Below are 140348 nucleotides of genomic sequence, written 5' to 3'. Positions count from 1 at the left end.
GTTGAATTCCTATATAGGTAACCAAACGGATTTGTTAAAATCCCATGAATTTCATGCGGAACTTAATTCCCATGAATTCTATTTTCCTATGGAGTTGTATTCCAATGGGCAACCAAACGATGCCTTAGACTACGGAGGTACTCCGTATAATGTAAGGACTAATAGGTAGAGATTGTTGATATACCGATATGTGTTTAAGTGCATTATCGATATTTTGGGAGGTTAGATCAATTTTTTTGTCTCATTACTTATACATGGCGAGGGCCGAGGGTACTTCTTGTATGATCATGGTTGTTACAGCTGTGTTTTATTTAATTATGAAAGAAATTGGATCGAAGTTGGGCTTGGCCTATGCAGTGAACTAGTAAAGTCATAAATGATTTCTTCGAGGGATTAATTAGATGAAGGTTATCCAAGTGCATGTATTTAAGACTTAAGCGAAACAAAGATAGTCGGGTTATTAAGATTGTAGTGATGGAGCATTTTGAGGTAGTCATCAAGAATCTCAAGGGTGTTTCTTTGTTTCCTTTATGATGAGTTTTCTTTTTGATCAGTTCCCATATGCTGATCTTTTTTAGATTTTTAAGAGTGGAATTGTTGATTCTTGAATGAGAGCGTCTCAAAAATGGTTGCTAAATGCTGTCACTTCTCGAATTCTTCTTGCTTTCTAGCTACGCTCGTTGTAGGATCATGGTTGTTATGTGCTTATGGGCTTTGGCTGAGTGTTCTTGAATGTGAAAGAAAGTTTGCATTGAAGTTGTGACAGCTTAGTTATGAAGTGAAGTTATAAATAATTTCTTTTGAGGATTAAATAGATGAAGGTTATCAAAGTCCAAGTATCTCAAGCGAGAGAAATATTATCGGGTTAGGATTGAAGTGATGGAGCATTTTGAAGTGGTATAGTGTATCCCATGACTTTGGAACTCGGAGGGCATCCGGGATCTCAAGGGTGTTGCTTTGTTTCCCTTTATGACGATTTTTCTTCTCAGTTCTCATATATTGATGTTTTATCGAGATTCTTAAGAGTGGAATTGTTGATTCATGAATGAGAGTGAGCGTCACAAAACGGTTGCGAAATGTTGACTTTGGCTCTTTTGTTGAAAAGCCTACTATAGAAGGTGGTTTGTGGAGTAGTAAACATGTTATCGCTTCTCGAATTCTCCTTGTTTTCTAGCTACATCTTATGTTTTCCTTTGCTCATCATCCTACTTTTTAATATGTTCACGGACATGTGAGATCTTTTGATGGTATGTAGAGTTCTGGGAAGTCTTCTGTTTTGGAAAGCATTGTTGGCAAGGACTTTCTGCCTCGCGGGTCTGGTTAGATTTTGTTCCTGACATTTTCAGTATCATAAACTACTGGTTTCACTTAATTTATTGTTTGCAGCTTTCTTCTTAAATATCACATATGTTGCTATTGCTTATATACACTTGTAGGTATTGTGACTAGGCGTCCGCTAGTTTTACAACTACACAGGGTTGACGAAAATAGAGAATGGGCGGAATTTATGCACCTTCCTAGGAATCGGATGACTGATTTCGGTATGTTTGACTTTCTCGGGCTTAGGAAATTTGATCTTACTTCTCTTACGAAGGGTTATCTGCACCTCCATATTTTGCTGTTAATTTCTTTTCGTTTAACTTGTATATTTCAGTTTTTAATTGACACCATTTTGTATACCTTTGAGCTGAAAACTGAACTCTTTCTATGCAGCTGCTGTGAGGAAGGAGATTTCAGACGAGACTGATAGAGAAACAGGACGTAGTAAAGCCATCTCTACTGTTCCCATTCATTTAAGTATATATTCCCCAAACGGTAAGATGGCGACTTCACTTATCGTTTTTCTAATGCAACTTTTTTAGGAATAATGAGTTTGTCGACAAGTTTCATCATTAGCTCCTTTGTTGTTAGTCGCGACTGCTCACTTGTCGAGAAACCATCATAAGTTGTCATGCTGTTTGGTAGATAATATGTCTTGTTTGAATTTAGTTAAGCAATAATGCTCCATATTGAACAAAGTCCATTTCTTCATATACTCCGTATTAGTTTTCCTTTTTTGCCGAGGTTGTTAAAAAAGTCCTGCTAATACAATTTTGGCTTTCGACAGTTGTTAATCTGACACTTGTTGATCTTCCTGGGCTCACCAAAGTCGCTGTTGGTAAGCTACACTCACTGAAGAACTCATATTTAGGCTCCTATTCCTAATAGTTTGTGTAAGTTTGCTTTAGTGTGATATATACAACAAAAAAAAACCTTAATCCCAACATAATTTGGGGTCGACTAAAATGAATTGAAAACAACAACAAAAAAATAGGTAATATTCTGCTTCTCATGTTTAATTGAGTTAAGTTTATCTGTTTCTACAGACGGTCAACCTGAGAGCACCGTTCGTGATATTGAAAATATGGTTCGCTCCTACATTGAAAAGGTAAATGAAGCTTCTCTCTTAAATCTTCCACTTGTGCTAAGGATAACACAAGGTCGACTAAAATGAATTGTAATCCTGGACTTCCGGACGACCTGACACATTTCTCTTCATTTAGCGCATGTTTCTCAAAGCACGGCTTTTAGGGATTGTTTGTACTCTGATCCTTTTGTTGTTTTGCTTACTGCTTGAGCCTTTAAAACTGCTTACATATATTCGTTCCTTATGCAGCCCAACTGTATCATTTTGGCTATTTCTCCTGCCAATCAAGATCTTGCTACTTCTGATGCCATTAAAATTTCACGTGAAGTCGATCCAAAAGGCAAGAGATGTCTTACTTTCTCTATTCTCTTTTGTCTCTCATGTCATCATCTTTTATCTAGTTCTTGATTCGTCTCTTGTTATCTCTGACTTAAACATTACATGTTCGGCATGTGTATATCCTTTAGTTTTGTTTCTGGTTGCTTCTGCGGAGATACTAACAAATAGCATTCCTCTGGCTGTTTTTTTGTGGCTTGCATATGTTAGGAGAGAGGACATTCGGAGTTTTGACAAAGGTCGATCTTATGGATCAGGGAACTGATGCAGTTGACGTGAGTACTTCTTTGACAGGTTTAATGTTTCTGTATAACGGCAATGTAGCCCAACCGCTTCACATTGAAATGTAAAAAAACTGACATGCCTTGTTATCACTTGACTGAATACCCTGAACTAGATTTTGGAAGGTCGGTCATACAAGCTGCAGTATCCTTGGGTTGGTATTGTGAATCGTTCTCAAGCTGATATTAATAAAAGCGTTGATATGATGGCTGCTCGACGTAAAGAGCGTGAGTTCTGGTCTAGTAGCCCAGATTACAAGCATATGGCTAACAGAATGGGATCAGAATTCTTAGCCAAGATGATGTCAAAGGTTATTTTTCTTTCTATATAAATATCTCTGTTAACTACGGAGAATTAAACTGAACATGTCAGTTTCTGATCATTTCTATATATTTCAGCATCTAGAAACTGTCATCAAATCTCGGATTCCCGGCCTTCTGTCTCTAATAAACAAAACTATTATTGATATAGAAACAGAGTTGAGCCGTTTAGGAAGGCCTATATCTACTGATGCCGGAGTAAGTATTTTGCTGCGGCTCTCTTTCTATTCTTTTTTATTAATTACTCCCTCCGGCTTGCTGTTTTCTTCCCATTTCATTATAATACTCCTCACATATATTAGAGAAACGGGAAGAAAATTAAAAGCCAGAGGGAGTATATTTTCTCTGATTTGATTCTGGCTTGTCTTCTATTGCTTTTTATTGACGCAGGGAAAGTTGTACATGATAATGGAAATTTGCCGTGGATTTGACCAGATCTTTAAAGAGCATCTTGATGGCGTGTATGTTATTTAAAGCGTTCAAGTGAATTTGGATTACATCTGCTTGGTTGCAAAATGAAGCTTTTTTTTTTTTTTTTTTTTTCCTGGGGGAGTTCTGAGTTTCTTTGCTGATCTTTTTGTTAATACTTCTGCTGCTGCAGACGGGCAGGTGGTGACAAAATTTATGGTGTGTTCGACAATCAGCTTCCAGCTGATTTGAAAAGGTTACAGTTTGACAAGAATCTGTCCATGGACAACGTGCGAAGATTAATTACTGAAGCTGATGGATACCAACCTCATCTCATTGCTCCGGAACAAGGGTATCGTCGCCTGATTGAATCTTGTTTGAGTACAATTAGAGGCCCTGCTGAGGCTGCAGTGGATGCGGTAAGTTGTTTCAAGAACTGCAGTTTTTTTACCATTTGCCTAGCGCTTCACAGTTCCACCGTTTTTTGCATGTCATTTCCCCCACAACCCTCTCTTCTGTTATATATTTATGTTTTAACGTTCCTCTTCTGAATCGGTTAATAATGCTGTAAGAAATTATACATCTAATATTTTGTATCACTTGCTTTTACCTGTACTTTTGTGAAAGTGTAAAGCTTTCAGATTAACTCCCAACAATTTGGTCCCAAGATTTTGTTTTCTGCTGTAGTGTTGCGTTTTCACGAAGTTGTATTTGTGATTTCAGGTCCATGGAATATTGAAGGAGATGGTACAAAAATCTATCAAGGAAACGTCGGTAAAATCACTGTTAATAATTCTGTTGCATAGCTTTGGTATTGTTTATTTTGGTGTTGCAATGAGATTTATTCTTTTGAGTCTATATATGCTTCTAACTGACTGATACTTTCGAAAGCTTCGATTATCCCTAGGAAGATAATCTTATTTACTGTATGATGAAATTTCTGAATTGATGCTGTTTTTGGAGTTTAGGAATTAAAACAATATCCTACCCTACGGGTAGAAGTTTCAAATGCCGCTACTGAGTCATTGGAGAGGATGCGTGAAGAAAGTAAGAAAGCGACTTTGCAGCTTGTTGATATGGAGTGTGGCTACTTGACTGTTGAGTTTTTTAGGAAGCTTCCTCAAGACGTCGAGAAGGGGGGAAATCCAACACATTCGATATTTGATCGTTACAATGACGCATATCTACGTCGAATTGGTAAGTCCATTGCTCACCTCCCTGTTCAGACTGTGCATCTCAACTGTAAGAAAAATACTGGTGTCCAAGGACCCTATATACTCTCCAAACTGCTCAGAATTCATCACGGTGTCCAATGTTTTCGCTGCTAATCTTTTATTCCACTGATCTTCAGGAACAACTGTGCTATCATATGTAAACCAGGTTTGCGGAACGCTGAGACACTCCATTCCTAAATCTATTGTCTACTGTCAAGTACGAGAAGCCAAAAGGAGCCTTCTCGACCACTTTTTTACCGAGTTGGGTGGGAAAGAGGTGAGCATACAGCATACTTGTATATTTGTGATTCGATGTTTCCATCCTTGTCGTAGATTTTTGATGCGCTGTTTTTTTAACTGCAGGCGAGGTTGCTGGGTAAGCTGTTGGATGAAGATCCAGCAATTATGCAGAGGCGTCAAAACCTGAGTAAGAGGTTGGAGTTGTATAGAACTGCTCAGTCCGAGATTGATGCGATCACCTGGGCTTCTAAATGAAGAGAAATGAGTGAAAGTTTCGATACTAGCATCATAATCATAATTCTTTTATTCTTAGACAAATGCCACTAGTTTCTCGACATTCTCATCCAAATTTGAGGCCTGAGGCCTGCGGACAATCGACAGACAGTTACTAGTTACTAGTTTCTACTGGTTGTATCCACTGTTTCTTTGACGGAAAGTTTATTAATAGTAAGCCATACGGTATTTACTAATGGTCTCATAGCTGATGAAAATGTGTGTAACGATTGTTCCTAAAAATAAAGCTCATCAAAATTTAAAGTATTCCAATTGTCGTCGAATATGCATCTTAATTGAGATTTTCGTACTCGAGATTGCTTTAGAGGCATAATGTTATAATAGCATAAATGGCGTCATGTGTAGCAAGGGCGCGATTTGACGACACGCCATTATGAAACTAATACTCATTTACTCATACCACAAAGTAGTACTCCCTAACAACTTAACAAGTATGGGGTAATTTGTTTGGAGTATATATTAACTGATGATGAACGTCTAAAACTCAACTCGGATTTTTTTAGCCTGAAATTGTTTACTCCGGCGGGTTAAGTGTCCATGTTTTTGCAACCTAAAGGGTTGCTAGATAAATAATATGGAAACACTACTGCTTTTCGTAAGATTTGAAAGGTGTTTTTTCTCATTAAATATTGGCAGAAGTCTACTTGTGTAAGGTTGGATGTGATAGGTAACGGATAATTTTATATAAATCTAAGGGGGTATTTGAAACAACAACGGGGGTGTAGCTCATATGGTAGAGCGCTCGCTTCGCATGCGAGAGGCACGGGGTTCGATTCCCCGCACCTCCATTTTTTTGTGTTTGCCTAATAAGTTTGTGTGATCCCTTTCACTTTGGGTTCTTTATTCTCTTCACCATCATAGTGTATTTTATGCTCTAAATTACCAAAATGAAATATATTAACTCCCAAAAATAATTCTCCATCTAGCAACGTCAATATAAATAAAGATATAAAAACACATCACTTCCAATAGTATGTTCATATTGTATAATCGAGCTAAACTCATTTCGATTTTAAATGAACTTTGTTCTAACAAAAAAAAAAAAAATCGATTCCAAAATCATTTCTTAAACAAATTAAGACGAAATGAACTATAACGGACTTAAATTACACCATTTTTACTTTGAGATATATTTAAAGGACGGTTCTAGGACGCTACCGAAACTCGAAACCAGCCTTTCGCATCGAGTTTATTATTATTTTTTTGGGTGACTTATGTCGAGTTTGTTATTTTGATGGATCCTACATATGTAAGAGGTGGTACTAAATCTCGGTATCAACCAATGACGTATCTTATTTTGTTTTAAAAAGTGACATGATGGAGTGGTCCAATTGGAATGTAACGAGCTTCCTTACATACTCCGTGTCAACGTGTGTATATATTTTGAACAAAGCTGATTTCTGGCTTTCAGCTGATCATTCTCTGCATTTTCAAATCTTCTGAAATTCTTCTCTCTTCCCGCCTCCTTCTTTTTCTCTCTCCATACATAATATCTCCTCCATTTCTTCGTAAAATTCATCACTCAAAGCTCAAAATAGTAGTTGTATCGATATCGAAATTCGAACTCGGAAACAAGCGGAAAGAAGAACAACAATGGCGAAAAGATTGAAGAGAATTACGGCAATCTGTTCCTGCTTCTCTTCTCCATTTTCCTCCTTCTATCGTCCACCTTTCTCCTTGTAAATTCCTCATTCTCTACATTCTCTCTCATTTTGATTTACATGTTTTTCTTCTGAATTCGTGTTTTGCTGTAATTTTAGCTCTATGAATCTATGATTACATATATGCGTGTGAATTGTAACGAATTACGATATATGATTTGATAATTTGAGCTGAATCATTGAAACTCTGGTGCTTTAATTTCATTGATCGGGAAGGACGGAGATAATAGCGAACTGTTTGCAGTTGTTTGATTCGTCAATTTTCATGTTTTGTTAGAAATTCACCGCATACGCGTTCTTTTCATCGGTAAAATGTTGTCGCCGATAATATTGAGCTGAAACTACGTCAATACATACAATTCACTGAGCGATTGCGAATATTTTGAGCTTTAATTTGTGTAAATCAGTACAGTTTAACTTGAATTTGAGTAAAACGAACTCGTTTTTCGGAAAATTGAACATATATGACGTCGAAGAAGGTCACTCTCGTGCGAATTACGTATTCAGAAGTTCGTTTATTATGCTTACTTGTTAATTGCGCTTTTTATAATTGTATACTTGAAAATAACGGTTTATGTAAGTTGATTGATTCATGTAAGTTGATTGATTCATGCTTAAATAGTGTATCATACATTCATATATGCTCTGATTAATTTGAATGCTGTTTTGATTTGTCAATCTGTGATTGTTTAAAGCTATGAGGATGATGTATGGATAGAGATATCAAAGCACTTAGACGCAAAGTCGCTGATGAATCTCGCAAGTACCTGCAAATGGTTCTACAAAGTCGTCACAGAAGATTGCGTCTGGAAATACGCTTTCCTGCGTGATCTTGGCATGCCTGATCCTGGAAAAGTGTCCTTCAAGTGGAAAAACATCTATGCATCAGCTTTTGGTAAATGATCAGAATTTTATCTGATTTCGCTCGTCTTGTACAGTGTATTCTTATGCTCTGAATAACTAGTAACTGTATCTGTTGTGTTTGATAAGTTTGATTTTATAATTCTCTTGCAGATGGTACTCACTCGTATCTCTTCCGCCAGTACGAGAAACACATTGGTATGACATTCGTCCTTCATGAACATCCTGTCATCAGTCCATCCAATTCATTATGTGCTAACTGCTAATTCCACTTTAAAAGTTATGTTATGACTTTACTGTATGATTTAGTGAATGAAAAATCGTAATCAGTTCTCTTATCCGAAAGTCAATTACTGTAATACTAATAGACAGTATGTCTGTTTGCTGGAAAATCAAAGATTGGATGCGTATTGGTGCGTTTTTCCTGAACTCGCCTGCAGCACTCTTAACCGAAAAGCTGACGTTTCCTAGAAGAATTGCCATGGATACTATTGAAAAGATGCTGGAAAACATGGGCTTATGTGTGATCACCAACATCAAAACTGGAATCTGGATTGCTGGTAGTTCACCTTCAATCCCATATTAGATACCGCTATTTTGGGAGACTTTTCCTAGTGTATATGCTTGCTTCAGTAAAAGAATTATAAGCATGAATCTTGCAGATTTGCAGCTCGTCCGTTGCCCTGTCTGTGACCTCAACACATGTGAGGGTGAGTACCTTATATTATTCGCCACTAGATCTACTACCTCGCTTCTGACGATCATGATTACAGTTTTTATTCTGTATGTCATGAATGTGCCCTGCAACCAGTCTGCAATAGAAATCTTTTTCTGTAGAATGCGTATGTCTGGCCAGACTAATAGATGATTGTGTCGTAAATTTATTGTTGAACAAGAATGATTCGAGTTCAGAACCAGGAAATTTGCTGCTAATTTGTAGAAAGCGGTTGTTGAGGAATTTTACTATATATGCAGGGACAATGCAAATGTTAGATACAAGGCACTTCGAGCTCTTTTTGAGTCAGGGTTACCAAAATGGAAGTTGGGACTTTACACATCTCGGTTCACACGAGACCAGAAGAGATATTGCTGCAGCTTCCGGGGCAATCATTGATTTGAAGCACCTAAATGACGCTTCAACCGCAGGTAAGAACTAACGATTTTTGCAGCAGCTGCTGAGTATTCCTACTTATTCATAAATAAATTTGCTGGTAGACCCAACATTACTAATGCTGATATACAGAAATGCAACCGACTGTTTACTGTTAGCAGATCGCTGAGTACTGATTTAAAAATTTTCATTCTGAAATCTATCTGATACGGTGATACCAAATGTTTTCGCCGCAGTAAAGTACTAAATCAACAATTTCTCAAATTTGAGATAGTCAAGGTTACCAGAAACGCGACCACGTAATAGGTTTCAGAAAATTTGCCTGCACTGTTTAAGTCTGATGCTTGGTATTTTGCAGAGATGTTGAAGACAAAAACATGGTTCGGGAAAGACGATGACTTGCAACCAAAGGCAAAGATCACCCTTCATGCTGTTGCTGTCAACACCAACTTGCTAATAAATGATGGTAACATACTAATCTAAATTTACACAACAAATTTTATTATCTGATGGATTTGAATAAAGAATCACAAACTTCACAAATAATGTTTGTTGTTTATAATTTTAGGGCTTAAAGTCAAATTCCAAATCATGAGAGCCGGGACTGATGGCCCAGTTGTAGCGATCAGAATCTCTCAGCAGCTTCTGTAAAGATCATCTGCAATCATCTGCCTCAGCAACCAGTGACTGAACAAATTCACCGGCATCAGTTATTGTCCCAACTTATTATCGACATTACTATTGTCAGAATTAGTCGGAAGTTTACTCGTGACCAATGACTACACTCAGCAAAGTTGATTGATCATTCAAAAGACAAGCATACTACAAACAGTTGGTAGATATAACATGGTGACGTTGCGCAAGAAAGAAAACTTCATTTAAGAAAAGTGTACAACCAGAGGAATAGCTAGTCTATTAGTACAATATTTGCTAAGCGAGTGATCCATCTTCGACTACATTAGTCGATATTCCATGAAACTCTATTTTACAGCTTGAAGAAGCTCTTGGGAGCATAAACAATGCGTTAAGAAGTCATTCTCTTTCTTTAGTAAATCCATCTTCGATTCTACAATATTTGGAAAGAAAAAGCAAACAAGCCGTTCCAAAACAGTTGCTTTACTTAGAATGTTTGCCACCAAACTCATTTCTTTGTCATGCTCATTCCCCTTAAAATCCAAACAGGTATAGCCAAATTCATATTCGCAGAATCATAAATCTCTAAGCTAAGATCGACGAGATTGTGGAAAGTCGGCAATTCATCCACATTATACGAGTTCAACACATTTATAATGCGACAGCATATACCCAATGATCTGGTACCCGTAATACCTTTTAAAAGCTCTAATGTTGCAAGATCATCTCCAACAGAATCCCAATGCGAAAGATTTGTTTCCAACAAATCAGTCGGAATTTTCACAAAGCGAAATAACACTAAACCGCCCCTGATTGAGATTTTAATGGTTTTAAGTTTAGGCGCATCAATTAGAACATTGGTTTGTGAATCCTGCCCAATAACTTCGATAGCGAAAATCTTCAAACTGGGAGCTGATATATCAATAAAATGATCATGACCATACAAAAAGGCCGAAATATTCAAATCTTCGAGCAATGGTAAGGATTTGAAAAATGTGCGCATTAATTGACGATCAGACTCATAAATCTGTAGTGAAAGTTTTTTCAAATTGTGGAGATGAACATAATGCGGCAACTTAAATGAAAGATTAGTGGTGTTGAATTTGAGAATAAGTTCAAGTAGGGTTTTATTCTGGAATAAGCATTCTGGTAAAGAAAGTGTGTTCTGCTCGAGTCGTATTCTACGACTGCAAATAGAATCTGACGACATAGTGGAAACTAATGAAGAATTTTGAATATGAACTTTAAGGTGATATCGGAGTTCAAATACCTCGAATCGTTCAGTGTGTGAACTGCATATGAGTTGAAACCAGTGAGGAAGAAAATCGCAGCATAATTCGTAAACATTGGCCTTCTCAAGCTCGTCTGCATCACGACAAGGGAGATTGAATTCAAGGTAGAAGGTGTGTAGATTAGTGGGAGGTGAATTAAGTTTTCTGAGAATGTTATCGACAGTGATTAAAAAGTCGAAAAGCTTGTCACAGTTGGTGATATTAAGAGAGGTTAAGTGGAAGCGGGTTATGTAAGTCCATTGGTGGTGCCAATGACGAGACAGAATGGACGTTGCAACCGCAGAGTAGTTAGGGAGTTTAGATAATATATCTGAAATCAGATGCTCTGGGAGTGAGCTCAGTCTGTCGGCGGCATCGCCACCAGCAACATCTGAGTTGATCATGGTGGTGGTGGTGGTGCTTTTAGTTTTGTCATCCATTGTTTTTTTTTGGTGTTTGGAAAGGCAAGGGTAGAGGGTAGTAGAGTTAGTAGTGGACTAGTGGCCTTGTGAATTTGGAAAACTTACTCTGTACGCCTGCAAGTCCCAAATACTTAGGAGAATCGTAATTCGTATCTTACAAGTTTTGACTTTTGATGACCTCATAGGCTCATAGGCTCATAGATAAAACCACGTCACCACAAATCTCCCTTGCACAACACACTTGTCAGGTAAAATTTAGGGTTATTTTATAACAATAATTCATCATATTGGTGGTATGCAACAATCACCCAATCCTATTAATAATCTCAATTAAATCCAACCTAAGCAATCTACCTTCTAATAACAAATCAGCTGATATTTTTTTATGTTTATGTATATCAATTATCAAATAAACCAAGTACTTGATTCATCACTTGAAAATATTACACACAAACATCACATATACCAACTAGGCTGTCGAAAAACTATTTATAAACATAAAAAAATATCAGCTGGTTCGTTATTAGAAGGTATGGTGCTTAGGTTGGATTTAATTGGGATTATTGATAGAATGGAGTGATTATTGCAGACCACCAATAGGATGGATTATTGTTATGAAATAACCCTAAAATTTTTCATACATAACTTGCTATGAAAAATAATAACTATTGACTGAAAAATAGGGAGTACTAAGAATTAAGACTTAACTTGCTATGAAATCGCAAAAGTGGTAAATAAACCCCTCTATTTTGCTACTAAGTGAAATTAAACCTCTTAACTTTGTTTTTCTAGCAATTGACCCCCTTAACTTTTTTTCGTAAGTGAAAATCAAATCTCTTTTCATTTTTTCACCCAAAATCTCGTCGAAAAGTCAATATATTATCAATATCTAATCGGTGATTCATCATCAAATACAATAATTACACTTTTATACATTTCTACCATAAAAATACAGTAGTACATCGTAAATGTAAGATGACATTGAGACTCACGGAAAAATAAATGGGCTTTTGAATTCAAATTTCCTGCATAACAAATTGATTTCTACCATAGCTAATTGAAATTTAAGTTTTCTGAAACCTAGCTGCTAAAGGTCGTCGACAAATTACTAAATATCGTCGACAATTTTAATGAACTTCCAGAATTGCCCCTCCCTCACACTCCCCCTTATATTTTCCTTTTTTATTCAAAAACTACCTTTCACACTCCAAATTTTGAAAAAAAAAAACCCGACTCAAATAACAACAAAAAAACGTATCGGCCGCATCAATTCCGTCACGAATTCAAACATTCAACAAGGTATGTGATTGTTATTAATATTTTTTTTTTAGTATTTTCTTAGATTGTAAATTTGTGACGGAATTAGGATAGATGCATTTATTGTAGACGGAATTAGGATAAATGCTTTGATTTCAATCGGATTAAGTCGTGTTATGCGAAAATGAAACGGAAAAATCGAACAAAGTAATCGAAAAAAAAAAAAAAAAAAAAAAAAAACACGAAATCTGGGCCAGACGAAGAACTTTTTCGTCCAGGACCAGGTGCACGAAAAAGTTCTTCGTCCATTATGGGTCTTGGACGAAGGACTTTTTTCGTGGCCCGGTCCCCGACGAAAAAGTTCTTCGTCCGCCCAGCCGTTTTTTTTTTTTTCTTTATGTTTTTGAATTTCTCGTTTCTTTTTTTTTTTTTAAATAAAATTTTTCGTCCAAGCCTGGTTTTGGACGAAAAATTCTTTCGTCCAAGGCCCATAATGGACGAAAGAATTTTTCGTCCAAGACCAGGTCTAGACGAAAATTCTCTTCGTCCAGGCCCAGTTCGTGTAATTTTTTTTTTTTTTTTCAATTGCATTTTCAAATTAATCCGTCACAAATTCTATCATAATTCCGTCTACATTCATGGCATCTATCCTAATTCGGGATTCAAACGATAATAAAACATAAATTTTTAACAAAACTAAATCGTAAACTAACCTCGTTACTAGCTTCATTGTTAAAATCGTTGTTAAAATCGTTCCCGTTCATGTTGTTAATTACAAAACCCGACTTCTTTTTTTGTTTGAAATATTTTAGTGAGACGGTGACTTGTGTTTTAGTGAGACGGAAATTGCATTTTAGTGAGACGGAGACGGAGACGGAAATTGCATTTCAGTGAGACGGATATGTAGTGATGTTATGGAGGGCAAACTTGGAAATTTACATTAATTGTCGACGATATTTAGTAATTTGTCGACGACGTATAGCAGGACCCTTCTGAATTTCTGCATAAGACCATATCAAAGCAAAGATCGCGTTAATTAGGTCGCGACCCAATTTTACTCTTAAATCCAATTTATTTATCTTGACCTGTTTTCACTCTCTCAAACAGAAGGTCACGATCTAGGTCATCAACTCAATTATTTTCCACTACACAACATTCCCACTATCATATTATATACTTTTTTTTTATTGTTTTTTAATTCTTCCACCAATAAAAATTGTACACATAGGTGGTCACTAAGGTGGTCAATTTTGTTCAACAATGGTCACAAATTGACCTTTTATTGTAGAAGGTCACAAATAACCACATTTGGTCACCAATTATCTTGATTAAGTCATTACATAACCAAATAAGATCATCCCCTATAGACTAAAAGAATAACACATCTTTGTTATTTTCGCTCAAGTTTCCCGCTCATCTTTCCCCCCATATGGAATATTCTCTTCTGATATATTTTCTTTCTAATATATTTTAGCCAAAATATTTTAGTCAACCCATATATGGAATATTTCTACTACAATATTCTACACAATTAATAATAATATTGCCGTCAATCACTATGCCCCCATATACGGAATATTTCTTATGGCTACATTTTATATATAAAAGTACATTTACATTAAATTAAACTCATATTCTATTTATTAAAATAATATTAATACACTAAATCTCTAGAATTAACGTTTATAAAATTACTGTGTTGTAGCACGAGTTGCTATACTAGTAACCTAGCAATTGATCTTGCTTGGACATGGTCTAACCAATTTATTTTTGATTAATTTTTTGGGTTTATCCTCTAGTGAGTACTCACTAGTCACACATAAACCTGACAAAAGCAACCCGACCCGATTGACTCGACCCGAAAAAGCTGATCCGAGACCCGAAGTGACCCAAACTACATCACCCGAAAACCCGAATTGACCCGACCCAACCCGAACATGACTCGAGCTTTCTTGACCCGGACTGTCTGACCCGAAAATGATCCGATCCGAAACCACTAAACCTGAAAATGACCCGACAAAATATAACTCTAATTGAAACGAAAAGATTTGAAATGACAATTTCTCTATTATTCATTGACCCGAAAATGACCCGAACCGAAACAATCCGACCCGCTTGACCCAGAACTGACCCGACTACAAACCCGAAACCCGAAATGACTCGTCCCAACCCGAGTTAACCCGAACTAACCCGACACGAATCCGAATCCGACCCGTTTTGCCAGGTCTAAACCCATCAATTTTAGAAAGCTGGAGAAGAATCTATCGTACAATCCCGAACCTAAAATTCCTAACCACATTGGTAACTTAATGCCCCGAACCTAGGATTCCTAACCACATCCCTAGTTCCTACGGGTTGCCTTGTGTAAAAAGAAAAAGGATCAACAAAAAAAAACAAAAATCAACAGTTGCTTGTGAGCTGTCAAGCAGTAACATTTCACAGTAACACCAGGTAAACAAACAGTAACAACAAATGTCAGGCGATAAAGAGAACAGTAAAGAAGGAGGTTACGGTGGAGTAGATGCCATGGAAGTGGACTCCAATTTACCTCCTTGGTTGTGCCAAAACGGCGTCGTAGATTCCTTAGGTCCATCATCGCTTTCCCTTTTATTTTTCTAATTTACAATATTAAGACGTGTTACCGTGTGATACCGAGTCTCGGTACCATACTTTAATTATCGTACTGTCCATTATTAGATAATCGTCTTTACATTTTGGTACGTGAGAGTGTGTTACCGAGATTCGATATTATGATTATATTTACGTTCATACTTGATTGAATTAGGTGATTTTGGTTTCAGTATTATGAATTTTAATTATGTTGCTAATTACGGATACCTTGAATTTGTCGAGAATTATGCTGAACTGATTAAGTTGATGTTAGTTTGATTTTGCGAGTTTTAATTCAATCGAGAATTCCTTGAATTTGCTGAAGCTCACCCTCGATCGATTATGGTGAATTTAGTTTCAATTTCGGTCATTTCTTTACGTTTAATATTATTTATGAGAGGTATTTCAATCAAAGGTAAATAACCGATTCAGACGGAAAAGAATATATATAGTCATACTCATCGATTAAGTTGATTCTAATTCCAGCTTTGTGAATTTTGTGTGATCCCTTTCCCTTTGGATTATTCTTTTATTTTGAAAAAATAAAATTAATCAAATCCAAAATAATTTCTTAAACAAATTAAGACAAAATTAATGGTGGACGAAAGTGTCCTGTTTTTACTTTGAGACGTTTTAAATAGATTATTCTACAGTGACAAAAATTCCGATACCACCCTCATACATGCCCTTATCCAGGGTCTATTCATTTTAACTAGTGTAGATCCCGTGCTGCAGCACGGTATTTTTTAGATTTGATTTATAAAGAGGCAGTCTCAATAAAATTATTTGCATAACTTAACTGTACTTCTAATTTAATGTTATAATGTACTAATATAATATTAGTAAGAGGTAAAAAAGAAAGTTATTTTTGCCTTAAACTATAAAAATATTATTTTATTATACTTTAAGTTACTATTAAGAATAATTTATGACATTAATAATACATTTAAGTTAGATGTAAAATGTTAATTAAACGCGTATTAGCCTTGTAAAGAATACCAATAAAAACAATATTCGTATATATGTATTTATGGTAGAAATTGAGAAGGTAAGCAGTTTGGAATTACTATATTATTAAGAAGGTTTTACTCAAAAAAAAAAAAGGGTAAGGAATTTGCGAGATAATCTAATTAAGTAAAGATTTCAGTATATATGTATTTAGGGTATATATTTTCCAATTAGTGTAGCTAATTAGTGGAGCCAATTAAATGTGGGTATATTTAGAAAAGATTTGGCTAGAGTATATTTAGAAAATAAGAATTAGTCAGAATATAACATTGAGCGCATTTTTTCAGTATTCTTTAACATACATGAGCGGGAATTTTGAGCGGGAATATTTTAGATGTGTTAATCTTTTAGTATATAGGGGATGGATCCTACATATACGTGCGAATTATGAGTGCGAATTATTACGTTTTTTGAATTACATTCTGATTTATCTGAATGTTGTTTTCATCTGTCAATCTGTGTTTTTCAAGCTATGAGGATGATGTGGATAGAGATAGCAAAGTACTTAGACGGAGAGTCACTGGTGAAGCTCGCAAGTACCTGCAATTGGTTCAACAAAGTCGTCACAGAGGAGTGCGTCTGGAAATATGCTTGCCTACGTGATCTTGACATGCCTGATCCAGGGGATGTGTCTTTCAAGTGGAAAAACATCTATGCATCAGCTTTTGGTAAATGATCAGAATTCTATTGGATTTCGCTCGTGTTGTTATACTGTCTTTTATTATGCTGCGACTGTAATCGTGTTACTGACTGCATCTGCGGTGTTTGATAAGTTCGATTTTATAATTCTATTGCAGATGGTACTCACTCCTACTTCTTTCGCCAGAACGAGAAACACATCAGTATGACATTCGTCCTTCATGAACATCCTGTCACTCCATCAAATTCATTATCTGCTAACTGCTATTCCACTCTAAAAAGTTATGCTATGGCTTATTGTATGATTTAATGGTCTCTAAAATTAATTCGGTTGTAAGTTCAAACAGTGAATGAGATTTTGATTGTTAAGTCTAGATAGTAGGGTAAAAAATCGTACCTAGTTCTCTTATCGGAAAGGTTAATTACAATACTAATAGACAGTATGTCTCTTTGCTTGAAAACCATAGAATGGAAGCGTATTGGTGCCTTTTTCCTGGAGTCATCTGCAGCACTCTTAACCGAAAAGCTGACGTTTCCTAGAAGAACTGGCAAGGATACTATCAAAAAGATGCTGGAATCCAGTGGCTTATGTGAGATCACCAACATCAAAACTGGAATCTGGATTGCTGGTAGTTCATCTTCAATACCATATTATATACCGCTATTTTGGGATACTTCTCCTGGTATAATAAGCATGAATTTTGCAGATCTGCAGATCCTTCATTGCCCTGTGTGTGGCCTCAACTCATGTGAGGGTGAGTACCCTTAGATTATTTGCCACTAGATAATACTCGTATTGTTAATGATTTACTACTTCGCTACTGATGATCATGATCACAGGTTTCATTATGTCATGAATGTGCTCTGCAACCAGTCTGTTATAGAAATCTTTTTCTGTAGAATACGTCTGTCTGCTGATATTAATACATGATTGTGTTTTAAAGTTATGGTTGAGCGAGAATGATTCGAGTTCAGAACTAGGAATTTTGCAGCTATTCTGTACAAATTGGTTGTTAAGAAATTACACTTTTGCAGGGACGATGCTAGTGTTAGATACAAGGCACTCTGAGCTCTTTCTAAGTCAGGGTTACCAAAATGGAAGTTGGAACTTCGGACAAGTCGGTTCAGACGAGATCAAAGGAGTTGTTGATGTAGCTTCCGGGGCAATCATTGATTTGGAGCACCTAAAGGACACTTCAACTGCTGGTAAAAACTAAAGATTTTCCACAACAACTGTTGAGTTATCCTTCTTATTCATAAATTTGTGCAGAAATGCAATAGAACTGTTAGCAGATGGCTGAGTAGAGATTTTAAAAATTTCCGGTCTACAAATGTGTGCGCCATAGTGAACTGCTAAACCTACGATTTCCCAAACTTGAGATAGTCAAGGTTACCAAAAACGTAGTAGGTTTCGGGAATTTTCTTGAGCCCTTAATTCTGATTAATAGGGGAGAAATAAAACTGCAAGCATAGAAATATTGTCTGATGCTTGGTATTTTGCAGAGATGTTCAAGACGGAAACATGGTTCAGGAAAGATAAAGACTTGAAACCAAAGGCCAATACCACCCTTCATGCTGTTGCTTTCAATAACAATAATCTGGAAGAAGACAATGACGGTAACTCCTGTTATATAGCACTTGGTTACAATCTATCTACGTAATCATTTGAACGTTGTACGACAAATTTTATAATCTGATGGCTTTGAATAAGAATTACCAACTTGACGAATGGTGTTCATTATTTTAGGGCTTAAAGTCAAATTCCATATCATGAGAGCCGGGACTGGGACTGTTGAACCAATTGTGGCGATCAGAATCTCTCAGCACCTTCTGTAAAGGCCATATTTGATGCTCATCTGCCTCAGGAACCAGCAATTGAAGTCCGGTGAAGAGTTAGGAAGTTTTGCCAGTAACTAATGACTAAGCTAGATTTAGAACACAAACAGTGCAGCAAAGTTGATTGATCATTCAAAACACAAGCATATTACAAACGTTAGTAGTCCATTACATCTGAATTAGTGACTGATCCATTTTCAACTACACTAGTTGATTAATCATTACAAGAAAAGTTCCTAAAACAGTCGGTAGATCATTGATCATTCAAAACACAAACACAAGCATACTACAAATAAGTGACTGATCCATTATTGACTTTAGTCGACGCATATACAAATTGCCCATAAAACTTGATTTCACAGGTTGAAGAAACCCTGGGGAGCATAAACAACGCCTTGACGAAATCATTCTCTTTCTGTACAATTGAATCCATCGGTTCTTCAACATCTGATACAGAAACGGAAAGCCATTCCAAAACATTTGCTTTGCTTAAAATATCTTCAATCAAACTCATTCCTTTCTCATACTCCTCAAGTTCCCTCACTTTAATGGTCTTGACCTTCCCTAAAATCGAAGCAGGTATGCCCAAATTCATATCCTCAGCATCAGAAACCACTAAGCTAAGATCGACGAGATTATGGAAAGTCGGCAATTCATAGGAATTCATGACATTTAGAATAGGACAGCATAGATCCAATGATCTGGTATGTGAAATAGCTTTAACAAGCCCTAAAATAGCAACATCATCTGAATCTTCTCCATGAAAACTCCAATGCATAAGAATTGTTGTCAACAAATGAATCGGAATTTTCAAAAAGCGAAATAACACTAAAACATCCCAGCTGGTTAAGATAGAAATGTGTTCGAGTTTTGGTGCATCAATTAAAACAGTGGCTTTAGAATCCTGCCCCTTACCTAAAATAGTGAAATTCTTCAAATTGGGAGCTGATATATCAATAAAATGATCATCACCATCATCCAAAAAGACGGAAATATCCAAATCTTCGAGCAATGGTAAAGATTTGAAAATTGTGGGCATTAATTGATGATCAAACTCATAAATCTGTAGTGAAAGCCTTTTCAAATTTGGGAGATGGAAATAATTTGGCAACTTTCGTGAAAAATTAATAGTGATTATAAGTTCAACTAGGGTTTTACTCTGAAATATGCATTCTGGTAAACAAAGTGAAAACTTGTCAACAACTAGAGACGACTCGATTCTACGACTGCAACCAGAATCTGACATTGTGGAAAGAAATTCAGAATTTTGAATACAAACTGTTAGGTAACCTACTTGAGATCCATAATGTTGTTCAGAAACCCTGAACCGTTCAGTTTGTGAACTGCATAGACGGTGAAACCACTGAGTGAGAAAAGTGCGGCATAATTCGTAAGCATTGTCAAAATGGTCTATATCAGTATAAGGGATTTTGAAGTCAAGGTCGAAAGTGCGTAGATTACTGGGAGGTGAACTGAGTTTTTGGAGAATGTTATCGGTTGTGGTTAAGAAGGTGTGAAGCTCGTGGCAGTTGGTGATATTACGGGGGGATAAGGAGATGCGGGTTGTGTTAGTCCATTGGTGCCGCCAATGACGAGACAGGATGGATGTTGCGACAGCAGAGTTGGTATCAAGATTAGATAAGATTTCTGAAATAAGGTGATCTGGGAGTGAGCTCAGTCTGTCTACGGTGTCGGTATTGGGTTTTTCACTGATACTTAAGGTGGAATTGTTGAGAATGTCCTCCATTTTTTTTGGCTGGTTTTCAAGGAGTGAAGGTGAGATTATTAATGACTGAATTTTTGTTTGGAAAGACTGAATGAATGTGGGTGGTTAGGAAGAAGTGATAGTAGACTGTAGAGAGGGTGAATTTATGATATGGTCAAGAATTGTTAACTTCTTCAATACACTTTTGAGCTAGCTAGGGACTATGGAGTAGGGATATAGTCGTATCTCTTTCTTTATTTACTCAGATATAGTCGTGTCAGTCCTACAAAACTGCGGTTTTTGTAGACAATTATATTAGAGAATTTGATGATAACTAGTGTAGCTCCCGTGTTATAGCACGATTTTTCTAGATGGAAATATAAGAAAAATTAACAATTAAACTATTGATATTTTTCTATTTTCAATTATACAACATATATTTATTGTGTACAAAATCAGAATATCATTAAAATGAATTAGGGAGTAGTTAATTAGAGAAATATACTAAGTACTATAAGTAGTAGTTAGCGACATAGGCGGTAAACTTAGGCGGAAAAAGTTTGAGATTTGTTATTTTTTTTTTAGTAAAAAGGGATGTCAAGTAATTCTCTAAAATAATAATTATTACATTATTGAAAAATTTAACAACTTTTAATTTATAATTTAATACTAACTTTATTTGATTTAATGAAGAAAAAAATAATAATTATGAATTTACTAAAAAGGTTAGGGTTATAATTATTAAAACATATTTATTGAAAAGATAATTTTATGATACTTATTTCCTAATTTAGGTAGATGCTTTTTGGAGGGAAAACTAAGAGAATTTTTATTCTCTTAGTAGTAGGGGGAGGGGCGATTATATTAACAGTCCGTCTCATTGAAGACGTCCACTATCCGTCACAAGCTGAAGACAGATAGTGGCCCTCTCACAAAATACAAGTGGTAGGGCAAGTGGGATATCCATTTCCCTCCATTTGCACTATCCATTTACATTTTGTGAGAGGGACACTATCCGTCTCTAGCTTGTGACGAATAGTGTCTGTCTTCAATAAGAAATTGTGTTATATTAATTTTATTTTGAAAAGTGTATAGAATTTGCTTTGTTCATATAAAAGCAAGGTAATAATTTATGAAAAAATTGTGACCATAGTTAACATTAAAATTTTTGATCATAATTACCATTAATATTTAGCATAAATATTTACCATTATTTTATAAATACCATTAATATTTATTTGACAGATTCTTTACATTTTTTATTATTTTGTGAAAAATATTTTAATTAAACATAAGAACCTATTGAATAAGAGGGAGTACCTTATATAGGTAGAGGTAGAGGTGACACGAGCCAGGTTTGGGTCGGAGCGGGCCGGGTTCACCAAAAGTCGACCTTGAACAGCTGATGGGGGTAGGACGGGCTGGCCAGGCTAGGCCGATTCAAGGGGAGGCCAACCCGGAATCGACCTTTAGGCGGCCCCAGTCACGGGTCTAGTGTAATTTATTATTTTTTGTTTGTTTTTTACGGGTCAAGGGTGGACCGGGTCCATTTTCTTCGAGCCTAAACCGGCCCAGTCAGTTCATGGGTCATAATGGGGTCGAGGGTCGGGTTGGCCAAGCATGGGAAGGTTGGCCACTTGGCCCGAGTGGCGGGTCGAGCTAGGCTGGCTCGTTTATTTGGCCAAGTCTAGGTAGAGGGACACGAATTTGTCATAATAGGGGTTATGGGTGTTCATTCGATGGTCCGGACCAAAAACCGGACCAAACCACGTAATTTGGTCCGGACCGGACCGGACCATACTTTATTTGGTCCGGTCCACGATCCATCTATTTACATAAGTTTGGTCTTCGGTCCGGTCCTGGACCAAACCGAACGGACTGCGGACCGGACCGGACCGTGGACCAAACTTTTATAAGGAATATCTTTGAAATTGTATGATATACAAATATTTCTCCTAGTCTCTTAATATTACTTTGACATATTATATTACTCGAACAAAAAAAGATCTAGGTTATTAATATAAATTAAAGTAATCTTCGAAATAATAAGGTAACAAAAAATATATTATTTGGTCCATATATATGGTCCGGTCCGGTCCATACATTTTTATGGTCCAGACCGGACCGGACCATTAAAACTATGGTCCGGTTGGCTGTAACAACCTCATATACCGAGGAGTCTTAACCAGACCTTCCTTAGCATATAAGGGCATTACCATCTCGGTTGCCCGAGGTAAGTAATCATCAAAAGTTGATAAAAGAACAATTATAGTTATAATTACAAGTGTTACATCCAACTATTACAATAAAGGTACAACTCGTCAGCTACTCATCATCTCTACCAGAACTCGTGACGACACACCCCTGCCAGGACTCCAGCTATCAATCTCACCAACACCTGCTAAGACTGACTGCTCACCATAAGGGATCGCGGCAGACACATAAACAAACAAGACAACCACACAAGGTCATTAACTACTGAGACAAGACACAACATAAACCAACAACAATTGTCAACACAATACAAACACAATAACACCCACTCCAATCAATCTCCGTCACCGCCTGTCCACTGGACCATCCCTGCCAGTGGGGGACCGCAGCCATTCCCACCTAAGCCCCGCTCATCATACCGAGCGATAACCCTGTCCCATTAATGTGCACATCACCTCCCGTGGCGGGTTTCACGGAGGGCGAAACTAGGGCGTGAAGCCACTCCCGGAAGTGACTCCACTCAGCCGAGGACGCACCTCGAGAACCAGAGACAATCAATCACAGACAACTGCAATACAACAACAACCAACAAACTGTATACACCAACCGATTACCGCGTATACTCTGCTACACAACGCAACAACCACGACACAACAACCGACACACTAGACCATCCACAGAAACTGAGTAGGCGAACCTACCTTTAAGCGACTGCAACCGATTCCATGCCCATACACGCAATACCCAGTGTTCCGGGGTGTAATTCCAGAGCAGATATGTTGACCACTCGTGCTTGTAGAATGACGTCCTTGCTTGTCTCCTCCTTTCGGCCTCTCCTGAAACCAAGAACGAACTGAGGGCTCGGCTTTGGCCGAGCGTACTCACTCCGACGCTCAAGTCAGTAAACTTAAAGGGATTAAGTTGTGTGTTACTTAGCGCAGTATATTGTAGAGAGATAAAGGAGTTTGATACCAGTTTATGTGTGATATTTGGATGAGTTGTGGATTATCGGATCCTTTTCTCGTTTGAGAGAAGTGGAGTACTTATAGACTTTCACCTTTTGTCACGTAGTGGCCAAGTGGCCAAGTGGCTAGCAGGTGGAAAGACTGTCTTGCCCTCGGCCGAGGGATCCGTGGCAGGCCGGCAGGCCTGGTTGGGTCCATGCCGAGGGGGCCGGATACGAATATGCTGATATGCCTCTCGGTCGGCTAGTTGCCGAGACCGAGTAGTAAGTGACAGGCCGGCAGGCTTCTGTCGGCTAGGCTGTCCTTCTGTTTGACTTGTTTGTCTTTTAGCGTTGACCTTGGTCAAGATGTTGACTCGGTCAGCGGGTGCAGAATATGCCCCATCACCCAGCAATCAAGCAACACCTATATACACAATACAAACATCTATCACTACCAAGCTAACCCTAACTGCAAAGACAAGGATACGGGTAATGATGACGACATACCAACGTAAGGAAACCTGGCAAAGGGCCGCTATCCGACTCAAGACATGCATTCCTAAGGCACAAGGACCTTCAAAGGCTCCCGTGGAAGGTACATGGTGAAGGGAAGGGAAGGGAAGGAGGCGACCTAAAGATCTGAAGAAATGAGGCGGAAATGATTTACGGTTTTAACAAAACGCGATTATAAACCCTCGCTGAAAAGACTCTACTCGATCGAGTAACCCACTTACTCGATCGAGTGGCCCCTACTCGATCGAGTATCCAAGCTACTCGATCGATTAGCCTCTACTCTATCGAGTACCACCCATAACTCAAGACACAAGATAACTTTGGTACGCACTTCTAAGGACTATTATTGCTCCCAAGGTCGGTCAACGTTGGTCAACGGGTCCCTAAAAGGGCGGGTATTACATCTGCGGTCCACCATTTTACCCTTATTTGGTCTTCGGTCCACTAAGTTTGGTCCGCTCCGATCCGGTCCCGGACCGATGAACACTCCTAATAGGGGTCACAACTCACCGCTCACGAGGACCCTAAATAAAGACTGCAACTAGTCCTATACTAAACGAGGGACTCAGACAGATTAACCCGAAGAATCGCCCTAAGCTCGGTTGGTGGATTAGAAATGCTCACCGAAACTCGATTGTCTATCACGCCTTGGCTTGCTAGCCAATTACTGGCCTTATTTGCCTCTCGATAAATATGTGCCACCTTGAGCATCCAATTGTTGTTACAGATTATATGCTTATAACAAAGAACAAGGGGATTAGTAATACGACAAGGTTCATCTTCATTTTTTTTCTCTCCATTTCCTATCACAAATTCATTTAATAATATTATCTCATCTATACTCTATTTACCATTTATTTTTGTGCATAAATCGTGAATCGTTCGATATTGACAGGATACAATCTCGGCCGTTGATAGGTAGATAATGGCCTTTCCATTTGTTTTTAGAAAATGGAGAGAATTTTGGCTCAAAATAATGTTAGTGACAAAATCACAAGTTGATCTTCAATAATGATCTTCACATAAGATGAATTGTGGGACTGTTGAACCAATTGTGGCTTAAAGTCAAATTCCATATCATGAGAGCCGTGACTGGGACTGTTGAACCAATTGTGGCGATCAGAATCTCTCAGCACCTTCTGTAAAGGCCATATTCGATGCTTATTTCGTATTCAGTTTTGCCACATTCTCATCTGCCTCAGGAACCAGCAATTGAACAGATTCATCGGCTTCAGTTATTGTCCCAACGTATTAACGACACTACTATTGTCAGATAAGTTGAAGTTTACTCTATAGTATGTGACGAAGTCCGATGAAGAGTTAGAAGTTTTGCCAGTAACTAATGACTAAGCTAGTTTTAGAACACAAACAGTGCAGCAAAGTTGTGGCGATCAGAATCTCTCAGCAGCTTCTGGTACTCAGTTTTGTCATCGGCCTCAGCAACCAGTGGTTGAACAAATTCACAAGCTTCAGTTATTGTCTTAACTTATTATCGACACTACTATTGTAAGAATAACTCGGAAGTTTACTCGTTATTATCAACCAAGTTCATTGAGGAGTTAGAAATCTTGTCAGTTAGTTTTAGACACCAACTGAACAGTGCATCAAAGTTGATTGATCATTACAACAAAAGTGCCTAAAACACAAACACAAGCATATTCAAAACACAAACACAAGAATACTAGAAACAGTAGTAATCCATTACATCTGAAGAAGTGACTGATCCATTATCGACTTTAGTCGATGCATATACAAATTTCCCATAAAAATGGATTTCACAGGTTGAAGAAACCCTTGGAAGAATAAACAACGCCTTGACGAAATCATTCTCTTTCTGTATAATTGAATCCATCGGTTCTTCAACAACATCTGATACAGAAACGGAAAGCCATTCCAAAACATTTGCTTTGCTTAAAATATCTTCAATCAAACTCATTCCTTTCTCATACTCCTCGACATCCCTCACTTTAATGTTCTTGACCTTCCCTAAAATCGAAGCAGGTATGCCCAAATTCATATCCTCAGCATCAGAAACCACTAAGCAAAGATCAACAAGATTATGGAAAGTCGGCAATTCATAGGAATTCATGACATTTAGAATAGGACAGCATAGATCCAATGATCTGGTATGTGAAATAGCTTTAACAAGCCCTAATATAGCAACATCATCCAAATCTTCTCCATTAACACTCCAATACTGAAGAGTTGTTGTCAACAAATCAATCGGAATTTTCACAAAGCGAAAGAACACAAAAACGTCACATTTTAAGATAGAAATGTGTTCGAGTTTTGGTGCATCAATTAAAACATTGGCCTTTGAATCCTCCCCCTTAATTACAATATTGAAATTCTTCAAATTGGGAGCTGATATATCAATAAAATGATCATCACCATCATCCAAAAAGACCGAAACAGTCAAATCTTCGAGCAATGGTAAAGATTTGAAAATTGTGGGCATCAATTGACGATCAAACTCATAAATCTGTAGTGAAAGCCTTTTCAAATTTGGGAGATGGAAATAATTTGGCAACTTTCGTGAAAAATTAATAGTGATTTCAAGTTGAACTAGGGTTTTACTCTGAAATATGCATTCCGGTAAACAAAGTGAAAACTTGTCAACAACTAAAGACGACTCGATTCTACGACTGCAACAACCAGAATTTTGAATAAAAACTGTTAGGTAACCTACTTGACTTCCACATTGTTGTTCAGAAACCTCGAACCGTTCAGTTTGTGAACTGCATAGGCGGTGAAACCACTGAGTAAGAAAAGTGCGGCATAATTCGTAAGCATTTTCAAAATGGCCTATATCAGTATAAGGGATTTTAAAGTTAAGGTCAAAAGTGCGTAGATTACTGGGGTGTGAACTGAGTTTTTGGAGAATGTTATCGACGGTGGTTAAAAAGGCGTGAAGCTCGTGGCAGTTGGAGATATTATCAGAGGTTAAGTCGAGGCGGGTTATGTTAGTCCATTGGTAGTGCCAATGACGAGACAGGATGGACGTTGCGACTGCAGAGTCGGTATAAAGATTTGATAAAATTTCTGAAATAAGGTGATCTGGGAGTGAGCTCAGTCTGTCTACTGTGGAAATGTTGAGAATGTCATCCATTATTAATGACTGTAATTTTGTTTGGAAAGACTGAATGAATGAATGTGGTGGTTAGGAATAAGTGAGAGTAGAGAGGGTGGTGAATTTAGGAAATGGATCTCTCCATTTCCTTTCTCTCCATTTCCTCTCACAATCCCCTTAAATAATAATTTCTTCTCTCACCCTCATTTTCCTTTATTTTTATGCGTAAATTTAGAACCGTTAGATGATATCAAGATACGATCCGGGCCATTAATAGGTACTTGCCTCTCCATTTCTTTTGAGGAAATGGAGAGGAAATGAGCTCGTGAATTTATGATATGGTCAAGAATTGTTAACTTCTTCAATACACTTTGAGCTAGCTAGGGACTAGGGACTATGGAGTAGGGATATAGTCGTATATCTTTCTTTATTTACTCGGATACTAGTGTCAATCCTACAAAGGTTTTTGTAGACAAAGATATTAGAGAATTTGATGATAATTATATTAATTTTATTTTGAAAAGTGTATAGAATTTGCTTTGTTCATATAAAAGCAAGGTAATAATTTATGAAAAAATTGTGATCATAATTAACATGAAATTGTGACCATAATTACCATTAATATTTAGCATAAATATTTACCATTATTTTATAATTACCATTAATATTTATTTGATTCACATAATCCTGAAACGACAAATCCCCTTCAACGCTGAACTGTAGTATACTCGAAGCGATCTTAGAAATCTCGCTCTTAAAAATGCCACCAATCTCAGACAAGTTGTTGCAATTCCAGCGATTCTAGTCGGATCTTCGCTGTCGATGGCGCTATCGGTGGGGATACCCGCGTCAGACGGTGGCGAGGGAGTTACTACATATTTTTGATGAGGGAGTTAACAAGCAAATCCAAATTTAGAGGAATTTTATGGTTTGGATTTTTGATTTTTCTGTGTTTGGTTAAACCAAAAATTGTTGGTGTCGAAGTGTTGTCGCAGTTCAGCGGAGGTATGGTGGTGTTAATTACGGCGGTGATTTTGGAGGTTGTTAAGTTGTGGTGATGGGTGTTGGTAGGGCTGCTATGGATGGTGAGATGGGATGAGTTATGGTGGGAGACTGGGGTTTGAAGAAAGAAGAAGATAAAGAGGAAATGAAGAAAAACAGAAAAAGAAGAAAGAGACCCATATGGTCACTTGTTTAGAAACTTGGAATATCAGGTCAAAAATTGGGTCGGTCTACTATAAGTTAAATGGTGTCAAACATGAGATTTTTCTCAGTTAAACAATATGATAGATTAATATGAGAAGAGGAGGTTTAGGATGGATTATTGGCATGAAATAACCCTTATTTTTATGCATAAATCGTGAATCGTTTGATATTGACAGGATACTATCTCGGCAGTTGATAGGTAGATAATGGTCTCTCCATTTATTATTAGGAAATGGAGAGAATTTTGGTTCTAAATAATGTTACTCCCAAAATCACAAGTTGATCTTCAATATTCACATAAGATGAATTATCCATGTAGATAAGTAGATAGAGGTATTGTTTAGCTTGCACCACCTCGAGTATTTTAAGACGAATATATCTGTCTTAAACAAAAATTTGCGATGTTTTAATATTTTCATCTCATTAATTTTCATTTTATCACAAGTTTTGGATTCTTTTTTATTTCGTAACCAATTATATTTACTTAACTAATTACCACATTAGAAGAATTTGTAGTCAATTTGGTTGGTCCGATGTGAGGTTATATCAAGTGCGGATCGGAGCAGCACGAACCTCAAATTGTGTAGGCGGGTTTCTTGCATGAAATGCTACGGAGAATTTAACAAAAATTTTTAATGATTTACAAGTTGTAATGATAAAATTGGTGTGAAATAAAGATGAAATTCTATGAGTTATTTTGAAATCTTGCTGTATAATGAGAAAAAGGATTGTACATCAGATGTACTACATCATATTTAATGACTTTTTGAGTTTTGTGTATTTTTTTTCGAGTATTATAGAGTTTATAAATTACATTTTAGTTTTATGATGTCAAAAATCAAATTTTTTGAGCTTATATGTAATTTTTTTGAGTTATAATGTAACTTTTTTAGATTAAAGTTTAAATAAATAAACTCAAAAACTTTAAAATAAAACTCAAAAATTTTAGATTAAAACTCAAAAACTTTATATTAATGCTCAAAAACTATAATATCTGATGTACTACATCAGATGTATAATCCACTTACTGCTGTATAATCTATACGAATATTTTTTTCAATGATTATTGACTAATTACGTTATCGATCTATTGTACAAATTCTGATCCTAATCACACCGGTCCTATGAGGCAAACCAAACATAAAATCTATTGCATAATCCCAATCCGAACCACACCATGAGTCGGTGACTTAATGCATCATGTATTCACGAGCCTAGGAATTGCCTTGGGTAAAAAGAAAAGAGGACCTTCCCCTCAAAAAAAAAGAAAAAAGAAAAAGAAAAAAGAAAAGAGGACCTACAAAAACAAATCACACAAAATCTCATTGAAGACGGCACCTATCCGTCACTTTTCCTCTCACAAATGACCCAAATAGAGGAGAGAGGGAAGCACATGGGGGTGCCCCCACCTTGTCCCCCTATCTGTTTTGTGAGTGACATTACCCGTCACTTGCTCCGACCCGTCTTCAACAAGACTAACTGAACAAATCAACGGTTGCTTGTGAACTGTGAAGTGTGAACTGTGTGAAGCAGTAACATTTCACAATTTACAGTAACAGCGGGGTAATTTAAAGAAAACACCGAGTAAACCACTGTAAAACAAAGTAACAAACAGTAAAAACAAATGAAAGGCGACGGAGTCAAAGCCGTCTTCGCTCTTCCTTTTATAACTTTTATATTGACAATAATTTGAGCTGAAATTGTATGATTCTTAAGATTTTCGAACTGTTTGCAGTTGTTTGATTCGTCGATTTTCATGTTTTTGTTAGAAATTCACCGCATGCGCGTTTTTTTTACCATCGGTAAATGTCATCGCCGGTAATATTGAGCTGAAACTACGTAAATACATACAATAAACTGAACGATTGCGAATATTTTGAGCATTAATTTGTGTAAATCAATAAAGTATAATTTTAATTTTACAATTCGAGTAATTATTAACATGAAAAATGAATTACTGTTGCAGGTAAAGTTCACGGATCATTGGCACGTGCCGGTAGGGGTTTGTTTTGGTGCTTAGCACGTGCCGGTAAGGTGAGAGGTCAAACTCCCAAAGTAGCTAAGCAGATTAAGAAGAAGAAGCCACGTAGACGCGCTCACAAGCGTCTTCCGTACAATCGCCGTTTCGTCACCGCCGGTATATTTCCTTCCTTTTTTTTTAATTCTTTCCCGCGGGGATTATTCCCTCTCCGGGCGTCAGGTCCCCAGGAAAGTGTTCATCTAGGGAATCGAACCCAGAACCTCGCAATTCCTCCTTAGGAGGCTTTGAGGTTACCCTGGAATTCCACTAGACTCACACATCTTGGGTCTTCCCCTCTCTTTTTACTATGCTGTTAAGGTTTCACTTTTTCGGATTAAAAATACTCCTCCGTCCCGATTATTTGTTTACTGATTTTGTTATTTGTGACGAGTATTTTAATTAAAGGTAAATAAAATTTTTGCATTATTTTTATGGGTATTAACTAATGCTTCCCGTCCCAATCATTTGTTTACGTTTTTGTTATCAAATGGGGATTTTAATTAAAGTGAACAAATTATCGGGATAAAAGTTACCAATTATGAGTTTTATGGATTATTTTGACAAATAGTTAGTCTTGTGTGAGAACGACGGATGGTAAATGATAAACTGATTGTTATTCATACCTGTTCTGATTTATCTGAATGTTGTTTTTATTTGTGATCGGTGTTTTTTCAAGATATGAGGATGATGTGGATAGAGATAGCAAAGTACTCAGACGGAAAGTCACTGGTGAAGCTCGCAAGTACCTGCAATTGGTTCAACAAAGTCGTCACAGAAGAGTGTGTCTGGAAATACGCTTGCCTATGTGATCTTGGCATACCTGATCCAGGGGATGTGTCTTTCAAGTGGAAAAACATCTATGCATCAGCTTTTGGTAAATGATTAGAATTCTATAGGATTTCGCTCGTGTTGTTATACAGTGTTTTATTATGCCGTGACTGTAACCGTGTTACTGACTGCATCTGCCGTGTTTGATAAGTTCGTTTTTATAATTCTGTTGCAGATGGTACTCACTCATACCTCTTTCGCCAGCACGAGAAACACATTGGTATGACATTCGTCCTTCATGAACATCCTGTCAGTCCATCAAATTCATTGTGCTTACTGCCAATTCCACTCTGAAAGTTATGTGATGACTTACTGTATGATTTAATGAATTGTCTCTAAAATTAATTCGGTTGTAAGTTCAACCCTGAATGAGATTTTGATTGTTAAGTCTAGATAGAAGGGTAAAAAATCATAACTAGTTCTCTTATCGGAAAGTTAATTACAATACTAATTGATAGTATGTCTTTTTGCTTGAAAACCATAGAATGGTTCCGTGTTGGTGCCTTTTTCCTGGAGTCACCTGCAGCAGTCTTAACCGGAAAGCTGACGTTTCCAAGAAGAATTGAGGATACTATCGAAAAGATGCTGGAATTCAGTGGCTTATGTGAGATCACCAACATCAAAACTGGAATCTGGATTGCTGGTAGTTCATCTTCAATACCATATTAGATACCGCTATTTTGGGAGACTTCTCCTGGTATATAAGCTTCAGTAAAATAATAATAAGCATGAATTTTGCAGATCTGCAGCTCCTTCATTGCCCTGTGTGTGGCCTCAACTCATGTGATGGTAAGTACCCTTAGATTATTTGCCACCAGATAATACTCTCGTATTGTTAATGATTTACTATTTCGCTACTGATGATCATGATCACAGGTTTCATAATGTCATGAATGTGCTCTGCAACCAGTCTGTTATAGAAATCTTTTTTCTGTAGAATAAGTATGTCTGCCGATATTAATACATGATTGTGTCATAAAGTTATGGTTGAGCGAGAATGATTCGAGTTGAGAACTAGGAATTTTGCAGCTATTCTGTACAAATTGGTTGTTGAGAAATTACACTTATGTAGGGACGATGCTAGTGTTAGATGCAAGGCACTTCGAGCTCTTTCTAAGTCAGGGTTACCAAAATGGAAGTTGGAACTTCAGAGAAGTCGGTTCACACGAGATCAAAGGAGTTGTTGATGTAGCTTCCGGGGCAATCATTGATTTGGAGCACCTAAAGGACGCTGCAACTGCAGGTAAAAACTAAAGATTTTCCGCAACAGCTGCTGATCAGTATTACTTTTTATTCATAAATTTGTTGGTAGACCAAACAATACTAATGCTGATGTGCAGAAATGCAATTGAACTGTTAGCTGTGTGCGCCACAGTGAACTGCTAAACCTACGATTTCCCAAACTTGAGATAGTCAAGGTTTCCAGAAAACTTAGTAGGTTTCGGGAATTTTCCTGAGCCCTTAATTCTGATTAATAGGGGAGAAATAAAACTGCAAGCATAGAAATATTGTCTGATGCTTGGTATTTTGCAGAGATATTCAAGACGGAAACATGGTTCGGGAAAGGTAATGACTTGCTACCAGAGGCCAAGACCACTCTTCATGCTGTTGCTGTCAACACCAATAAGCTGGTCCACAATGACGGTAACAACTTCTGTTATTTAAATGATTTAATCATACTTCGAGTCCTCTGAACTCTGGTCTATCACTTTACACAACAAATTTTATAATCTGATGAGTGATGGCTATGAATAAGAATTACCAACTTGACGAATGCTGCTCTGTTCATTATTTTAGGGCTTAAAGTCAAATTCCACATCATGAGAGCCGGGACTGGGACTGTTGAACCAATTGTGGCGATCAGAATCTCTCAGCACCTTCTGTAAAGGCCATATTTGATGCTCATCTGCCTCAGGAACCAGCAATTGAACAGATTCATCGGCAGTTATTGTCCCAGCGTATTAACGACACTACTATTGTCAGATAAGTTGCCAGTAACTAATGACTAAGCTAGTTTTAGAACACAAACAGTGCAGCAAAGTTGATTGATCATTCAAAACACAAGCATATTACAAACGTTAGTAGTCCATTACATCAGAACAAGTGACTGATCCATTATCGACTACATTAGTCGATGCATATACAACAAATTGCCCATAAAACTCGATTTCACAGGTTGAAGAAACCCTGGGGAGCATAAACAACGCCTTGACGAAATCATTCTCTTTCTGTATTGAATCCATCGATTCTTCAACATCTAAAACAGAAACGGAAAGCCATTCCAAAACATTTGCTTTGCTTAAAATGTCTTCAATCAAACTCATTCCTTTCTCATACTCCTCGACTTCCCTCACTTTAATCTTCTTGACCTTCCCTAAAATCGAAGCAGGTATGACCAAATTCATATCCTCAACATCAGAAACCACTAAGCTAAGTTTGACGAGATTATGGAAAGTCGGCAGATCATAGGAATTCATGACATCTAGAATAGTACAGCGTAAATGCAATGATCTGGTATACGAAATAGCTTTTACAAGCTCTAATATAGCAACATCATCCGAAGCATCTCCATTAACACTCCAATACCGAAGAGTTGTTTTCAACAAATCAATCGGAATTTTCACAAAGCGAAATAACACAAAAACATCAACCTTTAAGATAGAAATGTGTTTGAGTTTTGGTGCATCAATTAAAACATTGGCTATAGAATCCTCCCCCTTAATTTCAATATCAAAATTCTTCAAATTGGGAGCTGATATATCAATAAAATGATCAACACCATCATCCAAAAAGACGGAAATATCCAAATCTTCGAGCAATGGTAAAGATTTGAAAATTGTGGGCATTAATTGACGATCAAACTCATAAATCTGTAGTGAAAGCTCTTTCAAATTTGGGAGATTAATATAATTTGGCAACTTCCGTGAAAAATTAATAGTGATTTCAAGTTGAACTAGGGTTTTACTCTGAAAGATGCATTCCGGTAAACAAAGTGAAAACTTGTCAACAACTAAAGACGACTCAATTCTACGACTGCAACAACCAGAATTTTGAATACAAACTGTTAGGTAACCTACTTGAGATCCATAATGTTGTTCAGAAACCCTGAACCGTTCAGTTTGTGAACTGCATAGACGGTGAAACCACTGAGTGAGAAAAGTGCGGCATAATTCGTAAGCATTGTCAAAATGGTCTATATCAGTATAAGGGATTTTGAAGTCAAGGTCGAAAGTGCGTAGATTACTGGGAGGTGAACTGAGTTTTTGGAGAATGTTATCGGTTGTGGTTAAGAAGGTGTGAAGCTCGTGGCAGTTGGTGATATTACGGGGGGATAAGGAGATGCGGGTTGTGTTAGTCCATTGGTGCCGCCAATGACGAGACAGGATGGATGTTGCGACAGCAGAGTTGGTATCAAGATTAGATAAGATTTCTGAAATAAGGTGATCTGGGAGTGAGCTCAGTCTGTCTACGGTGTCGGTATTGGGTTTTTCACTGATACTTAAGGTGGAATTGTTGAGAATGTCCTCCATTTTTTTTGGCTGGTTTTCAAGGAGTGAAGGTGAGATTATTAATGACTGAATTTTTTTGTTTGGAAAGACTGAATGAATGTGGGTGGTTAGGAATAAGTGAGCGTAGACTGTAGAGAGGGTGAATTTATGATATGGTCAAGAATTGTTAACTTCTTCAATACACTTTTGAGCTAGCTAGGGACTATGTAGTAGGGATATAGTCGTCGTATCTCTTTCTTTATTTACTCGGATACTAGTGTCAATCCTACAAAACTGCGGTTTTTGTTGACAAAGATATTAGAGAATTTGATGATAATTATATTAACAGTCCGTCTCATTGAAGACGTCCACTATCCGTCACAAGCTGAAGACGGATAGTGGCCCTCTCACAAAATACAAGTGGTACGGCAAGTGGGGATATCCATTTCCCTCCACTTGCAGTATCCATTTGCATTTTGTGAGAGGGACACTATCCGTCTTCAGCTTGTGACGAATAGTGTCTGTATTCAATAATAATTTGTGTTATATTAATTTTATTTTGAAAAGTGTATAGAATTTGCTTTGTTCATATAAAAACAAGGTAATAATTTATGAAAAAATTGTGACCATAGTTAACATTAAAAATTGTGATCATGATTACCATTAATATTTAGCATAAATATTTACCATTATTTTATAATTACCATTAATATTTATTTGATAGATTCTTTACGTTTTTTATTATTTTGTGAAAAATATTTTAATTAAACATAAGAACCTATTGAATAAGAGGGAGTACCTTATATAGGTAGAGGTAGAGGTGACACGAGTCGGGTTTGGGTCGGAGCGGGTCGGGTTCACCAAAAGTCGACCATGAACAACTGATGGGGGTAGGACGGGCTGGCCAGGCCAGGCCGATTCAAGGGGAGGCCAACCCGGAATCGACCCTTAGGCGGCCCCAATCACGGGTCTAGTGTAATTTATTATTTTTTGTTTGTTTTTTACGGGTCAAGGGTGGACCGGGTCCATTTTCTTCGAACCCAAACCGGCCCAGTCAGTTCATGGGTCATAATGGGGTCGAGGGCCGGGCTGGCAAGCATGGGGAAGGTTGACCCGAGTGGCGGGTCGGGCTGGGCTGGCTCGTTCATTTGGCCAAGTCTAGGTAGAGGGACACGAATTTGTCATAATAGGTAGGGGTCACAACTCACCGCTCACGAGGACCCTAAATAAAGACTGCAACTAATCCTATACTAAACGAGGGACTCACACAGATTAACCCGAAGAATCCCTCTAAGCTCAAAGAGATTAACCCGAAGAATCGCCCTAAGCTCGGTTGGTGGATTAGAAATGCTGACCGAAAAACGATTGTCTATCACGCCTTGATTTGCTAGCCAATTACTGGCCTTATTTGCCTCTCGATAAATATGTGCCACCTTGAGCATCCAACTGTTGTTACAGATATATGCTTATAACAAAGAACAAGGGGATTAATAATATTAATAAATTCATTTTTTTCTCTCCATTTCACCTCACAAATTCATTTAATAATATTATCTCATCTATACTTTATTTACCCTTTATTTTTGTGCATAAATCGTGAATCGTTCGATATTGACATGATACAATCTCGGTCGTTGATAGGTAGATAATGGCCTTTTCATTTGTTTTTAGGAAATGGAAAGAATTTTGGCTCAAAATAATGTTAGTCACAAAATCACAAGTTGATCTTCAATAATGATCTTCACATAAGATGAATTATCCATGTAGATAAGTAGATAGAGGTATTGTTTAGCTTGCACCACCTCGAATCTTTTAAGACGAATATATCTGTTTTCACAAATTCTTGTTTCAGACGGACACTTTTGGTCTTATTTGTCAGACGGATAAAACGTTGCCATTTTTTAAGAAAATGTAACCAATTAATTCACAAAATGTTATGACTAGATGTGTCATTTTTTACCCTGAAAATGATGTGAACAATAATGGTAACATGTTATCAGAAAATAATAACATTTTATTGTAAAATGATGACATGTTACCCGTCTTATTTCAGACCAAAAGCAATGGTCTTAAGAAAAACGGACTGATCTGTTTTTGTTCCGGGGTGTAATTCCAGAGCAGATATGTTGACCACTCGTGCTTGTAGAATGACGTCTTTGCTTGTTTCTTCCTTTCGGCCTCTCCTGAAACAATGAACGAACTGAGGGCTCGGCTTTGGCCGAGCGTACTCACTCCGACGCTCAAGTCAGTAAACTTAAAGGGATTAAGTTGTGTGTTACTTAGCGCAATATATTGTAGAGAGATAAGGGAGTTTGATACCAGTTTATGTGTGATATTTAGATGAATTGTGGATCCCCTTCTCGTTGAGAGAAGTAGAGTATTTATAGACTTTCACCTTTTGTCACGTAGTGGCCAAGTGGCTAGCAGGTGGAAAGATTGTCTTGCCCTCGGCCGAGGGACCCGTGGCTGTGGGTTAATATCCGTATACTACCCTTCGAATTAAGGATTATAACGTAAAATTTATATGTAGTTTATAGTCATAAACGAAATACAATATAGAAACGATAAAGATAAAGAATCAACCTCGGGTCCTTTGTAGTGCGGCGTAAAGAAATGCAAAATCAACAGAGATTTCCTCCTAATTGTTGCACCCAAGACCGTCTGAGAAATGCCCTTGTGCTAGAAGAAATCCTCTAATTGCCTTGCAATATTGAGAGGATTATTTGTGAGGTTTTGTTTAGATGTGAGATCCGAATTTTGAGAGGCAAAATTTCTCAAAACCCTAAAACTATTTTGCAAATGAATTAGGTTACAAAAGAGAGGAGAACCTCTCTTTTGTTCTCTCTAAACCGTTCGGCCATGGGCTCCTTAGGGAAGTGGGCTTCCACTTCCTTTTAGTTCTTGCTCATGGTCTGGTTCGCAAATCGCTAAAAATGTATATGACGCGGTTTCATTATAAACTGTCATCGGTTATCGGAAATTAATGCATCAACTAATAATACGGGTTAGTTGAATTATTAATGCGTGTCCGACAAAGACAATATTGTATAATTACATTCAATATACATTTAATTAAATATAAAACGCTTATATTCAATTTTACGATTAATCGGTTAATTCGCCTTTAGCCCATGATATTTAATCCGTATTAAATATAATATCTCAACATCACGTTTTGACTAAATATTAGTCAAATAACTCAGACTAACTGGTTAGTCAAAATTGGCATCTACATGACTGTATTTTCATACTGTCACGTCTCTCAAACGTATCCTATAGGTGTGACTTTTAGGGACCAGTTGATCACCGCCATCTGTATGACAATAACGTCAAACTTATCTAGCAAGCCAACCGTTATTGATAAACGTGGATCAACTGATAATAATACCAAAAGTATGCCCTTTGATCCTTTTAGAGGTTTATAAGTCCTTGCACTAACTGTTAAGGACACCAACCCCAACAAGCTCCCACTTGTCCGTACAAGTGTATGTGCAATGACGTTATCCGCACTAACTGGAGGACACAAGCTCCAACAAACTCCCACTTGTCCGTACAAGTGTATGTGCGATAACCGATTCTCATATTCATTTAAAATTTCTCCCACTCAATGTAAAACAATTTGCAGATCTGGATCCACAAAGGTCGTATTTTACAATCGATCTGTATCTAGAGTGGTTTCCCCGACTAGAGAGTAACTTAACCGATAAAACGAATCCGTATCCGAGCATGACCATGCATTTCGATTCTGACTCCTCGAGTGGCCCTGAGAAATATCGAGTACCCGATAAAGGCTGAATATTTCCTTCAACTCGACTCCTTCCGATCTAAGCACAAAGATGAAATGACCCGAAAAAAATCTACTTGCCCCCTGTTACGGATGACCGTGAGAAAGAAACCAAAGTCACCCAAAATCCGCCTTAGTCTCAAGAGACAATCGATAGTCAAAAGAATCGACTCTTAGGATCACCATGGAAGTCCTATCCACGACCGGGCAACGAATGTTATAAAACATTTAGGACTCCACGTCGATGTCACAATTGTGTCCTACGAAATATCCGTATAAATCGCCTCTGTGATTGGTCAGTCAACCGGTTGACTTATGGCTCGTTGAACCCACCATCAACCAACGTCACAAAATAATTGCCAGAGTTATCAGCTCATGTGGGCAATTAAGGACTAAACAATATAATGTTTGTTCAGTTCACTTTGTGGTGTTCAAAATTGTCGTACAATTCCACATGAAAAACATAATATCTATAAATATCAAAACGATGATGTCGTATAGAGTACACAAGAAAATGAATCTAATCCATAAAAGAGTACTACAACTCAGGAACACGTTTAATTCCCATGGAATTAACATGCCCTTTATGCTTATCTTGTCGTAATGGTTTAGTGAGAGGATCTGCTATATTATCATGTGTAGCAATCTTTTCTATCACTACTTTCTTTTGCTCCACGTAATCTCGGATTAGATGAGCTTTCCGTTGTACATGTCTAGACGCGGCATAGTACTCGGACTCAGTCGTAGAATCTGCTGTATCACTTTGCTTGAACTCTTCCACCGATGATCGTAGCGCCATTAAGAGTAAAAACGAATCCAGACTGAGATTTCGAGTCATCTCGATCCATAAATCAATGCCCAATCTTTAGTCCTCCGTAGGTACTTAAGAATGTTCTTGACAGCCATCCAATGTGAATCACCTGGATGCTGTTGGAATCGACTTGTCATACTCAATGCATATGCCACGTCCAGACGTGTGCATATCATGGCATACATGATTGATCCTATAGCCGAAGCATAAGGAATCCGTGACATGCGCTCTTTCTCTTCCGGTGTCTCTGGTGCCTGAGACTTGCTCAAATGCACCCCTGGAGCCATAGGAAGAAACCCCTTCTTGGAGTTAGTCATGCTGAATCTCTCTAGGACTTTGTCTATGTAAGACTCCTGACTGAGAGATAACATCCGTCGTGATCTATCTCGATAGATACGGATGCCCAGAATTCTTTGTGCCTCACCCAGATCTTTCATCTGGAAATGGTTTTTCAACCATACTTTCACCGAAGTTAAGAGAGGTATGTCATTCCCAATCAGGAGTATGTCGTCAACATACAATATTAGGAAGACAATCTTGCTCCCACTCGACTTGATATATAGACATGGTTCCTCGACAGATCGAGTAAATCCATTTTCTTTTATCACTTGGTCGAAGCGATGATTCCAACTCCTTGATGCTTGCTTAAGTCCATAAATGGAACGCTTAAGCTTGCACACTTTCTTAGGATGTACTGGATCGATGAAACCTTCGGGTTGTACCATGTACAACTCTTCCTCCAAAAAACCGTTTAAGAAGGCGGTTTTCACGTCCATTTGCCAAATTTCATAGTCATGAAAAGCGGCGATCGCTAAGATAATCCGAATGGAACGCAGCATGACTACGGGTGCAAAAATCTCATCGTAGTGCAAACCTGGCACTTGGGTGAAACCTTTAGCAACTAGTCGTGCTTTATAGATATCTTGTTGACCTTCCACGAAATGCTTTATCTTGTAAAGCCATTTGCATTGAAGGGGACGAACCTTAGCAGGTAAGTCAACAAGATCCCACACGTTGTTCTCATACATGGAGTCCATCTCGGATTGCATGGCCTCAAGCCATAGCTTTGAGTCGAATCGGTCATGGCACCTTTATAGGTTGCGGGTTCACTACTCGTTAAGAGTAGAACGTCATCTATATCATGTTCCTCGACCATACCGATGTATCTGTCTGGAGGAATAGAGACTCTTCCCGACCTCCTAGGTTCCTCAGGAATGTTGACCGCAGCCGGGATTGAAGGAATAGGTTCCTCCAATAGTTGCTCGGTATTTGGTTCTTGAATCTCCGACAGGTCGAAGGTTCTATCACTCTTTGCATTCTCGAGAAATTCCTTCTCTAAGAATGTCGCACTAGCCGCTACAAAAACACGTTGTTCGGTTGGCGAATAGAAGTAATGACCAAGGGTTCCTTTAGGATAACCTATAAAGAATGTCTTGACCGATCGCGGGCCGAGCTTATCCTCGTGTCTCCACTTGACATAAGCCTCGCAGCCCCAAACCCGTATAAAGGACAAGTTAGGGACCGTTCCCTTCCATAGTTCATATGGAGTCTTGTCAACAGCTTTAGACGGACTTCGGTTAAGTATTAGAGCGGGCCGACATAAGAGCATAACCCCATAATGAATCAGGTAAAACCGTGTGACTCATCATGGATCGAACCATATCAAGTAGTGTTCGATTTCTCCGTTCGGACACACCATTCAATTGAGGTGTTCCAGGTGGAGTTAACTGTAGGGCAATCCCACAGTCTTTGAGGTGATGATCAAACTCGTGAGAAAGATACTCACCACCACGATCTGAACGTAGTGTTTTAATCTTTCTACCCAATAGGTTCTGCACCCTATTCTGGTATTCTTTGAATTTCTCAAAGGATTCACTTTTATGCTTCATTAAGTAGACATAGCCATATCTACTTAAATCGTCCGTGAAAATGATGAAATACCTATAGCCTTCTCGTGCGATGATTGACATAGGTCCACATACATCCGTGTGTATGAGTCCTAATAGGTCAGCAGCGCGCATTCCAACACCTTTGAAGGAAATACGAGTCATTTTACCGATGAGACATGATTCACACGTGCCAAATGATTGAAAACCAAAGGCCGAGATAGCTCCATTTTTGATGAGCTGTTTTACGCGTTTCTCATTAATGTGTCCCATACGGCAGTGCCATAGATACGTTTGATCTTTGTCACCAACCTTTAACTTTTTATTCATTACGTGTAATATTTCCGTGGTCTGATCTAAAACATAAATTCCGTTCATGGAGACTGCCTTGCCATAAATCATATCGTGTAAAGAGAAAATGCAAGCATTATTTTCTATTACAAATGAAAAACCAAGTTTGTCAAGAGCAGAAACTGAAATAATGTTTTTCGAAAGACTAGGAACATAATAGCAATCATATAATGACAACTCAAATCCGCTAGGAAGCTGGATCACATATGTCCCCTTGGAGATGGCAGCCACTCTTGCTCCATTCCCAACACGCAGGTCCACCTCACCCTTTACGAGGGGTTCGATGTTTCGGAGCCCCTGCACATGATTACACAGATGAGAACCACAACCAGTATCAAGTACCCAAGTTCCGTAACTTGCGTGGTTAATCTCAATCATATGAATAAAAGTAAAAGAAGAAGACATACCAACAAAGTTTTAACACGACCGCCTTTAAGTCCTCATGATAAACAGGACATGTGCGTCTCCAATGCCCAGTCTTGTGGCAATGATGGCATTCCATGTTTTCATTCTTGCTCTTTGTCATGCCTGATGAGTTGCTCGACTCACCAGGACCACTCTTACCTGAACCCGACTTCTTGAACTTCGGTTTACCTCTCGCTAGGTTTGCCTGAGCTTTGCCCTTACCTTTCCCTTTGTTGGACACAACGAGAACATCCTGTTTCAAGCTCCCACTGAACTTCATGTCCTTCTCGGTCTGTACGAGAAGGGAGTGCAGTTCATGGGGAGTCTTCTTCAAATCATTCATATAGTAATTCGCTCCCGAATTGCGAAAAACCATCGTGGAGTGAATGAAGCATGCGGTCGATAACAATGTTCTCGCTGATGTTACAATCAAAGGTCTCCGCTTTCTCGACATTCTCAATCATGCTGAGAATGTGTGGGCTAACCGGTTGGCCCTTCTGGAGTCTCGCATCAAAGAAGCGAGTGGTATGCTCATAAGTCACGATTCTCGGTGCTTTCGAGAATTCCTTAGTGAGCGTGGTGAAAATCTTGTTCGCACCATGGGCTATGAAGCGTTTCTGCAAATTGGATTCCATTGCAAAAATGAGTACGTTTTTAATCGCACCCGCTTCCATACGTAAATCATTAAACTTGGTGATTTCAAAGAATTCTAGCCGTGGGACCTGGGTTTGCCGGGAGGGGCTCTAATAAATATTTGAGCTTCCCATCGCCAGCGGCATTCCGTAATGCCGCCTCCCGCTCCGGTTGGATCCATCATTCTTCGCCGAGTGGACCGATTCATCCGATTCATGAAGATCCGGCCGTGACTCACGGTCCAATGTGGCACTTGGCATTGGGTCGTTAGTTGACCACCATTTGTTATAGCAGTTTTAAAATTCGTGATCTACACTGAAAAAGAAAGAAAAACAAAACGAAATAAGCAACTCATCGAGGTGATTTAAGTCTATTAAAATACATTTTAATCGTGTAGACTCATTGCACTTGCATAATTGATCTCCCTCAAGAATGATACAAGTGATCCCAAGACTCAATTTCTGTAAATTGATAAGCCAACTGTTTAGCTAATTCTTCCGGAAGAACTCTTGGTCGATAGATTTCCGTAAATCCTATCTATAGTCCACCATAGTCACAGGATCGTACGAGTGACCATAGTGTTGAGATAAAATAGGTCAATCAGTTCCAACTTACCCGACGTAGAAGGGGTCATAGTATGCCTACCGACGAAGAAGGGACTCATTGGAGTTTGACCTATAAAGACCGTTCTCAATTTTTGTTTATACGAGGAAGATCCCATCAACTTAATTATAATTCATTTTAAGTGAACGAATAGCTAGCGTCTGCGTGAATGAATCAATTTAGGTGATGGCTTAAAATCGTGTGACATGAGAATGTCAATGAAAACTAACTCGTGACCTCTATATGTGTCAGTTTTCATGCAATAATTAGGTGGTTTGGTTTTTAGGCGGAATATGATGCATGTTATCGTTACGAAAAATAAATAAATGAATGCGATACGTAAATAAAAATTCCTAGTGTGGCCTATCCTAGTAAAGAAAAAACATAAAACAACTTTGGAATCCACCGTTGGACCCGAGAAGCTTGTCTTGATGTTCCATCTTGATCCATGTAGCGGGAGTGAGCATCCGGTCTCCAACTTTAGTCTTCTCAAAAATTACAATTTAAAATTTACAAATATAAACCTATTTACATTCTAAATAAAAACTGTAATTAAAAGAAATAAAATGGAGATACGAGATCTCAAAATACAACCAAGACCGTGTTCCATCATTACGGTAACACGTTCTACTAAGGCCACACTAAGTTACAACCGTTTGCAAAATAATTAAATACGTAATTAAAAGGCATTCAAAAACATTCAAAATTAACAATAACGATAAATAAAATGCATCAACTAAAAGTAAAATTATTCGTGACATAATTCCGTAATTATGTTTAAATTTTATCCAAACCACCAAAGATAATTAAAATTACATGACAAAACCGCTTTAGTCAAGTTAATTTTAATCCGAGATAATCCGTTACAATAAATCGTTTTAAAGTAACTTTATTTTACGTGGGTGAACCGTTTCACTAATCAAGCGAGAGCATAAAAAAAAAACGTTTTATGCATAAAAAGGGCCGAAAAGAAAAAAAACAGAAATTTTTTTTTTTTTTTTTTTTCTTCTGTACTGTTGACGTGAACAGTACCAGGGGCCAAAAATTTTTTTTTTTTTATTTAAAACCAGAAATGCCGAGAGCCTTTTAAGGCAAAAAAAAATATAAACGGCTAAACGGGATCAAAACAAGTGATCAAGCAACAAAAACGATTTGTAAAAACTCAATTGCAATTTATCCTAATCCGGATTAAAACAAAAACAATTGACATGTTCTTCACTTATTGTTGTAATTATCGCTTAAAACAACAAATCGCTAAGAACAATAAAACGAGACAATCAATAGATCGAATGATCTAGCAAATTGTGTGGCACGCAAAACGATGCAAGAACGAAAACAAATAAAAACAGGCCGTGAACAAAAGGCCACACGGTTTTCAATAAAAATTTTCGAACCAAAAATGTACCACACGAAATTTTATGCAATGATTTTAACCGATCTTTAACATATAGCGATGAATATCGATTACATAGACAATATGCAAAGATCAAAATTAAAACAAGACAAACAACACCGTGTAAACTAGACACGGTTTCCAACAATCACAAAAAAAAACGCTGCAATTTTTTTTTTATAAAAAAAATGCCGTGACACAAAAAGAGGCTGCCGAGGCCAATTTTTGAACAAAAATCATCGTTTTCAAAATCGTTTAAAGAAAAACACATATAAAATTTTACGTGGCCTCGCTCTGATACCACTTGTGGGTTAATATCCGTATACTACCCTTCGAATTAAGGATTATAACGTAAAATTTATATGTAGTTTATAGTCATAAACGAAATACAATATAGAAACGATAAAGATAAAGAATCAACCTCGGGTCCTTTGTAGTGCGGCGTAAAGAACAGAAATCAACAGAGATTTCCTCCTAATTGTTGCACCCAAGACCGTCTGAGAAATGCCCTTGTGCTAGAAGAAATCCTCTAATTGCCTTGCAATATTGAGAGGATTATTTGTGAGGTTTTGTTTAGATGTGAGATCCGAATTTTGAGAGGCAAAATTTCTCAAAACCCTAAAACTATTTTGCAAATGAATTAGGTTACAAAAGAGAGGAGAACCTCTCTTTTGTTCTCTCTAAACCGTTCGGCCATGGGCTCCTTAGGGAAGTGGGCTTCCACTTCCTTTTAGTTCTTGCTCATGGTCCGTTCGCAAATCGCTAAAAATGTATATGACGCGGTTTCATTATAAATCATCATCGGTTATCGGAAATTAATGCATCAACTAATAATACGGGTTAGTTGAATTATTAATGCGTGTCCGACAAAGACAATATTGTATAATTACATTCAATATACATTTAATTAAATATAAAACGCTTATATTCAATTTTACGAATTAATCGGTTAATTCGCTTTAGCCCATGATATTTAATCCGTATTAAATATAATATCTCAACATCACGTTTTGACTAAATATTAGTCAAATAACTCGACTAACCGTTAGTCAAAATTGGCATCTACATGACCGTATTTTCATCATCACGTCTCTCAAACGTATCCTATAGGTGTGACTTTTAGGGACCAGTTGATCACCGCCATCTGTATGACAATAACGTCAAACTTATCTAGCAAGCCAACTGTTATTGATAAACGTGGATCAACTGATAATAATACCAAAAGTATGCCCTTTGATCCTTTTAGAGGTTTATAAGTCCTTGCACTAACTGTTAAGGACACCAACCCCAACAGTGGCAGGCCGGCAGGCCTGGTTGGCTCCATGCCGAGGGGGCCGGATATGAGTATGCTGATATGTCTCTCGGCCGGCTAGTTGCCGAGACCGAGTAGTGAGGACAGCCGGGCAGCTTCACCGGCTAGGTCAGTCGCTTCTTTTGACTTGTTTGTCTTTTAGCGTTGACCTTGGTCAAGATGTTGACTCGGTCAGCGGGTGCAGAATATGCCCCATCAGTTTTAAACCAAAACCTGTGAATATCATTAATTTTCATTTCACAAAATCTCATTGAAGACGGCACATATCCGTTACTCCGGAGTAACGGATACCATTTCCTCTCACAAATGACCCAAATAGAGGAGAGAGGGAAGCACATGGGGTGTGCCCCCACCTTGTCCCCCATATCCGTTTTGTGAGTGGCATTACCCGTCACTTGCTCCGACCCGTTTTCAGCAAGACTAACTGTTCACTTGCATGAAAGACTACGGAGGATTTAACAAATTCTTTTAATGATTTACAAGTTGTAATGATAAAACAAAGCGTCTTGCTTGTGACGGGCTAATCCCGTCACAAGCTAAAGACCTCTCACAAAAAGGGAGAGAGGACAAGGTGGGAACCCCCATGTGCTCCCCCACTCACCTCTCATGGATATTTTGTGAGAGGAAATGACCGTCTTCAATGAGAATTTGTGATGATAAAATTGGTGGTGAAATAAAGATGAAATTCTGAATATTTACGACATGAGTTATTTTGAAATCTTACTCAATAATCTATACCAATATTTTTTTTCAATGATTACAAATTTTAAACCCGTGTAAAATTGCACGGGTTTGTATTTAGGACGGTATGAATATTTTTTGATGAATATTTTATTTTTACATTTCTATTGTAATTATCTAATAGTACTATATCAGTGATCTAAATGTTTAATGTAGATCAGTGATCTAACTGGAAATGAACATTCTCCACGTAAATAGGATGTGTTAAAACCACAACTACCGGGTGAATGTTCATTTCCAGTTACAGACGAATTAACATCCGTAAGAGTTTCACTATATTCGGCACATAAATCTCTCGCTAAGCGCTCAACAATATCGTACTATCTAGTTTTAAAAATTAATTAAGTTATTTAATTTATTCGCATTGTTTGTAATAATTAATTTCATTAATTTATGTAATATATTCCCATTATATGTAATTCATTCCCGTAATTAAATGTAATTTATTCTCGTAATTATGTAATTTTATTATTAATTATATAATTTTATTATTAATTATATAATTCATTCCGATTATATGTAATTTATTTTATTTATTCCGATTTGTAATTCATTCCAATTTGTAATTTTATTATTAATTATGTAATTTCATTTATTCCGAGTGTATGTAATTATTTCATAAAAAAATTTTCAAGACGGGAATTGTCGCATGGTTGTATTGGCAGACCATTTGGAGAAATAAATTCTTTGCACACCAACGGGACCCACCATAACCTGAATTTTCCAAAAAAAAAAAAAGGTTGTGCAAATGACGTGGCGCATTCTTCATTCAACATTGTCTTCTAAATTAATAAAAATAAGATAAGATTGACTAATTACTTTATCGATCTATTGTACATAAAATCTATTGCATAATCCTAATCCGAACCACACCATGAGTCGGTGACTTAATGCATCATGTATTCACGAACCTAGGAATTGCCTTGGGTAAAAAGAAAAGAGGACCTTCCCCTCAAACAAAAAAAAAAAAGAAAAAAGAAAAGAAAAGAGGAACTACAAAAACAAATCAACGGTTGCTTGTGAACTGTGAAGCAGTAACATTTCACAAATTACAGTAACAGCGGGGAAATTTAAAGAAAACACAGAGTAAACCACTGTGAAACAAACAGTAAAAACAAATGAAAGGCGATGCAGTCAAAGCCGTTCCTCGGGTGCGCCAAAACGGCGTCGTCGATTCCTCCGGTCCGTCTTCGCTCTTCCTTTTATAACTTTTATTGACAATAATTTCAGCTGAAATTGTATGATTCTTAAGATTTTCGAACTGTTTGCAGTTGTTTGATTCGTCGATTTTCATGTTTTTGTTTGAAATTCACCGCATGCGCGTTTTTTTACCATCGGTAAATGTCATCGCCGCTAATATTGAGCTGAAACTACGTAAATACATACAATAAACTGAACGATTGCGAATATTTTGAGCATTAACTTGTGTAAATCAATAAAGTGTAATTTTAATTTAACAATTACAGTAATTATTAACATGAAAAATGAATTACTGTTGCAGGTAAAGTTCACGGATCATTGGCACGTGCCGGTAGGGGTTTGTTTTGGTGCTTAGCACGTGCCGGTAAGGTGAAAGGTCAAACTCCCAATGTAGCTAAGCAGATTAAGAAGAAGAAGCCACGTAGACGCGCTCACAAGCGTCTTCAGTACAATCGCCGTTTCGTCACCGCCGGTTTATTTCCTTCCCCTCTCTTTTTACTATGCTCGTTAAGGTTTCACCTTTTCGGATTAAAAAATCCCCCTCCGTCCCGATTATTTGTTTACTGATTTTGTTATTTGTGACGAGTATTTTAATTAAAGGTAAATAAAATATCGGAACAATTATTTTCAAAAAAAAAAATATCGGAACAATTTTGCATTATTTTTATGGGTATTAACTAATGTTTCCCGTCCCAATCATTTGTTTACATTTTTGTTATCTAACGGGGATTTTAATTAAAGTGAATAAATTATCGGAATAAAAGTGTACCAATGATGAGTTTTATGGATTATTTTGACAAATAGTTAGTCTTGTGTGAGAACGACGGATGGTAACTGATAAATTGATTGTTATTCATACCTGTTCTGATTTATCTGAATGTTGTTTTTATTTGTTGATCTGTGTTTTTTCAAGATATGAGGATGATGTGGATAGAGATAGCTAAGTACTTAGGCGGAAAGTCACTGGTGAAGCTCGCAAGTACCTGCAAATGGTTCTACAAAGTCATCACAGAAGAATGCGTCTGGAAATACGCTTGCCTACGTGATCTTGGCATGCCTGATCCAGGGGATGTATCCTTCAAGTGGAAAAACATCTATGCATCAGCTTTTGGTAAATGATCAGAATTCTATTGGATTTCGCTCGTGTTGTTATACAGTGTTTTATTATGTCTTGACTGTAATCGTGTTACTGACTGCATCTGCGGTGTTTGATAAGTTTGATTTTATAATTCTATTGCAGATGATACTCACTCGTACCTCTTTCGCGAGTACGAAAAACACATTGGTATGACATTCGTCCTTCATCAACAACCTGTGTCAGTCCATCAAATTCATTATGTGCTAACTGCTATTCCACTCTAAAAGTTATGTTATGGCTTACTGTATGATTTAATGAATGTCTCTAAAAGTAATTTGGTTGCAAGTTCAGTAGTGAATGAAAATTTGATTGCCAAGTCTTGGTAGAAGGCCAAGAAGGGTAAAAAATCGTAACTAGTTCTCTTATCAGAAAGTTAATTACAATACTAATAGACGATATGTCTCTTTGCTTGAAAACCATAGAGTGGAAGCGTATTGGTGCCTTTTTCCTCGACTCGCCTGCAGCACTCTTAAACGGAAAGCTGACATTTCCTAGAAGAATTGCCAAGGATACTATTGAAAAGATGCTGGAAAACATTGGCTTATGTGTGATCACCAACATCAAAACTGGAATCTGGATTGCTGGTAGGTTCATCTTCAATCCCATATTATATACCACTAGTTTGGGAGACTTCTCCTGGTATATAAACTTCAGAAAAAAAATTATAAGCATGAATTTTGCAGATACGCAGATCCTTCATTGCCCTGTGTGTGGCCTCAACACATGTGATGGTGAGTACCCTTAGATTATTTGCCACTAGATAATACACGTATTGTTAATGATTTACTACTTCGCTACTGAGGGTCATGATTACAGGTTTTATTATATCATTAATGTGCTCTGGAACCAGTCTGTTATAGAAATCTTTTTTTCTGTAGAATACGTATGTCTGCCAATATTAATACATGATTGTGTCGTGAAGTTAATGTTGAGCGAGAATGATTCAAGTTCAGAACTAGGATTTTGCAGCTATTCTGTACAAATTGGTTGAGAAATTACACTCATGCAGGGACAATGCTAGTGTTAGATACAAGGCACTTCGAGCTCTTTCTAAGTCAGGGTTACCAAAATGGAAGTTGGGACTTCGCACAACTCGGTTCACGCAAAATCAAAAGAGGTGTTGACACAGCTTCCGGGGCAATCGCTGATTTGAAACACCTAAACGACGCTTCAACCACAGGTAAAAACCAAAGATTTTTCACAACAGCTGCTGAAGTGCTGAGTATTCCTTCTTATTCATAAATTTGTTGGTAGACCAAATAATACTAATTTTCTGGTCTTCAAATGTGTTTGCCACAGTGAAGTGCTAAACCTAAAATTTCCCAAACTTGAGATAATCAAGGTTACCAGAAAACACAGTAGGTTTCGGGAATTTTCCTGCACCCTTAATTCTGATTAGGAGGGGAGAAATAAAACTGCATGCATAGAAATATTTCCTGATGCTTGGTATTTTGCAGAGACGTTCAAGACTGAAACATGGTTCAGGGAAGATAAGGACTCACAAACAAGTGGCAAGATCACCCTTCATGCTGTAGCTTTCAAGACAAATAATGTGGAAGACAATGACGGTAACAAGTCCTGTTATATACCAGTTGTTTATAATCATTTAAACTATGTAATCATACTTTTGAGTCCTTTGGACTCTGGTCTATCACTTTACACGACTAATTTTGGAATCTGATGGCTATGAATAAGAATCTGGTCATACTTTCGAGTCCTTTGGAATCTGGTCTATGACTTTCGAGTCCTTTGGACTCAGGTATTTTGCAGAGACGTTTAAGACTTAACGAATGCTGTTCATTATTTCAGGGCTTAAACTCAAATTCCATATCATGAGAGCTGGGACTGATGGACCAATTGTGGCGATCAGAATCTCTCAGCACCTTCTGTAAAGGCCATATTCGATGCTCATCTCGTATTCAGTTTTGCCGCATGCTCATCTGCCTTAGCAACCAGCAATTGAACAGATTCATCTGCTTCATTTATTGTCCCAACGTATTATCAACACTACTATTGTTAGAATAAGTTAAAGGTTACTCGTTAGTATCGGCTTCAGTTATTGTCCCAACGTAGTTTTGCCAGTAACAAATACTCAGCTAGTTGTAGACAACAACAGTGCAGCAGAGTTGATTGATCGTTCAAAACGCCAGCATACTACAAACAGTGAACATTTAACATGTTTGTTGGAGTTATTTTATAAGTGAGATCGTGGTACCGAGATTCGATATTTTGATTATATTTACGCTCATACTTGATTGAATAAGGTGATTTTGGTTTCAGTTTTGTGAATTTTAATTATGTTGCTAATTACGGATACATTTGAATTTGTCGACGATTATGCTTAATCGATTGGATTCTTTGGGATTTCAGTTGTGTGTGTTTGATAAGTCCACTAATAAGTAATAATTCTATTGCAGATGGTACTCAGTCGAACCTCTTTCGCTAGTACGAGAAACACATTGGTATGACATTAGCCCTGCATGAACATCCTTCAATCCATCTGATACAAATGTATGCACTGCAGTAAAGTACTAAACCTTCAATTTCCCAAACTTCAGATAGTCAAGGTTACAAACCTGCAACAAAATGATGGTTCATCATAGTTGATAGATCTGATGCATTATTACAGCATTATAACCAAAAGTGCCTAACATGAGGACTAGTCTAATAAATCTGAAAGAGTGACTGATCTACTTTCAGCTACATTAGTCGATACACGTACAAAATTCCCAATAAACTTGATTTCACAGCTTGAACAAACCCTCGGGAGCATAAACAACGCGTTAACGAAATCATTCTGTTTCTTAAGTGAATCCATCTCCGGTTCTTCAACATTTGGGTTGAAAACGCAAATAAGCCGTTCCAAAACATTTGCTTTACTAAGAATATCTTCCATCAAACTAATTTCTTTGTCATACTCATTCCCCTTAATAACTCCATCCACTTGTATTTTTTTGAGCCTCCTTAAAATCCAAACCGGTATTACCAAATTCATATCCTCAGCATCAGAAAGTGCTAAGGTAAGAGAGACGAGATTGTGGAAAGTCGGCAATTCATCCACATTATACGAGTTCAACACATTTAGAATACGACAGCTTAGACGCAATGATCTTGTATTCGATATAGCTTTTACAAGCTCTAATATTGCAAGATCATCTCCAACAGAATCCCAATCCGAAAGACTTGTTTCCAACAAATCAGTCGGAATTTTCACAAAGCGAAATGACACTAAACCGCCCCTGATTGAGATTGAAATGCGTTTAAGTTTAGGCGCATCAATTAAAACATTGGTTTGAGAATCCCGCCCCTCAAATACGATACGGAAAGTCTTCAAATTGGGAGCTGATATATCAATCAAATGATCCTCACCACTCAAATCGGCTGAAATAGTCAAATTTTGGAGCAATGGTAATGATTTGAAAATTGTGCGCATCAATTGACGATCATGCTCAAAAATATGTACTGAAAGCGTGTTTAAATTGGGGAGATTAAGATAATTCGGCAAATTAAATGAAAAATTAGTGTTGAGCACAAGTTCAACTAGGGTTTTATTTTGGAAAATGCATTCTGGTAAAAAAACCGTGTCAACGACTGGAGACGACTCGATTTCAGGACTGCAAATAAAAACTAATGGAGCATTTTCAATATAAATGTAAAGGTAAGCTCCGAATTCAAATACCTTTAATAGTTGAGTGTGTGAAGTGCATAGACGGTGAAACCAGCGAGGAAGAAATTCGCAGCATAATTCGTATGCAATGTCATCCTCAAAAGCGTCATCGGGATAAGGGACTTTAAAGTTAAGGTAGATGGTGCGTAGATTACTGGGAGGTGAATTAAGTTGACGGAGAATGTTATCGACGGTGGTTAAAAAGGCGTGAAGCTCGTCACAGTTGGAGATATTTAAAGAGGATAAGAAGATGCGGGTTATGTAAGTCCATTGGTGGCGCCAATGACGAGACAAGATGGACGTTGCAACCGCAGAGTCGGTAGGGAGTTTAGATAATATTTCTGATATAAGGTGCTCTGGAAGTGAGCTCAGTCTGTCTACGGTATCGGTATCGGGTTTTTCACTGATACTTAGGGTGGAAATGTTGAGAATGTCCTCCATTTTTTTTTTGGCTGGTTTGTAAGGACTAAGGAGTGAAGGTGAGATTTAAGACTGTGAATTTGTTTGAAAAGTAGACTGTGAATTTGTGTGGCTTAGTTTGTGTTTGGTGAGAGTGTGAATTTATGATGATGGTAAAAAGAGTAAGAGTAATGACTTCTTCAGTAAGCAGTTCCCCCTACTTGAGTCGTATCGTATCACATACTCTTTACTCGGATATGAAAGGATTTAGGTGGTTTCCGTATACGGGTATTAATGTGCATTATAAAAAGGGTATATGCATTATAAAAAAACGAAATTATTTTTTCACATACGGATTTTACTCTTTCACCTACACTTTTTCATTAACTTTCCATATCATACCCTTTTCATAAAAACCTAAACAACTTACTCTTAAGTGTACCAATTTCCCTAAAATCAAATCTAATTGCTTTAAAAATTTGAACAATGGTTCATAATTCTTCAATTAGAATAACAATTTGGTTTGATGGGGCATATTCTGCACCCCCTGACCAAGTCAACATATTGAGCAAAGTCAAAGATATCCAAAGCAAGTCAACACCTTGGACAGTCTAGCCGACGCAACCTGTCGGCCTGTCACTTGGGTCTCGGCCAGGTGACTAGCCAGCCGGGGCACATATCCAAGACTCAACGCTAAAAGACAAGCAAGTCAAACAGAAGGACAGCTAAGCCAACAGAAGCCTGCCGGCCTGTCACTTACTACTCGGGAGCGGCAACTAGCCGACCGAAAGGCATATCAGCATACTCATATCCGGCCCCCTTGGCATGGAACCAACCAGGCATGCCGGCCTGCCACGGGTCCCTCGGCCGAGGGCAAGACAGTCTTTCCACCTGCTAGCCACTTGGCCACTTGGCCACTACGTGACAAAAGGTGAAAGTCTATAAATACTCCTCAACCCTCATTGAGGAAAGGATCCACAATTCATCTAAAGATCACACATAAACTGGTATTATCTTTCTTATCTCTCTACAATATATTGCGCTAAGTAACACACAACTTAATCACTTTAAGTTTACTGACTTGAGCGTCGGAGTGAGTACGCTCGGCCAAAGCCGAGCCCTCAGTTTGTTCATTGTTTCAGGAGAGACCGAAAGGAAGTCAAGCAAAGACATCATTCTACGAGCCACGAGTGGTAACAAATATCTGCTCTGGAATCACACCCGGAACAATTGGCGCCGTCTGTGGGAAAAGCATACTAAAAGCTAATTAAAATCCCTTACAAAAAAAAAACAAAACAAAAACCCACCCAACAAGCTAAGAAGATGTCGAAACAACCAGAGAAGGTGCTTGTGGAAAATGAATTCTACCAAGATGACACTTTCCACAACTCTGAAATTGGGCAGTCCCCCACCGGCCGTATCACTGATACGACGAACGGGATGCCAAAGGAACAAGATACACCGCTGCCCGCCGACCAGGTCACCATCATGGGACACGTGGTTGATGCAGCTAAACTAAAGCTACTCCTGAACCTATTGGGTAGCACGCCGACTCACACTGTCACAACGACAAGAGCGGCGGCACCCCCACCGGAAACCAGGGCCCAAAATGTGACTCCGAGAAACTTGAACGAAGCCTTGGAGGAAGCTGACCATGTCAAGACGCCGGGGGAGCCCAGAGTGTCAGTGGTAGACCTGAGTCCTTCCCGCACTCGCGGAAGGACAGCGTCGCCGCGGCACCAACGAGGCATGCCTCAGAGAAGCCCGACTCACCAGAATCGGAGAAGAAGTCCGACTCACCAGAGTCGGAGAAGAAGCCCGACTCACCAGAGTCGGAGAAGAAGCCCTTCCCACCACGGGGAGAGGAGTCGGACTAGGGATGCGAGGAGCCGATCGCCGCGTGTCGTTCGACACGTGGTCAGACAGCCCCTCAGCGCCTATGTCCTTGAAACCACCGTGCCAACCAAGTCAAGCCGCTGCGCTCACATACAAAGGGGATAGCGACCCCACCGACCATGCCGAGGCTTTCGAGTCGTACATGTCGGTGTGGGAACAACCCGATGAAGTCTGGTGCCGAGTCTTCCCAACGACCTTGCATGGGATGACTCAAAGTTGGTACAAGGGGCTGCCCGACGGCTCGGTATACTGTTACGCCGAGCTAAGGGACGCCTTTTTAGCCCAGTACTCTTGCAATAAAAGGAGGGCCGTGGAGACATCGGATCTCCTGACCATCAGACAGGAGGGGGGCGAGTCTCTACGAAGCTATGTGAAGAGGTTCGACGCCAAGGTTCAGTAGATCCGAGAGTGTAACCCCGAGCTGGCGGCCTTCGCACTGATGAAAGGCCTTCCCAGAGGGGACTTGAAAAACGAGCTCATCAAGTGCGGAGGCCTGAACCTAGACTTCGCCAGGAAGCTGGCCGACCAGGCCATAAAGGTGGAGGACTACCACAAGACCTGGGTAGGCCCCAGCGAGGCCGAGCACTCAGAAAAGAAGAGCCGCCGGGAGGACAACCCGGATGAAGGACGTCGTGACAATAATAGGTCACGGTCCGATGAAGGACGCCGTGACAATAATAGGTCACGGTCTGACAAATCCGCCAGGAAACAGAACTCGGTTAAAACCGGGGGGAGCTCGTGACCGTACTACCAAAAACGGTACAATGATCACACCCCCCTGGTCGTATCTGCCACCAAGGTCTTCGCCCTGAGCAAGAACGAGGGTCAGAAGTGGGAAAGGCCTCCCAGAGCGAGGGGGGCCGGTGACACGAGCCAGTACTGTGAGTACCACGGCCACACCGGTCACTTAACTGACAACTGCCGGCATCTGAAGAATGCCATTGAAGAGCTGATCCGGAAGGGGAGCCTCGGCAAATATGTTGCCGGGGGCCAAAAGACTAATGCCGGCGACTCAAACAAGAAATCCGTCTTTGAACGGATAGGAGTAATCCATGTTGTCATCGGGGGCAACGAGAACGGTGGGTCCGCTCATGGGCACAAACGGCACCTGAATGAATTATATCAGGCCATCAACTTTGTGCCCAACACAGCAACCCCCGCTTCCAACATCCCCGATATAACTATTGGGAAGAAGGACTACGAGGGAGTCATCGCCCCGCACAGCGACCCACTCGTAGTCCACTTGGACATAGCCAACCACCTGGTGAAGAGGTGCCTGATTGACACAGGCGCCTACACAAACATCATGTACAAAGAGTGCTTTCTCAACCTCGGTCTGAAGGTTGAAGACTTCAGCCCCTGTACCAACCCATTGTACAGCTTTTCTAGGGCCGGCCTGGTACCCCTGGGGTCAATCAGGTTGCCGGTGAGGTTCGGCGAGGGGAGTGCGGCCAAGAATGTTATCTCTGAGTTCGTGGTCATTGACGGCTCGTCTGCCTACAACGTTCTCATAGGCCGGGTCACTTTGAGTGAGGCCGACGCTGTGATGTCCATCCGGGCCCTGACATTGATGTATGTCTCGGACCGGGGGGAAGCGCATAAGCTCGTCTCAAAGAACGAGAAAGATGAAGTGGTCAAGAGCCCATCCTTGCAACAGGAGGGCGAACGCATGGATACCTCCGTCGGCATGGTTGAGGGAGCGGAGACCGAGGAAGTGGAGATCGACCCAGGCCGCACCGTAACTGTCGGTGTCAACCTGGAACCACAATTCAGAGCCGACCTCCTGGACCTGCTAAGGAAGAATAAGGATGTCTTCGCCTACTCAGCGGCCGAGATGCCAGGCGTGAGCCGGGAGGTAATTGTTCACAGGCTGAACGTACTCTCCACCGCTCGCCCTGTCAAGTAGAAGATGAGGAACTCCTCAGCCGAGAAGGATGAGGCCATCAAAGCCGAGGTAGATAAATTACTAGCGGCGGGCTTTATCATGCCTTATACTTATCCTGAGTGGTTAGCTAATGTTGTAATGGTGAGGAAATCATCGGGGGCATGGAGAATGTGTGTAGACTTTACCAATCTTAATAAAGCATGCCCCAAAGATTGTTATCCTTTGCCTCGAATAGATAGTTTAATTGACGCCACGGCAGTTACACTATCTTTGAGCTTTGGGACGCCTTCTCGGGTATCATCGGTATTCATGGCCGAAGAAGACATGCCTAAATGCGCATTCATCACCAGAGACGGCACATTCATGTATAAAATGATGTCGTTCGGTTTGAAGAACGCCGGTGCAACCTACACAAGACTAGTGGACAAAGTGTTCCAAAATCAGAAAGGGCGGAACGTTGAGGCTTATGTCGACGATGCTATTGTAAAAAGCAAGTCTGACAGCGACCACCTAGCCGATTTACACGAGACATTTTGTTCACTAAGGAAATACAAGATGAAGCTAAACCCAAAGAAGTGCAACGTTGGTGTCCGGGCCGGCAAATTCCTCAGCGTGCTTGTCAGTGCCAGGGGAATTGATGCAAATCCAGAAAAAGTCCATGCAATACTGGACCTGCCAGAGCCGAGGAACCGAAAAGAAGTAATGACGCTGACCAGGAGGATGGCAACTCTTGCCCGTTTCATCTCTCGGTCAGCCGACAAGAGCACTCCATTCTTTACAGTGCTAAAAGGGAATAAAGACTTCAACTGGGGGGAGCAACAGAGCACAGCTTTTAGGCAATCGAAAGCTCACCTTCGACACCGCGACCCCGTCCAGGCCGATCTTTGGGAGACGCTATATCTATATCTAGCGATTACCTCGGCCACGGTCGATCTTCGTGATCGTCAGAGAAGAGAATAAGCAGCAGCACCCAATTTACTTTGTCAGCCATACATTGTTGCCCGCCGAAAGAAATTACCCGCTGATCGAGAAAGCAGCCTTTGCTGTCGTCGTTGCCGCAAGAAAACTGAAACCTTACTTCGACGCACATCCCGTGACGGTCTTAACCGACCAGCCGTTGGAGAAGGCATTAGAAAAATTCGAACAATCTGGTAGGCTTATCAAATGGGCGGTAGAGCTATCCGGCTTCGGCATTCAATACAAGCCGAGGCCCTCGATAAAGGGACATGCACTTGCAGACTTCCTGGCCGAGTGCACATATCAAGAAGAAGTACATACCGGTGTATGGGAAGTATTCACCGACGGGTCCTCCACAACTAACAGCTCAGGCGCCGGCATCCTTATCATCAGCCCAAACGGGGACGAGTTTGAGTACGCCTTGAAATTTACCTTCTCGGCCTCAAACAACGAATCCGAATACGAGGCGGTGATAACAGAGTCGAGCTAGCAAGAGTCGCGGAGCGAACATATTGTGTTGAAAACAGACTCTCTATTGGTAACTAACCAAATCAGAGGAGAGTATGAGGCTCGAGACGACGGAATGGTAAGATACCTGGAAAGGGTGAAAGCTGACACAGCAAAATTGAAGTTCTTCAAAATTCAGTGCATCCCCAGGTCCGAGAACAACCGAGCCGACGCTCTCTCAAAACTTGCCAGTTCAACCATCAAGAATATCAGCCGAACCGTGCTAGTGGATATCAGGACTGCTAAAAGCATTACTGACACACTCTGCATGGTGGGCAACATCGAGGCCGAGACGACGTGGATGACTCCGATAATGAAATACAAACTCACAAATGAGTTGTCGGATAACCGCAGTCTGTCTCAGAAGATAAGAAGGATCGCCGCCAGGTACTTATTGTTTGAAGGAGAATTATACAGAAGGTCCGTAATAAGACCACTCTTGAAGTGTGTCGGCCCAGCCGACGCGAAGCTAATTTTGACAGAGATTCACGAAGGCATCTGTGGTCATCACATGGGGGCAAGAACACTAGCCCACAAAGCTGTCCGAGCCGGCTACTTCTGGCCCACCATGCTTGAGGATTCCAGAGCCAAAACCAAAAAGTGCAAGAACTGCCAAATGCACGCTCCGGTGATACATGCTCCTTCCCGAGACCTGCAACCGGTGCTTAGTCCCCTTCCTTTTGCACAGTGGGGGATGGATCTATTAGGGCCATTTCCAACGGCCTCCGGAGGAAGAAAGTTCCTGATCGTCGCCATTGACTACTTCACCAAATGGATTGAAGCTGTAGCGGTACCTGCGAAGACGACGGCGGCCGTAAGAAAGGTAATTTGGGAAAATGTCATAACTCGTTTTGGGTTACCCCAAGTCATGGTATTTAACCACGGCCGAGAGTTCTGGAGTAACATAATAATGAGCTGGTTGGAAGACCTTGGTATCAAATTTGCATACTCCTCCGTCTGCCACCCACAGAGCAACGGACAGGCGGAGGCAGCCAATAAAACAATCATCAACGGTTTGAAGAAGAAAGTTGAAGACCTAAAGGGAAGATGGGCCGATGAACTACCCGGCATCCTGTGGTCCCTTAGAACCACGGAGAAAGAAGCAACGGGGTACAGTCCTTTCCACTTAATCTACGGATCTGAAGCAGTCCTGCCAATTGAAGCAACGGTGCCGACATACAGAACGCGAACCTTTGACCCAACCGAAAATGAGGAAGGCTTGAAAGCCTCCCTAGACCTGGTCGAAGAAAGCCGAGATACAGCACGCCTCAACTTGGCAGTATACCAAAACCGGATGAGAAGAGCCTACAACCAAAGAGTCCACAAAAGGGACTTAAAAGTAGGGGATCTGGTCCTAAGAAAGTCGGCCGCCACCAACAAAGAAAATATTCATGGTAAATTGACGGCCAACTGGGAGGGTCCCTACAAAGTGGTTGAAGAGATGAGGCCGGGTACATACCGGCTGACAAACATGGAGGGTGTGCCTTTGATGAGCCATTGGAACACTGACAACCTCAGGAAATACTTTGTGTAGCGGCGGAGGCGTCCAAAACTATTGTTGGCACCCCGACGCATGTTTATACTTAATAAAGAACAACCCAAGTTTTCCATCAAAGTGTTTATCCCCTCCGTAGTCATATCGAGGTAGACGCCGCGGCCCAAGCCGGGCAGTCACCCCAAGAAGTAGACGCCACGGCAGTCACTACCCGCGCAGTTGATACTCGCGAAAGCGACCAACATGCCTTAGGAGCGTATAAGTACAGTTGAGACGCAATTCTAGCCGCCTCGGCCAACCGAAGGCCTGGCAGGGGACACAACGGTCGATACGCTAACATGTTCACAGCGGCGGTTGGGAATCGCAAATCGGACGCCTCGGACAGACCGAGAGTGAAAGAGGAAGCGACCAACATGCCAACATGTTTAAAAGACGTTAAACACAGTTGAGATACGCATTCTAACTGCCTCGGCTAGGCCGAAGGTAAAAACGAAAAAGCGCTCAATTAATAACGCAAGAAGACAAGTGAAGGATTGTGATCAAAGCCCCGGCCAAGCCGATGGCCAATAAACAAGCTTTATTAAAAAAGATTACAAGTAAGGAGAATACAGACGACGGCCGTCCCCATAGGGATAAGCCAAAACACAACCTACCAAAGTTTTACAAAAAACAAGGAAAAGAAAAGCAAAAGGTTACAGACATATCATTTGAAGCGCCAAAAGACGGCAGGGAGGAAAGGCTTAATAATTGGCCCCCGAACAGCTGAAGCTATCCGAGATGCCGGGGGAACCTGGTGACAACCGCCCGTCTCCCTATGCCTGTTGCTGCTGCTGCTCGCCACCAGCGACGTCAGCAGCATCATCCTTGGTAGGCGACCCAGAAACTGTCTTGGCAGCTTCAGCCTCAGCAGCCTCAGCTGCCCTCATTCTCTTAGCTTCCTCATGGGTCGCCTTCGCCTTCTTAGCAAGGGCCGCCTTCTCCGCGGCCTCCTCTTCTTCCTTCTTCACCCTTGCCTCCTCAGCAGCCTTCGACTCCGCGGCCTTCTCCTTAGCTTCGAGCTTATCATCCAACAGCTCGTCAAATTTTTGCCACGGAAAGGAGCCATCAGGAAAGAGCTCCCCTATCACCTCCCTGGCGGCCTCTTCGGCCAGGTCCCGGTACTGGGCGCACAGTTTGGGAAGGACAACGCTTTGGAGCATCTCAATATCCTCCTCTCTCTGGGCGATGATAGCCTCTTTGTTCCGAACCACCTTCCCCTGGGCCTGGAACATAGATTTCCATTCGTCCCTCCTTTTGGCATTGAAGTCAGCCTGAGCCTGAAGCTGGTCACGCTCCTCCAGCAACTTAGCGGCACCAGCGTCCGCGGCCTCGACCTTGGCTCTCTCGGCAAGGACCGCCTTTTCAGCCTCAGCCTTGGCTACCACAGCTTCCTTCTTCGCAGCAGCGACCTCGAGCCTAAGCCGCTCAAGCTGTGGGGCAACTTTAGCCATGACCTTTTCGTGCTCAACAATATGAGCACCGGCCACCTCAGCCCACTTCGACAGCATCCTGGTCAAACTCAGGCCCTCCGACCTAATCTGGGCGGGGGTAGGCTTTGGGAAGGAGATGGCGGTGGTATCTTTGCCGCCTGCCTGCGCAGCTCGTTTCTCAGCGCGCCGTTCAACGGTGTGTCCGGTAGACGGCGGCGGAGGATCTACAAAAAATTCAATCAAGGCATCTGTGTCAACATATGTGGACATGCCAGAGAGACTGTCATCAGGAACGCCTAAAGAACCGGCTAAGTCTGAGCCACAGGTTAGATCCGTACCAGTTTTGGCCTTCTTGGCCGGAGGATCCTTTTCTTTGCCGGCCTCGGCATCAGTAGCAACGGCGGCAGCAGCCCCTTTTATCTTGCGTAAGAGAGGAGATTCCTCTGTCACAGTGACATCATCCTCGGCGGTGATGTCGACGACCTCCACAGTATCCTTTTGGACTAAAGGGAGTGGAGGTGGAACTGATGTCGACGCCGACGCCCCCGAAGACTTTGTTTTTCGCGTTCGGCGCGGTATGTTGCCAGCAACCTTCGCCTGGGCCGCCGTCGTATTTAGGCCCTTCAGCTCCTGGTCCATAAGGTCGTTTGGCGCCGGTCTGCGATCAGTTTTATCGGCCTTCGAATACTTCTGAAGAACGTTCTTGTCTTTGTCAAGCCCCATCTTCGAGAGAAATTCCTCAGACAGATCTGGGCCAAAACGATCTGCAAAGGAAACGAAGCAAGAGTCAAGTAAAAGAAATAAATCAAAGTACAAAAGACAGAAACATTAAAAGCAGAGGTAGGCCTCACACCGACCCCACTCACCCTGTGCTAGGGCCGGTATGAGGCCGACGTGGCAGAGCGGCTCGTCTTGAAGAATGATCTGAGTCGGGGGCATCCATCCCTTCGGCAACCCACCCTTCTCAGTCTCAAAAAGCCTCATCGCCCGCTTCTCGTCCGCATTAAGAGGAACCATGCCGGCGTCCATCTTAAGCTTACCCCGGGAGACCCATTTATCATGCTCCCCCTTACTCTCGCACCGCAAGTTGACTTGGTGCTGGAAGGACCGGGGCAGCGGATAGTCATCCGGCACCTCGACGTATAGCCACCGCGCCTTCCAGTCCTTGCAGGAAGAAAGCTTATCAACAGAGACGTAACCCGCCTCCGTCTGCACGTTATACCATCCCCTGCCACCGGCGACGTTCAGTCGAAGGTGATGAAGCCGACGGAATAGGTTCACCGTCGGAATCTCACCCTTGAACTGGCATAGCCATACAAAACCAATGACCGTCCTAACGGCCAACGGATGCAGCTGCGCCACAGCGACGTTCATGGCTTTAATAATATTAGCAACATAGACATTGAGAGGAAATCGGAGCCCATACTCCAGGTGTCTCATGTACACACCGATGCAGCGCGGAGGAGGGCAACAGACCGCCTGACCCTCCTCAGGAATAACAATTTTGTACCCCTCACCGAAGAAAAAATGGCCCTCGAAAAAAGTTTCCCCAGAACAACTGGCAAACTTGTGGGTCCAAACACGGTCAGGGCCGATCTTACAGGCCTCGCCGTGATCCATGACGTACGATCTCCCCTCATTAGAAAGAGGGCTTTCAACATCATCACCGTCATCATCCCAGTCCTCCAAAACGTTTGGATCAACCTCAAGAGAAGGAGACCTAGGACCCCCGGACCTTAGCGGGACGGCGGCTAGTATCTCCTCTTCGTCAAGACGCGACGGGGAACCCCCCGTCGCACGGTTACTAGGTCCGGCATCAGCAGAAGACATGTTCACAACAAAAAACTTAACAAATAAAAGCAGGAAAATTTGTTTGTTTACCTTGAAGAAAAGCACTAGCCGAAATAAAGACTCTGAAGATTTGAAGAGACAGAAGCCCTTGAAAGTTTAGAGAGAAGAAAATTTTAGAGAAAATGAAACTGGTGGCCAATTTCAGGGACTAACTGCCCTATTTATAGAGGAAAGCCCATGAAGAAGGACCAATCAGGGCACAGCCCATGAAACGTCAGCCAATCAGCGAACAGACACGTGTCAGACATGCAACCAGGGAATGTCAATCGTTGCAACAGTTGAACGTCAATCAACGCAACAATGACCAAGCGTCTTCAACACGCCCCTTCATATCTCTTTGCCTATTCATCTTCCTCAACAAATTCCTAAGTATTTGTTCTCCGCCGGCCACATGATCAACCAAGCTAGGTAGCACCGGCCGGGGGCAATAAAAAACAACCGGCACTCTCAACCCTGATCTCGGCCAGCGTCACTTTCTTTTCCACATCGGATGCCCTTTACACATCCATGTGGAGGGGGGATATGGTACGGCCATAACATGACCAAGCCGAGGTAGAAGAAGCCGGGGCAGAAAAATTTTATTTGCGCAGAATATACGCTCAACACACATCGGAGCCCATACCACGGCATAGACTACGCTGGGGGCAAATTGATGGGGCATATTCTGCACCCGCTGACCAAGTCAACATATTGAGCAAAGTCAAAGATATCCAAAGCAAGTCAACACCTTGGACAGTCTAGCCGACGCAACCTGTCGGCCTGTCACTTGGGTCTCGGCCAGGTGACTAGCCAGCCGGGGCACATATCCAAGACTCAACGCTAAAAGACAAGAAAGTCAAACAGAAGGACAGCTAAGCCGACAGAAGCCTGCCGGCCAGTCACTTACTACTCGGGAGCGGCAACTAGCCGACCGAGAGGCATATCAGCATACTCATATCCGGCCCCCTTGGCATGGAACCAACCAGGCCTGCCGGCCTGCCACGGGTCCCTCGGCCGAGGGCAAGACAGTCTTTCCACCTGCTAGCCACTTGGCCACTACGTGACAAAAGGTGAAAGTCTATAAATACTCCTCAACCCTCATTGAGGAAAGGATCCACAATTCATCTAAAGATCACACATAAACTGGTATTATCTTTCTTATCTCTCTACAATATATTGCGCTAAGTAACACACAACTTAATCACTTTAAGTTTACTGACTTGAGCGTCGGAGTGAGTACGCTCGGCCAAAGCCGAGCCCTCAGTTTGTTCATTGTTTCAGGAGAGACCGAAAGGAAGTCAAGCAAAGACATCATTCTACGAGTCACGAGTGGTAACAAATATCTGCTCTGGAATCACACCCGGAACATGGTTGTTTATCAATTATTAATATGTTTTGTTAAAATTATTAGGGTTTATCAATTAGTGTAATTATTAATATGTTAGAATCAAACTCATGCGTTACAATCAATTTCTGGACAATTTGAAATTGGTTAGAATCAATTTTTGGATTCAAAATAGTGTATTAAAGCTGGCGATGAAGGGTATGCGGTGCGTTTGAATCAATTTCTAGGCAATGTGTTCATTTCCATCAAATTCAATCATGTACATCTAATATGCGGGTCACAGTCATCCAGATTGTTACTCTAAAACTTGGTCAGACAAGGGGAGCATGGCTGGGTAGGCGGAGTACGGGGAGGAGCATGCGGTAGAGGGGAGGTCGGACAAGGGTAGTCGGAGAAAGGGAAAGTCAAGGTCCGTCGGAGGACGCGTTGACCGGAGTAAGGTCAGATCGAGTAGGTTTCTAGAGGGAGGTGAAAAAAATTAATTGATTGGTAAGGAAAAAATAATAAGGGTAAAATTGTAAAAGGCGTATGTGAAAGAGTAAAATTCGTATGTGAAAAAGCACATCCCATAAAAAAAATTGACTTTTGGTTTAAAAGTTTTAAGTTTAGTATAAAGTTTTTACAAAAACTTTCAGAGACAAACATCTCCTATATTTAATAAAAGAATAGGTGATCCTATAATTTTCCCGCCAAAATGCATATTCCCAAAAAAGAAAACTAATGATAATTATATTCATTCACTAAATAAGGAAACTAATATTAAAATTTATTCCTCTATTATATTTCATTAAAATTAATCTTTTCATCAAATTATACTCCCTCCAATTCACAATAAACCTCCCTATTTCCTTTTTGGGTTATTCACAATAACCTCCATATTTCCTTTTTTGGTAAGTGTTTGTGTGGTCCAAATTTAATTGTATGGTGGGGTAGTGTATTTGTGTGGTCCAAATTTAATTATATGGTGGGGTAGTGTGTTTCCTTAATTTTTGTGTCAAAATGAAATGAGAGGTTTATTGTGAATTGGAGGGAGTATTATTTTCACTAGATTCCAAACTATAATATTTTAATTAAAATAAAATAAAATTTATATAAAACTATAAATTGCTAAATCTTTTACTGATGCTATTATAGGATGCTGAGTTAACCCATACCTCATATAAATACCGTACATATATTGCACGGGATCCACACTAGTTACATATTATCCTTTATGGCTCTAGGCGCCCTCAAATGTCATCTATTGCTCCTCAAAAAATTTGAGGTTACTTTGTCTGACCCGAGCAATCGTTCGTGTGATTTACGGATATTTTTATTCTGGGAATTGATATCCCGAAAACCGTTTGAGGGACCGTATCGGGTCGTGTTTCTTTTTCTCCCGATTTTTCTATCACGTTTCTGAGGTCGCTTCAGAAGTTACCATATTCAATTTCAGTCAAATAACAATTAATAAACCATTTTTTAACGACTACCTGATTTTCGCCCGAGACTTGTTTATCGCACTCTGGCAGCCTCAAATATCTGTTGTTCTTTCTCAAATTTGTGAGGTCGCTTAGTCTGACCGGATAAATCTTCCATTTGATTTACAGACATTTTTATTCCAAGTCCCTGGGAAATCCCAAAAACAAAGTAATGTACATCCCTTATCGACTAAAAGAATAGGTGAATTAATAATTTTTCTCTTCAAAAACATCTATTTAAATAAGAAAGTTATTGATAATTTAATTATATTCACTAAATAATAAGGAAATTAATAATTCTAATGTATTTTATTATATTAATTCTTTTCATCAAATTATATAATTTCTACTAAACACTAAACTATAATATTTTAATTAAAGTATAAATAATATAATATTATAAACTATTAAATATTTTATTGATATTATTATTTGAGAATGACTTAACTCATACTATTCATACTATGTATAAACAAAACTATAAATGGTTTTGATTACTTTCATAGCAGAAAAAATTGAGAGAATTTATAAATTGGAATCATTAACTTTGTGGTATAAAAAATACTTTTAAAAAAAAATTCAGTATATTACTCAATTTTCTTGGATTAATTTCCAGTTTTAATTTATTTTTTGCTCGAAACAAAATACAATAACGAGAAAAATGAAAAATTAATGAGATATCACTATTATTTTACAACTCAATTTTATTCAGTTTTATTAAATAATTTTAGAGTTCAATTTTTTTTCCTCATATCAAAATATAATAACGTGAAATATGAAAAATTAATGAGGTGTTAATTTAGCATGATTAAGTAATACAAAAATAAAAACTCTATAAATACCGTACATTCATTGCGCGGGATCTAAACTAGTTTCAATATCATTTCAATTTGAGCCGTTTGGAAGGCCGTACCGAGTCGTGCCTCTTTCTCTCTCGGGGTTTCACTATGTGTCTAGGGTCGCTTCAGAAGTTAACTTATTCGATTTCAGCCCCAAAAAAGTATTAAACCATTAATGAGTCTCCAATTTGCGACCAAGATTGGTTTATCGCACACCGGCAGCCTCAAATGTCTTTTGTTACTCCTCAAATTTTGTGAGACCGCTTTGTCTGACCCGAGAAATCATCCGTGTGATTTACGGACATTTTTGTTCCGGGACCTTAGCATCCCGAAAAACGTGTTTAATTTGAGGAGTTCGAGAGGCCATTCTGGGTCGTGTTTGTTTTTCTCCTGGTTTTCTAAGACATGTCATCAGGGGTCACTTTAAGAGTTACATAATTCAAGTTCAGCTCGAAATAAATAGCATTGAACAAATTTTAGCGAGTATCCGATTTCCGTCCCTAACATAATTATTGTACACCGGCTGCCTCAAATATCAACCGTTATTTCTTAAAATTTGTGAGGCTTCTTTATCTTAACCGAGAAACTGTCTTTGCGATTTAGAGACACTTTAGTTTCGGAACATGGAAATCCCGAAAACTATGTATATATAAACTTCAATATACACTTCAATTTGAGTCGTTTAAGAGGTAATACTAGGTCTTGTTTCTATTTATCCCGATGTTTCTACACATGTCGAGGGTCGCTTCACGAGTTACCCTAATCAATTTAATCGCCAAATAACAAATACTCCCTTCATTTTCCTATTTGCTTCCCCATTTGCTTTATTGCGATCTCCAAAGCTTACCTTTGACCGTATTTTTTGACTTCTTTATGTTACTTTTTTTTGTCGAATTATATTTTTTCTTTAAAAGATCTCTTGATATTAATCGTAAATGTTTTAGTTTTATAAATAAATAGTTTTTATTCTCCAACTTAGCTACGGTCAAAGTTCGGAAACTTTGATCTCCAAAAAGCAAATGGGAAGAAAATAGGAAAATGAAGGGTGTATTAAACCAATTACAACGGGTATTCAATTTTCGCCCGAGATTGGTTTATCGCACGCCGACAGCCTCAAATGTCATTTGTTACTCCTCAAAATATTTGAGGCCACTTTGTCTGATTTGAGAAATCGTCTGTCTGATTTACAAATATTTTTGTTCTAGAACCCTAAAATCGTAAAAACTGTGTATTACACTCCATTTTTAGTCGTTAGGAAGGCCAGATCGGGTCATGTTTCTTTTTCACCCAGTTTTTTTACCACATTCACGGGGTGTCTTTAGGAGTTACGCTATTCGATTTCAGCCCAAAATAACAAGTATTAAAACATTTTTAACGAGTATCTGATTTACACTTGAGTCTGGTTTATCACACGCTACATTCGCTGCTCCTCAAATTTTTTGAGGTTGCTTTGTATGACCTAAGAAATCATACGTGTGATTTACGGACATTTTTGTTCCGGGACCCTGAAATCGCGAAAACCGTGTATTACATACTACATTTTGAGCCGTTCGGGATGTCGGATCGGGCCGTTTTCATTTTTCTCCCGTTTTTTCTACCACGTTTCCGGGGTCGCTTCAAGAGTTACCCTATTCGATTTCAGCCACAAATAACAAGTGTTAAAACACTTTTATCGAGTATCCGATTTTTGCCCGAAACTGTTTATCGCACACCGACAGCCTTAAATGTCATCCGTTACTCCCCAAAAATTTCAAGGCTGCTTGGTCTAACCCGAGAAACCGTATGTATGATTTACAGACATTTTTTTTTCGGGATCTTGATATCCCGAAAACCGTGTATTATATACACTCCATTTTCAGCCGTTCGTGAGGCCGTATCAGGTCGTGTTTCTTTTTCTCCCGATTTTTCTACTACATATCTGGGGTCACTTCAGGAGTTATCCTATTCGATTTCACCCCCATATAACAAGTATTAAAACATTTTTATCGAGTATCCGATTTTCGCCCGAGACTTGTTTATCGCAAACCGACAGTCTTAAATGTCATCCGTTGCTCTTCAAAAAATTTGAGGCCGTTTTGTCTGACCCGAGAAATAGGGATGGCAGTGGGTCGGGGACCCGACCCATACCCTGAGGGTCGGACCCTAATGGGTCGGGTATGGGTCTCATTTTTTAGACCCAATGTCTATGGGTCGGGTATGGGTCTTAAGAAAATATTTCGGGTCGGGGTCCGGGTCTAAGTTATGAGACCCATACCCGACCCTTAGACCCTTTATTAGAAAAATAAATAAAAGAAAAATCAAAATCACAACTTTTCTGAATTCATACTGGCAGACCGTAGAAACCCAACTAAAGTCTCTTTCTCTTCCCTCATCCCATAAAGTGATAAAACCCAACCAAACTCTTATGACAATACCACCACTCCACGTCTCCACCAATGACACAAGAAAACCACCACCACAGCACTGATACGCGACTGGAAACCACCTCTCTAATAGGCGGCGACCGACAACCACCATTAATGGCAGCCAGCGACGGTCAGATGGAGACGGCTATCAAGTACGGTATTGATTTTTGGGTTCCGAGTTTGATTCTTTCACATGTATTTGGATGTAAAATTAATTTAGGTCTTCTTTGTCTTTCTTAATCTCTTTGGTATGTATATTGGATTTGGTAGTGTACAATAGAGATTAATAAACTTATAATGTTAAAGTAGTATGAATTTTTTTTTTTAATATTATAGACCCCATAGCTGTTAATCATGTTACTAAAGTGGCTGAAACTCGGACCCGCGGGTAGACCCTGACCCTACCCTTACCCATAGGGTCCGGGTATGGGTCCTCAAAATTTAGACCCTTGTGGGTCTGGGTCGGGTACGGGTCCAAAGGGAAAATCTCGGGTCCGGGTCTAGGCGGACCCTACCCAGACCCTACTCATTGTCATCCCTACCGAGAAACCGTCTGTGTAATTTACGGGCATTTTTGTTCTGGGGCCCTGATATCTCGAAAATCGTATATTATATACTGTAGACACCGAAATTTTATATTTTAGTGTCTATTTATTGTAAATAAAATCTTTAGTATTTAAAGATAATTATCAAAAAAAATTGTGATAATATCTTAGATATTTTAGAAATCTTTATCTTGCCCTCTAAGCCAGCTACAACTATTGCCTTTAAGGGTTTGAGGACAGCAGATGGATTAAGTCAAATGACACCGTCTTCCTACTACCAAATTGTAAGTAGGAAATAATAAGTCACAAAACGACCCCATCATCTCCCTACGAGATGAAGTCGATAAGACCCTCGTAGAAACTATCAAACCCTAGCCCTTAGAATGGAATCAAGAGATCTACGGAAGTTGTAACCTTTAATCTTTCAGTTGTAAAACAAACCCATGTTTTCCGTATTATTTTTGTTCTTCTTTATTGTTTATCGCAGGTTCAAATTTCACTGAAGACATAAAATTTGAACCTGCGATAAACAATAAAGAGGAATAAAAATAATACGGAAAACAAGAGTTTGTTTTATAACTGGAAGACTAAGGGTTACAACTTCCGTAGATCTCTTGATTCCATCTCTAGGGTTTGATTCCATCTCTAGGGTTTGCGGTTTTGATAGTATTACGGGGGTCTTGTCGACTTAATCCCGTAGGGTGATGATGAGGTCTTTTTGTGATTTAATCCATTTACCTACAATTTGGTAGTAGGATGATGAGGTCGTTTGACTTAATCCACCTCTGTTCGCTTAACCCTAAAGTCAATAGTTGTATTTATAGTTGTAGCTGGCTTAGAGACTCTTAAAATACTCCTCATAAAATAAACATAAAGAATACATAACATGTCAGGTCATTTCATGTTTGATTTTGTTTTATATTTCCTCCAACTTAACATCAGCAACTCTCCTATAAGACCGTCCTATAGCATAAAACTGGCCCAATAGGAGAAAGCCCAGGCATAACTCATTAATATATCAAGCTTTTTATTTTATTTTGATAACTTAATAACTTATTTTAAAAACTAGCATATTTAAATATGTATATTATCAACTTATAATATTAAGTTATTAAAATAAAAATATTATTTTTTATTTTTACTAAGTAATTTTGATGGGCTTAATATTATTAGGTAGGTCTTACCAAAATTTAAGTCTTACACAACAATTTGTGACCGTCTTATAGCATAAGACTGGCCCAATAGGAGAAAGCCCAGGCATAACTCATTAATATATCAAGCTTTTTATTTTATTTTGATAACTTAATAACTTATTTTAAAAACTAGCATATTTAAATATGTATATTATCAACTTATAATATTAAGTTATTAAAATAAAAATATTATTTTTTATTTTTACTAAGTAATTTTGATGGGCCTAATATTATTAGGTAGGTCTTACCAAAATTTAAGTCTTACACAACAATTTGTGACTTAACATACATTTTATTAAAATACTCCTCACAAAACAAAACCAAACCAAACATAACATGACTTTACATGTTGAGTCCAATAAGTTCAATCCTGTAACTTGTTCATGGTTTACAAAACTCATACTCCGTATTAGCTTATTTATTAACACCCATATGATTTAGGTCACACAAAGAAAAACAAAGTTGAAGACATGAAGGAAGCAAGGAACCTAAGAATCGAAAAGCCCAAGAAAAATGGTAAAATTAAAAGAGGATTTACATTTACTTCTATAACTAAATATAATTTAAAGCGCAGTTAAATAACAACCAGGTTTCGTGGTGTAGTTGGTTATCACGTCAGTCTAACACACTGAAGGTCCCCGGTTCGAGCCCGGGCGAAGCCACTTTTTTTTCTTTTTTTAAAAAAAAAAAAAAAGATATTACCTTTCTTGTTCGTTCCTCAATCTGCCCAAGAACGATAGTGTATAGTCTTTACTCTATAGTGAGAATTTTCACTCTTGAGAGTCTTAATATTGAGAATTAAAGGCTATACAAAGTAGTAAAATAACTTGATTGTAAAGTTATGAAAAAGCTAGTTTGATCGAAAAGCATACGACTACATTGGTCCGGTCGTGTGGTCCTGTTCAAAACTAGGAGAATTGAAAGACTAAATCCGATGAATCAAAAGAGCTGAACGTAGTTACATTGGCTTGACCTTTTCACGGACCGAATATATGAGTGGCCGGATTGTACCAGACTAAGTGAATCAAATGTAGTTTACCTATGTTGGCTATGTACATGTGTTTAATGAATAATAATTTATGTAATATTATAAATTTACTTTTTAGTAGTTATAACTAGTATTGATCCCGCGCTAATGCGCGGTTTTTTAGATAGGTATATTAGAGAAACTAATAATTAGTAATAGTATTAACTTCAATTGAAATTTAGTTATAAATTTTACTATTAATAATGTTTTGTATTAAGAGATAGAAAATAGAAGGTTCAATACTTTTAATTCTTGTCGCTTTTTATCAAAAAATAACATTTTATTTAATTTTTTCCGTAACAAATCTATATATATTTAAATTTTGTCTATCAAAATTTTATACTTTTGACGGGGTATTCACGGTCAAAATTTGTGACGTTGGACTCCTAAAAGAGGATGTAATCCTTGGTTTGGAACTTTGAATGAGGGGGAGTTAATGAAATTAAACAATATGGCCCAATTATAGATATTACATACTGAAACCCAATTATAGATATTTACATACTGAAACCCAATTATAGAGTAATTTTCATTTAGGCGGGAAAATATTGAAGATCACTCATTCATTTAGTATAAGGGGTTTTGTTAATTTTTTTCATAACAAATCTATATATATTTAAATTTCGTCTATCAAAATTTTATACTTTTGACGGTATTTACAGTCAAAATTTGTGAACTTGGACTCCCAAAAGCGGATGTAACTTTGGTTTGGAACTTTGAAATGAGGGGGAGTTAATGATATTAAACAGTATGGCCCAACTGTAGATATTACATACTGAAGCCCAGTTATAGAGTAATTTTCATTTAGGCGGGAAAATATTGAAGATCTCTTATTCCTTTAGTATAAGGGTGATGATTGTTTGTATATAATATACGGAGTATAACAATACAAACTAACAACTACTTCGTAAAATTTATAATTTTTCGAAAAAAATGTGTTTCATATTATAGGCACATAATAATCTTCGATTCAATGGGTTCTTTATTCTTTTATTCTTTTGTAACGAGTATTTTAATAAAACGTAAATAATTGTTGAGTTGGAAGGAGTATATTGAAAGTAGTTCGATGTGCGGTCTGATCCACTGTCCATTCAATTTGACCAAGGTACAAACCAAAGAAAGAATAACTTAAGTTGCTAAATCAAAAAAACTATAGTCCTTAAAAAAAAAAAAAAAAAAAAAAAAAAAACTATAGTCCGGTCAAATCCGGACCATATTGTGCAGTTCCAACTATCCAGTGAACAACCCTAACTTAGAAGTTTAAAACAAGGTCGTCTCACAATTGTTCCCTTGTAAATGGATTCCAAAATGTCGCCTGTGGTGCACTTAGAATCCGTTTCTGGCTCCGCCCCTGCTCTCCTAATCAGTGGAAAATATGTTTTTTATAGTCGAAGACTTTCAATTTTTTTGCATAATTTACTCTACTGCATTACTAGTTCGCCCCCTATTATTTATCATCTATTCTGTAGCACACATTTTCTGAAATCTGGCTCAGCCAATGGTTGGCGGTCATCAACTCAAGAGAATGAACTTGCCTACTGAATTGGTCGCCTTGAACCCTCTACTCTCATTCTAGATGGCTTAATACTACTAAATTGCAGACTCAAAAGTCATATATATATTCTGCGATACTGAGAGCAGAATTCAGTTTTACCCTCTGTGTCCCTTTTTGCTTCAGTCTCTAATTGAATATTGGCAGAACCTAATTTACATAATATTACATGTATAAAAACAACGGGGGTGTAGCTCATATGGTAGAGCGCTCGCTTTGCATGCGAGAGGCACGGGGTTCGATTCCCCGCACCTCCACTTTATTTTTTCCAGACTATGATTGCCTTGTAACAGCTGCTGAGTATTCCTTCTTTATACAAAAAATTGTTAATAGACCAAACAATACTACTAATGCTGATATACAGAGATACAATTCAATTGTTAGCAGATGGTTGAGTACTGGTTTTAATATTTTCTGAACTGAAGTTTTTCTGATAACCAACGTGTGTGCCGCAGTTACAGTTTCTCAAACTTGAGATGGTCAAGGTCACCAGAAATGTGGCCATGTAATAAATAGGTTTCAGGAATTTTGCTGCACGGCTGCAGTCTTAATTCTGCTTACGAGGGGAGAAATAAAACTACAAGCACGAAAAAATGGTGCTGACCGACAACTAAATGCAAAGATCACCACCCTTCATGCTGCTGCTGCCAGCACCAACCTGCAACAAAATGATGGTAACAAATCCACTTTTACAGCCGCTGTCTATCATCTACGTACTTACTAATCTAAATGAGATAATTCCCAAGCTTCTGTAAAAATGATCTACGATGCTCATCTGGTACTCAGTTTTGTCATCTGCCTCAGCAACCAGTGATTGAACAAATTCACAAGCTTCAGTTATTGTCCTAACTTATTATCGACACTACTATTGTAAGAATAAGTCGGAAGTTTACTCGTTATTATCAACCAAGTTCATTGAGGAGTTAGAAATTTTGCCAGTAACTCATGAGTGACTGACTACATTCAGTTAGTTTTAGACACGAACAGTGCATCAAAGTTGATTTATCATTCAAAACACAAGCGTACTACAAACAGTAGGTAGATCTGATACATTACACAGCATTATAACCAAAAGTGTCTAACATGAGGAATAGTCAGTCTAATAAATCTGAAAGAGTGACTGATCTACTTTCAGCTACATTAGTCGATACACGTACAAAATTCCCAAGAAACTTGATTTCACAGCTTGAAGAAACCCTCGGGAGCATAAACAACGCGTTAACGAAATCATTCTGTTTCTGTAGTGAATCCATCTCCGGTTCATCAACATTTGAAATGAAAACGCAAATAAGCCGTTCCAAAACAGTTGCTTCGCTAAGAATATTTTCCATCAAACTAATTTCTCTGTCACACCCCTTAACAAGTCCCCCCACTTTTATGGTCTTGAGCCTCCTTAAAATCAAAACCGGTATAGCCAAATTCATATTCTCAGAATCATGAAGCTGTAAGGTAAGAGAGACGAGATTGTGGAAAGTCGGCAATTCATCCACATTATACGAGTTCAACACATTTAGAATGCGACAGCGTATACGCAATGATCTTGTACACGAAATAGCTTTTAAAAGCTCTAATATTGCAAGATCATCTCCAACAGATTTCCAAGGCAAAAGAGTTGTTGTCAACAAATCAATCGGAATTTTCACAAAGCGAAAGAGCACTAAACTTCCCGTAATTGAGATTGAGATTGAAATGTGCTCAAGTTTTGGCGCATCAATTAAAACATTGTTTTGAGAATCCCGCCCCTCAAATTCGATACGGAAAGTCTTCAAATTGGGAGCTGATATATCAATAAAGTAATCTTCACTACTCAAATGCGCGGAAATAGTCAAATCTTGGAGCAATGGTAAGGATTTGAAAAATGTGCGCATCAATTGACGATCATGCTCAAAAATATGCAGTGAAAGGGTCTTTAAATTGGGGAGATTAAGATAATTCGGCAATGTAAATGAAAGATTAGTGTTGAGGACAAGTTCAACTAGGGTGTTATTCTGGAAAATGCATTCCGGTAAAGAAACCGTGTCAACGACTGCAGACGACTCGATTTCAGGACTGCAAATAGAAACTAAAGGAACATTTTGAATATGAACGGTCAGGCAAGCTCCGATTTCAATTACCTGTAATCGTTGAGTGTGTGAAGTGCATAGCCGGTGAAACCAGCGAGGAAGAAATTCGCAGCATAATTCGTATCCAATGTCATCCTCAGAAGGGTCATCAGGATAAGGGACCATGAAGTTAAGGGAGAAGGTGCGTAGATTAGTGGGAGGTGAATTCAGTTGACGGAGAATGTTATCGACATTGGTTAAAAATGCGAGAAGCTCGTCACAGTTGGTGATATTATGAGGGTTTAAGTGGAAGCGGGTTATGTAAGTCCATTGGTGGTGCCAGTGACGAGACAAAATGGATGTTGCAACCGCAGAGTCGGTAGGTAGTTTAGATAATATTTCTGATAAAAGGTGCTCTGGGAGTGAGCTCAATCTGTCGGGTTTTTCAGTGATACTTAGAGTGGAAATGTTGAGAATGTCCTCCATGTTTTTTTGGCTGGTTTGGAAGGGATGAAGGTGAGATTTAAGACTGAAATAGTTTGTGGTTGGTGAGAGTGTATTTACGAAGGTAGTAATGATTGAGTTAATGACTTCTTCAGTACTCTCCTCTTTTAACTAGTACGAAGTAATACTTTAGCCGTATCACATACTCTACACTCGGATATGAAAGGATTTTTAGGTTGTTTCCCTTTATACGCGTAGTGACTAAATTATACTCCGTATGAGTATACGTAGGGATGTCATTGGGACGGGGCGGTGGTGGATATAAGCTCCCCGTACCCGCATCCATCAAGAAAAACTCGTACACATCCCCGCCCACCACCTGTGGCGGGTACAAGGTTTCAAAATCATCCCCGCCCCAACGGGTGAAAATATAAAACCGTACCCGCCCCGCTTACCCATTAACTCGCTACACTATAATTTATTCGATAATTTTTTTCGCAAAAGTTGATTTAATCGCTATTACTTTCTATTTTTTTTGTATTTATCTTTATAAGTTTAGTTTTTCATCAAAAAATTAGTAAAAAACTTTATAAAATAGCTATTATTAACATTATATCTTAATTATATTAAATAAGATTTAAAAAATTGTCATAATCATACAAATTTTTTTTACTGATTGACGGGTAGGCGGGTATGAGGCGGGTAAAATGCAAAATCCATCCCCGCCCCATTACCCATGGCGGGTACAATTTCCGTACCCGTACCCGCGTCATCACTCGTCAAAGCTCTGCCCATCCACACCCCAACTGGGGCGGATGCGGGGCTGTACCTATTTGTACCTGCCCCGCTGACATCCCCTAAGTATATGCATTATAAAAATTTTTGTCTTTTGGTTAAAAAGTGATGAGATTACTATAAAGGTTTTAAGTTAATTCATTCTAACATTAAACTCAAAAAATTACAATAAAACTTAAAAACATTACATATTATCGTTTATGGCTCTAGGCGCCCTCAAATGTCATCCGTTTTTGCTCAAATTTTCTGAGGTTACTTTGTCCGACCCGAGCAACCGTTCGTGTGATTTACGGATATTTTTATTCCGGGACCCTAATATCCCGAAAACCGTTTGGGGGACCGTATCGGGTCGTGTTTCTTTTTCTCCCGATTTTTCTACCACATTTCCGATGTCGCTTCAGAAGTTACCCTATTCAATTTCAGCCAAATAAAAATTAATAAACCATTTTTTAACGACTATCTAATTTTCGCCTGAGACTTGTTTATCGCACTCTGGCAGCCTCAAATATCTGTTCTTCTTTCTCAAATTTGTGAGATCACTTAGTCTGACCCGATAAATCTTCCATGTGATTTTCAGACATTTGTATTCCAAGTCCCTAGGGAATCCCCAAAACAAAGTAATGTACATCCCTTATCTACTAAAAAGAATAGGTGAATTAATAATTTTTCTCTTTAAAAAACATCTTTTTAAATAAGGAAGCTATAGATAATTTAATTGTATTCACTAAATAATAAAGAAATTAATAATTATAATGTATTTTATTATATAATTCTTTTCATCAAATTATATAATTTCTACTAAACACTAAATATTTTAATTAAAGTATAAATAATGCTATAAGATTATAAACTACTACGTATTAAATATTTTATTGATATTATTATTTGAGAATAACTTAACTCATACTATTCATACTATGTATAAACAAAATTATAAATGGTTTTGATTACTTTCATAGCAGAAAAAATTGAGAGAATTTATAAATTGAAATCATTAACTTTGCGGTATAAAAAAATACTTTAAAAAAAATTCAGTATATTACTCAATTTTCTTGGATTAATTTTCAGTTTTAATTTATTTTTTGCTCGAAATAAAATACAATAACGAGCAAAATGAAAAATTAATGAGATATCAATATTATTTTATAGCTCAATTTTATTCAGTTTTCTTAAATAATTTTAGAGTTAAATTTTTTTCCTTATATCAAAATATAATAACGTGACATATGAAAAATTAATGAGGTATTAATTTAGCATGATTAGGTAATACAAAAATAAAAACTCTATAAATACCGCGCATTCATTGCGCGGGATCTAAACTATTTTCAATATCACTTCAATTTGAGCCGTTTGGAAGGCCGTACCGAGTCGTGCCTCTTTCTCTCTCGGTGTTTCACTATGTGTCTAGGGTCGCTTCAGAAGTTAACCTATTCGATTTCAGCCCCAAATAAGTATTAAACCATTAATGAGCCTCCAATTTGCGGCCAAGATTGGTTTATCGCACACCGGCAGCCTCAAATGTCCTTTGTTACTTCTCAAATTTTGTGAGGCCGCTTTGTCTGACCCGAGAAATCATCCGTGTGATTTACAGACATTTTTATTCCGGGACCATAACATCCCGAAAAACGTGTTTAATTTGAGTTCGAGAGGCCATTCGGAGTCGTGTTTCTTTTTCTCCTGGTTTTCTATGACATGTCATCAGGGGTCACTTTAAGAGTTACATAATTCAATTTCAGCTCGAAATAAATAGCATTAAACCAATTTAGCGAATATCCGATTTCTGTCTCTAACATAATTATTGTACACCGGTAACCTCAAATATCAACCGTTATTTCTCAAAATTTGTGAGACCTCTTTATCTGAACCGAGAAACTGTCTCTGCGATTTAGAGACACTTTAGTTTCGGAACTTGGAAATCCCGAAAACTATGTATTATAAACTTCAATATACACTTCAATATACGAGAATTAACATCCATAATTGTAATTTGACGGATTTAATAAATTTGATTATTTTCGTGATGGAGAGAATTAGAGAGATTTTTTTTCTTTTGTTTCTAGGCAAATGGCATGGAATGAAAAACTAATGAAAAAAATTACATGAATAAGTAAATCTCGTATATAAATGAGCAGCTACGTTATTAAAATACTCCTCACAAAACAAAACAAAACCAAACATAACATGACTTTACATTTACATGTTAAGTCCAATAAGTTCAATCCTCTAACTTGTTCATGGTTTACAAAACTCATACTATTACCTTACTTATTAACACCCATATGATTTAGGTCACACAAAGAAAAACAAAGTTGAAGACATGAAGGAAGCAAGGAACCTAAGAATCGAAAAGCCCAAGAAAAATGCTAAAATTAAAACAGGATTAACATTTACGTCTATAACTAAATATAATTTAAAGCGCAGTTAAAGAACAACAAGGTTTCGTGGTGTAGTTGGTTATCACGTCAGTCTAACACACTGAAGGTCTCCGGTTCGAGCCCGGGCGAAGCCATTTTTTTTCTTTACCCTTTTTTTTTTTTTGAAAAAAAAAAGAGAAATATTACCTTGCTTGTTCGTTCCTCAATCTGCCCAAGAACGATAGTGTATAGTCTTTACTCTAGTGAGAATTTTCACTCTTGAGAGTCTTAATATTGAGAATTAAAGGCTATACAATAATACAAAGTAGTAAAATAACTTGATTGTAAAGTTATGAAAACGCTAGTTTGATCGAAAAGCATACGACTACATTGGTCCGGTCGTGGTCCTGTTCAAAACTAGGTGAATTGAAAGACTAAATCCGATGACTCAAAAGAGCTGAACGTAATTACATTGGCTTGACCTTTTCACGGACCGAATATATGAGTGGATTGGACCAGACTAAATGAATCAAATGTAGTCTACCTATGTTGGCTATGTACATGTGTTCAATGAATAATAATTTACGTAATATTATAAATTTACTTTTTAGTAGTTATAATGATTGTTTGTATAATATATAGCAATACAAACTAACTACTTCGTAAATTTTTTAATTTTTCGAAAAAATTGTGTTTCATATTATAGGCACATAATAACCTCCGATTCAATAGGTTCTTTATGCTTTTATTCTTTTGTAAGGAGTATTTTAATAAAACCTAAATAATTTGTTGAGTCGGAAGGAGTATATTGAAAGTAGTTCGATCTGCGGTCTGATCCACTGTCCATTCGATTTGACCAAGGTCCGAACCAAAGAAAGAATTAACTTAAGTTGCTAAATCAAATAAACTATAGTCCTTATCAAAAAAAAAAACTACAGTCCTTATCAAAAAAAAAAAAATATAGTCCGCTACGGACCATATTGTGCAGTTCCAACTATCCAGTGAACAACCCTAACTTAGAAGTTTAAAACAAGGTCGTCTCACAATTGTTCCCTTGTAAATTGTTAAGATTATAGAGAAAGGAGTAATTCATAAAGGATAACTGTATTATTGAATGATGTGATTTGATGACAATACATAGACGATATATATAATAGATGACGATACTGTAAACCCTAGACGGTAGCCGCCATAATGGGCTTAATATTGGACCTATTATCCTAATATAAATGGAATCCAAAATGTCGCTTGTGGTGCACTTATAATCCGTTTCTCGCTCCGTCCCTGTCTCTCCTAACCAGGGGAAAATATGTATTTTATAGTCAAGACTTTCAATTTTTTTGCATGATTTTCTCTACTGCGTTACTATTTCGCCCCCTATTATTTACGGAATTACTTTTTCACATACGAACTTTACTCTTTCATATACACTTTTTTATAATTTTTCCATATCGTACCCTTTTTCCTAACTATAATCAATTTAACTCTTATGTATACATTTTACCTATTATCCAATCTAATTAATCTAAAACTTGAACAATGAATTATAATTCTTCGATTAGTGTAGTAATTTTCGTTTTTAACAAGTATTAATACGTCTTATCGAAATTCTTAGGTTTAATTTTTATTGAAATTAATACGTAAAGCATTTATTAATTAGGGTTTATGGGTGGTGAAAGGCATGGTGGTAGTTGACGGTTGTCCTGGGTGTGCTCGGTGGCTATGGGTGGTGACGACGGTGGTGCGGGGACGGTGGTGTGATGTGGATGGTGCGTTGGTGAGGAAAGAGGATGTCTTGTATACGGAGTGCTGCGATTGGCTTCATTTGCGTCGGTGTCGGGTTGTCGGTTGGGGGCTGGCTGGACTGGAGTGGGTGGTGCGGCCGCCGGCTGGGGTGGCTGGTCTGGTTGTGGCTAGGACAGTGATAGTGGTAGTCCGGTGGTGCCGTGGTGGGGAAGGGTAGTTCCTGTAGGGTTGTTTCGTTGTGTTGTTGCTTGTTTTACTTTTTTTTTTTTTTTTTTTTTTAATATAATAATCTTATTAATTATTAATTAGTTTGTCCGGAGTAACGTTTACCGGTGACTGATCGTGAGGTGACCGGAAATGGTGGCGACTGATCGTGAGGTGACCGGAAATGGTGAACAAAAGTGGTGATGAGAGGTGAGGGAAGAGAGGAAAAAATTAAGTGGGTGAGGGAATGAAAAAAATGACAAGGGTAATATTGTAAAAGTCTTATGTGATAGAGTAAAATCCGTATGTGAAAAAGTACCTCCCATATCTATTCTGTAGCACACATTTTCTGAAATCTGGCTCCGCCAATGGTTGGCGGTCATCAACTCAAGAGCATGAACTTGCCTACTGAATTGGTCGCCTTGAACTCTCTAGTCTCATTCTAGATGGCTTAATACTAAATTGCAGACTCAAAAGTCACTATATATATTCTGCGATACTGGCAGAACCTAATTGAATATTGGCAGAACCTAATTCACATAATATTACATGTATAGAAACAACGGGGGTGTAGCTCATATGGTAGAGCGCTCGCTTCGCATGCGAGAGGCACGGGGTTCGATTCCCCGCACCTCCATTTTTTTCCCGATTATGATTGCCTTATTCCACATTTCCCTTTGGATTCTTTATTCTTTTCACCATGTTGTACTAATGGTATGCCTAATGGTCTTTTCGATTTTAAGTGAACTTTATTTTGACAAAAGAAAATTAATCGATCCAAAATAATTTCTTAAACAAATTAGACAAAATTAATGGCGGAAAAAAGTAACCCGCTTTGACTTTGAGAGGTTCTAAATAGATAATTCGACACTACTATTGTAAGAATAAGTCGGAAGTTTACTCGTTATTATCAACCAAGTTCATTTGAGGAGTTGGAAATTTTGTCAGTAACTCATGACTACACTCAGTTAGTTTTAGACACAACCGAACAGTGCATCAAAGTTAGTTGATTGACCATTGATCATTCAAAACACAAGCATACTACAATACAAACAGTTGGTAGATCTGATTCATTGCAGCATTATAAGTTTATAACGAAAAGTGCCTAACATGAGGAGCAGTCTATTACATTTGATAATTAAGTAAGTGATGCATTTTCGACTACATTAGTCGATGCACGTACAAAACGCCCATTAAACTCGATTTCACAGCTTGAAGAAACCCTCGGGAGCATAAACAACGCCTTGACAAAATCACTCTCTTTCTGTATTGAATCCATCTTCGGTTCTTCAACATCTAAAACGAAAACGCAAAGCAATTCCAAAACACTTGCTTTGCTCAGAATGTTTTCCATCAAACTCATTTCTTTCTCATACCCCACAACTTCCCTCACCTTTACGGTCTTAACCCTCGCTAAAATCCAACCAGGTATAGCCACACACATAATCTCAACATTAGAAAGCGCTAAGCTAAGATCGACCAGATTGTGAAAAGTCGGCACTTCATCCACATTATAAGAATTCATGACATTTACTATAGGACAGCATAGATGCAATGATCTGGTACACGAAATAGCTTTAACAATCCCTAATATCGCAACATCGTCTGGATCTTCTCCATGAAAACTCCAATGCATAAGAGTTGTTCTCAACAAATGAATCGGAATTTTCACAAAGCGAAATAACACTAAATCGTCTTCTGTTGAGATAGAAATGTGTTCAAGTTTTGGCGCGTCAATTAAAACATCGGTTTTAGAATCCATCCCTTCAAATATGATAGTGAAAATTTTCAAATTGGGACCGGATATATCAATAAAATGGTCAGTACCTAAACAAGCCGAAATAGTCAATTCTTCTACCAAAGGTAAGGATTTGAAAAATGTGCGCATTAATTGACCGTCAAACTCGAAAATCTGTAGGGTAAGCTTTTTCAAATTAGGGAGATTAAGATAATGCGGAATATTACGTAAAAATCTAGCAGTGAGTATAAACTCAAGTAGTGTTGTACTATGGAATATGCATTCCGGTAAGGAAAGCGTGTTCTGCTCGATTCTAGGACTGTAAATAGAAACTAATGCAGCATTTTGGATATGAACTGTTAGGTAAGCTCCATCCCTTAATCTGAGTTCAGAAACCTCGAATCGTTCAGTGTGTGAACTACATAGGCGGTGAAACAAGGGAGGGAAGAAAGTGAGGCATAATTCCTCGGCGTTGACATTGTCAATATGGTCAACGTTACGATAACGGAATCTGAAGTTAAGGTAAAAGGTGTGTAGATTATTGGGAAATGAACTGAGTTTTTGGAGAATGCTGTTGACAGTGGTTAAAAAGGAGCTAAGGTCGTGGGAGTTGGATAAATGAAGAGAGGTTAAGTGAAAGCGGGTTATGTGAGTCCATTGGTAGCGCCAATGACGAGACAGGATGGATGTTGCGACCGCAGAGTCGGTAGGGAGTTTAGATATGATTTCTGATATAAGGTGATTTGGGAGTGAGCTTAGTCGGTCTACGGTGTCGGTATCGGGTTTTCCACTGATACTTGGGGTGGAAATGTTGAGAATGTTCTCCATTTTTTTTGGCTGGTTTGAAATTTTGTTTGGAAAGAGTAAAGACTGAGTGTGAGTGGTTTGGAAGAAGTGAAAGTAGAGAGGGTGAATTTATGATATGGTCAAGAATTGTTAACTTCTTCTATACACTTCGAGCTAGCTAGGGATATAAGTCAATTGTTAACTTCTTCTATACACTTATAAGTCGTATCCCATACTCTTTTTTTATTTACTCGGATAATATTAGTGTCGATCCCATGTAAAAGTGCGGTTTTTTTCAATAAAGATATTAGAGAATTTGATAATAATTATATTTATTATTTCATTTTGAAAAGGGTATAGAATTTGCTTTGTTCATATAAAAGCCAAACAATAATTTATGAAAAAATTGTGACCATAATTACCATTAAAATTGTAAGATCAATTTATTTAAAGGCAAATATTTTATTTATAGTAGAGTGTCGTAGATTAAGCGGAAAAATTTGGAGATTTGTTAATCTGTTACGGAGTATTAGTAGTATAAAATTAAAGGGATGTCATATGACGAATTCAGAATGTGAAAGGACTCTTTAAACGAGTGTGTTAACATGTCAAAACATCATCCGGTCCGTAAAATTGTGACCATAATTACCATTGGGACGTGGCTCCATAAATATCTCCCTTTTCTTTTGTCGAATGTTTTGTAAACTCTATTGGGCATTTAGGTATGTGGATGCAATTAAAGGAATAGCCGGTTATTATTTTAATACTCCCTCTATTTTTTTATATATGACTTTCTCACATTTCGAGACACACACTTCTCTCTTCAATATCTCTCAAATTATATGCTTAAATATAGTGATATTTATACTCATATGAAAGAGTTTTTCATAAGTAATTTAATGGTATAATTTTTATAATTTTTTACCAAATATTTTTTTGTAAATATTAAAGTCAAAGGCTCGCCTCGAAAAAGCAAAACGTCATATATTAAAAAGTGGAGGGAGTATAATACTCCCTCCGTCCCGATCATTTATTGTCCTTTGGTTTTGGCACAAAGACCAAGGAAAGGGGAATGAACCAATTACTAAATGACAAGTGGAATAAATTGAGTGTGAATGATCTCATCAAATTCATTCTTAAAATAGAAAGGACAACAAATGATTGAGACACCCAAAAATGAAAAAAGGACAACAAATGAACGGGACAGAGGGAGTAATATAGTGTGCATATGAGAAGGTGGCGCCGAGATTGGGCGCCATAATATAAAAGTTTATTCGTATGTCTCGATGCAAGGATCTAATTCGAACATTGTTGAAATCACTTTAAAAAAAAGCATCCTTCAAAGATCAACTCGGTTTCCTTTAAAGTTTATACATCTACAATTACAAGAAACGAAACTACTACTCGTATTATGTACCTAAAACTCATGTCCATACATAGCTCGGCTAGGATTATCGGCTACAAAAGGGTGGTTTGGGGCATTGGGCATTGGAGCTTCCCGTGATGATGATTCCATCTTATCGAGTCTCTACGACGACCTCCAAAATTTGGTTGACGTTGACCAAATGGAAAAGCATGCATTGAGTTATGCTCCTGAACAAAACCAGCAGGAATATAACTCAGATGAGGAGCCATGGGTGATGCAGGTGGAGGATGATTAACAGCCATATGCATCTGTCATTTAGCCGATATATATCAATAAATATTAGGATCGAGATGGATATTAAGCCTAATAGAGTCCTTATGTCATGTGATAATAAATGACAAGCTTGGTTACGCATAAAACTCTCACGTTACAATCATTTCGATATATTTTTATATGTTTTGTAGATTCGATTACCTGTGAGCTAAATAAGACGACATTGCCACAGTTATTATCTGAAATATCAAGAGGTAGATCTGGCCACCTATTAAAAACACACAAAAACATAAAAATTAAAACACATAATAAGCCTCGAAAAAAAAAATACAAAAACAATTAGACACGCAAAAACCATAAAACATACTTGTTAATATTACTTGGGGTAAATGCTTCAAATTTTATGCTTTTACCAATCGTCGTAAGAGTTGATGGCCTTTGTATTACAACCTGATTTCAAATTAATCGTCAAATATAGAGCATAACAACTACAATCGGCGAAAAAAAAAAATAACCAATTTTAAATTAACCTCAATTGCCTTGGCTCTTCTCTTTACTTTACGCTCACAATGTGATTTACCCATTCTTAGCAGCAAATCAGAAAACTGTTTATTCGTAAATAAGTCAGTAGCAATAATAAATCTCAATTTATTGAAAATAATCATTTTGAGCCAAATTTCCTTTTTATACCTTTACAAAATGATTCCCAAACTTAAGTACTAATAGATTAATATAAAACAAATTGTATTACCTGCACCGGTGATCTAACAGGAATACTGTTGCATGAAATAATTAAATCACCAGCACAAACTCCAGCCATTTCTGCCGGAGATCCGCTTATCACCTTAATTAAGTTAGAAACGCGGTCAAATTCAAAAACGATAAAAAAGAATAAGAAAAAATTATGAAATATAAATAAAAATGCAATTTCGTAGGAATATTGAAAAAATACAAACCTCATCTACTATAATTCCATCATCAGTAGATGGAAAACTCTGATAAATGAGTTCTAACTCATCCAATTTTATCTGGCTTATACTCCTTGTCTTCATTCCAAGCCACGGACGCACCACTCTCCTATAAAAATATTATTTGAATTATAAAATAATCTAAATTGTATCAAATTAGAAAAAACAAAATAATGAAAATGAAAATGTCATAATATTACCCATAGTCCAACAACTGCTCCAAACAATGCTTCAAAATAGTACTTGGCATAAATAAGCTAGACTTGTTTTGCATATATACATTCATACCAATAATTAATCCTGATGAACTATCAAGTATAAGACCTCCAATACCGCTCTGAAATAAAGGAAATGTCAGTCAACAATATTCGTTTCATTCTTTTATTCTGCCAATAAAATCTCTTAATAGTTCTTTTAGAAGTACTCGCATGTAAAAACTTATAAAATAAAAATAAGAAATTTATCAAGCCCAAAACTAATAAGCTAGAAAATGCAAGTAAGCACATTCATTTTGTTGAGATAAGTGAGATTTTTTTAAAATTATGTAGTAAATTCAAGCTTATACAAGTTGTTCCGGGTGTAATTCCAGAGCAAGTATCGTTACCACCCGTGGCTTGTAGAATAATGTCTTGAGTTGAACCCTTCTTGCCTTTACCGTTCCTCTCGGCCTCTCCTGCAACAATGAACGAACTGAGGGCTTGGCTTTGTGCCAAGCGTACTCACTCCGACGCTCAAGTCAGTAAACTTAAAGGATTAAGTTGTGTTACTTGGCTAGATATGTATTGTAGAGAGATAAGGAAGATATTACCAGATGAATAGTGTATTTTGGTTTAGTTGTGGGATCCTTTCCTCAATGAAGGTTGAGGAGTATTTATAGGCTTTCACCTTTTGTCACGTAGTGGCCAAGTGGCCAAGTGGCTAGCAGGTGGAAAGACTGATCTACCCCTCGGCCGAGGGACCTATGGTAGGCCGGCGGGCCATGTTGACTCACCGCCGAGGGGTCTTGGAGATGAGTACGCGGGTATGTGTCCCGGCTGGCAGGTTGTCACGCCGAGACCCAGGCTAACAGGCCGATGGGCTGCATCGGCTAGGCTGTCTAAGTCGTTGACTTGCTGTGGATATCTTTGACCTTGTTCAATATGTTGACTTGGTCAGCGGTGCAGAATATGCCCCATCAATTTGCCCCCAGCGTAGTCTATGCAATTGTTCCGGGTGTAATTCCAGAGCAAGTATCGTTACCACCCGTGGCTTGTAGAATAATGTCTTGAGTTGAACCCTTCTTGCCTTTACCGTTCCTCTCGGCCTCTCCTGCAACAATGAACGAACTGAGGGCTTGGCTTTGTGCCAAGCGTACTCACTCCGACGCTCAAGTCAGTAAACTTAAAGGATTAAGTTGTGTTACTTGGCTAGATATGTATTGTAGAGAGATAAGGAAGATATTAACAGATGAATAGTGTATTTTGGTTTAGTTGTGGGATCCTTTCCTCAATGAAGGTTGAGGAGTATTTATAGGCTTTCACCTTTTGTCACGTAGTGGCCAAGTGGCCAAGTGGCTAGCAGGTGGAAAGACTGATCTACCCCTCGGCCGAGGGACCTATGGCAGGCCGGCGGGCCATGTTGACTCACCGCCGAGGGGTCTTGGAGATGAGTACGCGGGTATGTGTCCCGGCTGGCAGGTTGTCACGCCGAGACCCAGGCTAACAGGCCGATGGGCTGCATCGGCTAGGCTGTCTAAGTCGTTGACTTGCTGTGGATATCTTTGACCTTGTTCAATATGTTGACTTGGTCAGCGGTGCAGAATATGCCCCATCACAAGTAATTAAGATTTAAGATAAATTCTAGAATGATTTATGTTATAAATGAATCTAGATTATTCATGTATGCATCTAGATTATTCATGTATGCATCCTAGAATATGAAAGGGTGTACATTCATCAATAAATACCATGAGGAAAATGAGTTAGCGCCACCCGGTGGCGCCCAATCTCGGCGTCAACCTCTCACATGCAATAAGTGCGGACCTCAATAATAAAGGGTGCATGAGAGAAGGTGGCGCTAACGCCGTATCATTATCCATACCATGAAATACCAAAGCATTGGATATCAATCAAATCAAATATTTTCAAACCCAAAATATTTCCTCCTATCTAACATATTTCTCTCCACTTTCTCACCTAGAAACTATCTCAAAATCAAACACACGTGCGATATAGATACTAAAGCATAATGTCAAATTCACAAAAAACATGAGGAAGAGTAAATACAATTCCAGATTTTACAATGTCAAATTTTATTCTTATAAAAAAAAACATGAACAATAGTTAAGGTTACCTCAGATATAGTGCAACTACAAGACATTAAGTCATCCGACACTAAGTTATCTTTCCTAATTTGGATTTTGCCACGTGATGCCATAAGACCGAAAACATAATTTCGACCTAAAGACATAACTTCAACGTTCAAAGGAACCAACTCTGTAGAAAGAAAAGCCCCCTTTTGGCTATCTAAGTCTGCATGGATGAGAGCAATTCCGTGGAGTTCATCGACAAAGGAAACTTTGCCATCTACTTTTTTCCCGCTGTGGAAAAGAATCTCAACCTGAAATAAAAATAAAACTAATCAAAATTCTTCATTTATTATTTTGTTCAAATATAAATTTTGTTATGACCAACTAGAATTTGGTAATTAGCTCATAATCAATCCAACTTTGAAGTTGTTAACACTACTTTTGACCATCAATATTATCCTACAACCAGTTGTAGAGTAGCATTGTACAACCACCTAAAAATTATTGAACTCTTACACAGAATTGTTGAGCTATTTTACAAGTTATTGAGCTATTTTACAAAATTATTGAGTTTAATAATTATTCTGTCAAACTCAATAACTTTGTATCATAGCTCGATAATTTTGTTAGTAAAGCTCGATCAGTGGCGGAAACGAGGATTTGAACTTAGGGGGTGAAAAATTTTAGGGGGGCGAACAAATAATTTCATAAGGTACATTCGAAAAAAATTCGGAAATTTAACTAAAAACTTCGAAAATTTCATCCGTCATTGGGGCGGCCGCCTCTGCTAGCCCACTAGCTCCACCGTGAGCTCGATAACTTTATAACTGTTCCGGGTGTAATTCCAGAGCAAGTATTGTTACCACCCGTGGCTTGTAGAATGATGTCTTGAGTTGGATCCCTCGTCTCTATCGTTCCTCTCGGCCTCTCCTGCAACAATGAACGAACTGAGGGCTTGGCTTTGTGCCAAGCGTACTCACTCCGACGCTCAAGTCAGTGAACTTAGAGGGATAAGTTGTTATTACTTGGCTAAGGATATATTGTAGAGAGATAAGGAAGATATTACCAGATGAATAGTGATTCTTAGGTTAATTTATGGATCCTTTCCTCAATGAAGGTTGAGGAGTATTTATAGACTTTCACCTTTTGTCACGTAGTGGCCAAGTGGCTAGCAGGTGGAAAGACCGTTCTACCCTCGGCCGATGGACCCATGGCAGGCCGGCAGAGGGTATTGGATATGAGTACGCGGATATGTGTCCCTACTGTGGTTGCTGCCGAGACCCCAGTGTGACAGCCGATGGGTTGCATCGGCTAGACTGTCTAAGTCGTTGACTTTGTTTTGGGATATCCTTGACCTTGCTCAATATGTTGACTTGGTCAGCGGTGCAAAATATGCCCCATCAATTTGCCCCCAGCGTAGTCTATGCCGTGGTATGGGCTCCGATGTATGCTGAGCGTATATTCTGCGCAAGTAATTTCATCAACTTTTCTGTACCGGCTTCTTCTTCCTCGGCCTGGTTCTTCTTAGGCCGTACCATAACCCCCCTCCACATGGATGTGTAAAGGGCATCCGATGTGGAAAAGAAAGTGACGCTGGCCGAGACCAGGGTTGGGAGTGCCGGTTGTTTTTGATTGCCCCCAGGCCGGTGCTTCCTAGCTTGGTTGATCGTGTGGCCGGCGGAGAGCAGATACCTAGGAATTTGTTGAGGAAGATGAAAAGGCAGAGATATGAAAGGGCGTGTTGAAGTCGCTTGATCACTGTTGCATTGATTGACGTTTGACTGTTGCGACGATTGACTTTCCATGGTTGCATGTCTGACACGTGTCTGTTTGCTGATTGGCTGGCGCTTCATGGGCTGTTCTCTGATTGGTCCTTCTTCATGGGTTTTTCCCTATAAATAAGGCAGTTATTCCGTGAAATTGGCCACCAATTTCATTCTCTCCAAAATTTTCTTCTCTCTAAACTTTCAAGGGCTTCTTTGTCTTCCAATTTTCAGAGTTGTTACTCCGGCGAGTGTTTTTTCTTCAAGGTAAACGAACAAATTTCCTCACTTCTTATTTTGTTAAGTAGTCATTGCTATCATGTCTTCTGCTGACGCCGGGACTAGCACTTCTACGCCGGGGGGTTCCCCGTCGCGTCTTGATGAGGAGGAGAAACCAGACGCCATCCCGATAAGGTCTGGGGGCCCTAGGTCTCCTTCTCCTGAAGTTGATCCTCAAATTTTGGAGGAATGGGAGGACGACGATGATGTCGATGATGACGCAGACGACTTTGGTGATGCTGCTGAAAGGGCTCGTCCTAAGGGGAGGCAGTACGTTATGGATCACGGCGACGCCTGTAAGGTCCGCCTTGACCGTGCTTGGACCCATAAGTTCGCCAAAATTGTGTTCGTGAGAAATTTTTCGAGGGCCATTTTTCCTTTGGTAGGGGATACAAAATTGTTATCCCCGAGTAGGATCAGCCGTCTGTTGCCCTCCACCGGGCTACACCGGCGTATACATGCGGCACTTGAGTACGGGCTCCGGTTCCGCCGAATGAGTACGTTATGGCCATCATTAGGGCCATGAACGTTGTTGTTGCCAACCGCACCCGTTTGCTTTATGAGGACCATAGTCGGCTTTGTCTGGCTTTGTCTCTTCAAGGGAGAGGCCCCAACGGTGAATTTATTCCGCCGGCTTCATCATCTCCGGCCATCAATCTCTGGCCGCGTCGGATGGTACGAGTGTGCAAACGGAGCGGGGTTATGTCTCTCGTTGACAAACTTACTTCTTGCAAGGACTGGAAAGATCGGTGGGTGTACGTTAAGGTGCCGGATGACTATCCGCCGCCCGCTCCTTTCAAAGACCAAGTTAATTTGCGGTGTGAGACTCGGGCGGAGCACGACGGATGGGTCACCCGGAAAAAGCTCAAGATGGATGCGGCAAGGTCCCTCTTAAGGAGGATGAGAAGGCGGCGATGAGGCTCTTTGAGGCGGACAAGAGTGGGGTGCCGAAAAGATGGATTCCCAAGACGCGATCATCCTCCGGGATGAGCCGCTTTGCCATGTCGGCCTCATACCGGCCCTAGCACGGGGTGAGTGGGGTCGGTGTGAGGCCCATCACCGCTCTCAATGTTCCCCGTTTCTCGAACTTCGATTTATTTCTTCTACTTAACTCTTGCTTTGTTTCCTTCGCACCACTTTGGACCGGACTGTCTCGAGGATATCCTCCCGGAGAATGGGGCTGCACAAAGATAAAACCGTTGTTAACTTGCATCCCAAGGCTCTAACCCATGACCGCAGGGACGTCGCCGAATGATCTCATGGATCGGCAGTGAAGAGCTTGAATGTGGTGGAGGCCCAGGCGAAGGTTGTTAGTAACATGCCGCGCCACACGCGAAAAACAAAGTCTTCGGCGGCGATGGCGTCGACATCGCCCCACCTCCCATTCCCCTTGTTCGTAAGGTAACGGTGGAGATCGTTGATATCACCAATGGGAGGACTCGATGAGGAGGGGTCTCCCCTTGTCCGTAAGAGAAAGGAGACAGCCTCTACCATTGCCGTTGCTTCGCCTGCCGGGCGAGGAAACGCGTCCTCCGGCCAAGAAGGCCAAGCATGGTACTGATCTATTCTGTGGCTCGATTTAGCTTTCATTAGGCGCCGATGACGGGCTCTCCGGCATGTCTATGCATGTTGATACGATGCTTTCGTTAAATTTTGCGGATCGACGCCGCCGTCGGCCGTCGCTCTTAATGAGCAAAGAAGTGGAGGAGAAACCCGCGCAGTCGGTGATCATAACGTCACCATTGACTCTTCATCCCGAAAGGCTTCCCCTCCCGATCGCAGTGGTGATCGAAGCGTCACCACCGACTCTTCATCCCGTAAGGCTTCCTCCCGGCCGCAGTCTGGTGATCGAAACGTCTGTGACCCTTCATCCCGAAAAGCCCCCTCCCAACTTGTAGCGGAAAGCGCGAGGTTGATCGAGGAGCCGGCGAGATGGAATGAGCCGACCGGTGCTCGTATTATAGAGCAAGAGAAGGCCGTGGCTCAGTCCGCTCTTGAGCTTAATGCCACTAAGAGGGTGGCCGCGAAGGCGGCCGGATCTCCTCAATGAGCGGAGGCTTAGGGAGATGATCGAGAAGCGCTCTTGGGCCGAGAGAAAACTCGGGAGGACGCTGAAAAGGAGGTCCTTGCTGAGAGAGCCAAGGCCGAGGCTGCTGCGGCCGAAGTTGCAAAGCTGTTGGAGAAGTGTGACCTTGTTCAGAGGCACGCCGACCTTTATTTCCAGCAGAGGAATGAATTTAGGGGCAAATTTCAGATCCAGTGGAAGGTGATTCGGAGCAAGGAGGCCATTATTAGACAAAAGGAGGAGGACATTGAGATGCTCCAAACCGTCATGCTCCCTAACATGTGCACCGAATTCGGATCCGCCGAAGAAGCCGCCAGGGAAGTGATTGAGGATCTCTTCCCTCTTGCTGGTTCCTTTCCGTGGGGCAAATTTGACGAGCTGTTTGACGACAAGCTCGAAGCTAAGGAGAAGGCCGTGGCAGAGAAGGCCAAGGAGGCGGTGAGGGTGAAGATAGAGGAAGAGGCGGCCGTGGAGAATGCGACCCTTCTTTGAGAAGGCTAAGGCGGCCAAGGAGAAAGCCGAGAGGGCAAGGGCAGCTGAGGCTGCCGAGGCTAAGGCTGAGGCTGCTGAAGCTGAGGCTGCTAGGAAAACTGCCGGGTTGCTCATCGAAGAAGATCTGCCTGCTTTGCGGATGGCAAGCGAAGAAGGCATAGGGAGGCGGGCGGTTGTCGCCGAGCTCACCCGGCGTTCGGATAACCACTGCTGTTCGGGAGCCAATTATTAAGCCCTTCCGCCCTGCCATCTTTTGGCGCTCCAAATGACATATTTGTAACTTTTCTCTTTTCTTTTCCCTGTATTTTGTACAACTTTGGTAGGTTGTGTTTTGGCTTATCCTTATGGGGACGGCCGTCGTCTGTATTCTCCTTACTTGTAACTTTGTTATCATTTTTAATAAGAGTTCGTTTCTTTTGCCTTCGGCTTGGCCGAGGTCTTTACCTCACTTTGAATTTCCTTGCGCTAATAGTTGAGCGTATCAACTGTACTTAGCGTCTTCACTTTGCCTCTGGCTTGGCCGAGGTCTTTTTCCGTCTTCGTCTGAGTTGTCTTTTCGTTTCCGCCTCGGCCTGGCCAAGGCAGTTTAGAGTGCGCATCCCAACTGTGTTTAAACGCTTTTAAGGCGTTTTGATCGTTTCTGCGAGTATCTAATGCGCTGGCCGTAACTGCCGCGGCGTCTGTTTCCTGAGGGTGATTGCCGCTCTTGTCGGTGTGACAGTGTGAGCCAGCGTCTGCTTCTTGGTAATGACGGCCGCTCTTGTCGATGTGACAGTGTGAGCCGGCGTCTATTTCTTGATGACGGCCGTGGCGTCTACCACTTGGAGTGACTGCGACGGCGTCTACCTCTTGGGGTGACTGCCGTGGCGTCTACTACTTGGGGTGACCGCGACGGTACTCGCTTCTTTGTTGATGACCGCCGCTCTTGTCGGTGTGACAGTGTGAGCCGGCGTCTATTTCTTGATGACTGCCGTGGCGTCTACCACTTGGAGTGACTGCGACGGCGTCAAACCTCTTGGGGTGACTGCCGTGGCGTCTACTACTTGGGGTGACTGCGACGGTACCTGCTTCTTGTTGATGACTGCCGCTCTTGTCGGTGTGACAGTGTGAGCCGGCGTCTATTTCTTGATGACTGCCGTGGCGTCTACCAATTGGAGTGACTGCGACGGCGTCAAACCTCTTGGGGTGACTGCCGTGGCGTCTACTACTTGGGGTGATATGACGGCGCTTTGCTTCTTGTTGATGATCTGCCGCTCTTGTCGGTGTGACGGTGTGAGCCGGCGTCTATTTCTTGATGATCGCTAGTGGCGTCTACCACTTGGAGTGACTGCGACGGCGTCAAACCTCTTGGGGTGACTGCCGTGGCGTCTACTACTTGGGGTGACTGCGACGGCGCCTGCTTCTTTATGGAGACTACCGCTCTTGTCGGTGTGACAGTGTGAGCCGGCGTCTTCTTATTGCTGGTGACTTATGGGGAAAATGGACACTTTGATGGAAGACTTGGACGATTTTTCATTAGGTATAAACATGCGTTGGGGTGCCCACAGCTATCTTGGACACCTCCGCCGCTATACAAAGTTTTCCCGAGATTACCAGCGTTCTAATGGCTCATCAAAGGCACACCTTCCCAGTCAGCCGCTAGTTGCATCCATGAGGTCGCCCTCCTGTTGTAAGGATGGACTTTTCCCTTTTTCTGACTTCTTTGCCACTTTGAGGTATTGTATGTTGCATCCTCTGGCAGCTATCTGGACGTTGACCACCTCGTCCTTCTCGTCCTTGGAGACGAGCTTATGCGCTTCCCCACGGTCCGAGACATACATCAGTGTTAGGGCCCGGATGGACATCACTGCGTCGCCCTCGCTCAGAGTGACTCGGCCTATGAGAACGTTGTAGGCGGACGAACCGTCGATGACCACGAACTCAGCTAGGACATTCTTAGCCGCGTTCCCTTCGCCGAACATCATCGGCAGTCTGATTGACCCCAGTGGTACCAGGCCGGCCCAGGAGAAGAAGCCAGTACAAAGGATTGGTGCAGGGGCTTAAGTCCTTGGCTTTCAGGCCGAGGCTGAGGAAGCACTCTCTGAACATGATGTTCGTGTAGGCGCCTGTGTCAATCAGGCACCTCTTGACCAAGTGGTTGGATATGTCCAAATTGACTACAAGTGGGTCGCTGTGAGGAGCGATGACTCCCCCGTAGTCCTTCCTTCCAATAGTCATATCGGGGATGTTGGAAGAGGGGATCGCTGTGTTGGGCACAAAGTTGATGGCCTGATATAGCTCGTTCAGGTGCCGTTTGTGCCCATGAGCGGACCCTCCGTTCTCGTTGCCCCCGATGACAACATGGATCACTCCTATCCGTTCAAGACGGATTTCTTATCCGAACTACGGCGTCGGTCTTTTGGCCTTTGGCAACGTACTTGCCGAGGCTCCCCTTCCGGATCGGCTCTTCATTGGCATTCTTCGAGATGCGGCGCTTATCGATAAGGTGACCGGTGTGGCCGTGGTACTCACAAAGATCGGCTCGTGTCACCGTCTCCCTTCCGGCTTGGGGGCCTTTCCCACTTCCGCCCTCGTTCTTGCTCGGGCGAAGACCTCCGCGACCGATACGACCGGTGGGGGTGCGATCTTTGTACCGATCTTTGTAATACGTTCCCGAACTCCCCGCGCCGCCGAGCTTTGTTTCTGGCGGACTTGTCGATCGTGACCTATTATTGTCGCGGCGTCTTTCACCGATCGTGACCGGTTATTGTCACGGCGTCCTTCATCCGGTTGTCCTCCCGGCGCTCTTCCTTTCGAGGGTCCGCCTCGCTAGGGCCTACCCGGGTTTTGTGATAGTCTTCCACTTTTATGGCTTGATCGACCATTTCTGGCGGCGTCCAAGGTCGACCGCCGCTTTTGATGAGCTCGTTTTTAGGTCTCTCCTTGGGAGGCCTTTCATCGCCGCGAAGGTGCCGGTTCATTGCTCACTCACGAATTTGCTTTGAACCTTGGCGTCGAACCTCTTCACATAACTTCGGAGAGACTCGCCTCCCCTCGTCTCGATAGTCGAGGTCCGATGTCTCCACGACCCTCCTCTTGTTGCGGAATACTGGGCTAGGAACGCGTCCTTTAGGTCGGCGTAACAGTATACCGACCCGTCGGGTAGCCCCTTGTACCAACTCTGTGTCATCCCATGCAGTGTCGTTGGGAAGATTCGGCACCAAACCTCATCGGGTTGCTCCCATACTGACATGTGAGACTCGTAAGCCTCGACGTGGTCGGTCGGGTCACCTTCCCCTTTGTATGCTATAGGTGGCAACTTCGACTTAGTCGGCACCGGGTATCTAGGACGTAGGCACCGAGGGGGTCGACCACATGTCGAATGACACGCGGCGATCGGCTCCTCGCATTCCTAGTCCGGCTTCTCTCCTCGTAGCGAGAAGGACTTCTCCTCCGACTCTGGTGAGTCGGGCTTCTTCTCCAACTCTGACGAGTTGGGCTTCTTTCGCTCCTCCGGGGTGTGCCGCGGCGACGCTGTCTTCTCACGAGTGCGAGAAGGACTTAGGTCTACCACGACCACTTTGGGCTCCTCCGGTGTCTTGACAGGGTCAGCTTCTCCTAATGCTCCGTTCAAGTTTCTTGGGGTCACGTTTCGGGCCCTGGCCTCCTGGACGGTTTCCACCGCTCTTGTCGGCGTGACGGTGTGAGCCGCGTACTCCCAATTAGGTCCGGGAGCATCTTCGCTTTCTTTGCGTCAACCACATGCCCCATGATGGTGACTGGTCGGCAGCACGGAGTGTCTCGGTATTATTGGCATCCCGTACTCCGGTTGAATCACTTGACCGGCGGAGGGTTGCACAACTCCAGATTTGTGGACGGTATCATCTTGGTAGAATTCGGTTTCGTCAGTCACGAATGCCTCTTGTTGTTTCGACATCTTCTTGGCTTTTGGGGTGGGTTTTTTTTTTGCTTATGTTTTTTTTTTTGTTTGGGAATGAATGTGACTAGCTTCTAGTGCATTCCCCACAGACGGCGCCAATTGTTCCGGGTGTAATTCCAGAGCAAGTATTGTTACCACCCGTGGCTTGTAGAATGATGTCTTGAGTTGGATCCCTCGTCTCTATCGTTCCTCTCGGCCTCTCCTGCAACAATGAACGAACTGAGGGTTTGGCTTTGTGCCAAGCGTACTCACTCCGACGCTCAAGTCAGTGAACTTAGAGGGATAAGTTGTTATTACTTGGCTAAGGATATATTGTAGAGAGATAAGAAAGATATTACCAGATGAATAGTGATTCTTAGGTTAATTTATGGATCATTTCCTCAATGAAGGTTGAGGAGTATTTATAGACTTTCACCTTTTGTCACGTAGTGGCCAAGTGGCCAAGTGGCTAGCAGGTGGAAAGACCGTTCTACCCTCGGCCGATGGACCCATGGCAGGCCGGCAGAGGGTCTTGGATATGAGTACGCGGATATGTGTCCCGGTGGTGGTTGCCAGTGCCGACCCCCAGTGACAGCCGATGGGTTGCATCGGCTAGACTGTCTAAGTCGTTGACTTTGCTGTGGATATCCTTGACCTTGCTCAATATGTTGACTTGGTCAGCGGTGCAGAATATGCCCCATCAATAACAAAGCTCAACTATATTGAATAAGGACTTTTTGACACTAGCGAGTAACCATACAAACATGTAAAAAAAATTCCAATTAAAATTAAAATTCATACAATTCTTTTTAATTTGTTGTAAACGAAAGCCGAAATAGATATAACCTTAAGATTTCTCGCATTTGAATGCCCTCCGAAAGTGATATAGCTAGAAGTTAGGATCTTTTTTGTTCCCTTGAACTCGACTATGATTCCAGAGGAGCTTCGTTTATGTTCGCCTGAAAATAAAAATAAACAGTTTAGTCATCAGAAAAAAAAAATAATAAATAAAAAAGGAAAAAAAAAATCTCACCTTGTCCACAGGAAAGAGCAACAACATATGGCGAATTTGTGCAAGCCAGCTTCCGGGCAAGATAGGTTGAATAATCATAATTATCATTAACATCATTAAAGTTACGGTAGAATCCAAGCGCTTGACGGCCTACATACAGGGGCGGACCCACCTAGTAGCAAGGGGTGGCGTCCGCTACCCCAAACGTAAAAAAAATGGTTTACAAGACGGATTTTTGCTACCCTAATTATTGTTGAACAGTAGATAAGTAGATATTATTCCATTAAATGTACAATAAACATCTTCTGGTTCAATGGCAAAGGCTTTGATTTTCCACCAATTGCCCTGGGATCGAATCCCTTTACATGCATATATAGAGTAATTTTTTTTTTGCTACCCCATACATTAAATCTTGGGTCCGCCCCTGCCTACATACAAGGTTATAATTCAAAAACCCTAAATTATTTATTAAATAGAAAAGCATATATAAAAACGAAAGTCTAAAACGAAAGAAAATGAAGAGTTACGGAAAAACTCAGGATTAGTGAGAATTGGTGGTGGAAAAGGTCCATTATCGTTCAATTCAAGCAGCTCGATGTAGTCTGGATCATCATCCGGGAGACGGAATACGGTAGCCATGTTAGGTAAATCGCCTTCGCCTCTCATTCTCCCTCTTGTCGTCTCTCTATTGTGATTTGTGAAAGACAATAGGGTAAAGAGTCGATGGGTGGAGTTGTCTATTGTTAGGGAATTTATGAATTGAATTTGTGTCGAAGACAGATTAAGGTAAGGCGAGATGAAGAAACGGATATAGGTCCGTGTGCGGTGTTGTTGCCCTTGGACCTGACTTCATGCATATATGCGTGAATTTATGTGAATTGCTATCTTGGAAGTTAGTGGACATGGATCCCACGTCATTTCCTAATTAGTAGGATGGTTTTTTTTGGTGAGTTTTGGTATTTTGGTTGTATTAGAAAATTAGTTAATTAATTTTTTAATAGTTTTTATTTTTTAATTAGTCTAGGTCTCTTATTTTACAAAGTGCATTTATTGTAAACTGCATTTTTTTATTGAAGGAGAGGCACAAATTTTTTTCCAATATATTCTTTTTTATTGTAAACTGCATTTTTTTATTGCGGATTTTTTTCCTCCCAAAAAATATAAAAATAACTAATTTTAATAATTTTTTTGTTTAAAAATTAGCATTGTATTTTGAAATTTGTTCTGAAATATTTAAATTTGAAATAAATGCACTTTGTAAAATTTGAAATAAATGCACTTTGTAATTAGTAATGAATAATATCTCCTATCATAGGGTATACTATATTTAAATGACTACTAAACACAAGTGGTTTAATGGTAGAGAAGAACAAAAACTTAGGACACTAGGAATCGAACCTAGGACCTTTCAACCGTCAACTAAAGAGCTTACCAATTAAACCACATAAACCTATTACTTATTTCTATTAGTTATAAAAACGTTATCTCTAAAAGTTCATGGTGGGCACGTGTCCACCCGGGCACCTTAGATCCGCCCATGATTTTTGGGTGGGATATACGTAATTTTGGCTTTTAGTAGCGCGTGTATACCGGTCTGCTTTTGTACTATTATCTCCACAATAGTAAAATTTGTTCTCTGGTGAACGTAGTCAGTTATTTTACTGATAAATCACGTATATCTGTGTGTCATCCTTATTTGTTATTTGTTATATTTTTGTTCTTATCACCTTAATCAATTACAGTAACTATTAGGTAACGGGACGCCTCCGTTACAACATCTATTTCATGATTTATAAAAGTTTGGTTGGTCTACCCTACTAGCCTACGAGTTGCGTAAGAGGAAACTCAAAAAGATACTATGAGGTATGAGTTTGAATCAATACATATATATAAAGCAGGAACTTTTCGAGCGATATTAGAGAGTCCAACTTTTTTAGAAATCCTAAAAAGAGTAGATTTCGGAAAAAATTAAATAAATAAAATTATCCTAATAAAAGTAGATTTCTTAGTATTTAAAATAAATTTTAATAAAATTATCCTAATATAAGTAGATCAAATATATTTTAATAAAATTATTCTAATATAAGTATATTAAAATTAGCAAATAGGTAATAGAAATTCATAATAGTTCAAGTTATCGTATTTATTTTCCCTCACTTATGGTCTCATGCATTTTTAGTTTGTATTATAGCATCAAAATTTAAGAAGCTGGCGGATAAGAGATGAATTTATTTTATTAAAGTTTTATGTTAAAATGATGTAGTGTAATCTTACGTAGTTACACGAAGTATGAATTACATTCTTATAAGAATGTGGAGATCATTAGATAGATGAATGAAACCGAGAAAAACTTAAGTAGAATTTGGGGGGTTAAACAACTCAAAACTTTTGTGTAACAATGGAACAACTCATGGTGTTATTCATACGATGAATTGATGATCGGTTCTAGACTCACGCATTATATTAGTAGTATTACCTAATTTCATCTACTACAAAATTCCATATATACCGCCAGCATATATCTAAGTAATCTAACCATTACGAAATAGTAGGTGCTACATACTCAAAATACACTATGTAACTAACTATATGGTATATTAATGTCATACACATTATTCATATACCATGTCTAATATTTCATTGTAAAAATTAACTAAAACCTAAAAAACGAGCTTAAAAGATAACTGAAAATTCAGAACCGACCAGTTAAGCGATTAAATAAAATCTGATTTTTAAACTAACCGAAAGATAGCCTTTTTCGATAATATGGCATAAAAGGACATAGTGAGTACTCCATATTTAATATTATAAATTGAAGTATTAAAAAAACAGCAGCTTATTTCTCACATGTTTCGCTTATTTTGGTAAATAATTTATCCGCCAAATACTTACAACAAAAAAAAAAATTGGTCAGATAAATTTAAGCTTATTGTTTTCGAAATAGAGCCTAAATATGAGATTTTTAATTTCATGATCTTTTGACCTTTATAATATCAAATTAATTTCTTTTTGATATTTTATTTGGCATATGTTTACTTACTTTTAAACCTATTGTTAGGAGTTAATCTCATGTTCCATTTTTTTTTTATAAAATTGATTAATAAAATAAATAGCTATTGGTTCAGAATAAATATTAGCAATGAGACATTGTAACACAAAGTACGTATTTACCATAATCACGAGAAATAGAATAAATAAGCAATTGGTTCAAAATAAATAGCGTTCCATATAAGAAAATTGCTAACTCTACAATAAGAAAAAAATTGATCAAAAGAAAAATCTATCACAATTGCCCAATTATATCTCTTTTATCTTGGATGCAATGAATATAAATAAAGTTTCAGACTCAAACTGAATTTTAAATCATGTCAACCATGGGTGTTAGCTAGACATGGATAAATAAAACATCAAAAATATTTGAAAACTATAGAATAAACGAGAATACAATATTTATATGGAACGAACTATTTTAAGATCTACACAAGTTGATCTAGGGTTTTGAAAATTTTATTTGTGACAACTAAGGGCATGTAATTTTTCTAATTAATATGGGTATGAGAATGCCTACATTCGTTCTGTCTCCTCGCCCGTATGACATCCTTGCTTTTAGGAGTCGTTTTTTCCCCCTATTATTCGAGACTTGATAGAGTATTTTAATCCCGTTAGACTTTGGGAGCAAAATTCATTATCTCTTAGGAATTTCACACTAAATGTACGTCATCCTCTTCGTAATGATCCTATATATTGCTTTTGCAGAGTCGTCAATACATTAGTTTGACCATGATTTTGGACATATTAATGGTCTAAGTTATAAACGACGTTTGACCCTTGAGAAGCAATGGGAAAGATGTTTATTAAGAACTAAGAAGGGAATGAATGGAGTATACATGATGAATTTTTTGACATAACTCATAATGGTATGTTCTACCAAGTGTGGTATGCCGGTTATGTTGGTGAGGAACATCAACTCCGTAAGAGCACTATCTAAAGAGACATTATCTTATTATAAATCGCTTTGGGAAATTCGAAATAGAAAGGAAGATAGTTACGGATTCCAAAGCTGGCAAAAGGTACTGAACCGAGCATAGGAATGACTTCCTCGGATACAAAGATTCTTTTCGTTCTTAAGCGGAGACAATATACATTGAGGCTATGCTACGCTAGACAATAAACAAGAGTCAGGGCCAATCACTTAATCATGTTGGAACTTATATGCTTAAACCAATTTTTAGTAATAACCACCTTTACGTAGAAGCGTCAAGAACAACGTCATCCAATGGATTAAGGTTATCATCGTAATAGAGACCAAATGTATCAAAGCCAGACGAAGAACATTATTTACAAAGAAGTTTTTAGAAATTTATCAAATTATGTGTCGTATTATAAATTTTGCCTGAAGCTTTTAAGGACAAGTACTCTTTAATTGTAAATAGTCAAAGACTATTTCTGTTAAAAACTGATGATGCGTGAGATTATAAGAATAACTCTACAATTCAATTATATATGTGAATGTTATACAACTGCTATAGTCAATACCAAATGCCAACATTTTTGTTGCGTTTTTGTGAGGGAAACTGATGATTAATCACTCCTCATCTAAATGCTCTCAAAAATTTGTTTACTCTCGTTTTCAGCATGGTTTGACTTTTTGTTAAATTTAATAGTTTTTTATTACCAGACCATGGTAACGTAAACCAATGTTTCAGCGTTGCCATAAAATACTAACTTGGTAACTCAACGATTTTAAATGATGTCACAAAACTAATAAAGGGTGTTGCCTGTGCATTCTATGCAATAGAATCACAGACATTTTTTATTGTTGTTTATAGATTAATAATTCTATTAGAATTCAGTTTGGATTTGATGTTGCGAGAAGTTTATAAGGATCAAATACTCTTAATTGTAGATATATAATCAAGGTAAAATTATGTTGAAGAGATCGAACATTTTCTTTGAACACACTATATATAATTATGATAATTGTTGTTTTACGGAACATCATTCAGTTTTACTTAGTTGTTGTAGGTTAATAATTTACAAGACTTATAAAGGTTTGTCTCCGTTATAAGGATTCATTTTGGTGAGTTTCACCATGTTTACAGAGAGAGCGTCTTTTATTGAATTAAAAACCAGTTGTGCTTGCGACAATGAAAAAGAAAAGTATATATTATAACTAAATCACTTGATGTTATAAGTACTATTAAATGTCAAATTTTTAAGGTAAAACACTAATAATTCATCAATCAATTATACCAACCATGAATTTTTTTTCATCAATGATTCAACATAATTCGACTTTTTTGTTAATTTCAAAATATATTTTTACAGATAATCCTAATAGAAGCCCCGTGCATCGCACGGGCTTCCCAACTAGTCAAATAATAAAACAAAAAATCATGAAAAAAACTTATATGGAACATTTTAAATGAAATTTTTTTTACATTTATTTAAACAAATCTTTATTTTCAGGATTTTTCAATATTAAAATAATTATTTTTAATGTTGTATTTTACGTATTTTTGTAATTTTGAAGTTCAACCAAATTTCACCCAAAATTGAAACAAATACAGGGCACAAGAAATTAAATTTCAAACTTATACAACTTTGATATAATTCCGGATTCTAAACATATACCTATGCGTGAACCAAAGGAGCTCAAAAGAAAAGGGGATCAGCAATATTTGCTCGAGAAAAGATAAATAAAAAATTCCCCGGTCGCTTCAGAAGCAGCAACACCGTGGTAATTCAAAAAAAAACCACCGCGTAAACCACCGTGAAACAACAGTAACAATAAATGAAAGGCGATAACGAGAACGGTAAAAAAGGAGGTCTCGGTGGAGTAAAAGCCGTAGAAGTGGACCCTAATTTACCTCGTTGGGTGTGCCAAAACTGCCGTCATCCTCTCTCCATCGTCAGCGTCGTCGATTCTTTCGGTTCGTCTTCGATTCCGCTCTCTTCTTCATCTCATTTCTCGCTCCGTCTCAATTATTTGTTTACCTTTAATTCAAATACAAACGGTCGAGACGGAGGCAGTATTTGAATTCATTTGATTTGATTTTAGTTTCAGTTTTTGGATTTTAATTTAAATATCGGTACTATAGCTACTGTATATCCGCCAATTGCCGATACCTTGAATTTGTTGACGATCAAACCGGATTGACTAAGGTGATTTTAGTTTCAATTTAGCGAATTGCGAAAACGCTGAATTCAATGACGATTAAGGTGATTTTAGTTTCAATTTCGTCAATTTTGATTCAATGGCGGATTCTAGAGCTAATGTTTATCCGCCAATTTGTTTCGATTTTAGTTTAAATTTCGTCAAATTTTAATTCAACTGCGATACTAGAGTCTAGAGCTACAGTTTATCCGGCAATTAGGGTTGATTTTGTGAAAATTAGTCAAATGTGGATACTATAGAGCTATTGTTTATCCGCCTATTGTTAGAAACCTGTAATCTTGCTCGGTATCTACTGTGATTTGTTTTTGAATCTTATTGACGAGCTTATTTATGGCCTGTCCTAATGTAAGACAGTGTTGTTGACAGATGATTTTTTTGTCACCGCACGTTCTAAATTTTTAATAAAGCTGTTTGAATTCTGTTGTTAAGAATTGAGCTGTTTAGTTTGCATGGCAATAGATAGGAGTTTAATTGATCTTCTCTTGGTTTAGTTTATGTGGCACCGAATTTTAAGACAATGAAATAGTTTTTAAGTTAGCATCTCATTAGTTGGTATCACTGGGTGAGCGAGGGGAGCCTAGTAGGGGCTGAGCCCTCCTAATCAATGGCAAATATGAATTTCATAGTTAAGACGTTCTATTTTTGCTGGAGTTACTCTACTGCATTACTAATTCGATCCCTAGAATTTTCAATCTACGGTTTAGAATAGTAATCTGTACTCCTGGCTCCGCCACTGGTTGGAATCACCGACCACATGGATCATGCGAAGTAGCGCAGGAGCATGAACTTGCTTACAAAATTGGTCCTCTGGAGCTCTCTAGTCTTCTTGCTGTTAGTGCCATGCTAAGAACAACACATTGGGATAACTTCCTATAATAAATTGCACATTGTCAAAACGCTCAAAAATTCTGCAACATTGACAGCATACATACAGCTTTATACCGAAGCAAACTGTATTGTACCCTTAGGTTTTTTTAGCGATAATGCACTGTGTTTGAGATTCTTTGTGTCCCTTTTTGCTTCCGACTTCAATTGAATATTTGCAGAAGTTAGTTCACGTATTGTGTATGGTGATGGATAAGCTAGCATAATTTTGATATATGTGCTAAACTGCTAATGAGAATGACTCTATCCGTCTTAAATAGAATAATATCGAGTAGTAATTTCTGACGTCAGTGATCAAACTTATTTAACCTTTTACTGTTGTACATGCTAATTGTTTGGCTAGAACCAGAGATGTACACGCTAATAAATGTAATTAAATATTTGAGTTTTTTTTTTTTTTTTTTTTTTTTTTTTTTGCAATAACTTGCAGGGTTACAGGGCTCATCTCTTCATGGATCAGCCAGTGTGTCAGCTTCCACACATATGGATCATTCCTTTGTTGTGTTGCCGAAACAAAAGTCTCAGTCTCCTGGAGCCCCTCCAAGGCCGCGTAGTGGAGCAGCTCAACCTGAAGTGTCCCCATCAGGAAAGATGATGGAAGAGTCATTTGTGGTTTTGCCTCCAGCTCTTGCTTCTGTGTACCCACCTCAGACAGATGGCAATGGAATGCATGCACAATCGGCCGAGGGAAATCCTAATGGACAGTTAAATCCAAATAGTTCAGGGTTTCACTCAACTATTACTGTTCTAAAACGTGCATTTGAAATTGCAACAGCCCAGACTCAGGTGTTGTGGACTACTACTCATCTCCTCTCCTTTGGTTAATTTTTTTGGGTTAGGAGGAAACCTGTTTTTGTCAGATTTCCTCCTGAGATTGAATTGCCATGTTCCATTATTGTTTTGGTCGACAATAATGAAATGTGTGTTTGTTAATGCATTGGAGCTTATGTGAAGTTGTACTATCTTTAAGTAGTTTCCATATACTACCTTTTTACCTCCTTAAAAAGGAGGAAATATGTTTTTGGTAGGTTTCCAGATTTGAGTTTTTCCGTCCCAAATATTATTATTTTCGTCAACACTCATGAATAAAAATATACTTTAAACCTTGATTTGTTCGTCACCAGGTGGAGCAACCATTGTGCCTTGAGTGCATGAGAATCTTGTCAGACAAGCTTGATAAGGAGGTTGAAGATGTTAATAGGGATATACAAGCTTATGAAGCTTGTCTTCAGCGTTTGGAAGGGGATTCACAGAACGTTCTTTCTGAGGCTGACTTCCTCAAGGAAAAATTAAAGGTTCTGATTTAGCAAGCAGTTTATCTACAATTCTTTCTTATTTTGATTGAAGTTAAACACCGACAAGATTTGAATATAAATAGATGATAACTATAACTTATCGAGATTGAAGTTAAACGCCGACAAGATTCATGCATGTAAATATGTTATTTTCAGCCATAGCAGGTCTAAAACTTGGTGAATAACTTCCAACAGTTAATTCTAATTGTATGAGCAAGCTATACTAGTGTCCATTTCATTCTGAGTATTCTATTTGTTACTAATATCTTTTAGTGCTGGTCAAGATCGAGGATGAAGAAAGAAAGCTTGAAGCTGCAATTGAAGAAACTGAGAAGCAGTACGCGAAAGTAAATACTGAATTGAAAGAATTAGAGATGAAGTCAAGCCGCTTTAAGGAGTTGGAGGAGAGGTAACCTTATGTCCTATATCTTGAGTTGATCTTAGTATTCAGGAAAGTAATTGGAAATTTAGTTATGTGAAGATTAGAAAGCGCTACATATATGGATCCTTTTTAATTTTGTAGTTATGATGTATTTATGTTTCAGGTATTGGCATGAGTTCAACAATTTTCAGTTTCAATTAATATCGCATCAGGTAAACTGCATAGGGCCTGTAATCCTCTTCTATCAATTATATGCAATCTTAATCATGGAGCTTTCATTTGGGACGTGCATGCTTCTCTGGGTTGGTTGGTTTAGTTCTTATTTTTGCTACTTTTTTAACAAGTGTTTAGACATAACTATAAAAATTCGTCTCCATTTGTGATTGTGGTGTCATGACTCTCTAATTTTCTCAGCTTTATCTCTTTAATTAATTATGGCCGCATATAATCATGGTTGCAGGAGGAAAGAGATGCTATACTGGCAAAGATTGAGGTTTCACAGGCGCATCTGGAGTTATTAAAGCAGACTAATGTCTTAGATAACGCCTTTAGTATCGGGTGTGATAAGGTTATCAAAGAGTTTGGAACAATTAATAACTTCAGGCTAGGGCGTCTCCCTAAACTCCAGGTATGTGTTAAGTTACGGTTATCCTACCTTTGGTTCTTATCTTCGTCGCTATCTTTGTTTACCATCCTGACGATTGTTATGGAGGCTTCTGAATTAGTGCTTGCTGAAAGCACACACACCCACTTGAGCATATACCGAATGATTTGTTTTTTGTTTTTACCTGTAAAAGATTGTATTACTTGAGCATATTATTGTGCTATATTTAGAATTTTTTCCTACTTAATTAGTTGATGATCAAGTTTCGCATCCTCAACATGTAGGCTACAGAACGTGAAAAAAAAAATACATGTAGACTACAAGAGAAGTGTAGTTAATATGGCGTAGCTCTTATTTAGGCATGAGTCTCAATCTTAGTTTGAAAAGGCTTGCCTTGAGTACGCCTAAGGCGCGCCTTGGATGAGGCACTATCCAAAATGCCTTGGTACAGTTTTAGTTGTGCCTTTTAGATAAGGCTCACTTAGCGATGCGAGGTTCATTAGCCTTTAAGTATGGCTTTTCTTTTCCCCATTACTTCTAAATTTTACTCCTTTAGATCTTAGTCACCTTGAAAACTCCTCAAAAAGGTATTGTTGCCCAAAATTTTATTTGGGGAATAAAATGAATTTCCAAAAATAAGGCGCCTTGCGTCTAAAAGGCACGCACCTTTGCCTTGCTCCTCATCGCCTTAGCCCCTAAGGGTCTCAATGATTTCTATGGTTAACTATGTACTTAAATTGGCTTCTCCTTTTTATTTTGCAGCTTGATTGGGATGAGGTAAATGCAGCCTGGGGCCTAGCTTGCCTACTTCTCCACACAATGTGTCAATATTTTTCCCCAAAATTCCAGTATCCTTTTGCTATAGTTCTTTCTTTCTTTCTTTCAATTTATTTATTCAAATAGTTGGATAAATTCATCTTCGGTGTGCCAAGAAATGGAAGAGCCGTGTTTAATTATGTAGTTTTGCACTCAATGCTCAAATAATAGTCAGTTGCTCTTTAACCATATTGTTTCAGTTACAGAATAAAGATACTTCCTATGGGAAGTTATCCCCGGATCATGGATACAAGCAACAACACTTACGACCTGTAAGTAGCAAAGAGCCTTTTATTTCACTCCTAGTCCGTGGGTGGTTGTGTGTGTTGCTTTGTTATAAAGCTAGCAGTATACTAAAGGGCCAAAGTTTCAATATAAAGCTATTACAATTTACGTGTGCTTTTTTATCCCATTTATATTGCACCCATTTTGACTCGAGGTCATGTTTAAGATTTAGAGATAATATATTATAACCACTTGTGACTTTTAGAATTTATACTAGAGATACCGCATACCTTTTGCTAATGGTACTTGAATACGTATTTTACCAGATATAGAAAGGGATTAATTATTTCTGGATGGACCAAAAAAGAAATGGAGACAATATAAGTGAGGAAGAGAGTATTAAACATATGTTCGGCTTCGCTGAGGACAAACTTTCAATAATAAGTGGTATGCCAATGAGTCAAAATTTGGCGTTGGCTTGCTTTTGTTAAATAGAAAAATGATGTTTGTTTGCACTGTAGGTTTGGACCTGTAAACTTATTTTGGAGTACTCGCTATGACAAAGCAATGACACTCTTCTTGACATGCTTAAAAGACTTCTGTGAGTTTGCTAGGATGAAGGATCTGGAGAATAACATACCTCCTGACAAGTGTTTCAAGTTGCCATATAGGTAAGCTTCTTCGGAGGCTTAATCGTCCCACCTCTCCGTTTCTCTATTTTTTGTTTGTTACTCTGACTATGTCCTGTATATATTTTTTGTCCGGTGTAACTCAACCAACTTCCTTGTATGCTTTATGTATACTGTGTCAATGATGCTGGTTATGATTTTAGCTGAAGCGATATGTTATCGCTTCACTATGAGTTAATTATCAGTAGAGTTTTTAATTTATTATAACAAATTTAGTTACCAGGAGACATTTGATGTCGGAAATTTCTCTCTCTATATAGGATGCATTTTGTCCCACTATCTAGATATGTGTCTATGACCTTACTAGCCGCAACACAAAATAGCAGGAAAATGACCCAAACTGACATATACCCGAAATCACGAGGTAACAGTGTACCAGAAAAAACTACAATGACCTGGTCCGAACCTGGCTCGTATGACCTGTGGTGGCAGCTCTAACCAATTGAGTCACCTTTAATTCTCTACGCTTTAGCAGGAATAATCGTCATGGCATCCGTTTCCAATTACAATTCTTCATCCTATGTTAATTTTTGCAGCATTGAGAATGACAAACTTTGCAGAGTAGAGGATGGAAAAGTGGAGGTGTTCTCAATAACACAAAGTTTCAATAAACCAGAGACCTGGACAAAAGCTCTCAAGTACACTCTCTGCGACCTAAAATGGGCTCTCTTCTGGTTTATCGGCAACACAAGTTTTCAGCCGCTCTCTACTACGTCCCTAGCTGACCCTCCACCTGCAGGCGCTTCATATGTGAAGCGCAGCATCAAGTCCAAGTCTGATTCCTGAAATTATTGTCTGTATTGTCCGGGCTTGTCTAACTCTAATGATGCTAGTGTGTAAATATTAACACAGTTTTTGTTAATATCGTATCTGTCATTGTAATATTGTATTCATAGTACTCTTGACACTGGGATTGGGGAAGTTATTGTAATTCCCTTTGATACATTCAATGACATTATTTGTAATCATGCAAGCATAAACCACGAGCTCCGTGCTTAAAATATCTGTATCGTCCTTTATAAAAGACTCGTGATTGGGTAATAACAAGTTATCGTGAAACCACGGTCTTTTACAAAGTTTCATCGTCTCCTAGACATTTAACAATGAGCAGGTTATGGTCAGCTTGCAATGCATAACCTGCTTATGTAATTGGGCCGTGTTTGGTACGAGTAACAAACAACATATTTATAGATGACATGAATAAAAATCCGACACAATCTGACATGCTCGGAGCTGTAGCCCCGGCCCGGGTTTCAAATAAGTCAAATTCATGTTCTCTATACGCCAATCTCCGAGGTGCAAATTTAATCATTGACATTAAATCGTGCTTCAGGAATGATTTATGAGTTCAAAGACAACTCCGTTTGCTGTGGTCATAATGTGCGCATCACGTTCATCTGCAAAGCAAAGTTAACACGAGTAACGCATGACCATACTCCCTGCCTTACACGAAACATTGAACATACATAACACTGTCACACCATTTCTGCTGTTTTAACTTGTAACCAAATAATACGGAGTATTACACTAAAACCCGGCAAAAATACGCTTATATATACTTCAACACAACAATTCTGTGTTAATCACTTGATAAGTATCTGTCTCAAACATCTGCAACTTACAATTACTTTACAACATCATGACGAACAAAATGACTGGCTTCTTCAGTTTCGTTGCCTTCCTTAGTTTACTTTTTTCGAGGCAAGTTCTTGGCCTCGATAAACCAATGGCAGGTCCTGCATGTTCTGATGTCATACCGAAAGTGACCTTCTGCTTACTCTACATCACAGGGGGTAGCCCTTCGCCTTCTGATGCTTGCTGTAATGGGATTAAGACAGTGGCTAGCACCGTCAAAGACAAAAATGATGCCGTCTTGGTTTGCAACTGTTTGAAGGATAAACTGGTTGATCTCCAGTATCAACCTTCCCTTATTGCTAGCCTGTCAGACAAATGCTCAGTCTCCTTTAAACTCCCTGCCATTTCCAAGGCCACTGACTGCTCCAAGTAATCCTTCTTGCTTAGTTGCCTTGCTAGTATATTGGGATTTGGGATGATATAAACTTCGGTACTGAGTTTCAGTACAACCATACTCACATTTATTATCTAATTAGTATATATATTCATTTCTTAATCCCCCCCCAAAAAAAAAAAAAAAAAAAAAAAGAATTATAGTTGCGACTTTTGGGAGTATGGTGGTACAAATTTTAATTCTGCAGCTTATTGTCCAGAAATCCGTGGTTTTAATGTTTTTTTATTTTATTTTTTGCAGGGTTAATCCGCCATATTTCATGATGAGTACTAATAAAGCTATACTTAAGAACTAATAAGCAGGCTGAAGTAAGCACAATTTGCAGGAGATGGAAAATAAGCGGTCATGATTCAGGGAGATCAGCATTCAGCAATATACATGCATTCACAGTAGATACATAAAATTAAGATATGTTAATGTAACCAACAGGGTGTACAAGACAAATAAATAAATAAAAGGCTTTCAATTTTATAATCGTCTGAATTGCACTTCATCTGAGTTTAGCATTATTGTTCTCAATAATTTGGTAGATTATTTCGGTACAAGAACAGATCACATTAAATAATTACTCCTGAAAAGAAGCTAAACTAAAATGAAATCATATGCATCCTGCCTTTGGCAACTGCGTCAAAACAATAGCAAAAGTCGAAATATGAGCTGAGGGCAAACACGATTTTTAGACAGTTAATGCTCAAACACTTGCAGAGTTGCAGTAAATAAACATGAACAAGCAAAAACTCAATTTGACTCGACTCTCACAATTTCGCTCATGTAAACACTCTTTACACAGAGGTATAGATTGAAGGGCAGTTAACCATTTCTTAGTAGAAACAACATGCGACTTAATTTCCCAAGGGAGAGGGTCCATTATAGGAACTAGAAAGTTTGTCAATACAAATTTATTTTTAACCATAGAAGTAAAGAGGGGGCGCGGCTAACCAGATCCAGAAGCGAAATTATGCTCCAAGAGACGCAGTCTGTGAAACGGAAGCTGTCTGCGAGTGGGGACCATCAATCCGTAGTTTTTCAAGAGCAAATTTGGATCCATAATTACTAGGATGAAAGCTAGAGTTTGTGCTCTCCGTGACCAGGCGAACATCTTCAGGCTTCTATAATGTAGGCTTCCTTTTGCTGTGCTGCCTCCATGCAGCCTGTATGTGATAGGCTGCCTGTAACCTTGATTGTTGAGAATAAAACCTGAATCATTATGAAAGAAAGTCTGCATAGTTAGCAACTTAGTTACTACTTACTAGTGGAGTACTCATCCCTCCACCCCCACCGCCACACCCACAACAGCACCAACACTACCTTTATGGCCATACAGCAGCACCTCCTCAAGGGGTTCTGCAAATGGTGAGCTAAGGGAGGGTTGGATGTACCTCGTGTACGCAGTCTTACTTTTGTATTTACATTTTACAAGTCAAAGAAAAGCAGTTCCCAAATAACTCATAATGGAAATTGTGTCAAGCATTGCTTGTTGCATCGAATGACTTAAGACCTCATAATAAAAGGGACTACAACAACAACATTACCCCAGTGCCTCAATGGCTCCCGCAAATTGCAGGGTAAGGGGGGGTCGGATGTACGCAGCCTTACCCTTGTGTTAGCAACACAAAGAGGCTGTTTCCGAATCATAATAAAAGGGACTATTGCAACAAAACTAAAAATGAACCCATACTTTTAACATTTATAGCTCCGCTATGGCCTTTCTCAGACAATAAAATAGGACATTAGAACAGTTGTTCTCAGCATGAGGTGTACTAATTTTATGTTTTCTATGTAACCGTCTTCACCGAGTTCTTGCCAAATTGCTAAAATTGCAGAAAGTCCTGACATACACTAACAAGGATTTCATGTAATATTACTTACTTTAACTCGTGTTGGAGCTTCGGACGAAGCACATGCAAGTGCTTCATCACAGATCTCAGCTCATCAGACTTCAGTGTGAAGGCCTCAACTACTGTCAGAGTCTCCATAGTTGAATCTGCTTTGGGCAAAACAGAAGAGTTCGAGTTGTCCGGATTCGCCGCCCACGTAAGCAACTCAAGACCACAGTAGTCACCAGGATTGACCGGGCCGAGGGTTGCACCACCAGCAGATTTAATACTCAATTGTCCTCTCATTATAAAGAAGACCTTCTTAATTGGGTGGCCCTGACGCATTATAAGGCTTTTTTCCATGTAAATTATCGGTTTTAACCAATCACACATTTCATCCAACATTTCATCATTCAAGCCCTCAAACCATGGCACCTGCGAGGAAAACGTTCTACACAAACTTACAATGGACTAAAGAGTGTATAACACGTACACAGCATGTAATTTTCATGCAGAAAAACTATAATTGTCAATGTAAGTAATTGCAAAATCTTGTAAGATGATGGTAAAGAGAAATTTCAAAATAAGTACTCACATTCAAGATATGATAAAAACATTTGTTCCACAGATGCCGCTTTATATCCACCCTGAGGTCCCTAGGAAGCTCACTGAGTACAGTGTCTTCATTCACTCCTCTTGTTTCTTGCCACTTGCAGAGTTCGTATTTCCTAATCCTTTTCTTCAAATCATCGGTGAGTGAACGATGGGACATCCATTTTTCTGTATCGTGCCATTTTGATTTCATCTCCTCCACTTTAGCAGTTGCAGAGTTTAGATATTTCTATCAAAAGGAAGTAACCAACTTCAAATTCATCTTAAGAACTTTAACCAAGCTTCATGTAAACACAACTAAACAACATGAAAGACTTGGTCAACAAGAAGGCACGGCCTTGGGTTCTACGTTTGAATGTTGACTCGCTCTAGTAAGGGGATTGGGAACCAGGCTAAGCAAGTCCCCAGTAATTTGAATTTCGCTAACATGAATAGTCGTATTGATTCGTAAACAAAGTGACAAGATGTAAACAAAGACAGGAAAAACAAATAGACCAACGGAAAATAAAAACGTTAAAACATAAATATTTTTCCTATTTAATTTGGAAAAATTAAAACTGAGAATGACATTGTGTACTATTGTTTATGCCATATAACTTATTTAAATGTGAGACTAAAATGCGCTGTCTGACTCATGAAGAGCATGGATCCACATGATAGCAATATGTTTTGTATGAGAGATGGTGCAGACATGCAGTCACAATAAGCATGGTCCGTAACTTGCCTGTATATTCCCAAAAAGGAATGAAAATAGGAGAAGTCCGGAGATACAAATGAAGGTTGCAAACAAATTCTCTCCAACATAATTACTTGCTTGGAAATTCTGTCCATAAGAGCTGCAAGAGAAGTTTATAAGACCACGAGTACAAGTATCCAACCAAAATCAAAGGACAAAGATCTAGTATAAGACACTTAATTTATGGTCACGCGTGTAGTTTTAGTAACATGTGACACATCGGTTCAAAAAAAGTGAATAGATAAATAGTATTCTTGCGTTTTTTCAAATTCCAGCGGAGCTAGAAACTTGTTATTCTTTGGTTTAGCAATATGATGCAATGAAGAAAAATGCTTCCTTAACCTCTCTCGCACTGCACACTTCTTTTTTTTTTATTTCTGAAGAACCAGTAAACACAATTTTCATCATGGGTGGTCCTCCACTTGTCTCGAAATAGCCTGATCAGCGTGCTGACTAGCATAGGAGTAAGGCTCCATACATTTGACCCTTCTACCTCACCATAAATAAGATCCTATGTACGGCTAGAATAATGTTGTAAAGACGAACCTATATGAGAATTTCTGCAAGGCCCAAGAAGTCAACAATGGCTAAAGAGCTCATAATAGATTCATAGCTAGGTCTAGTTTGAGTCCAGTTGCATATCCCTCATCGCTGCTTTACAAGAAATGTCGCTCATTTATTCATCTCTCTCTAATTTGATCCCATTTGCATACTCTTTATTTTTTTCCTTAATTTCTAAGCTAAGATTCTAAGAAGAGTGCAAAGCTTATTGTGAAACTGAGGGAGTAGAATTTAGATGTGGCGCCAGGCCTCTGTAAGTAGAAACTTAGCTGAGAGATAAGTTGGTCATTAAAGGTAAAAAGCATACCTAAGACTTCGAAGGCCCCACCAAAAGCAGAGAGATATTTTCTTAAAGAACTTACGAGATTGCACAACTTCTGACTGAAGAGCTTCACAGAACATACCAAAGTCAAAGACCATCGAACTTTTCACTTGATCAGAGTCTACGTGAGAGCAGTATGTTTTATTGAATGTATAGTCATTAACACGGTTGTAATTGCAGTATATTGATGTGTGAAGATGAAGGCAACCATGTCCAATGCATGACTCGTGCCAGCAGGTGTTTAGACGGTCGATTGAAAACAAATACCAAACTGCTCCGATAACCTGTCCTTGTTCAATAATATGTCATTAGTAACGTTGAGGTGTGATTCTGTTACTTTTATCATTCTAAGTGTGTGTTTGGCCTGACTTTCAAAAGTGTCTTTGGAATTAAAAACACTTTTTGGCCAAACACATCATTATTCAAAAGCTAACAAAAAATTTCTCAAAAGCCAAAAAAACCATATTTTTGCCCATAAAAATAGAAGCAGCAATTTGGTGCTTCTGCTTTTAAAAAACACTTTTAGAAAATTAAGCTTGAAAAACAAAAACTCATTTTCAACAAGTTAGGCCAAACATGCTCTAAATATCATCCCACTCTCTTTTCAATCAAACAATCAGGGGTCATTCAAGAGGCGGTCTGCGGTCAAAGTGATCAACCTTAGAGAACCTAATGCTAATAGTAGCCTTTATAAATGTCTCGAGACAACAATTTTGGATAGCCCCCTAAAACTTTTAAATGTATTTTTGAGATGGCCTTTAATATAATAAACTTAGGATCCAAGACATAAGTGTATGATTATTCTATATTTCTATGTATAAAGCTAAATAAGGGAAATACAAACAATACTTATCGAGGGTTAAGTCACTGAATTGAAAAGACAAATTATGGGGATCCTATTGTGTAAAACTGGGTAACGCAAATAACTTACATGACTAGCCAGCACATACAAAAGCAGATTTAGAGCTGCTCCCGCCCATGATCTTCCCGTAACAACTCCGGATGTCCTCATCACCTCCTTGTATAATGGGTAGACCCGGAAAAACCTCGGGAGGTACTGGATGAAAATCACTAGCGTCAGCAAGTCCTTTGAAGTTGACCGAGGCCAACCTAACCTTGGAATCAGAACTAGAATCTGTAGTGAACAAAATTGGAGCAACGCTTAAGCAATCACATCTGAACTTCCAACGTCAACTCAGAGAATATAAGTGATATAACAAATTAACAATGACTTTGATTTTATAACCTGAGGTAAGGGAAGCACAGCTAAAACGTCAACAATGAAGTATGACTTGAGATATCTTGTGGCTATAGACTTGAGTTTCTCAACTATTTCACCTCTTCCAAATCTACGGGACTCTGGGGAGATATATCCAGTATGAAACTGTAAGATTATATGACCTAGATAGAAAAGGTCAATAAATGTGCGCACAACAGAGGCAATGATCTCCAGCGTAATATCTGCATGGAGGCAATTGTTCTTGCCATCAACAACTGGAATGTAAAAGAACAATGCGTCCCATGCAACTGTGAAAGCACATAAGACTAGAATTATCTTATTCCACTTTTGTATAAACGGTTCAAGAGGGTCAAAAACCCGTGGCTTACAAATCACCTTCAGTGAGTATATAGACCTTCCCATCACTGACATATCGTGTGCCTATATATTAAAACAATCAAAGCTTATACTTGATTTGGCTTGGAAATGACAAGCTCAGTAAGTAAGCTGCAAATTAAAGGCTGAAAGGGATACGCACATCTCAAACAGCATATAAACGTGATGGCATCTGTGATGTGACAACAGCGAAAGGTTGACAGTGAAGTTCCATTAGTATTGACTCCTTATGGACCATAAATTTGTGCCCTAACAAGAATAAGAATATAGAAACAGGAATAAGGAATAAGGATGAAAAGACATATGCTATAAGGCCATATCATAAGCACTCGAGTTGTTATCAAAGTCGTAAAATATTTGTTCTCAAAAGTCTTTACCAAGCTAATTTCCAGCTGCACTTAGAATTTTTTTTCTCATAGAATCAGCTTCTCTTACTTCTCTCTAAATTTTAGACTAGAATTCGACAAATTGTACTTCCTAAGTTGCAGAAATACCTTCCGTATTCAAACTAAAATTCGACAAATTATACTTCTGCAACCAGAAATACATTCCGTATTCAAAACTCAATACATACGAGAATTTAGACAAAGTAGTAGAACTACTAATACTTGTGTTCTTATAAATTTTTGAATATATCCTCCGCCTCTAGCTCTACACTAATTCTCGTATGACACGGTCTTATAATAATCCACTGTAACACATTAATCAATAAGATGATACAAAACCTAATACACAAATATTTATCCTTTCAGAAAACAAGATTCAACAACTAAAATTTGATGATCAATAAACTAGTAGCGAAGATCAATTAAAATTAAGATGAAGATAATCCATAATCTACAAAATGCACCATATTTTCAAGCATATAAAGCTCAAATTTGAAAAAAGATTAATTAAGGTAAATTAAAGGTGTAATTATACCTTCTAGTTGAAAATAATCACCATCGTTGGGAAATTTGGCTGGGTAGAGAGATGTCAGAGAGCTCAACCACCGTCGGCGACGCCGTGAAATACGCCGGCGGCCATGGTTGAGTTCCATAAAACCTCACCGGAGTCGTCGCTGATTGATTCCATGGATTGTCTTATCCTTTCATAGTTTCATATCAGTCAATTGTTCATTTTTAATTACTCCCTCCGTCTCGGTCAATTGTTGTCCTTTGGTTTTGACACAAAGACCAAGAAAAGAGGAGAGAATCAATAACTAAATGACAAGTGGACAATGAGAATGATCAAATTACTCATAAATTCATTCTTAAAATAGAAATGACAACAAATGACTGAAACACCCAAAAATGGAAATAGACAACAAATGACCGGGACAGAGGGAGTAATTTTTACCGTCAGTATTCTGCGGTTACTTAAACGTACATAAATATTCAGTAGGTCTCGGTCTCCGAAAGACCGTCTCTCTAAAGTTTTTGTGAATTTGAGACAAAAGTACTTAAAAAGAATTTTCGCAAATTCTATTATACAACCGTCTCACATACATTTTTTTTCATTAACTTTCCATATCATACCATTTTCCTAAACCTAGAGATCGAAAAGTAGCTTGTGAATAAACTCATTTTTAAAAAGTAGCTCTTTTTGATAACTTTTTTTTCCAGGGAAGCTGCTGTTGATAACTTAGCTAATAAAATCATCATTTTTTTTATGTAAACCATCCGGTATAATCCGGATTCGAGCCGGGTAGGACCACTAAGGTGGTAAAATGATTCGAGCCGGGTAGGACCACTAGAGTGGTAAAACTCTCCCTCGTGGGTTTTAACACTGCTACGTTCTCAGGGCTCGAACAACAACTTACCAGTTGATATAAGTGCTCATGGTGCTAATAAAATCATCATAAATAGTGATGCTTTTGACCTGAATTCGAATACAATAAACCGTCATAAATCAAAATTGTCGTATACTCCGTACAAGTTAACATGTGTAAAGACTAAAGAGGCCGTGCAATTAAAAGGGAAGAAAAGGAGAGGGGGTCCTCTCCATTTCTTATTCTCTCCATTTCCAAAATGGATTCTCTACATTTCTTTCTCTCCATTTCCTCTCAATTCTCTCTTAAACTAATTTAATAATATTTTTCTCACCAAACCTCATTATCCCTTTATTTTTACCCATTAATTTTGAGTCATTCGATGATGCCAGAATACGATCTGGATCACCGAAAGGAAATGGCCTCTCCATTTCTTTTTAGGAAATGGAGAAAACTCATCCTCCATTTCCTTTCATTTCCTCCAATAGAACAATATTTAATCATTATCCACTCTCAACCTTTTCATTCAACACCGTTAGATCGTTTCGAAACGGAATCTAGACCATTAATAGGAAATGGAAGGAAATGGGGAGAGAAATAAATGGAGAGAAACTCAATTGGAAGAAAAGACGAGCAACAAAAATCTCCTTTGTCTGGTCAATTAGATAACATGAACAATGACATTACTGTGCTCTACCATTCAGTCATTCACCAATAATTCAAAAAAAAAAAGAAAAAAAGCATCCGATTCCTTCTCTCGTATTGTCAAATCCCAGGTTTGTTTTCTGGTGCAAACCAGAGTGTTGTTGATACCCTTTAGTCTGCCTTATCTCAGTTCGGTGAGTGTTACGCAGTACTTAATCTCGACACCACCTCATGATAACCTTCAGAACTTAAATGTAGTCACAATGTTAGGTCACGACTCACGACCCAGATTTAACACTGTCCTTTACCAAGAACCAAACACTCAAATTTGATATCATGCTCTTTACCAAGGGCCCAACCAATCACAACTTCTAAACACAACTTCCGGCAATGGTCAATAGCATACCACTAATTTTTCAGGTGAATGGTTTTAAGACGGACATCTTCGGTAAATGATGCATACAAAAAAAAAAATGAGTTGTGCATGGCTAGTCCTACAGGCTAGTCGGTTATGCTTGGGGCTAAAATAAGAGGTAGTTTAACATGTGAACAAAAGATATGAAGATTGATAAGTCTCTGACCGGTAATTAAATCCTGACGTAACCAGCTGATTTTCTTATACCAAGTTCTTATTAATACGAAGTATCTAACAGGCAACGGGCTATTAGAAGCAGCTGTCAATTGTTCGCGAAAATGCTTGTAAATAATCAAACATTGCCATCTTTCCTTTTCATGTTGGGTGGGATTGATCTTCCGATTCAAGCATGCTCTTACTAATGTAATGTCTGGAAGGTGCATCACCGTCTTCAGAAAGGGACAAGCCTGAACTGGACTCACGGCTTCTCTTCATCAGATTGAGGTGGACCCGGGATTTGATCGACAAAGAACTCCTCCACTGAAACAAGGAGAAAGCAGGTCTAGAGTCAGGATTTCAGTCCGGGCATTCGGATTGGTCAGTTTTGTCAGTCATTGCACAAAAGCTGTTAGAAAATGAGCATATCGGATGCCTTACCATGCATACCTAAATCATCGTTCTCCGGTGAATCAAGGAGTATATCTGAATCAGAATGTAAAAATGGTGAGCCAGGATAATTTCCCAAGGGTCCAAGATCTGAAAAAAAAAATGCGAAGACGTCAGCATAAACAGTACTAGGAAAGAATGAGCAAATCAATTGTAATGCCAGGAGTATATCTGAACGCTAGATGGTTTCTTATAGGTTACAATCATTATGATCGAATATAAATGCCTAATAAATAGAAATGCCAATCAATCACAGAAAAAGGCTAAAAACACAGAAAAAACAGCAATGGCTATAGGTAAGGCTGTATGAGCACTTTCATTGGCGTTTGGTTTGTAGAGTAGTATGAGGTCGGAATGAGGAGTGAAACAAGGGTGGTACAGGGTTGGAAACAAATGAATCACAGGCTGACAAGCATACACGAGATAAATGTACGCTGTATATTCAAAACAGCCACGGCAGAAAGAAAATCACCTCCTAAGTTTGATAAATCTGCCGTTAGATCAGAAAGGCTGAAATTCCATGGAATTTGAGCCAAGGATCTTAGAGAATCTTTAGAATGTCCAGCTCCTCCATCAGGTGGAAGCTGTAATCCAATTGAAGTTCCCACGTCCGTTTGGAAAGCTGTATCAAGAGCAGAAGTATCTACTCCCATCCCAGAGATCTCTGATGCAGTAAATGGGAAATGACCACTTGATGCTACTGATGTCGGACTAATCGGCATATCTGACATAGATGACATGCCACTACTGGGTGGAATAACTGGTGCAGGGTCCGATGAACTACTTTCCATCAATATACTGCAAAAAAAGAATCAGACATCATTTGACGTTAAGAGCCAGTAAAGGAATTATCAAGTGGGATAAACCAAAACAGAAATGTAGAAAAGGCACTTACTCATTTCCAGAATTCATCCTCATAGGTTGGTAATTACTGGGTGCTGGAACTCCATTAACCACATGACAGCCGGATAATCCGTGGCTCATAGAATCAAGATGCGGTTGACCTGTGGCTGGCACTGGAGGTGGTTGAAGAACAGGGTATCCCATAGACAAGTTGTTAACTGCAGTGCAAATAACTAGAAGTTAAACCCAAGCAAGTCGACATAAGAAGAAAACATTTAGAGTGAATAACATGAAAAGACTGCTGAACACTGGCCTAAAGAGTCAGCCACTTTGAGACGATTATTTAGGAGAAAGAAGAAACCAAACATTGCATAGTAACTACTGCCTTGCTTCCCTTTTGCTGTCCCCATTTGACTTCAGTGACAATATGGGCTTTAAGATGATAATAACAAAAATAGTTGCCATTATAGATAACCTAGACCTATTTACATTGCGCGGGGGTAGTAAAAAAACGAGCATGTTCTACATAAAATTCAAGAACAGGAATTAAAACCAGACAATAACTGAAAGACTTGGAGCTTGCACCTTGCATTGGAATGGAGCATGATTAAGCATTTGACGCGGTTACACATGATTAAGATATACTGTATATGACAAAAGGTAGAACCTCCCAAATCCCAATTCTACTTGTTCATGGGAAACATGCAAGTACAGTTCCTTACAACAGATTCTAGTGTCAGGATCATAAATAACAGCTTACCAGGCATAGGATGTATTCCATTCTGGATAGGTGCTAAAGGTACTTTGGGAGGCACTGGATATTTCATCAGATGATACTGATGTTCAAGAAGATGGTTAAACAAAACAATTTGTTTCTTCAATTTAAGCCTTATGTAATAGGCCCTGAAAAACTCAGCATTCTCTTCCTCCAGCTTCTGCCATACTGAGAGATACAAAAAGGAAGAGGGGGATCAGAATTCAGAATTTTAGTTGTAGAATTAGAAGCCTGTTATCATTCTACCAAACAGAGACCTAACATAGACTCCTAAGAATATTTCTGAAGCTGTGTCGTATTAAGAATGCGCATTTTCTTTTCAGTTGGTATAATTCTCCATGAGTTTGTTATTAAGAATGCGCATTTTCAGTTGCTAGAGTGCTCACCATAAGTTTGTTATTAATACACAGCACACTGCTTCCTCTTCTGCTTATACATAACAAGTGCAATATTTTGGAAAATACCACATCATATATGGCATTTATGGAATTTCTACTCATGCCATAGTGCTCACTAGAGTAGATCTTTAATTTACATCAAAATTGAGAAATTAAATATAGCATAGCTAAGCTTCATTTAAGAGAACACATTACGCCAGGCATGCAATTTCAAATGCTTGCAGTTCCTACCTAAAGTAGTAAATCCGGGATCAATCCTTGCGCGATTAAGGAGGGTTTTAACCACCTCATCTCTATTCATATACAATTGTAGACATCGTTCTATCAAATTTTGGACCTGCAGTATACCACATTTGACATTAATTGTAATATTTACCAGAAAAAGAAAGAGAAAATTAAAGTGGACTAAAAGATTGCCTCACGAGTTCTATATCTTCTCGAGATATTTTGCGTCCATCGTTACTTGAAACAGCTGCTGAACCTGCGTCAGGGACTGCTTCTGGATTGTTGTGGTTCTGTTGGTCACTTTGTGACTCATGGGAAACTTGGTTTGCGGACTGTTTTTCAGTAGTAGTTTGGGAGTCCTGCAGGGACTTTCTATCAGAAATGAGAACATAATTGCCAAAAAGCACACAAAGCTCTCCACAAGGTCACAAACTATATCCTGGTAAGTATGAATTATAATGTCGTTATTTACAACCACCCTTGCATGCTCACAATTACCTTAAATAGAAAAACCATATTCTAAACTTAAATAAATCTGAAACAGAACCCTCCACTGGTCCTAGAAATATAGTGGCCAATAAAAAGAGCATGTAATCTAGATGTTAACTAACAGGCATACCGACAGCTAAAGTTTCAGCTTTTACTGGATAGAAATGGCCAATTTAGGATTCCAACTACACAAAAGCCCACATAGACATATAGATTGAAGTAGATAACCAAAGCCGCAGAAAATCTTTGCTATTTGTTACTTCCTACAGAAACATAAACAAATGGTTACCCTCATTTTTTCTGAATTGTAGGTCCACCATTGTTACACGCTAATCTTCCAATTATTTAAAATAAATAAATAAAATCCTACAGTAATTGCAGGTGCTTGCGTAAAACCAATCTAAGAACAATCATACCATATAGATATGACATAGGGAGTACTTTATAAGCGTGTAATCCAGAATAAACACTTGCTAACCCGAGACAACAGAATCTGATTCTAAAATTGCCACATACAGTAAAACTAACGCAGAAGAAGTAGCAATGTAAATGTACCTGCGATGTCTTCATTTCACGATAAAAATGACAGCCACATCTTGCCTTGTGGGTTGTAAAATATGTGCTACTATAGCTACCTAAAGTCCAAAAGCAGGACACAATAACAGAGACACTGAAACATAAATTTAAAAATTAGCACCAGAGACTACAATACACACCTACACCAAAAACTAATACTCCGTATAACACATTAACATTGTAGTGATAACAAAGTAAAACTAGGAAGAGCAAGACAAATACACCAACACTACAGCTCTTTTGCCATTCTTAATAGCTGCCTAAGTGCCTATATTTCTACACTAACCAAGCAGGCTAGCGGGTTAAATGCGGACTAGAGCTGAACTCTAGCTGGGCCAACATGGATTTAATGGTCATCAGACAAGCAGGCAGGCCGGTTAGGGTACTGTCGGCGGGCATGCCCTTTGTAAGTTTCTGAAAATGCACTGTCAATGTCAATACCCACATTTTCTGCTGGCGAGATGGACAGCGTAAAATGCACCGTCCCACACGCCCATGAACAGTAATACTAAGCAAAGGGTTCAAAGTCCAGTAGAAAATTCAGCTAACAGCAACACAAATGTCAACACTGATATCAGTGATATGTTAATTAGGATATTCTAAGACGTAGCCCGTAGTATATAACACAATGGAAATTAATAAGATATGAAATAAATAAAAAATACAATCTAGTATGTGACAGTCTTACAATAAGCTTATTATGAGACCGTCTCATATAAGAATGAGTTATGTTAATTAAGGTTATCCCAGCATAAAACAACATCACAAATTCTCATTTAGACGACACTATCCGTCTTAAGCTTAAACGGGTCAAGTATCATACCACTTTTGTATAGTATTCCCTATTCAGATACACAAGTGGTATGTACTTGACCCGTCTTAAGCTAAGACAGATAGTGCCGTCTCAAGGGAGACTTATATAAATACATCAATGAGCATAGAATAAATGTGCAGAAATAATCCCAAATCCACACTTAACACAAGTGGAACAACAATTCAACAAAATTAACAAGTTTGAGCAAATAATCAAGCAATTAACAGTATAATTAACAAATAAACAACAAGATCTAGTAAACATGTACCTAATTATCTCTTAAACCATCTGCAAAACTAAAACAACAATTAAAAAAAAGGTAACAAATTGGGTTCAAAAGGTTAAAAGAAGGGGAAAAGATAAGAAATTTCGACAAATTTGCAACTGATTGTACAGTTGATTAGATAGGATTATTAATTAATTATTAGGTAATATTGTAATTAACAAAAGCTTAGAATTAAATTAAATTAAAATTGAATTAGGATGAACATTGGGGGAAATTGGGAAGTGATAATTGAAGAAAAAAGAGCATGATTTTTGAGTAGGGTTAAGAGGATTAGGGAAATTAGGTAAGAATGAAGAAAAATTAGGGGAAGAGAAAGACAATAAATTGGGTTTGATTGAGTTTGACGCCGGAAGAGAGAGAATTTAGGGAAGCATGTTAGAACAAGAATGGAGTGTGGAGTTGATAGTGATAGCAGTGAAAAACTCTAAAAGTGAAATCACTTTTTAACGGTAAAAATGTAATTAGATTCTTTCCGTTTACTTTCTCTCAATTTCCTTTCACAAACTCATTTAATAATGTTATCTCATCTATATTCTATTAACTTTTTATTTCTATGCATAAAATCATAAATCGTGTAATGTTCGATGTTGACAGAATACAATCTCGTCCGTTAAAAGGAAATGGACTCTCCATTTCCTAGATTTTGACTCGTAAAAATAAAGGGGGTGGTTTAATGACTCGACAGTCGAGCCATCTAGTAAAAATATACTTCCTCCGTACCAATCCAAAGGTAACATGGTAAAAATTGGGGAAACCAAGAAAAGAGGGTAAAAGTGGGGGCAAAAGAGAAAAACAAACTTGTATTATTGGGTTGGTGTGTGGGCCAAAAGTTGGTATTTATATAAATATAAGGAGGAAATAAGGGTATTATTGTCAATTTACAGTCCATTTATAGTATGTTATCTTTGGATTGGTACGGACACTTTAGGCAAGTGTTACCTTTGGATTGGTACGGAGGGAGTATAACGGTTATACGGGTTTTATAAGATTATTATTTTTTTTTATGACGAGGGAACTCACATGGGTACATGAGTACATCCCCGAGCATAACTGTTAACCTACAAATCATTTACCGTATATCAAGTCAATCACCCTTTAATGTATTGATATAGTTGACTATAGAACGAGAATCACATGTTTTTGCTAATAAAGATATTAGATCATGAGAATTAGCGCGAACAAAATAAGATTGCTAATTTTGTGATTAAACTAATTTTTCCACGTTGTATAAAGTATTATCGAGTACTTCAGATAGTTAAATAATACAACTCCATAGGAATATCGAATTCATGAGAATTAAGCTCCAGCATGAAATTCACGTGAATTTAGCAAATCCGTTTAGTTGCCTACGTAGGAGTTCAATTAACACAAGAGTTTAGAACTACCTAGGGGGGACTAGGTAATTCAACTCCTCCATTATGGGGGAGTTGGAAAATCATGTGATTTTCAAACTCCTACATTTTGCCAAAAAGAGGAGTAACCAAACAACCTTCAATTTTACAATTCATGGGATTTCTATTTTCCTACATTTTCTATGGGGTAACCAAACGAGGCCATCATGAACAATTTATTTAGAATTTTTTTAAAAATAGACTGTCGAACAACATGAAATGGCATGCTAACAGAGTACATCATGAGTTCATAACTCTATTCATCCCAATCATTTATTTACCGTTTACAGTATTTACCATTTTTTTTTTATGTTAACGACATTTTAATCAACGATCTACCACAAGACCAATTGATATCACAACTAATCTTGCTATAGACAATTATATCCGTCTATAGCTAAAGACGGGTCAAATAGCTTGAAAGTGGTGACATTTTAGGTCCCCACCACCCCACTTGTTGCTTGTTGTGATATTGTATTTGACCCGTCTTTAATTATAGACGGATATGTATCGTCTATAATGAGATTTTGTGCTGACATCAACGATTACCCTGTTGACCCATTTACTTTGTTCATTTATTCAATTATTATTATTACGTGCGTAAATGTATGAAGACTACGCAGAAGAAAGAACGCCTTTCAAAATAATTGGCGAGAAGGATTTGGCATGACGCTGGCGCCCATATCCAAGTCAACTGGTCCAACATCTGGAACCTGACACTAATGCAGTTTTCTGTATGGGCCCCTTCCCCCTTGATTTTTTACAAAATGAAGACGGCACGTATACGTCACTTTGGAGTGACGGATACCATTTCCTCTCACAAATGACCCAAATAGAGGAGAGAGGGAAGCACATGGGGGTGCCCCCACCTTGTCCCCCTATCCGTTTTGTGAGTGGCATTACCCGTCACTTGCTCCGACCCGTCTTCAGCAAGACTAAGTGTTGATTTTTATTGTGATTACAGTAATTCAGCAATTAGAAGGGAGCCTTGGCGCACTAGTTAAGGTGTTATTTTGTGACCGTGAGGTCACGGGTTCAAATCCTTGGAGCGACCTCTTGCCAAAATGGCAAGGGAAGGTTTGCCCCAATTATATCCTTGTGGTGGGACCCTTTCCCGGATCCTCGCCTAGCGGAGACGCCATCGTGCACCGGGCTGCCCTTTTACAGTAATTCAGCAATTACAGTGATTACAGTAATTCAGCAATTCTACACGAGAAGAATAGTTTGTTAACTCCTGATACCGCAACAGGAGCGAAAGTGTGTATGTGAAATACCATTTCAAAGTAATCAATAATCGGTTATCACAACTTATATGAAGCGGTCTTACATTAAAGAAGTTAGTGCCCAAATGGGTCAATCAACATAGAATGAGTGAATAGTGATGATAACTGAACATGATTCCTTGGTTCACTCTTGATTCCGAACCAGCTTCCACCCTTGTTTCCTTCCTTCTCTCTCTCGAGTTCTTTGTTAACCGAGAGGGTGTGGCTCAAGTTGTCGCAAATTAGGTGTTGAGCCTATATTTAGGAAGGATGAGAAATGCAGAGTGCAGACATTGAGGACCACAATGTCATGGTGAGTGACGGATCTACTTGGAACGCAAACCAGGGACATTTTTTAGGCCCATTTTACCAATCACAAGCTTGGGGATAGCTGGGGGGTTGTCAAGCCCCATGCACCGGCTAAATTCATTTGCCAGCTGCACTAGTCTGTTTTTGTCACGTCCCACCATCTTAGTCGAATTATAGTACCCCAGCCACGCTTGGTATGCCGCTTCCTTGTTCTTCATCTCCACATTCGATAATGCACGCTCCACCTAGTACCATCATATTAAGGACAAAATATGAAGTCAGTCCAAGTATTGGCATACAAAACATTCAACTTCATAAAGAACAGTACTTCATCTGTTGCAGCAGTTTACGAGCACATTTTAGTTTCGAAAAGTTAATAGGAAAAAAACATATGCAGGTGGGTTCCGGGCCATTTTACGAAGTAGATTACTTTTATGTCCTCTTAAGTTTGAAAAAAAAAAGGTGCTCCTGGGTTGGGGTATTTTTGGATGTCTTGGGCATGTCAGAAGATAACAAAACGATTTTTTAAAATAATGGTCAAAAATAAAATATTTGTCGTTTTGGGTCGGTTTTGAAAATATTTGTTAAAATGGTGTCCACGTAGGCTCGGGTTTTCAAAACCTAAAATACGGAACAAACACGCCATTACTAATGGCGTGTTTTATGAAGGAAACACGCCATTAACATTGGCGTGTCTTTACAGCTTTTTTTTCCCCAACTGAAAGGCTCCCATGACCATTAAAAAAAAAAAAAAAAAAAATATACATAGACACGCCATTGGGAGTGGCGTGTTTCCTCCCCAAAACCCGCCATTCCCAATGGCGTGTTTCCTTTAGTCCATTTTATAGAAGTTTTTTTTTTTCCTACTTACTATAAACACGCCATTAGTAATGACGTGTTTGTTCCGTGTTTCAGGTTTTGAAAACCCGAGCCTACGTGGACACCATTTGACAAACATTTTCAAAACAGACCCAAAACGACAAATACTTTATTTTTGAGCATTATTTTAAAAAATCGTTCAAGATAACATCACATCCATTAAAAATGCATACATGTTGGACGTTGGGACAATGGGGCGGTCTAAAAAGGATAATTATACAACCGGTTGAAGCAAAGGAGGTAATTAAAGAACACCTAGAAACTTACTTTCCTCCTCAGATCCGGATCAACCATTGGCGGTGTTGCCTTGCTGATGGGAAGATCCTTGATAGTGTTCAAGAAAGATTCCTCCCAAGGTGCCAGTACTAGTATACCTTTCCCCTCCTTGCCTTTGCGTCCCGTTCTTCCCAGCCTATGAATGTATTGTTCTTTATCAGATGGCAATCCGACCTACAGATGGAGCAATCGTTAATATAAAGTGCATACAGAGCATTTTAAGGTTTGACGCTCGTGTTTCAAACCGACACCATGAAAACCACCAACATTTAACGACTTTACAGGCTTAATTAAATGACATTTGCAAAATTTAATGGTAACATTACCTGTATAACAAGGGTGACATCTGGGTAATCAACACCACGTGCTGAAACATCAGATGTCACAAGAATAAGACCCTTTGACTTGCGGAACTCATCTGAAACTCGGGTCCTGTAACTCTGTGGTTTTCTCGAGTGAATCTCCCGAACATTCATGTTCAGTTCGCCAAGAAGGTCGGCAACAAGTCTTGTCACCATAGCAGTGGTGCAGAATACAAGAACCTGCAAAAAAAAAAAAACATGTTATGCAAATGCATAAGAAATTAGGGATGTACATCGCAAAAACTACACGGAATAGCCAGGGAGCATGAAGCATTTAATACAATAAGAAAGAATTTCATTACGAAAAGTTCATACCTTATAGTTCACATCATCTGAAATATGATCTTTAAGGATAGCATATAGTAAGGAAAAATGGTTCTCTAGAGGGGCAACTAAATGAGTTTGCCTGACCTGAAAAATCAGTACATGATTAGCGGTCAGCAAACGAAAATATTGATAGAAAAATCGAACTCCTTCATGGTGTCGATGCCCTTGTGAGTTCCATTAAACCAGAGGAGAGAAAACAAAAAACATACCTGAGAATGAGTTTCTCCAGTGCCTTCTTGAACTGTGTTTATAAACTCATAATCTCTCTTTAATGCAATGTGGCAGATTTGGCGGACCTTCAAACAATAATATTCACATAATTTAAGCCATATTACTTTCACATCATTTAACAACGTACGTCCAGTCAAACTATCAGAATACCAACCTCATCAGGTATGGTGGCAGAGAAAAGTAGGGTTTGTCGCTGTTTAGGAACAGCAGCCACAATTTTCTCAATGTCTTTACGGAATCCCATGTCTAACAAATGATCAGCTTCATCCAGCACAAGGACTTTTACCCCCATTAGCCGAGTAGCAAATCCTGCAGTATTCTCAAGATGGTCCCGAAACCTTCCAGGTGTAGCCACAAGAATCTGGGCCCAAAATTAAGTTAACTACTCGACCAAATACGCAATCTAGGCAAAAAGTAATTAAAAAAAAATTTACAAACTATATGAATTAATTTCCCAATAGTTCTCCTATATGAGGTGGTCTTATAATAAGTTTTTGTGAGACAACATCACAATCGAAACTAGAACAGTCGCCAACTACTAAGAGAGGTCACTAACTAAAAGGGTCATTGATGGTGATAAAATGGTCAAGGAATGTGAATATATGTCACTAACTATAACTCTATAAGTGTTAGTTGGATATTAAGAGTTATTCCCTCCATACTTTATATTTCACGTCATTTCTTTCTGCATGCACCTCACCCTCCATCAGTCTCACGCATCACAACGCCACTTCTTCTCCCAAAAGAAGAAAACTTACTAAAAAGGAATACGCGAATAAAACAGAAGTATGGAGGAAGTACTGTTTATGGCGTCATTTTAAATTTGAGTTAAATTGTCTCACGATAATCTCATTATGTGAGCATCTCATATAAGAATGCGTGAATGTCCAGCCTATAAAATGATAGATCTGTAGATTATAGATGTGTACAGATGCTAGCCAACTAAATTTATACGGAGTATTTTTCTTCTTTTTTTGGCGGACGGGCCAACAGTTATATGTGAAAAATAATTCAATAATGCAAGACTTATTCTAAATCCATTGTAAATATTGGAAACGGCTACTGCAGAAACTCTGAATAGCTTAATCGAAGCAATCCACAGGAGTAATTAGTACATCTAAAGGACCTCATATGATATCATTAGGCTTACCTGGCAAGGATGTGCCTTCATGCGTTTCTGTTCAACTGAAAGTTTTGTACCTCCTATCACAACTTGAACACCAATAGAAGGATGATACTTAACCAATTTGTTAGCTTCTGCAGCTGCTTGACTAGCAAGCTCTCTAGTTGGGCATACAACAAGAACGATAATCGGTGGTCGCTTTTCATCCCGGCCAGCTGGTGGTGTCTTGGTCACAGCTTCAATGGACGGAAGCTGAAATGAAGAGCAAACAGTAAATAACAAATCTCCAGGAAGGACTTGATCAAACAGCCTGTCTATGTTGCAACCACAGGTATAAGGTTGCATATATCCAACTACCCTACCCATAATTTGCAAGAGCCCTCAAGGCGCTGAGGTTAAGTTGTTGTAGGACTTGATCAAAAACATAAAGGACACTTTTTTTTCTTTACTTGAAGTTGGAACCAAGAATTTCAATCCCTTAAATTGACGTAGTGTAAACTGTAAAGCCGCCACGTTCTTTTCATTAACCAATTCCTCAGAATTTAGATATGGGGAAAGAAAAAAAAAATCATATATACACACTTAAAAAGAAATGACGCATATATTACCAAAAATGCCACAGTTTTGCCTGTGCCTGTTCTAGCTTTTGCCATAACATCCTTACCTAGAGAGTAAAAGAAACTCAGTCAAATGGTAACTAAGCAGTTTACAGAATAAATCCAAGCTACAATACCATCAACTTTTTACAACAATTATAAATCCCAAACAAAAGAAGTCCCCATATAGGCCATAAACATGACGTAACCATAGTTGATGAGGATTTCATCCATGGATCATGTGAAACCATGCAGATTGAAGCACGGCTCTCTATCATATCAGAAACTGATCTTCAACAAATGCCCTTGTAAACTTTTAGAGGGTGATACAGATGAAAAGAAAAACGCTTCAGAATTATTGGATCATAGTTTTTGCTTAACTAATGGCTACTTATCACTTAAGCACCTCCTAATGGAATCCAAACTTAGAGATCAATAGTAAAAAACTAGAAACTGTCACCAAGACACCAACAGAATCAAAAAACCATATTCGCACAAGATGACAGCACTCATAATTAGCTCCCAACTGAAGTAGCAATGTTTACAAAGTGCGATCAACTGAAATTCCCACATGGATGATTGTATAATTAAAACACACAATAGCAACCTTCAAACGCACCTCTCACCAGCTCAGAATGTAACAAGACGAACAGATGACAATACAAATACGTATTATCAGACTGTGTGTTCATACATTATCTATTGTATTTGAGCCGTTTAGGATTCTAATCAAGATGAAGATTTTCTCCTTCCTGATCTTTGTGAAAAATTGTTGCTCACTTTCACCAATTTGACAAAAGAGAGGTGGCAATTCTACTCGTGATAATGAATTTTATTCAAGAGTTCTCAAACTCACCTTTTAGAATAACGGGTAGGGTAGCTTCTTGCACCATAGTCATTTTCTCATAGCCAACATCCTTGATTGCTTTCAGCGACAAGGGCGAGACAGCACATTGTTCAAACCTAAAAATAGTGTGGAACTTTAGCATATAGATGACCATCAGAACCCTATTTCCTACTGAAGATTAACTAGCTCGGCCACTACGAATAGAGCAATGAAGTTGCTAAATTTACACAATCCTCCATGGCAGGTAGAGGATCAGTATGATATCGGCACTTACATAAATACATTCTTAAGTAATCAGATATAACATGATTACTACACATAAGAATAATAAATCAACTCGTAAACCATGTATTTTCTCGTTAAGTCATGTTACGGATAGCCATCACTTAAAAAACAACAAAATTGTCAATTTGTACACAAGTATATCAGCTCCTCATACTTTAAGGGGGTGTTTGGATAGCAAAAGTGGAGGGAAATGGAGGGGAGGGGTAAAGAGGGAAGGGAAAGGGAGATAAGGGGAGGGGAAATAGAGTGTGAGTGTTTGGATACAACTTCCCTCCAAACCCCTCAATCCAAACACACCCTTAGGGTATGTTTGTATTGATGGATTTGGAGGGAAAGGAAAGGGAGGGAAAGTAGGGGACTTAAACTCACTTGTTTGGATAAGAAATAAGGGTGGAGAGAAATGGAGGGGGAGAGATTGGGAGGGATCCATTTTCCCTCCCCCAAGACAAATCAAAATCTCTCCACTAGGCAAGATTTGGAAAGAAATTGTATCCAAACACCCACATCCCATTTCCCCTTCCCTTCCCTTCCCTCCCTTTCTCTTCCCCCCTTCTCCTTCCCCTCCCTTTCCCTCCACTTTTGCTATCCAAACACACCCTTAGTGTGTGGGAGAGTAGAAAATTTAAAATCTCTTGTTTGGATAGCAAATGAGGGTGGAGGGAAATGAAGGGGGAGTGATTTGGAGGGATTCAATTTCTCTCCTCCACGCCTAATCAAAATCTCTCCACAATGGGCAAGCTTTGGAGGAAAATTGTATCCAAACACCCACACCCCATTCCCTCTCCCTTCCCATTCCCTTCTCTCCCTTTCCCTTCCCTCCTTCCCCCTCCCCTCCATTTTGGCTATCCAAACACACCCTAAAACTGCAATAGCTTGTTCATTCAGAGGACCTCTAATCTCTTGCCCAACACAACAAACTACCAATTTAATGATGGAATCAGAACCTAGCTTAAGTCAAGAAAATCCGTCATTCATGAATTCATACATACTCAACCAAAAAAATTGACAGCACTACAAACAAGGCAGAAACAAATACACAACACAAACCTTGTTTCGCTAAGGTAAGAATCATCCGCTTCTGGCAAACTAGATACAGAAACCGGTTTTACAACCGCATTTTCAATCAAACTACTTCTAATCCCAGCCTCAATTTCCTCATCCTCGCTCACATTCTCAGCATCCTCTTCACTATCATCCTCACCTATCAAATCCAAAAACCCTGAAATCGACTTCTCCTTCTTCTCCTTCTTCCCCTTCCCTCCTCTACCACTTTCATTCCTCGAACTCAAACCCGAACCCATCGTATCGAAACCACCACCTCTCCCCCTCTTACTACCCCGACCCGAACCCGAACCATGATCATCATTAGCAAAGTTACTCACTTTACCCTCTCTCCCCCTCTTTTTAACCCGACCCGAGCCCGAACCATGAGCATTATATTCATCCTTATTGCTAACCTCAGACCTAAGTGGGTCGGGTACTGCCTGAGTGGCTAATGGGCGACCCGACCCGAATTTTTTTTGTTTTTGGGTGATAGATTTGGGAGACATCTTAGTAATAAGGGTTAACGGGTTATTTTGACGGAGGAACCGGAGCATGTAATAATCGGGTTATCGGGTTACGGTGGTGGTGGGATAATGGCGGTAGAGGAAATGTTTGCGAGGTCGGGGTTTATTAAGGACTTTTGGTCTCGCGCCTGTTTAGGTTAAACTTGTTTTTCTTTATTTGCAATCTTTTTTAGGTTAAAACTTTTTTTTTTTTTTTGAGATATTTAGGTTAAAACTTGAGAAAATTGTTGATTACAGCTTTTTATAAACTTTTTTTTAAAATTACAGTTTTATATAATTTTTTTTTGCAAATTACATCCAAAAGTATAGTTCTGATGGTAAATTACAGCCAAAACTTTAGCTCCGATGGACAATTGAGTCCAATTTAATTTTTTGTCACTTAAGTTCATGTTTTATCCCCTTCTTTATAATCCCTGGTTATCTCCTTCTATTTTACTATTTCTACTAGTTGAAAAGCCCGTGCGATGCACGGGCTCTCATTAGGATCATCTGTATAAATATATTCTATAGTTGATAAAAGAAGTTCAATTATGTTTAAATCATTGATAAACAAAAGTTCGTGGTTTGTGTAGCCGTCTAGTTGATCATCAATAAACTATTAGTGCTTTTAGCATAGAAGTTTTGTCATTTAGTAGTTATCATTTCAGTTGTGAAACATCAAGTAGTATGGTAAAAGTATGTAATTAGTTTTTCCATTATTGTTATAGGTATCACTGGTTTTAATTAAATACAATAGTTATCTCCATAAACATAGTGCAGCTCACCAAATGAACCGCCCTTAATAACTGAGACAGAACTTTATGAGTTTTGCAAATTATTTTAATCTATAACAACTACGTAAAACTAAACGGTGTTACGTAAAGCAACAAGTTTCATAATTATCAATATTTAGTGTGTTTAGAGAAAATGTTAGCTCTCCTATAGTATAAGTTTACCTTGACTATCTACAATTAAGAGAGTGTTTTGCTCTTTATATACTTCTCGTAAAATCAAATCCATACCGAATTCCAATAATTTAATACTCTCTAAACAACTGTACACAAATATATGTGATTCTATTACATAGAATGCATGAGGCTCCCATTAGGATCATCCTTAACAATATGCATGTTGAATGTTCTAATAATTCAAACGTTGGTTTACATTGTCATGGTTTGGTAGTAGAAGTCAACTAAGTTGATAAAAAAAAGTCCAACTATGTTGAAATCGGAACATAAAAAACTTTAGGGTTGATTTAGTTGATTGTTGATGGATCATCAGTCCCTTTAACATAAAAGCTACTTTTTTTGTATTAGTTATAACAGTTGTATAGCATCCGAAGAGACATCAGTTGAATTATGTAATTACTTATTTTTATTGTTGTACGCACCACCGATTTTAGTTAATTTAAAGCGTCATTAAATGTGGTTTAATTCCATAAAATGAACACGTGATAACTGAGACTGGTTTTATAAGATTCACAAATTAGATTAACTTACAACATTTACCAATATTCCATTTTGTAAGCATACGATAGTGTAAATGTTGAATGGTGGTACGCAAAACAACATGTATCTCAATTATATATGTAGCCTATTTGGAGGATTTTTGTTAGATCTCTAAACAATAAAAAATTGATTTTGACTATCTACCATTAAGACTGGTTGTTCCCTATGAACTTCATAATAAATATATAAAATACGAAATCTAATTTTTTAGATGTGAGATATATTTTTGAGTGAACTATAACGGTCAAAATTTTCAAAGTTTGACCTCCAAAAAAATAAATCAGGAGTTTTGTGTGGACTGGAGAGAGTAGGATATTAGGATACTACTCTTAAACTCCATTAGTTTTAGATTCATTCTATTAAAATTATAACCCATTTTTGTTTATTTGAAATGTTATTTATTAACAAAATTAAGTCTCATTATCTTACATTTTTATTTACTGTTCACAAATCCTCATTTATGATGGACATATCCGTCGCAAGCTTGCGACAGGTCAAATATTACTCATATGGGTAGATAAGACAAAAGCAGAATGCCTAGGGAGTATCAATATGTTTTGTCTTATCTACCCACATGAGTAGTACTTGATCCGTCGCAAGCTTGTGGCGGATATACCCGTCAGAAGAAAGACTTGGTGTCTACTCTTTATTTATAATAACAAAATGAACAAATTTTCAGAAAAGAGTTTCAATTAAGAAATGGCTTCAAATTACTAAATATATATGTACAATCGTTTCACTTCTTAACCAATATATATGAGTTTGACCTAATTTATTATACCAAGGAGTACTTTATATTCAACTAAACCCATATGGGATACTTCATAGTTAACCATTAAAAAAAAGAACTATTTCCACTTTGATGCCCAGAAGTTTAGCCTAATTTCACTTTAGTCCCCTGAGGTTTGCATAATTTTACTTTGGTGCCTTGAGGTTTTGACTTTTTCCCACTTTAGTGACCTATACATAACAATCTTAGTATTTTATACCCCCTCTATTCATCTTTTATCTTCCCATTTATCTAATATACGTGGGGAGTATTTTATTGAAATAGAATGGAGGGAGTACTACAAAAATATTTTGAAAATAAAGGCATTTTTTTTTTTTGCAATATTATGTTGATTATACTATTTTGTAATTTGTATGCAGTTTAATATCCAATTTTGCACTTTATTTTACTGAAAATGTAATTAAGATAAAGGTTGACTATTAAAGGTTTGAGGTCACCAAAATGAAATTTTATTCAAAACTCAGGTTACCAAAGTGGGAAGTAGTCGAAACCTCAGGACACCAAAGTAGAATTATGCAAACCTCAGAGCACTAAAGTGGAATTAACCTGAACCTCAGGGACCAAAATGGAAATTTTCCCAAAAAAAAATAAAAAATGAAAAGCTACAGTAAAAACTATTGCACTTTTAAAGATACAATCAGTACATTACAAAGTAATAAGTCTAATAACCAGCCATACGCAAACCGCGGTAAATAATTAAGTGAATAAAAACACATTGATGAATTGGAATTTAGAAAGTAAAAATTGATGTAACCGCTTAATTTTGTATATTTGGCAGTTCAATACATTTTTAACGTCTATTATGGATTTAATATGAATTTGAAACCAATTTGAAGAAAAAATTCGGTGATATAATGGTAGATTATATATAGTTCTCACAATTTTTCTATATATTTATCGTACACTGATTTATTCATAGTTAGCTGGTTCTTGGATTATTAGTCCGTCCCGCATAAAATCATAATTCTTGACTTTGTTCATTTGTATTTAATTTGTTGGCTCATTTTACAAAATCGATATGAGACTTATTTAACATTTATAAATGGTAGCTCAAATTTTTTTAATCTGATGTGAATATTATTGGTGATTTAATCATACACATTTGATACGGTATAATAAATCAGAGTTAAAACTATTTCATGCCATCGTTGAAGTTGTTTATTTCTACTATTGTCATTGTAGAAATTTGTCTCTACCAAATGTTAAGTAAATGTTAATCTTTACTTCTTTTTCCTTTTATGACATATTACTTTTTCCTGAAATATTTTTTTAAAAATAAAAATAAGTTTTGTCCTAAGGTTTTTGTAAGACAATTACGGGTTTGGTTATAATTAACAACTCGTGTAAATCTTTTAAATATTCAAAAAAGTTTTTAAATAAAATTATCTTTGTTACTACACGAGTTTTTATAAGTACTTAAAATCGAACAAATTAGATTTTTGACAATCTTTTTATTTGTAAGAAATTAGGATCCTTTTTTTTCTCACAAAGATTAATTGTATGTTTATAAAATATACAATTTTAACACTTTTATACGTTTATTATATGCATTTTTTTTGCTTTATAAATGTTTCTAAAATAAATATTCTTTATAGAGTTATTTTTCTATTATTATTTTAGTAAAGAATAGTCGATAAATTATTAGATCCACTTCTATTAGTATTATTTTTCTCATAAATTATTAGATTTACTTCTATTAGGATTACTTTTTCTATTATTATTTTAGTAAAGAATAGTCGATAAATTATTAGATCCACTTCTATTAGTATTATTTTTCTCATAAATTATTAGATTTACTTCTATTAGGATTACTTTCTCATAAATTATTAGATCTACTTTGATTAGGATAATTTTAAAATCTAGATCTACACTTATTAGGAATTCTAAAAAAGTTGGACTCTCTAACATCGCTCGAAAAGTTCCTGCTTTATATATATGTATTGATTTTCACTCCTTCATCTCTCCAATTTTTCAATTGAAATTTCTTCATCAATATTACCAAATCATATCAATTTAATCCTACCCTATTTCAATTTTCTCAATTTAATCCTACCCTATTTCAATTTTCTCTATTTTATTCTATCCTATTTCAATCAAGGTTCAGTAATCCCTAAATTGCCCTTTCTTCCTGAAGCTGGTTATGATCAGGAACGAAAAAGTCATCTGAAAATATTTGTGAATCAAACCCATTTTCCAATCCGCAAGAGCTGGTTGTTAGAGAATCATGAGAACCTTCAGAAGATGTGGTTTTTGTCGCCCCATTAATCTCCTGTCTGAGATTGCCCTGATCATGGTTAAGAAATTTAGTAAAAACTGCGACCATGTCAATGTCAGGCCCTTGCAGAAGAACCTTTGTTTGGGACAAGCTGTAATTGTTGTAGTAACAGAACTTGGTGATTGAGGAAGCGAAACGTGGACAGTTTGGGGTCGGACTGACATTAGCCCTCCATCTCCGGTCCACAAACGTCGACTGCAAAGGTGGACCAATATCGTATTGGTCTTGCCTAAGCTTCTTGAGGAAAGTTGATAATTGTCGATTCAATCAATTGAAATACAACAATTTGAGGAAAAACACAAATTTGCAGCAACACTATCAACAACAACAAATTGAAGATAAATTTAAGAAAAAAAAAAAAGGGTGTTTGAATAATTATTTTTTGAAGTTGTACCGTCTGACGATGGCACCATCTCCCCACTCATGATCTGCTGCCTTTATTTGACAATGGAGGATCAATCACAATAGAGGAATGAATGATAGTACAAATTAGGGGATAATGTGGACAAGATGAGAGGGTTTAGGTTAAATGAGAGTAAAAAGGAAAGAAATGAGAATAAAAATAAACAATCTGCGTAAAGTAGGGAATTAATTAGGCAAGGGTAGTTCGGTCATTTTTTAACAAATTTGACCCGAAAGAGCATCGTGGTGCAATTTTGGAAGAAAAGTAAACTTTTGGATGTAATTTGCAAAAAAAATTATATAAGGCTGTAATTTTCAAAAAGAGGTTTATAAAATGCTTTAATCAACAATTTTCTCTTAAAACTTTGAAGTTTGAATCTTCGATGGCATTAACATTTTTTTTGCTAACCTCACCAACAAAGAACGAGTTAGCTCAACTCTTAGGGGGCGTTTGTTTCGTGAATGGGTATGGGTTTGGAATGAAGAATCTGTAGGGTAATATCCGTATAAGACCCTTAAAATTTAGGACTATAACGTAAATTTAACATGCGATTTATGGTCATAAACGAAATTACAAGAGAAAACGATAAAGCATAAGAATCAACCTCGGGTCCTTGAGAATTCGGCCTAAGATCAGAAATCAACAGAGATTTCCTCCTAATCGTTGCACCCAAGACCGTCTGAGACTATGCTCTTGTACTAGAATGTCCTCTCTAATTGCCTTGCAATATTGAGAGAGGTTTTGTGGATTTTCGAGATGTGAGATATAGGTTTTTCAGAGAGAAAATGCTCCTCAAAACCCTAATTTTCATGTAAATGAAAATGCTTAGGTCAAAAGGAGAGAGGGCCTCTCCTTTTGTTTGCCTCGGTCCGCGGGTCTCAAGAGGAGGGAGTGGGCTTTCCACTTTCTCCTCATTTATCTCGTGATCCGACTCGTAATTGCTAAAATGTATATGATGCGGTTTTATTATAAATTGTCATCGGTTATCGGTTATTAAGATATCAACTAGTAACATGACTCAGTCGATATATTAATACTTGTCCGACAAAGACAATATTGTATAATTAATAAATTCAATATACATTAATTAAATATAATTACTTATATTCAATTTACGAATTAACCGCTTAATTCGTCTTAGCCATTATTATTTAATCCGTATTAAATAATTATCTCAACATCGCGTTTGACTAATTACTAGTCAAAAACCCCGACTAACTGCTTAGTTATATTTGGCATCAATATGACTGTATTTTCATACCGTCACAACTCTCAAACGTATCCTATAGGTGTGACTTTTAGGGACCAG

The 140348-nt window shown here is 38.7% G+C and overlaps 17 protein-coding genes, 1 long non-coding RNA gene and 5 other non-coding genes across 35 annotated transcripts in view; 11 read left to right on the top strand and 12 right to left on the bottom strand.

Annotated features, from left to right (window-relative positions):
- Positions 1-5677, top strand: part of LOC141586165 (dynamin-related protein 5A-like) — a 6938-nt gene extending 1261 nt beyond the window's left edge. Inside the window, exons 2-16 of the mRNA XM_074407301.1 lie at positions 1256-1319; positions 1437-1541; positions 1714-1815; positions 2108-2158; positions 2367-2428; positions 2657-2747; positions 2954-3018; positions 3141-3335; positions 3424-3543; positions 3736-3806; positions 3947-4172; positions 4477-4527; positions 4722-4950; positions 5105-5244; positions 5331-5677. Coding sequence (XP_074263402.1) covers positions 1256-1319; positions 1437-1541; positions 1714-1815; positions 2108-2158; positions 2367-2428; positions 2657-2747; positions 2954-3018; positions 3141-3335; positions 3424-3543; positions 3736-3806; positions 3947-4172; positions 4477-4527; positions 4722-4950; positions 5105-5244; positions 5331-5462 — 1704 coding nt within the window. The 3' untranslated portion in view covers positions 5463-5677. The remainder of the gene's footprint in view (positions 1-1255; positions 1320-1436; positions 1542-1713; positions 1816-2107; positions 2159-2366; positions 2429-2656; positions 2748-2953; positions 3019-3140; positions 3336-3423; positions 3544-3735; positions 3807-3946; positions 4173-4476; positions 4528-4721; positions 4951-5104; positions 5245-5330) is intronic.
- Positions 5678-6216: 539 nt separating this feature from the next.
- On the top strand, positions 6217-6289 carry TRNAA-CGC (transfer RNA alanine (anticodon CGC)). Its single transcript has one exon. It is a non-coding gene; the product is annotated as a tRNA-Ala (tRNA).
- Positions 6290-6909: 620 nt separating this feature from the next.
- Positions 6910-10106, top strand: LOC141658503 (putative F-box protein At3g61730). Its single transcript, XM_074465441.1, has 8 exons — positions 6910-7180; positions 7858-8057; positions 8177-8221; positions 8422-8583; positions 8686-8733; positions 8999-9169; positions 9493-9600; positions 9703-10106. Exons 1-8 carry the CDS (start codon positions 7095-7097, stop codon positions 9783-9785), a joined length of 903 nt encoding a protein of 300 aa, XP_074321542.1. The 5' UTR covers positions 6910-7094; the 3' UTR covers positions 9786-10106.
- A 169-nt stretch (positions 10107-10275) lies between these two features.
- On the bottom strand, positions 10276-11478 carry LOC141587447 (putative F-box/LRR-repeat protein At4g15060). Its single transcript, XM_074408933.1, has one exon. It carries the CDS (start codon positions 11476-11478, stop codon positions 10276-10278), a length of 1203 nt encoding a protein of 400 aa, XP_074265034.1.
- Positions 11479-15095: 3617 nt separating this feature from the next.
- LOC141586175 (putative F-box protein At3g61730) lies at positions 15096-25573 on the top strand. Of its 2 annotated transcripts, XM_074407312.1 has the most exons (9): positions 15096-15304; positions 16806-17003; positions 17133-17177; positions 17442-17603; positions 17682-17729; positions 18010-18180; positions 18478-18591; positions 18722-18859; positions 25409-25573. In XM_074407312.1, the coding sequence occupies exons 1-8, from the start codon at positions 15190-15192 to the stop codon at positions 18808-18810; spliced, it is 942 nt and encodes a 313-aa protein (XP_074263413.1). In that variant the 5' UTR covers positions 15096-15189; the 3' UTR covers positions 18811-18859; positions 25409-25573. The 2 variants fall into 2 exon arrangements, with proteins under 2 accessions (XP_074263413.1, XP_074263414.1); XM_074407313.1 differs by lacking the exon at positions 25409-25573 and having other exon boundaries at positions 18722-18965.
- On the bottom strand, positions 19097-20557 carry LOC141587446 (F-box/LRR-repeat protein 13-like). Its single transcript, XM_074408932.1, has one exon. It carries the CDS (start codon positions 20555-20557, stop codon positions 19097-19099), a length of 1461 nt encoding a protein of 486 aa, XP_074265033.1.
- A 296-nt stretch (positions 25574-25869) lies between the features above and the next one.
- LOC141587445 (F-box/LRR-repeat protein 13-like) lies at positions 25870-27297 on the bottom strand. Its single transcript, XM_074408931.1, has one exon. It carries the CDS (start codon positions 27295-27297, stop codon positions 25870-25872), a length of 1428 nt encoding a protein of 475 aa, XP_074265032.1.
- A 2773-nt stretch (positions 27298-30070) lies between these two features.
- LOC141586176 (putative F-box protein At3g61730) lies at positions 30071-33474 on the top strand. Of its 2 annotated transcripts, XM_074407315.1 has the most exons (9): positions 30071-30166; positions 30431-30601; positions 31161-31358; positions 31488-31532; positions 31797-31955; positions 32054-32101; positions 32385-32555; positions 32846-32956; positions 33110-33474. In XM_074407315.1, exons 3-9 carry the CDS (start codon positions 31163-31165, stop codon positions 33196-33198), a joined length of 819 nt encoding a protein of 272 aa, XP_074263416.1. In that variant the 5' UTR covers positions 30071-30166; positions 30431-30601; positions 31161-31162; the 3' UTR covers positions 33199-33474. The 2 variants fall into 2 exon arrangements, with proteins under 2 accessions (XP_074263416.1, XP_074263415.1); XM_074407314.1 differs by lacking the exon at positions 30071-30166 and having other exon boundaries at positions 30340-30601.
- Positions 33327-34920, bottom strand: LOC141586173 (F-box/LRR-repeat protein 13-like). Its single transcript, XM_074407310.1, has one exon. It carries the CDS (start codon positions 34840-34842, stop codon positions 33391-33393), a length of 1452 nt encoding a protein of 483 aa, XP_074263411.1. The 5' UTR covers positions 34843-34920; the 3' UTR covers positions 33327-33390.
- A 12785-nt stretch (positions 34921-47705) lies between these two features.
- LOC141586174 (putative F-box protein At3g61730) lies at positions 47706-51282 on the top strand. Its single transcript, XM_074407311.1, has 9 exons — positions 47706-47901; positions 48221-48391; positions 48833-49030; positions 49160-49204; positions 49480-49641; positions 49741-49788; positions 50067-50237; positions 50515-50625; positions 50867-51282. The coding sequence occupies exons 1-9, from the start codon at positions 47838-47840 to the stop codon at positions 50947-50949; spliced, it is 1053 nt and encodes a 350-aa protein (XP_074263412.1). The 5' UTR covers positions 47706-47837; the 3' UTR covers positions 50950-51282.
- Positions 51283-51716: 434 nt separating this feature from the next.
- On the bottom strand, positions 51717-53165 carry LOC141587444 (F-box/FBD/LRR-repeat protein At1g78750-like). Its single transcript, XM_074408930.1, has one exon. The coding sequence runs from the start codon at positions 53163-53165 to the stop codon at positions 51717-51719; it is 1449 nt and encodes a 482-aa protein (XP_074265031.1).
- An 18372-nt stretch (positions 53166-71537) lies between these two features.
- Positions 71538-71611, top strand: TRNAV-AAC (transfer RNA valine (anticodon AAC)). The gene has a single exon. It is a non-coding gene; the product is annotated as a tRNA-Val (tRNA).
- Positions 71612-73712: 2101 nt separating this feature from the next.
- On the top strand, positions 73713-73785 carry TRNAA-UGC (transfer RNA alanine (anticodon UGC)). The gene has a single exon. It is a non-coding gene; the product is annotated as a tRNA-Ala (tRNA).
- Positions 73786-74622: 837 nt separating this feature from the next.
- Positions 74623-76056, bottom strand: LOC141587443 (F-box/LRR-repeat protein 13-like). Its single transcript, XM_074408929.1, has one exon. The coding sequence runs from the start codon at positions 76054-76056 to the stop codon at positions 74623-74625; it is 1434 nt and encodes a 477-aa protein (XP_074265030.1).
- A 3188-nt stretch (positions 76057-79244) lies between these two features.
- On the top strand, positions 79245-79318 carry TRNAV-AAC (transfer RNA valine (anticodon AAC)). The gene has a single exon. It is a non-coding gene; the product is annotated as a tRNA-Val (tRNA).
- A 2359-nt stretch (positions 79319-81677) lies between these two features.
- On the top strand, positions 81678-81750 carry TRNAA-CGC (transfer RNA alanine (anticodon CGC)). The gene has a single exon. It is a non-coding gene; the product is annotated as a tRNA-Ala (tRNA).
- A 501-nt stretch (positions 81751-82251) lies between these two features.
- LOC141587442 (F-box/LRR-repeat protein 13-like) lies at positions 82252-83679 on the bottom strand. The gene has a single exon (XM_074408928.1). It carries the CDS (start codon positions 83677-83679, stop codon positions 82252-82254), a length of 1428 nt encoding a protein of 475 aa, XP_074265029.1.
- Positions 83680-84916: 1237 nt separating this feature from the next.
- On the bottom strand, positions 84917-86122 carry LOC141658502 (uncharacterized). Its single transcript, XM_074465440.1, has 5 exons — positions 86028-86122; positions 85807-85881; positions 85644-85726; positions 85478-85544; positions 84917-85230 (listed from the first exon to the last, which is right to left on the bottom strand). Exons 1-5 carry the CDS (start codon positions 86094-86096, stop codon positions 85096-85098), a joined length of 429 nt encoding a protein of 142 aa, XP_074321541.1. The 5' UTR covers positions 86097-86122; the 3' UTR covers positions 84917-85095.
- Positions 86123-86236: 114 nt separating this feature from the next.
- On the bottom strand, positions 86237-88841 carry LOC141658501 (uncharacterized). The gene is made up of 3 exons (XR_012549284.1): positions 88576-88841; positions 86445-86581; positions 86237-86353 (listed from the first exon to the last, which is right to left on the bottom strand). It is a non-coding gene; the product is annotated as an uncharacterized LOC141658501 (long non-coding RNA).
- A 14811-nt stretch (positions 88842-103652) lies between these two features.
- LOC141586163 (beclin-1-like protein) lies at positions 103653-110003 on the top strand. The gene is made up of 10 exons (XM_074407300.1): positions 103653-103973; positions 105534-105889; positions 106228-106398; positions 106683-106807; positions 106944-106992; positions 107241-107408; positions 108147-108232; positions 108401-108472; positions 108947-109096; positions 109651-110003. The coding sequence occupies exons 1-10, from the start codon at positions 103835-103837 to the stop codon at positions 109898-109900; spliced, it is 1566 nt and encodes a 521-aa protein (XP_074263401.1). The 5' UTR covers positions 103653-103834; the 3' UTR covers positions 109901-110003.
- Positions 110004-110106: 103 nt separating this feature from the next.
- LOC141586162 (putative cyclic nucleotide-gated ion channel 13) lies at positions 110107-117900 on the bottom strand. Of its 10 annotated transcripts, XM_074407296.1 has the most exons (10): positions 117728-117900; positions 116949-117032; positions 116807-116851; positions 116438-116550; positions 116123-116326; positions 115177-115475; positions 114297-114408; positions 113556-113801; positions 113013-113395; positions 111802-112340 (listed from the first exon to the last, which is right to left on the bottom strand). In XM_074407296.1, exons 1-10 carry the CDS (start codon positions 117843-117845, stop codon positions 112253-112255), a joined length of 1692 nt encoding a protein of 563 aa, XP_074263397.1. In that variant the 5' UTR covers positions 117846-117900; the 3' UTR covers positions 111802-112252. The 10 variants fall into 10 exon arrangements, 6 of the variants coding, with proteins under 6 accessions (XP_074263397.1, XP_074263396.1, XP_074263398.1 ...); XR_012519476.1 differs by lacking the exons at positions 116807-116851; positions 116949-117032 and adding an exon at positions 110598-111144 and having other exon boundaries at positions 112083-112340; positions 117728-117899; XR_012519474.1 differs by lacking the exon at positions 116949-117032 and adding an exon at positions 110598-111144 and having other exon boundaries at positions 112083-112340; positions 116438-116851; positions 117728-117861.
- Positions 117901-119747: 1847 nt separating this feature from the next.
- LOC141586161 (uncharacterized) lies at positions 119748-125044 on the bottom strand. Of its 2 annotated transcripts, none has more exons than XM_074407292.1 (9): positions 124611-125044; positions 123508-123622; positions 122661-122822; positions 122470-122575; positions 121826-122008; positions 121118-121283; positions 120695-121020; positions 120214-120312; positions 119748-120096 (listed from the first exon to the last, which is right to left on the bottom strand). In XM_074407292.1, the coding sequence occupies exons 2-9, from the start codon at positions 123520-123522 to the stop codon at positions 120035-120037; spliced, it is 1119 nt and encodes a 372-aa protein (XP_074263393.1). In that variant the 5' UTR covers positions 123523-123622; positions 124611-125044; the 3' UTR covers positions 119748-120034. The 2 variants fall into 2 exon arrangements, with proteins under 2 accessions (XP_074263393.1, XP_074263394.1); XM_074407293.1 differs by having other exon boundaries at positions 120223-120312; positions 124611-125028.
- Positions 125045-127242: 2198 nt separating this feature from the next.
- On the bottom strand, positions 127243-134229 carry LOC141586160 (DEAD-box ATP-dependent RNA helicase 31-like). The gene is made up of 10 exons (XM_074407291.1): positions 133564-134229; positions 132241-132347; positions 131397-131452; positions 130816-131040; positions 129820-130026; positions 129644-129730; positions 129423-129518; positions 129072-129287; positions 128737-128919; positions 127243-127835 (listed from the first exon to the last, which is right to left on the bottom strand). The coding sequence occupies exons 1-10, from the start codon at positions 134112-134114 to the stop codon at positions 127608-127610; spliced, it is 1956 nt and encodes a 651-aa protein (XP_074263392.1). The 5' UTR covers positions 134115-134229; the 3' UTR covers positions 127243-127607.
- Between the last annotated feature and the right edge of the window lie 6119 nt (positions 134230-140348).

The sequence above is a fragment of the Silene latifolia genome, chromosome 6, assembly GCF_048544455.1.
Source record: "Silene latifolia isolate original U9 population chromosome 6, ASM4854445v1, whole genome shotgun sequence".
Taxonomy (NCBI): domain Eukaryota; kingdom Viridiplantae; phylum Streptophyta; class Magnoliopsida; order Caryophyllales; family Caryophyllaceae; genus Silene; species Silene latifolia.
The sequence above is the reverse complement of the archived record's forward strand: the minus strand, read 5'-3'. Positions and strand labels throughout refer to the sequence as shown.

Bases quoted from the DNA above. Each gene is read 5' to 3' on its own strand.
- LOC141658503 (XM_074465441.1), top strand. From the start codon at position 7,095: ATGGCGAAAAGATTGAAGAGAATTACGGCAATCTGTTCCTGCTTCTCT. The intron at 7,181-7,857 runs GTAAATTCCTCA...GATTGTTTAAAG, and splicing joins TATCGTCCACCTTTCTCCTT to CTATGAGGATGATGTATGGA. The intron at 8,734-8,998 runs GTGAGTACCTTA...CTATATATGCAG, and splicing joins TGACCTCAACACATGTGAGG to GGACAATGCAAATGTTAGAT.
- LOC141587447 (XM_074408933.1), bottom strand. From the start codon at position 11,478: ATGGATGACAAAACTAAAAGCACCACCACCACCACCATGATCAACTCA.
- LOC141586175 (XM_074407312.1), top strand. From the start codon at position 15,190: ATGTCAGGCGATAAAGAGAACAGTAAAGAAGGAGGTTACGGTGGAGTA. The intron at 15,305-16,805 runs GTCCATCATCGC...GTGTTTTTCAAG, and splicing joins CGGCGTCGTAGATTCCTTAG to CTATGAGGATGATGTGGATA. The intron at 18,181-18,477 runs GTAAAAACTAAA...GGTATTTTGCAG, and splicing joins AAAGGACACTTCAACTGCTG to AGATGTTCAAGACGGAAACA.
- LOC141587446 (XM_074408932.1), bottom strand. From the start codon at position 20,557: ATGGAGGACATTCTCAACAATTCCACCTTAAGTATCAGTGAAAAACCC.
- LOC141587445 (XM_074408931.1), bottom strand. From the start codon at position 27,297: ATGGATGACATTCTCAACATTTCCACAGTAGACAGACTGAGCTCACTC.
- LOC141586176 (XM_074407315.1), top strand. From the start codon at position 31,163: ATGAGGATGATGTGGATAGAGATAGCAAAGTACTCAGACGGAAAGTCA. The intron at 31,956-32,053 runs GTAGTTCATCTT...TGAATTTTGCAG, and splicing joins AACTGGAATCTGGATTGCTG to ATCTGCAGCTCCTTCATTGC. The intron at 32,556-32,845 runs GTAAAAACTAAA...GGTATTTTGCAG, and splicing joins AAAGGACGCTGCAACTGCAG to AGATATTCAAGACGGAAACA.
- LOC141586173 (XM_074407310.1), bottom strand. From the start codon at position 34,842: ATGGAGGACATTCTCAACAATTCCACCTTAAGTATCAGTGAAAAACCC.
- LOC141586174 (XM_074407311.1), top strand. From the start codon at position 47,838: ATGAAAGGCGATGCAGTCAAAGCCGTTCCTCGGGTGCGCCAAAACGGC. The intron at 49,642-49,740 runs GTAGGTTCATCT...TGAATTTTGCAG, and splicing joins AACTGGAATCTGGATTGCTG to ATACGCAGATCCTTCATTGC. The intron at 50,238-50,514 runs GTAAAAACCAAA...GGTATTTTGCAG, and splicing joins AAACGACGCTTCAACCACAG to AGACGTTCAAGACTGAAACA.
- LOC141587444 (XM_074408930.1), bottom strand. From the start codon at position 53,165: ATGGAGGACATTCTCAACATTTCCACCCTAAGTATCAGTGAAAAACCC.
- LOC141587443 (XM_074408929.1), bottom strand. From the start codon at position 76,056: ATGGAGGACATTCTCAACATTTCCACTCTAAGTATCACTGAAAAACCC.
- LOC141587442 (XM_074408928.1), bottom strand. From the start codon at position 83,679: ATGGAGAACATTCTCAACATTTCCACCCCAAGTATCAGTGGAAAACCC.
- LOC141658502 (XM_074465440.1), bottom strand. From the start codon at position 86,096: ATGGCTGGAGTTTGTGCTGGTGATTTAATTATTTCATGCAACAGTATT. The intron at 85,727-85,806 runs GTTAATTTAAAA...ATTTGAAATCAG, and splicing joins GAAGAGCCAAGGCAATTGAG to GTTGTAATACAAAGGCCATC. The intron at 85,545-85,643 runs GTATGTTTTATG...TGTTTTTAATAG, and splicing joins ACCCCAAGTAATATTAACAA to GTGGCCAGATCTACCTCTTG.
- LOC141586163 (XM_074407300.1), top strand. From the start codon at position 103,835: ATGAAAGGCGATAACGAGAACGGTAAAAAAGGAGGTCTCGGTGGAGTA. The intron at 103,974-105,533 runs GTTCGTCTTCGA...AATAACTTGCAG, and splicing joins CAGCGTCGTCGATTCTTTCG to GGTTACAGGGCTCATCTCTT. The intron at 106,399-106,682 runs GTTCTGATTTAG...GTGCTGGTCAAG, and splicing joins TCCTCAAGGAAAAATTAAAG to ATCGAGGATGAAGAAAGAAA.
- LOC141586162 (XM_074407295.1), bottom strand. From the start codon at position 116,842: ATGTCAGTGATGGGAAGGTCTATATACTCACTGAAGGTGATTTGTAAG. The intron at 113,396-113,555 runs GTGAGTACTTAT...TTTTCCTCGCAG, and splicing joins GTTTTTATCATATCTTGAAT to GTGCCATGGTTTGAGGGCTT. The intron at 112,341-113,012 runs GTAAGTAATATT...ATAATGATTCAG, and splicing joins AAGCTCCAACACGAGTTAAA to GTTTTATTCTCAACAATCAA.
- LOC141586161 (XM_074407292.1), bottom strand. The intron at 122,576-122,660 runs GTGAGGCAATCT...GGTATACTGCAG, and splicing joins CTCGAGAAGATATAGAACTC to GTCCAAAATTTGATAGAACG. The intron at 121,284-121,825 runs GTAAGCTGTTAT...TTTGCACTGCAG, and splicing joins TGGAATACATCCTATGCCTG to TTAACAACTTGTCTATGGGA.
- LOC141586160 (XM_074407291.1), bottom strand. From the start codon at position 134,114: ATGCTCCGGTTCCTCCGTCAAAATAACCCGTTAACCCTTATTACTAAG. The intron at 129,288-129,422 runs GTATGAACTTTT...TTTTTTTTGCAG, and splicing joins CAGATGATGTGAACTATAAG to GTTCTTGTATTCTGCACCAC. The intron at 127,836-128,736 runs GTAAGTTTCTAG...TGATGGTACTAG, and splicing joins ATCCGGATCTGAGGAGGAAA to GTGGAGCGTGCATTATCGAA.